General features: G+C 40.1%; 1 protein-coding gene and 1 long non-coding RNA gene across 3 annotated transcripts; one reads left to right on the forward strand and one right to left on the reverse strand.

The window, feature by feature from the left end:
* Nucleotides 1–5,675: 5,675 nt before the first annotated feature.
* On the reverse strand, nucleotides 5,676–13,580 carry LOC114079443 (uncharacterized). Its single transcript, XR_003580485.2, has 3 exons — nucleotides 13,328–13,580; nucleotides 7,766–7,994; nucleotides 5,676–6,094 (listed from the first exon to the last, which is right to left on the reverse strand). It is a non-coding gene; the product is annotated as an uncharacterized lncRNA (long non-coding RNA).
* Nucleotides 13,581–16,060: 2,480 nt separating this feature from the next.
* LOC114079454 (zinc finger protein 420-like) lies at nucleotides 16,061–99,088 on the forward strand. Of its 2 annotated transcripts, none has more exons than XM_034637374.2 (4): nucleotides 16,061–16,204; nucleotides 44,473–44,599; nucleotides 53,239–55,549; nucleotides 96,726–99,088. In XM_034637374.2, the coding sequence occupies exons 1-4, from the start codon at nucleotides 16,202–16,204 to the stop codon at nucleotides 98,119–98,121; spliced, it is 3,837 nt and encodes a 1,278-aa protein (XP_034493265.2). In that variant the 5' UTR covers nucleotides 16,061–16,201; the 3' UTR covers nucleotides 98,122–99,088. The 2 variants fall into 2 exon arrangements, with proteins under 2 accessions (XP_034493265.2, XP_071458586.1); XM_071602485.1 differs by lacking the exons at nucleotides 16,061–16,204; nucleotides 44,473–44,599; nucleotides 53,239–55,549 and adding exons at nucleotides 83,761–83,888; nucleotides 92,764–92,890; nucleotides 95,189–95,267 and having other exon boundaries at nucleotides 96,489–99,088.
* The last annotated feature ends 12,183 nt before the right edge of the window (nucleotides 99,089–111,271 follow it).

Raw genomic sequence — 111,271 nt, forward strand, 5'->3', positions numbered from 1 at the left:
CATTGAGGCCCTGGAGGATGGAGGGGAAGGTTGGGTGGCCTGCCTGGGCTGTGGTGCCCAAGCTTGGGTGCAGCCTGAGTGACAGGGGGCTTCTGGGTGCGGCAGACCCTCTCCCCATCCCCTGCTGCAGTGTTTGGCCTTTGTCCTGGGACGGGACCCCATCACACCCACCCGTGAATGCCAGCTCAGGCGCCTGGGAGCGGGAGACCCTGTCACTCACTTAGGCAAGTCTAGGGAAGCCGCGCATGGGCATCTCTACTTCATGTGCAGGACCCGCACCGTGGCCCACAGGGCTAGCACAGGGCCTGGCCCCAGCCACAAGCCGGCCGCTCTCTCCTGGTTTTCACTTTTGGTGTGGGGCTCGCTCTCAGGCCCCGAGTGGGCGGGTGGGCTGAGCACTGCTCCAGCTGAGCTCTGTTTTTTTTTGGAGGCACTGAGAACACAGGCTGTGCCGGGGTGGTGGTGGGGGGTCTAATGAAAGCCAGGGCCTGGCCCTGCCCCCAGCCAGCCACCTGGTCTTCTGAGGGCCAGTCGGGGTTCTGTGGGGTGCAGTCCTTGCACAATTGTGCTCTGGCTGAGAATCAGAACCCATTCCCTGACCCCCACTACCCCCTCCCCAGCTGCTTCCTCCTCCCCTTAGTTGGTGAGCAGAAAGCCTGGGAGGAACTGAAGTGGAGCAAGAAGAAGCAGACAGGCGCTAAGGCCGACCCAGCCCCCTGGGGCAGACCCAGCTCCTAAGACAGACCCTGCCCCTAGGGCAGACCCGGCCCCTACAACAGGGGGCTCTCAACCAGGGATCTGTGGCAAAGTCTGTTGACTGACACCTTCATTGGTCACAACTGGAGAGGGGTGGTTTCACTGCATCTGGAGGGTTGAGGCTCAGCCTCCCGCCCTGCCCAGGCCACCCTCCCTGATGTAGAATTACCAGTCCCAAAGGTCCCTGGTGTGGGGGTTGAGAAACCCTGGTTCAGACCAGAGAAGGAAGGGGATCAACTTTAGCTGCAAGGGGCCAAGGAAGGTCCACGGTTCGGGTCTCTCCCACCCACACTGCAGCCGCTGTCTGGGCTTCGTCCCTGTCACCCATGGAGACTTCATCCCTGATGACCACCCACCAACATGGATGGCCACCTCCTTGCCAGCGCTGATATGCCAGCTGCCACCAAGGCCAGCGAGGATGCTGCAGAGTGAGCAGGGACCACATCGCCTGGGCAGGCCCGCGGGGGCACGGCCGGGAGGGAGTCGGCCTTGCGGAGGCTGGCCTGGAGGCAGAGGGCTGGCAGGAAGGGTTGGTACTACCTTGGGGGGGTGTGCAGACACCCTCCTGGGCACTGCAGGGAGGATCCTGTGCCGCCTGGTCCCTGCAGGGAGGACTTCTACACTGAGCCCTGGGCCCAGGACTCATCCAAGAGGTGAAGAGGGAGATGATGGAAGAGGTGGAGACCAACAGCCTTTTCCTGATGCCTGTGCAGAGGCCCTGGCCTAGCACAGAACCAAGGCCAAGAGGGAGTCTGGGAAGAGGGCAGACCCTTGATGCTGTGGCCTCCTGAAGAGACCTGTTGACCAACTAAGCAATAAATTGAGCTCTGAGCTTCCCATCAGTCAAGGGAAAAAGGGAATCAGAGGACAATACATGCCTCATCCAGTCAAATGAAAAATGCAAATTCATGTGAGGAGCCGTCTGCAGGGGCACACACCTGTCATCCCAGCAGCTTGGGAGGCTGAGGCAGGAGGATTGCGAGTTCAAAGCCAGCCTCAGCAAAAGCGAGGCGCTAAGCAACTCAGTGAGACCCTGAAAAAAATAGTAAACTCAGTGAGACCCTAAAAAAATAACAAAATACAAAATAGGGCTGGGGATGTGGCTCAGTGGTTGAGTTTCCTGAGTTCAATCCCTGGTACCCCCCCACAAAAAAATTTAAAAATGTAGAATACATAAAAGGAATCAGAAGGCTGGAGACATAGCTCAGCACAGACCCTGGGTTCAGTGGGGGTGCAGTGGCAAAGCAGAACAAGATAAAAACCTGTAACTCTTTTTCCTAACAATTTTCCCCACATTTTTGTAGTTTCCCCCCAATATCTAAGTTGGTGACATTCCGCCCACTCCTCGAACTAGGACTAAACACAGGGGTGCTCTAAACTGAGCTACATCCTTAATCCTTGATAATTTTTATCTTGAGACAGGGTCTCACTAAGTCACTGAGGCTGTTGTCTTCCTGCCTCACCTTCCCAAACTGCTGGGTGTGTTCCATCATGGCCAGCTGGTAGCAATTTTTTAAATGACTCACTTTTTAGTCTTTCCAAAGTATTCACCTTGATTTTCTTGGAAACAATAATCTCTTTTAGAGTTCATATTTCACCAGTTACATAAAAATAAGTTTAAGAACAAAAATGACTTGATGAGGGCTGGGGATGTGGCTCAAGCGGTAGCGTGCTCGCCTGGCATGCGTGCGGCCCGGGTTCGATCCTTAGCACCACATACAAACAAAGATGTTGTGCCCACCGAAAACTAAAAAATAAATATTAAAAAATTCTCTCTCTCTACCTCTCTCTCTCTCTTAAAAAAAAAATTCAAATCCTTTAAAAAAAAATGACTTGATGAGAGCAATTAATTGTTGAGACAAAAAGTGAGAGGTGTGGTAGAAACAGGCTCCTTGTCTTGAACATAAAGCATATTGTGGTCACCTGACAGCAAAGGAAAGGAGGTTTCAGCTTAATCAGTGAAGACAGTTATGAGATCAGTGAAGAGGCCGTTCCCTATGAAAGTACTATAAATATTAGATTATTGAGAATATAACAAACCAAAACATTTTCAGTTTATCACACAATAGCATAAGATAAATACCAGTCCAAATAAGGGAAATGAAAAAAAGAAATTAAACGGTCTGCATTAAGAAATAATTTCTAATACTTCAGGACCTTGTACTTGTTCCAGTGGTGAATTCAGTCCCCAGTACCCAAAATAAGAAAGAAAAAAAAAAAATTCACATGGAGAGAAAAAAATCTTCTTGATACTGAATTATAGGAGGTGGATGCTTCCAGAAATCTTGTGGAGGTCAGGTATAAATACAATCGAGAAATTTTCAATTATTTGCATCTTAATACACTTGTTTTGCTTTTTTTTTTTTTAGTTTTTTGGTCCAGCTGTGTGGGGAATGCAGGGCGGGACACCGGCCAGCAGAGGGCGCGCTCGGTACGCCTCATCCATGCCCCCGGTTTCTTGCTGAGGAGAGAAGGCTCAGCCTCTCCAGCAGTTCTGCCTCCACTAAAGACAACCCTCAAATTGTTTGTCTTGCAGAAAGTGAATTCTGCATCAAGGTTTAGTTTTGTTTCCATATCTGTTTATTATAGATGTGTGTTTAAAAGGTATACTCTAGGGCTGGGGTTGTGGCTCAGTGGTAGAGCTCTTGTTTAGCATGTGTGAGGCACTAAAAATAAACAAATGAATAAAATAAAGGTCCATCAACATCTTAGAAAAAAAAAAAAAGAATCTTCTAGCTAGGCGTGGAGCCACACACCTATAATCCCAGTGGCTCAGGAGGCTGAGGCAGGAGGTTTGCAAGTTCAAAGCCAGCCTCAACAACTTAGTGAGGCCCTAAGCAACTCAGTGAGACACTGTCCCAAAGTAAAAAAATAAAAAAGTGTTGGGGATGTGGGTCAGTGGGTAAGCGCCCCTGGGTTCAGTCCCTGGTCCAAAAAAAAAAAAAAGAATCCTCTGCAGGGCTGCGGTTCCCTGCTGGACTCGGCAAGGACATGTTCCAAAATAAAGAATAAAAACGCTGGAGCCCCTGTGTGCCCCTGGTTCAGCCCTCAGGGATGAAACAAAAGAAAACACCCCTCGGGCTGGGGCTGGAGCTCAGTGGTAGGGAGCTTGCCTGGCTCCTGGGAGGCACTGGGGTCCATCCTCGCACCACATTAAAAATAAGTGGACGAATTGTGTCCATAGAAAACTAAAAATATGGGGCTGGGGATGTGGCTCAAGCGGTAGCGCGCTTGCCTGGCATGCATGCGGCCTGGGTTTGATCCTCAGCACCACATACAAACAAAGATGTTGTGTCCGCCTGAAAACTGAAAAATAAATATTAAAAAAAAAAAATCTGAAAAACATGAAAAAAAAAAAGAAAACTAAAAATATTTAAAAGAAGAAAACAACTCTTGCCCTTTTCCCTTTTATACTAGTTTTTGTATACTTTGTTTTTAACTAGTTTATTCTACTTTACTTTTTTTTTTTACTATTTTTTTCTTTTCAGCTGTGTGTGGCGTGCAGGGCGTGACAGCTGCCAGCAGAGGGCGCCATCGCCAAGCTCTGTCCCTAACCTGGGGCCTGGTGTGTGTTGGGGGGGTGGGGGGGTGGGGGGAGGCTCAGTGTCCTCAACTGCTGCAGTCTTGCTGGGCACAGAATCACGAGCCACCACACAGCTTGTAGATTCAAACAGCAACTCTTTATTCCCGAACTCACACCAGCCATCTACAATCACCATCTGGAGAAATCCACGTTCTCTGCCCAAAATCCACCCCCACTGGGCTTCTGTCTCCCAAAAAATACTGTCTGAATCCAGTGAGAACTCAAGGGGAACTCAGGCAGCAGGATACGCCCTATTCCCAGCAGGAATAATCTTAAACCTGGAACCTAAACCGGGAACACCCTAAACCCGGATCCGCCCTGTCCCTTGAGCAAGGTCACCTACATGCAATGTCACTGCAAAATGTCCTATTTCCACGAGTCCTTCCACTAAGCAACATGGGGTACACTGGCAAGGAAATTGTCATACCTACTTGGCTAATGGCTCCCAGCACTCAACGTTCCTGTAGGGACGCCTGCCAGCGCACACGGGTCACCCCTCAGAGTGAGAACCCAAGTTCAGAGCTGTTCCTGCGTATGGTCAGTATTCATGTGTGTTTCCAAGAAATCCTTTGCAGTGACCACGAGGTTGCAGGGCCTCCATCCCTAGGAAAGCCTCGGCCACCTAGCAAGGACCTGTCCCCAAACAGAAAATGTAAACAATGCCACTGAACCACCAATTTGTGTGCCCAGAGTTCATCCCTCAGAACACACCAAAAATAAGATATAACAGAACTGTCTTGCTGAAGGGAAAGCGAGGAAGGAGAGGCGGGCCAGCGAGAAATGTAGGAGGAGCCCAGGCAGAGATCATCTGTCAGAGCTGACGAATAAAGGCCATCTCTCTATAGACGGAGCGGGCAACACAGGCTTGGGGTTCAGGACATTTATGGGGCAGGATCAGGAATCAGAGCCCAGTGGTCTAATGTGGATGGTTGGGGGTTGGGCTGGTATGAGGGGTGGGAAGCCCTTGGGTGGGAAAGTGAGACTTTTTCCTTAAATGACAGCCATCACTTAAGATGGCCATCCAGATGCTAAGCAAGGACCTTACATTCCCCTCTTTTTTGTTTTTATTGGGCCCCTTAAGGGACAGGGACTTAGGTCAATCTTCTATAACTGCTTCCTGCTGGGAAGGGGCAGCATTTGAATAGGGGTATGGGATGTCATTGGACCGATGACAGAGGTTGAGTGGTGTTGCAGTAATTCACTTGCAGGTCAGCATGGGAAAAGAAAGAAGAAGCAGAGCAAGCAAAGCAGCAGCAGAAAAGAAGTCCTTTATTGTGTACAAGCAATCTTTTTATAGTATTGTGAACAAACAAGGCAGCCTTCCAACATCAATGAATCAGGTCTTTCAGCTAATTAAACATAGCACACAGAAGTTTTACTTTCTAATCAGAAGTGACCCGCTTCTCATGGCTAATCTACTCTCGGCCTGGAGCATGCTGAGCTCTGTTCTTGTTAAGAACAGATAATAAAATTTTTCATAGCGCCCTCCTAGCCCACTTGGCAGAATATCCCATTTGCAGGCAAGTCCTCCCAAGGACAGCAGACACCTCCTTTTCAAGCATGTCCGCTGTTACCTATCTATACCTTGACAGAATATCCCGTTTGCAGGCAGACTCCATCAAGGACAGTAATAGTAACGCAGTCACATCTGATTCTCTACATCTCCCTCCTATTGTTTTTGTTAATGAGCCATAGCAGAAGTGATAAGAGAGGTTTCATGTTTCAGTTGTCTTCGCTTTTTTCAGTGTTGGAAGACTATATACAAAACAAAACACAAAACAAAAATTATTACAGTGTTACCTAAAGAAGTTGATAACAAGGTAGAGAAATGTCTTAAAGGATTTAAATTAGCAATACTTGAAGACAATTTTTGTAAAATGTCAGATCCTGTTAGTTCAGGTAATGTCTTACTAAAGGTGTCCATAATAGTTGTTTCCAAATTTATAATTTCTAAAGTTAAATTTTGATGTCCATTTAACCATCTTTTAACAGTTTCCCAGAAATCACTGGTATTATATGGCACAGGAGTCACACAAATATGAGAAGAATTCCAGTCACACTCAGAACACTTCTGGTAGCCAAGATAGTCACTTGATCGCCAAGCCAGGAAACAGTATGTTGTAAATTGATCACATCTGTAGCCAATTGAGAGTCTAAGTCCTTTTGTTGTTGCCATAATAAATGAGCATCTTGATGCCATGTTCTCACGAAATTTTCAGTTTGAATGTCTTGATGCAAAGCAACGCTAGCTATCGCAGCAGTGGCAGTTACAGAAGCAACTGCAAGGAATGAAGCTATAACTATTCCTATTAATCGTCGAGAGCGATGTAACAAAACTTGAATAGTATTGTAAAAATGAGTAACAGACAATGAATCAGACCAAGGAAGAGTCAAATTAACAGGCACCCACAATTCTGTGCGAGCTTTAACATAACTAAAGAATAATTATTAATTTCTATTAATTCCCAATTAGTTCTATTTACACATTGAGTAAGATAACAGTCTATACATGATATTGTTCCCCAAGTTTCATTCCATTCCCAGTTTCCAATCATAAGAGAATAAGGGAATTTAACACATGTAGAAGCAAAATAAGTCAGATTATTATGTAGATGTACTTCAAAAGGAGAAGAAAGGGATAAATCTAACATGAAATTTCCAGTCCATACAGTGAGTTCCCCAGATACTGCCCATAATTTTCATATATCCCCTTGAATATTAGAAAACTTTATATGTTGTAACATTGGAGGGACCAAAGCATAATGTTGCATTTTAATTGTCTCATTACCCCAAGCATTTATTGTCCCATTATGTCGATGCCATCTTAAAGTACGATTTGATCAACTTTCTATAAATTTAGAATGATCAGGACTCCAATCAACTATAGTGATATTTTGATATTTGAATATTGTTTTAGGGTGATGATCATGACATTTTTCCCACTTTAAATGAGTTAAAAATGTTTCAGAATATTTATCTGAACATAAAGGAAGATGAGTTTTGACAAAACATTCTTCGGATATTAGCCATGATTGATTAACATACATATTAGAGGTATTAAATCCTCGGGAAGATATCATGACAGTAAAAACAGCAGTAGAATAACTACGATAGATAATTAACTCCCCAAGTATTATAAGAAAGAGAGTCGTTATGTGCTGTAAGAGGCAAACAGAAAGAACAGAAAGAACGAGCACCTATACACAATGGGACTCCTTTAACAGCTACAGTTATATTAGAAATATTATACAGATTTTTATGGAATGGAATATCTTCAATTCCCCCACATACAGGAGGGGGGGGGGAAATTAGTATTATTAGTACACACACACGAACTTTAGGTTCTCCCCAGGAAACACTGCGCACCAAAGGAGGGTTAGGAACATAGGCCCAATAAGCAAAAGAATGAGCAGAAACTAAACTTACCTGGCAATTAATAACTGCAAGCATAGCTAATAAAAGATTAACAGGATTTAAAGGCTGATTTGCCTTTTGAAGGTTTTTTTTAGCTTCTTGAGTCAACCTTTTCATCTGTCCCCACGTTAGGGGGTCTGTTGTTCTTATTGCCATTGTAGGAGTTCTCTGCATTGCCAGCTCCTGAAGTTGTCTGATAAATGGGTTGCTCATTCTGGAATTTGATAAGTCTTGAAGGTACCTAGAAAGGTGTTTTCAGTAGAAATAAGAGGAACCCCCTTCCCATGTGGTGCAACAACCTAGAAATCCATTCTTAATTTTCATCCCTGTACCATATAGGTATTTCCAATTTTAGAAATAATGGCTGAGATTTAAATGTAGAGAAATGTTGCTGGGCTGCAGGAACCTCGGAAGCTGACCAGACATTTAAAAAATTTAAAGTTAGTAAAGTTTTATGAAGTATATTTTGAGGTGTATAAGCCATAGCCATATTCCCCCTTTTATTTTTAGTATATATTTTCTTAACGTATGATTTGTCCTTTTTATAATACCTTGACCCTGACTATTATAAGGTATGCCAAATGTATGTGTAGTGTCATATTTTTGTAAAAATGAATGTAATTTTTGTGAGGTATATGTAGGTGCATCGGTCAGTTTTAAGTTCTTTAGGAATTCCCATGATAGCAAAACAAGATAATAAATGAGAAATGATTGCATCAGCTTTTTTTTAAGATAAACTGTGGCCCATTGAAAATGAGTATGAGTGTCAATAGTATGATGTACATATCTTAGTTGTCCAAATGACTGAATTATAGCAACATCAATTTGTTAAAGAGCAATAGGATGGAGTCCCCTTGGATTAACACCAGGAGGACAGTAAGGAATATTAAAAGGAGCACATGATGAACAGTTAGCTATAATTTTACGTGTTTGTTTTTGAGTTATTTTGTATTTTTTATAAAGTCCTTTAGTGTTTGTATGATGTAAAGCATGTTCTAGATGAGCCTTTTGTAAGGGGAATAATAGTTGATCAACATTTTGATTTTTTTTTTTTTTAGTTAATGGTCCTGGCAGTGTAGAATGTGCTCTAATATGAGTAAAATATACTGAAATTTGGCCTATTATTTTTGTAGTTATTTTTACATGAAGTGAGATAGGACATAGAGTCTTATCTTAGGTAAGCAGGGCTCTTTATAAATTTTAAGTAAGTGTTGTAGTTTTAAAGTTTATTTTTGTTTTTAAATATTATTTTATAAATTTTATATAAATAATTGATTGTTTATTTGAGTAAAAACTAACACAATATGATAACACATCTAAAACATGAAATAAAGAAAGGCTGAAAATTTTAGATTTTTGTAGAAAAATAGAAAAATGTTTTTGTGTTTTATAATATTAACCTTTATGTAGATTAGGCTCTCATTAACTTAAAAAATACATTTAAATTGTACCTCAGTGTAAAAAATAACATAAAACTTTATATATCTTATTGATAATAGGCCCAGTTATAGAAATTAAATGATATAAATAAATCTCCAATATGTTATTTTTATAAGCCTAAAATTACCATGTAACCTTTTGGAGAACACCAGCTTGATATAATTTTTTTTAAAGCTTCTATCTTAATGATTATATACCTGGAAAATATGAACACATTTAATATACAAAGAAGAGTAATAGTACCATAATTACTACTGATGTTTTTATATTAATTAAGTTTAGCTCTAAAAGAAATAACATATTAGAATATTGTAAAATAATAGTTGTTGGTTAATCATAGTTGTATAATCTTTAATTTCTTCAAGATTATTTGCTTAAAAAACTTACATATATAGCCAACGTACATAGACCTTCTTTATCACTTGCTTAAACCTATATAGCCAACATACATAGACCTTCTTTATCACTTGCTTAAACCCTTTTATTTACTCACTTCCAGAAACACATTTTTTTTCTATTAAATCCATACCTAGAACCTTCTAATTTTTTTTGTTAACCTCTTCTTTATTCACATTTTGAAACAATCCTTGTAAGTTTTTGAATTTAAGCAAATTATTCCATTTTAATAAGAGATATTTTGTTATTTGTAGTACACAATTAATCACATTTGTTTACCATATTATGAAAATATAGTGTCTAAATATTAGGGATGACAAAGCAACCATTTATTTATTTATTTATTTATTTTTATTATTTACCAACTTAAAAAATTGTTAATAATGTTATCTCATGTAATTTAAGGAGTTAAAAGCATTTAATGGTATATTTAACATTTAGCATATTTACCTTGTAAATTAATCCGATATTTAACAAAAGTACTCATAAACAAGTAATCTATGTCTAATTAATTTACTTATTTTATCAAAACATTAGACAAGTATAATGAACAGTGTTAGCTATTTTTTTGTTTTTGTTGTTGAAGAAAAGTCCTAGAACCAAAGCACATCAGTCATTAACATGTTAAAGACATCTTATTTTTTATCTGTTTACCCAATTTAAATTGAACCATTTAAATCAGTGAATTAAAAATATTTGGATCCATTTTTTTTTAATTTTTATGAGCGCTCTTTACATATATATCAATCTTTATATCATGTACATGATATATGGACATACGCACAAACAGACATACAACATACAATACAAATGTGCATACATAACACAATAAAGGCCTTGTAGCTATTTTAGGTGAAATTTTCATTGTAATGTTTAAATATTTCACAGTTAATCAAAAATAGAACTGATCAGAAAAACATTAACTTAGGTCTGTAGGATCAAAATTATTAGCTCAAAAAATACAGAATCTAAGAAAAAGCAAGAGTCCTAGAAAAAATGACCGGCCGATAATTAGAAAGTACCATAAAATGTATTATTTATTTATTTATTTTAACAATCCCTTTTAAAATGACCTGCTTTTCCACAATTGAAACAAGTTCCTGATTTATTGGGTTTAAGGGCTCCAGCCATGGCTGCAGCAAAAACAGAAGCTTTGATGTTCAATTCCTCCCACTCCAGCACAAGCTCTCACATATTTACTCAATGAGGCGTTTTGCCCTTTTAATGGCCCCAAAATATGCTTATGTTCAGGATTTGCATTTTCAAATGCTAATGTTTCCAATAATACCTTTGTTATTTGATCTTGACTTATTGCCCTCATTACAGAAGTACACAGTCTTGCAAGAAAATCAGTGTAAGTTTCAGTAGCCCCTTGTACAGTTTTAGTAAAGGAAGGTTGTGCTTGACCAGTGGGTTTCACACATCTCCAAGCTCTTAAGAAAACCCGTTGGAACTTGTTGAAGATCTGGATCTGTATATTGAGCCTGCTCTCTAAAGGCGCGGTAATTACCCTCCTCCATTAATTTATCCTCCATAGGTCCTGGGGGATTTTGAAGGTTTTGTGGTCTAGTTATAGGAAACAAATGTGGTGGATCAACAAAACAACCAAGAGGAGCTGCAAGATCATCATTATCATGTATCATAGTAAGAGGAAATGAAAAACGTTGTTGTTCTCTACCCACATCAACTCTATACTCTGTCATTGGAAAGAGAGAAGCATTAGAAGGAGTAGTAGGTTTAAGAGAGGACCTTTGCTTTTTTAATTTCATTTTAATCTACAAAGGCCTCCATAATTTCTTTCATATTGGAGTCACTATCTGAACTTTTTGAATCTTCCTTATCACCCAGATCTGATTTAGGAGAGTCGTCTATAGTATCACAAATATCTTCCTGGGGCTCCGTTTTGTTAACCTTATTATCAGATTTTGATGTATAAACTTGTCTTTCACAAAGAGAGCCCTTTTCATTATTGCTTTCTAATAATTGTAATGCCTGAGTAATAGTGTTACACAATGTCCAAATTTTCAAATAAATAACATTTTCAGCCTGATGTTATGGAGCTCTTTCTGAACCAATTTCCATTTCCCTAAATTTAACTGGACCTTAGTTTGATACTGGAACCAGTGACAATGACATTCTATAATTTTAAATAACTCCTTGAGTCTCTTATGAGATGTTTTCACACCTATGGAATATAATAATCCTTGTAGTAACTCCATATATTGTTCCTTTAAGGACTGGGAGTTTTCCATGTTAGTTCTGAAAGTCCCCCTAAAGTCTCTTTCAACCTGGGGCGATACCTTTCCATATTTTGTTAGTTCTGAAAGTCCCCCTAAAGTCTCTTTCAACCAGGGGCAATACTGAAAAAACCGCCTCTATCTCAGAGCAAAGCCTGTCCAAGGAAGGGACATGGCCTTTGTCCTTGGAAAAACCCACAGAGCACTCCTAGGCACATTCCTACCCTGCTAAGTTGTTTATCTACAAATAACAGGAGAGATCTGCTGCGCCAGGTGTCCTTGACTCAGTCAGGCTAGGTGGGGATCCTTAGCAGCCCCCTAGCAGCCACCAATTAGCATGAGACAGGGAAATACCTGGGATGCCAGATGACCCTCCCAGTAGTTTATGGTGGTTGATAACAAGTTGGGAAACCATGTAGTTCAGCACGTACACCCCTCTTGGCTTAAACCAATCAGTTCAAATGAATACCCCTTTTGTACTGACCAATTACCCCTACCCAACTTGTTCCCGCCAGTGAATGTGCTAATCATGTTTTAGAGTTGTTATTTGATTTTCCGGCGGTGTGTGATGATTTGCTAAAAGAGGCTATGATGTATGTGAAGTCCCTGCCCTCTCCAAAGAATGTATAAAAATGCTGCAAACCCTGGGTTCGGGGCCTCTCAGTGTCACCAGTTGCTGTGTGTGTGCGCGCGGAGGACCGAGCTAGCTCACAATAAACTCCTCTTTGCTGCTTGCATCCATCTTGGGTCTCTGGTGGTCTTTGGGGGTCCCGAATTCGAGCATAACAATACCTTTTGATATTTTGTTAGTTCTGAAAGTCCCCCTAAAGTTTCTTTCAACCTGGGGTGTTAGACCACGATGCAAGAAAAGACCACAGACTCCAATTAAAATCAAATTAAAGCAAACTTATTATTTCGACCGGCCGGGCTGTCTTGCCCATCAAAATCGTGGGAGCCAAGGACAGCGGCGAGGCTTCTTTGTGGCCCAGTTTTATAGCCCAAAAAGTTACACAAAGGGGGGTTACAGATAACAACACTCTGAGGAGCATAACACAAGTTTACATTTTTGCTGGCCCCGGCATCAGAATTTATGGAGATCTTAGAGACTCAGAGAGGGTCGTTATCCGGCCAGGGAAGGCCAGAATTTATGAGGCGTCACTAAGGTTTAGGAAAGGGTTGTTATATGGTCAGGGAAAACCTGACATGGGTGAGTTCAGGGCACGGGCAGGCATTCCAATCAGCTTTACAACATCAACTAATGGCCAGGCCATACAGACATCCTGATATTTTTACAGAAAACAGAAATGAATCCTTCATAACTTGTGACAAGCTGGCTTCTGATCTAATGAGATAACTAGGCTAGGTATATCAGGGCAATACCTTTTGATATTTGTTAGTTCTGAAAGTCCCCCTAAAGTTTCTTTCAACCCGGGGTGATACCTTTCGATATTTTGTTAATTCCGAAAGTCCCCCTTTCGTTTTCTTAACCCGGGGTGCTTACCCTTTTGGTGCTGGATCCTGCCGACTACGCCAAATGTTGCAGTAATTCACTTGCAGGTCAGCATGGGAAAAGAAAGAAGAAGCAGAGCAAGCAAAGCAGCAGCAGAAAAGAAGTCCTTTATTGTGTACAAGCAATCTTTTTATAGTATTGTGAACAAAGAAGGCAGCCTTCCAACATCAATGAATCAGGTCTTTCAGCTAATTAAACATAGCACACAGAAGTTTTACTTTCTAATCAGAAGTGACCCGCTTCTCATGGCTAATCTACTCTCAGCCTGGAGCATGCCGAGCTCTGTTCTTGTTAAGAACAGATAATAAATTTTTTCTTAGCGCCCTCCTAGCCCACTTGGCAGAATATCCCATTTGCAGGCAAGTCCTCTCAAGGACAGCAGACACCTCCTTTTCAAGCATGTCCGCTGTTACCTATCTATACCTTGACAGAATATCCCGTTTGCAGGCAGACTCCATCAAGGACAGTAATAGTAACGCAGTCACATCTGATTCTCTACAGAGTGGTGGTGGAATGCTGTCCCCAGTGCCCCAATTTTGGTGAGGGATTGGTATTCCTGTAACAAAAGCTGGTTTATAGTTTGATTAGAGACTTTTTGGATCTAGTCTTGAACCAATCTAATGAAGCAGGGGGCAAGCATTAACAGAAGGCCTGTGACAAGGAGAGGGGTCAGGGAAGGAAGTGCCCACTCCAGAAGGGGGTTACTTGGCTGCCATCCTTCAGTAGAGGAGAGCGGTTGTTTCTGATGTTCAAGGTCCTGTCGGAGTTGTTTTATCTTGTCCTTTACTATTCCAGATTGATTGACATAAAAATAGCATTTCTCCTTTAGGTACAGAAAAAGTCAGCTGCTTTTGGCAGTAAAAAGATCAAGGCCCCTTCAATTATGCAGAACCACAAGTCTTGGGAAACTTTCTGTATTTTGACAGGAAAGGGAGTAAAATCACATTGTCAGGGTTATGGATACAGATAAAACGAAAGAACTGCAGATGTTTTTTCACTCATTGTCATTTTTTCTTTTCTTATAGTTGAAGTTTCTACAACTGTTCTGCTATGGTTCATATAAAGCTGTGATTGTGAAAGTCTTAGTGGGGTACTTAGCCTCAAAAGATATTGAATACTTGTGTTTTTGCTTTCAGAACCCTGCCATTTCCAAGAGAACAAGTCCATCTCAGCCTGCTAAAGAAGGAGCTCTCACTGGGAGGAGGATCAAGGTGCTCCAGTTCACAGTCAGCTTACCCTCTGAAGTTTAGGAATCTTATCAACTATCAGCTAACCACATGCAGCTGAAAGACCCCCAGCTGAGCCCAGCCTAAATTGATCAGTGCAAGCACGAGTTAATGTTTTAGAAAGGCTTATAATCCAGTGATAGATAACTAAGACACCCTTTATAAACAAAATTGAGTCACATGTGGTGCAGAAGTTATCTGGAAAATAGCACAGGTGTTATAGGCATTGATTCTTCTTTTCTCCTAATTTAAAGTTAGGTCTTTTGATAGGGTATTGAATTATAAGGCAATATGTGTAGACACATATGCATATAAACAGACATCCCAGTCCTGCCATTAAGATCAAAGAAAATTGCAAAATAAAATTTCCTTTAATCTGTTTAAACGCTAGAGTCTAAACTGCTGAAAGATCTGAAGACATGGGCCCCCATCTCCTGGGACACCCATCTTCCTTTCTTTACTGTATGACATCTGAAATGGGAGAGGACGGTGCCCAGCGCCAGGTGTGAAACAGAGGTCTGCTCTGGGACACTTCCCTGCTCGCTCCCAGGGCAGTGTCTCTGCCATTCCTTGGCACCAAGGAAAAAATATTGGCAAGGGAGTGTATTTCGTCACCTCTGGCACACAAAGGAGGCGTCCGGGAACTTCACCTCCCCGGGGTCGCGGGAGGCGCTGCCCCCAGCCGAGGCGGTGGCTGCCATCGAGGATGCTCTTCCACACCCGCCAACCTCATCGGGAATTTCATGCTGTCCACATAACGACGACGCCCTGAAGAGGACGTCCTGTTAAAGTGGCCTTGGCCTGTTATTTTTAATTTTTTTCATGTAATAGAAAACCTAGAATCACGCGTGTGCCCACATTTTATTTGTGCGGGTAATCGCTGCTTTAGGGGTTTGCTTCCCAGTTCAAGGTTCACGCTGCCTCCTCCCAAGACCAGAGAGCAGAAAAGTCACATAAAAATGCAAAGTGATTGTCGTTATATGATTTCCATCCCTGGATAATATACATGCACTTATTCCATGAATTATGCGACTATATACGTCATAAAATACGAGTCTTGGAGGCTTGGAGCCCCCTGCTGCAGAGAGCCCCCTGCTGCAGGGAGGCCCTGCCTTGGAAAGGCTGTCGCCGAGCCTTTGTTCCATTCCCAGTAATTCAGAACAGCGCCGTGCGCGGCGGGCCTGTGAGTCCAGGAGCCGCGCCATTAGTGAGCGCTTGTCTTGGAGTGAGGAAAGGAAAGGCGTGGGCGGCGGCCCACGGTTAGGCACACCGGCGTCCGACCCCAGCTCTGCCCTGACAGCGCGGGCGCGCGGAGCCGGAAAGCCAGGCCGCCTTCCGCCCGGTCTTTCCGGGGTTGGACGCCCGCGCTGTCACTCAGCCCCCAGGCTCCCTAGGCTCCGGGTCGGGGGCGGGGGTCGGATGCGCTGTCCAATCAGAGACGAGCGGGCGAGACCTGCCCAATCCGGAGCCCGCCCCGTGCGGAGAGGGCGGGCCTCGTCTCTGGGGCGCCTTTGTCTCGGGACCCCGCCATTCCTCGGATGCGAGGCCGGGCTGCCATCAGTCCTCGGGAGGCCCGAGTTCCTCTGCTGCCAGGCGCCGGAGCTCCGCGCGGGAAGGCCGGGCACCCTACGGCCGGGAAATGGTGTGTACGAGGGGCTTCCGTGGACAGCGCGGCGGTTCGCCTGGGCGGGCGGCAGTGGGCGCTGGAAATGGCCGAGCGGACCCCGCTGTCTCTCCGGCCTCCGCCCGCGCGCGGCTGGGCCCTTGGGCCGGCCCGCTAGGGAGGGTCGGCAGCGGCGTCCCCGGAACCCACAGCCGGAACCCTGTGCGGAGGCTCAGCCTCCGCTCACACCGCGAGGCGGCTGCGGGTGGGGACCGCGGCCTCCCCGCGAGGGCCGCTGGCCGCGGTGTTTCCGTGCGAGATTGAACCCAGGGCGCGGTGCCACCGAGCCACGTCCTTTTTACGTTTTATTCAGAGACTGGGTCTTGCTAAATTTCTTAGGGGGCCTCGCTAAATTTCTTAGGGGGCCTCGCTCAGTTGCTGAGTTGGCCTTCAACTCGCGGTCCTCCTGCCCCAGCCTCCCGAGCCGCTGGGTTTATGGGCGTGCACCACAGCGCATGGCCTATTTTTAATTTTTTGAAGTACGTTCATACGGTTTCCAAAAACAGCTGTACTAACTTTATGTTCTCACTAGCGGTTGTATAAGGGTTTCCTTTTATCTATGTTTGTATACGCTGGTGTGCTTGTTATCTTTCAAAAAAAATTTTTTTTTTTTTTTTTTTTTTTTTTTTTTACTAGCCATTCTAGCATCTGTACTCAGGCTGCGGGAGGTCTGCTATCTGACTTGTGCATTGAGTTCCTGAAACAAGTTTGTTAAAATGAGAGCTGTCAGGAAGCCACTGAAAGAGCAATTTAGAGGGATCTATGATTTCTAAACACCTTTTCTGCGTCACTGCTGGGGATGGTAGCTCATGGAAGCTCTTGCAAAACAATAAATCCATGTTTCCAATCTAGAGATTTGGACGTGCTCTCAGCTGCTTTGGTTGGAGGTTGGAGGTTTGGGAGGTAAATGCTGAACTCTCATGCTGTCAGTGGTTTACGCTGTTTTTTCCTATTAAATCTCTGAAGCAAGATAGAAATTCAACTGTCGCCACAGCATTTGGCAGAACTTGCTGATAGGTAACAAGGTTAAGCTTATGCGGTTGGGTTTGAAGGCTTCTGCCCTGAACCCAGGTGATGAACCCCTGGAAGTGCTTGCATGACCATAGAAAATCACCACTTTTTGATACTTAAGCAGATACTTGTTCTCCCAGCCCTATAAATTAAAATGCAAACCACAGGAAACTTGAGTTAGGGTATGTATGGTCCTAGGCTCCCATTCTGTACCAATGATATGGGACTTTTGCAGTGTAGGACCATGGCCAGTGTACCCCAGATTTTCCTACTCATTTGAAAGTATATATTTTCTCAGTTGTTCAATGGATCTAAGTCTTTAAACTCATTTGTGACTGTCTTAAAGGGACCTAAAACATGAGCATCTATTCAGTGTAGCCATAGATGGAGGGAAAATCAGGTGTCTCATATTCTGTTTCCAAAATAATCCCCATTAGAAAAAAGCCTTTTATGCCGATTGTGGGCTCTGGAGGATGAGAGTTCAAAGTCAGCCTCAGCAAAAGTGAGGTGCTAAGCAACTCAATGAGACCCTGTCTCTAAATAAAATACAAAATAGGGCTGGGGATGTGGTTCAGTGGCCAAGTGCTCCTGAGTTCAATCCTTGCTACCAAAAAAAAAGCCTAGGACCTTTCAATTCTGCACATACACAGTGAACTGTTTGCCTGGCTCAACCTACTTGTACATTTGGTAATTTCATCCATTTACATCTAATGTCGTTCTTCATATAGTTGGACCTAACAATACAAAAATGTTTGTGTATATGTGGATTTAATTATGGATTTTATTTGTATTATGGTTCCTTGGTCTTTATTATTGCAATATTATGGTTTTATATTATACATTAGTGCCTATAATTTATACATTAGTGCCTATAATTTACACATTATTTATATAATTAATGTATATAGTGTATATAATTTAGGTACTGAAAACTACTTCATTTGCTGTTATAAATCAGTATGCTTTACCACCAGGAGAATTTTAGAAAAACCCTGCTTTAAACCCTTTTTCATTAAAAGATAAGCATGTTGAAATTTATTTTTTAAAATTTTTTTTAGTTGTAGATGGACACAATGCCTTTATCTGTATATTTTTATGTGGTGCTGAGCATCAAACCCAGTGCCTCACGCGTGCTAAGCAAATGCTCTACCACTGAGCTACAACCCCAGCCCAGCATATTAAAATTTTTTATACTATAGATTAATTTGGGGATAATTATTTTTTTAGTGATGAGTTTTATCTACACATGGTGTATATAATTTAGTCTTTCAAGTACTCCCAGAAATTTTTATTTTCTGATGAGTATTCTACATATTTCCTTTTAAAAGATGTATGTATGTGAGGTCTCACATGAACGTGGCATCTATATAATACTTAGTGGTATTTTGTATATTTGTTGAACTGGACCATTTTCCCCACACTGTATTATTTACCTCTTCTTACGTGTGTGTCCTCTTTCCCCACCCTGGATTTCAGGTGTTGGGATCTGTAATGCTGTATCCATACACATCATCATGGTTCACTTTGCAGTCATTCCTGCAAGTCTGCTACTGAGGGGAGCTTCATGTATCTTCATTCCACTCTGCTGTAGTTCATGAGAATTTATTTGTTCCAAATCTTCATCAACAGTGATTAATTTTATCTAATTTTATTTTTATATCTTTAATGTCTAAAGATGTTGAGCTTTTTATGAATATTGAACACAGATATTTCATATAAAGTGGCTATGCAGTCTCTTGCCTGCCTTGGTTTGGGGTCTTTATCTTTTCCTTTCTTATTAAAAGTTTAGTTATATGTGAAGTAATTAATTTCTCCTGCTGTCATTTCCTTTGTACCATTTAATGGTATCATTTGTTGACGGAAATTTTATTGTACAATTTAATTATCATTTGATGATGGAAATTTTATTTTAATGTTATCCAATTTGTACATTTTTTAACATGTCTTTTTGTGTAACTTTGAAAACAATTAAATTTTTGTATGGTTCTTGGGATTGAAGCCAAGAACGTACTTCCGCTAAGCTACATCCCCAGCAAATTGAGACAGGACCTTACTAATTTGCCCAGGATGCCCTTGCGATTGCAGTCCTCCTGTCTTGGCCTCACAAGTACTTGGAATTGCAGGCATATACCACCTCATCTGCCCTATAGCTCTCTTTTTTTATTAAAACAAGACAAAAACTGTTAATGTTTTATATTTTGCTTGTGTTCCCACAAAAGACAATTTAAAGTCGGACACCAAAAGTCAGACTAGAGCACTTTAGTATAAGTGTGAGGTGAAAGTAAGTAAAAGCAGAGTGAGGCCCAGGCAGAGAGCACTGCTGAGAGCCAGGACAGTCCTCCTTCATGTCCAGGGCCCAGGTTTTGACCCTAATTGGTCCTCTTCAGAACTGCCATGGTGGCAGTCCTGTTCAGGGCATTTTATCTACAAATCATCCTCCGTTGGTTTTTGGGCCAGGCTAGTCAGAATTTACCTTAGTGCATGTTACTAATGAAACCTGCCTCCCTTCCAAGACTGTGGAGGCATCTGTGGCCATGACTCCTGGCTTGGCCCTGGCCTAGGTGGACCCTGTCAAGAGTTGTTAATCCTTCTTTTTGATGGATTTCCCCAACCAGCTCCCTAATTAGCTTCTTTTATCTCTGCTTGCTACTCTCAGGTCTGTGTGCCAGGGGTTTTTGTTTTTGTTTTTTTTTAAGCAGCTTATCTGTTATTTACTCATCCAGGGCAGCAGTAACAAAGAACAGTTTAAAAGTAATTTAAAGTAAACCGGTGACCTTACTATGGTTCCACTGCATATACTGACTGCTTCCTGTTAGCGATAACTACTACTTTTTTTTTTAACTAGTACTCTTGGAGTGTTCTTTAAAACAAGAAAACAGAAGTGTGACAACTTATTATGTAAATTGTACCAAAAGGGAAGTTAAAGGGGGCAACTGTGGGCTGGTCCCACCCTGGCCCACGGCTATCTAAGGGAGGGGTCTGAGATCTGGGGATCAGGCAGGAAAGGGATGGGCTAGGGTATGAGGTGGAGGTGCAGAGTACAGGCAGGAGGGGCTACTCAAGAAGAAAGTCCTGTGGTCTAGGTGGGGTCAGGAGGATGAGCCCAGGAGGGGAGGAGAGGTGGGGCCAGCTGGGCACTGGGATGGCAGGTTTGAGGGTCACAGTGGCAGATGAGGGTGGGGACAGTGTCCAGGGAGGCCGAGTGAGGCTGGGGAGAAGGAGAAAGTGGCACTGTGGAGCCAGAGGAGAGAGCCAGGAGAGGTTCCCACCCTCAGGTGTCCCCACCCCCAGTCCCTGGGGCCTTCTGCCCCCAGCCCTTCGCCTGGGGCTCACTCTGCCACCCCATTTCCTGTCTTCTGCAGGGACCCCCTCGTCCCCCTCTGGAGCAGCTCTCTTAGCACAGCCCTCGTCACCCTGATCTTCCTCCCCCACTGTGTCCCCTGCTCCTGTTCCCACTCACCCTGGGGGATGTCCCCCTGCTCCTCACTCTGTCTTCCTCCAATGCGTCCTCCTCTTGCCACCTTGCGCCTTCCCTACCTAGGCCTCTCCAGGTTCTGCATCCAGCCCACCAGTGGCTCCACACTCTTCTCTAATGCCCCGCATGTCCAGCTGGCCAGGGGCCAGGTCCTGGAGCCTAGGCAGGGTGGAGGCAGCCCACCTGAAGTGACAAAGGCAACGGGGACACTGGCCTTTAGAGCTTTCTCCTGGAATCCTTTGTGCTGCTCTGTTCTGCCTGGGAGTGGAGTTGGTGGTGCCCAGGGTGTGCCTGGGTAGGTGGCACCAGGCCCTCTTCCCAGGAGCTCCACCACTGGGCGTCCATAGCAGTGTCTGGCAGGGCCACTGCATCACTCCTTTTCAGTTGTTCATCTGTTAATTGATGGTTTGTTTTGGCCTTTGTCATCCTTGTTACCTCTGGTGAGTGCAGTGGTCCTGCATCTTGAATGCCCACTTCTCTCAGCCATGTTGACTTCTGTTTAGTTGTCTTTTGAGCATTCTCTTTGTAAAGATGTTGTGAATCTCTTGGGTTGCTTTTCTGTTCTGAGATGTCAGTGGTTTTTTTTTTTTATTTCATGCTCTTAAAATATTCAGTGTAAGAATTTTTTTTAATAGCACAGTAACAAATTTTTTCTTTGAAATTAATTTTTGCTTTTTAAATCTATGTACCTTTAGTATGGGATGAGATGAGGACCAAATGTTATTATTTTTTAATAATAGTCATCTATTTGGCCCAGTGACATTGGTTAGAATATTGGTAATGATGTAAGAAAGCAAAAGTGACGTACTCATCTCCTACCTAGAATATCAGGACTTGTATATACAAATACCATTTTCACAAGTTAGTAAAGAATGAGTACTTATTTTTGTTTCTGACTTCACTTTAGTTATGCATAATATTAGGGTTCATTTTGACCTAATTATACTGTTGTAGGGACAAACGAGACAAGGCACCGAAGATAGCAGGAAACAGTTTTATTTGGCTGCAGCCAGGTTCAGAGGGTACAGCCTTTCCTGTAATCAATCAATCCCCCTGAACCCCGAGTTCTGGGAGTTTCAGAGTTTTATACCCAGCATGTAAGGGGGGAGGGGCTCAGAAGTTCACAGTCTACAGAAGTTCACATAAAAGCAGCTTTTTCTTTCACTGTTCTGGGCAAGTTAACTCTTCAAGGACAATACCTGAGAAGGGGATAGCTTCTTCTCTTCTTTCTATCCTTCCCCTGCCAGCTGTTACCATGGAGCCCAATTGTAACTTATCTTAAAAATGTAGATATCTCTGTGAAACCCAGCTCAAGGCCGGAGGCCTTGTTTGCACATTTCTTCAAAGTACTATACTGGATACGTTTGTGAAAAATTAGTAAGGGGGTGTCCAGCACCTGGAGTGCTGGTATCTTCTCGGCCAGTGGCCAAGTAAACAGGGTGACATGAAAATAGGAAGTTTATCTACAATGGACTCTTTTGCTGACAGTCCTAAAATCAGCCATGGTGAAGAGGGCTTTTCTGTGGAGAAAGGGGGTGCCACTTCAATTCCCCCCTTTAATGATGCTCCCCATAATTTAATCCTTTAAATTTAAGAGCATCATTACCATTATCTTGGCTTAAAGCCTTATAGAATGTCAAAACCTTAGTTGTTGTCATCCTTTCAACAGCAGCTTCTTTAGTGGACCCAATAGTTTTAATGCACAGTGGAGCCAAACATGGGAGCAATGAACAGGTTAACAGCAGAATACCCATTACACCAGTTAAGCTTTTAAATCTACCAAGAGTTGAAAACCATCTCTCAAAAGCATGTTTGGGACCCAAATTTTAATGCCCTTCTAGGTATGAATGAGCACATGTGCTAGTTCTCTTGTGTTGTTGGCTATATTCTTAACTGTTTGTCTATTGTCATCCATTTGGATGCAACAATCTGAGCTGTTGAACTCTCCACATATTTCTTTTTCCTTAGCCAGTAGGTAATCTCATGCCAAGCAGTTTTGATAGTTAGCCACTTGCATCTGATCTGTTGTGTGGCTAGGAGGTCAAAGGCTGTGGCAGTCTTATTAATAATAATTTCTAGTACAACTTGTAAGTGAATAATTCTGTTTAACATGTGAATAGGAGTTTTATAATTTCAACTGTCATTTTGTGCCCAGGTAGTGAGACCATAAGTGGTAATAATCCTCTGGGGTGGCCAGTTACCTTCACCCCAAGATTGGTGACCTCCTAAATCAAGTTTCTTTCCAATGGACCTCTTTTTCTTTTCCAAACAGTCATACATCTATAACATTCCTCTGGTGGGACAGGTCCTAAATGTATGTTTTACCACCTCTTGGTTATAGTGGATTGTCTTGACACATGGTTCACATGATCTTCATGGTTGGAATAGGAGTAGGGCAGAATCCCTTAAGGTTATCAAAGGAAACCAAATTAAATAATAGACTAACATTTTGATTAGCATAGGTTAAACAGCATGAATTAACAAAGCCAAACTAATAACACCATACAAATCTTAGAAAACTTATATAAGCAATATAAAAAAAGTATAAGTGAAATTTTGTTACCCAGAGTCCAGTCAGTTAGGAGTTACTGTTAACAAACCAGTAGCTAAAACCAAACAAAGAACTGTGCATATATCCAGAAGCAAGGGGTGGCAATGCATTACTGTATAAGAACTATCTCAGAGGTTGAAAGAGTTCATAATCCTGGTGGGAAGTTTATCTTTCACCATGTATTGATCAGTTAGTCCCTCCTGTGTGGCTGAAACAGGGCTGTAGTCTCCTCAAGCTTCGGCCTCCGTAGACCAGTCAGCTTCCAGAGTGACTGGAGCAGGGCTGTTGTCCTTCTGATCCTCAAGCTTCTCCGGTGCTCCTTTTTCTTCAGGATGGTCAGTTTCAAGGGCGTAGCAGCATCTGGAGAGCACTCCCAGTTTGCAGCTGCAGGTGTGAGTCTGGTGTACTACAGGGACTTATCTCTGCAAACTTTATTGCAGTTGGGGTGGATAAAATAACATTGAAAGGGCCCCTCCAAAGAAGTTCAGAGGCTGAATATTTCATTTTTTTGACCCAGATTCAATCTCCAGGCTTGAAGGAGTGTGCACCTGGGTCAAATTCACTGACAATCTTTCTCTAACCCATTGGTTGAGAACCTGTAAAGTTTTCCCTAAGACCTGAAGCTGTCAACTCAGGGTTAATTTTCCTATCTCTCTTAAGTCTCCTGGTAGTCCCCTAATAAGAGGGGGGCCTCCTATATATTATCTCAAAAGAAAAGAATCCAGTCCTCCTAGTGGGAGTGGATCTAATCCACAACTGTGTGATAGTGTAAATCTCCTGACACAGCTTACCCAATTGAGCCTTAAAGTCCTGTTCATCCTTTGAACTTTACCAGAACTCTGCAGCCTATAGGCAGTACGTAACTTTCATCTGATATTTAAACTCTTGGTTAGTAATCGTATCACTTCTGCCCCAAAGCTGGCCCATTGTCTGAGCCAATAATTATTGGGACACCTTAGCCTTTTCAGTGCGGGTGGGAAAGGCTTTTATCCAGTCAGAGTATGAACTCTCAAAAAAACAAAAGTTATTTATAGCCCCATGAGCATGGTAGTTCAGTGAAGTTTACTTCCAAGTCTTCAAAAGGTACTCCTCCTATAGTTTGGATTCCTGGTGAAAGCTTTGGCCCCTGACAAGAATTGTTGTGAGCACAAACCTCATATTGTTTGCAGATCATCCAGGTGTTGCTTGTGAGCTGGGGGACATAGATATGTCGGCTCAGAACTGTCTCAAGTGCTGTATGTCCAACATATTTTCCTGAGAAACTGTTTGATAAAGGCTGGGGCTAGAAACTCCCGGTGTTACCGCTGTTGAGTGACGAGTTCTTGCTTCCCCAATGTTGAAGAATAACACCAAAGAAGCACGCCGAGGCAAGGTCAGAGTAGAAATTAGAAGTTTATTAAAGGACAGCAGAAAAGACTTCTCTCGGAGGAAGAAGGAGACCCAAGAGGTGGAATCCGTGGAAGGGATGTTGTCTCCCCTTTTTATAGTTCTTTCAGTGATGGAATGTAGGTGGGAAGGCCCGAGGGGTGGGACACAGGTGGGCCAAAGAAGTAATCTGGTCAGGAAGGACTTCTGAGTCAGCACCTTTTTGCTGGGGGCTGTTCATTAACATTTCTTTGAGGTGGACTTTGGCCTAGGGCCTTTTCGGGACTTCATTAACATTCCATGAGTTGTCCTGTGTTTTCCCCGAGTCATTCTGCGCATGGTCTCCATTTTAGATTTCACTCGATATTAGACCCGGATTTACCTAACTACACTGACTACCTAATTTTAAATCTGGCTTCACCGGGATGGCTATTCCAGCCATCAGAAAATCTCCACCATCCACCTGGGAGAAAATTTTCTTGTTCAGTCTTAAATCACTTACTTTCATGTTGGGAGTGTGTTGGCTCCCATTCTGTTAGATAGTCTGCCAGGCAGAAGGGCAGCATTTAAACCTGGGACTGGATTTTCTTCCCGTTTCTTGCAGACAGCTAACCTGGCCTTTCTGTCAGCTCTCCGGTTGCCCTGAAAAACCACAATGTTTCCCTTTCGATGACCTTGGCAATATATAATCACAATTTTCCTGGGAGCCCACAGTGCATCCAAAAGTTCAAGAATTCCTTGCCCATACATCATGCCTTTTTTTTTTCTCCCGAGTTAATGAGCCCCTTTTCCTTACATAAGGCCCTATGAACATGAAAGTAGCGAACGCATATTTTGAGTCTGTAAATATCCACATAGACTCCTGCTGTCAACTGAGGTGCTTGAATCAAAGCAGTAAGTTTTACTTTTGTGCTGAAGTTCCCTGAGGCAGTTCTGCCTTGACAGTAGAGTCCAGAGTGACCATTGCATATCCAGCAAAACATACCTCATCTTTTATAAAACTGCTTCCATCTGTGAAGTACTCTGCATCAGTGTCCTCGAGAGGCTGGTCTGTTAGGTCTGGTCTGCTGGAGAACATTTCATCCATGACCTCAATACATTTGTGATCAGGTTTTCCAGGTCCAATGGGCAGCAAAGTTGCTGGGTTTAGAGTTCTGAAGACCTCAACATAGATATGTGGGTTTTCACATAACATGCCCTGATATTTGACCAATTTTTCATTAGTCAACCAGTAGTGTCCTTTATATTCTAACAATGTCAAAATTGAATGAGGAACTCTGACAAACTGGCCATGGGACAAGAACTGGTTGTCAGCTTCTGATACCAGAATAGCTGTGGCTGCAAGGGCCCCAAAAAAGGTGGCCAGCCCTGGGCTATAGAGTCTACCTGTTTGGACAAATAGGCCACTGGACGGTGCCATGTCCCCAGCATCTGAGTCAAAACTCCCACAGTTACTCCAGACAGATCATGGACATACAGAAAGAAAGGCTTTGTGAGGTCAGGGAGCCCTAATCCAGGTGCACTGGTGAGTGCTTGTTTAATGTCCTCAAAGGCCTTTTGCTTAGTTGACCCCCCCATATAAGAGGATCCCATTTTCCCCCCTTTGTGGCTTCATAGACGGCTTTTGTCATAACTGAAAGTTGGGGATCCATGTATGTCTGAACCCAGTAGCCCCCAAGAATTCTCTAGTCTGATGGCAGGTTGAAGGGACTGGAATTGAGCAGATCTCTTTTTTCTGTGAGGCCCAGTTGCTATTGTCTGTTCTGTTGCCAAGTCAGATGGTAACCAAAGTATTTGACCTTTTTCTTGATAGATATGGGCTTTTAAGTCAGAGTCCAGTGCTGTCCCAAGGATGGTGTACTCAAGCCCCCCCTGGGAGGAACTGTCATTTAGGGAAGGGAGGCATACATAGAGTATCTGGCGCTTTAAGATGCAGGAATTTTTTGTTATCTCCCAGTGCAGGATGTTGGCTGCTAGGATTCTCCAACTCTTAAATCTAATGTAAATCTTAGCAGACTGATGAGCTGGGACATCATTTGTGTAAAAGGCACCTATGTCAATTTCGCCGTGGGCTGTCTGCCAAGGTTGGAGGGCAGCAGTGCAGTTCCGTGAAGGTCCCAGTGTGGCAGCCACATTGTGCCCACCTAGGTGTTGCTCTTTGACTGCGTGGCTTTTTCCTCTTGCCAGGTGGGAGCCTGCTCTAATTGTATATAGTGGCTGCCTCACTTGTGTTTTGTTCAGTAAGCCTGGGTGCATGGGGCTCTGTAGCCCTTCCTGCTGGTGGCTCACAGCGTGTGGCTTGGAGCCAGGGTGGCATATCCTTTTGGAGTGAGCACCCTATGGCTCACTATCAGCTGTTAACATGAACATATTCCTGGTTCATTTGGGGGCTTGCAGCAGCTGAGCCCTCTTGAGGTGCTGGGTCCCATGCATCAGATGATGCAGGTTGTGTGGGTCTATCAGACCCATGCCATATTCGTCAATCACAGACTTCCGAGCAAGTGGGAAGAAACTGAAAGGAGGGGCTGAGGCCAAAACATTCATTCCTTTTCTGTTCAAGTCTTAGCTTTTGAGCATGGCAGTGGGTACTTGTCTGCCAGGGCCATTAGTGGCTTCCCTTTTTGTCTGGCCACGCTTTTCTTTTCCTTATAAACATTTGGACCATTGTCTTTGTTCTAGTGAGACCCCCCCTTTGAGTGACCTCTGGGTTTGTGGTGAGGGCAGCTGTAAGGAGATCCATCTTCCTTTTTATCTTTTAGGTCTGCCTATCTTTGAGTCTCTGGATCTCCATTGATGAGAACTGCGGTGGCCATCTTAATCAGTTCACTGGCACACTTCTCAGTAAAGCCCTCTAGAATTGTAAATTTTGGCAAATGGCTCTTTGAGCCTGTCCCACAAAGGCTGCATTGATCACCTGTTGCTTGCGCCTGTGCATTTCCTCACTGACAAACTTGCACCGTGGCTGCTACACTTGTATGTGCCCTTCTTCCCCTGGGCACCTCTGGGCAGAGAGAGGGGTGGCAGCAGCGGTGGCCTGGACATTTAGCTCTGAGTCAGTTGGGCACATCTCTTTGGATCATTGCTGCCAGTTTCATAGGGCAGAGGGGCCTTAGCCAGATGTGGGGCTGAGAGAAATGTTCAGGGCTATGGAGGGTGCGAGAGGGAGATGCTGGAGCATCGGGAGGCTTATCTCGGCTCTGTTTGTCTGCAGATGCTTAGGCTAGGGCTCAGGGCTGGCTTCGTTTCATTCTAACTCTTGGGAACAGACAGTGTGTTTTATTTTCTCTCTTTTTTTCTTTTCTTTTAGACTTTCTATGAGGGCTTCTTGATATCTCTTTATTTTAGAACCTCTTCTTTGTTGGGGCCCCATCCTAGGTCTGGATAATGGGCTGCATCAGATCAGTCATGGTCCAGGGTTTCTCCGTGTAGGAGGGAGTATGGTTTTTCCAGCTATGAGCACAATGGTGGAGAAAGGCTGGCACAAAAAACTGCCTTGTCTCCCTCAGATGTTTCCCTTCTGGTCAACATGGGCAGGTCCTTTAGTCCCTTGCAGGGGCATCTGGAGAGTTCTCATCTGAGTTGTGGCTCTGGTCTTGGGACAAATCTCCCACCTTCATCCTGGGAGGTGAAAGAGTCTTTGGTTCTAGGAAGCCTTTGGCTCTGAGGCCATCACAGAGGAAAGAATAGCCAGTATCGAGGGCCATCATTTGTTGCCTCTGAGGACAAGGAGGCTAGGGGACAGTCTGTTGTCCCAGTGGTCTTGGCAGAGTTGGTCTTGGGTCCTCTTCTGGCTCACAGGGAAAATTGTTTCCTTTCCTGTCTTTCCTAGTCAGGTTTTCTGTTTAGCTGCTTTCCGCTGGGTCTTAGAGACCACTGTGTTCCTGGCTAGCATCCATCTAGACAGGCTGTCAACCAAGGGGACTACTTCTGTACTATCTCTTGACAGCAATCAATAAAAGAGAATTGGTTCAGGGGTTCCAACAACAATCAAAAGGACCTCAGCAATGACTCTCTCATCTAAAGATCCTTCTGGTGGCCAGCCCACATCTTGGGTGAGCCACTCTAATTCACAGAGTATGCAACCTTTGTGGAGTGAGTCTCACCCCACAGTTACCAGGAAAACCTTCCTAAAGGTTTCTAACACACATTTCAGAAGGCTCAGTTTCCTTAGTGTGCCTCCCATGTTCCACGCTGCATCGGTGTCTCACACTTAGAACACATTTAGGACAAGACTCGCTTTGTCCATCTCCGGCCGCTCCCCTCGCGGGGACTTAGGGCCCTCTTAGCCATAGACTGTATGAGGTGCCATGGAACTGTGGATCAGGACTCTGCACTCGCTTCGGCCCTTGGGTTGGGTCGGAACCCTTCTCCCTTTGTCCGTCTCATTCACACACTTTCACACAGACATGGCCAGGACAGAATTTCTATACCGCCCAAATTCCAACAATTCCAAACCAAACAGAAAAGGGAGTTTCCCCTCTGCTCACTGACCCCGAACAGAGACTACTCGGGCGACTCCCCGGGTCCATTTCAGCTCCAACCACTTTGGAGGGTACTCGGGACCCAACAGAGGGTGATCAAGCCTCTCTTCCACCCGCTTAGGCCTCAAAGGGGAAGTCAGGTGGGCTACAAACCAAATGGACCCGGGTCCTACCTGTTCAGATGGGCGGTGCTCCAGAACCTTAATTCTGGTTCCTGCTGCCTGTGGGTTCCGTTGTGCTCCGGGGTGGCAGCCCCAGAGAGAGCGCTGGGTGAGTCGATCATCCTTTAGGCCAAGAATGGCCTGGGCGCGCCAAGGGGACCACTGTCCCTCGTCACCCCAGGGAAGCTGGTCCCCGGAGACAAGAGAGGCAGAACAGCCTTCCTTACCTCCTCTGTCCCATCTGGGTCGACAAAAATGTTGTAGGGACAAACAAGGCAAGGCACCGAAGATAGCAGGAAACAGTTTTATTTGGCTGCAGCCAGGTTCAGAGGATACAGCCTTTTCTGTAATCAATCAATCCCCCTGAACCCTGAGTTCAGGGAGTTTCAGAGTTTTATACCCAGCATGTAAGGGGGGGAGGGGCTCAGAAGTTCACATAAAAGCAGCTTTTTCTTTCACTGTTCTGGGCAAGTTAACTCTTCAAGGACAACACCTGAGAAGGGGATAGCTTCTTCTCTTCTTTCTATCCTTCCCCTGCCAGCTGTTACCATGGAGCCCATTTGTAACTTATCTTAAAAATGTAGATATCTCTGTGAAGCCCAGCTCAAGGCCAGAGGCCTTGTTTGCACATTTCTTCAAAGTACTATACTGGATACGTTTGTGAAAAATTAGTAAGGGGGTGTCCAGCACTTGGAGTGCTGGTATCTTCTCAGCCAGTGGCCAAGTAAACAGGGTGACATGAAAATAGGAAGTTTATCTACAATGGACTCTTTTGCTGACAGTCCTAAAATCAGCCATGGTGAAGAGGGCTTTTCTGTGGAGAAAGGGGGTGCCATTTCAATACAAGCATGAGAGATTTTCTCTAGTTCATCCCCAGTACTTCCTCTATCTTTGCTCTCCTCTCCCACTGTTCCTTTTGCCCTAGTGTACTGATGTCTCTCTTTTTTTTTTTTTAAGAGAGAGAATTTTTTTTAATATTTATTTTTTAGTTTGTTTTCGGCAGACACAACATCTTTGTTTGTATGTGGTGCTAGGATCAAACCTGGGCCGCACGCATGCCAGGCGAACGCGCTCCCGCTTGAGCCACATCCCCAGCCCCTGATGTCTCTTTATATTTATTTGCAGATATTTTAAATTAGTGCGTTGCAGATGTAGATGAAGGTGGGACTCCCTGAGACACATGCTCACATGTGCACTAGACCCGTCCACTGTTCTTCCTTTCTTGCATCCTTCCTCCCTCCCTTCTTCCCCATTCCTCTACTCCCCTGACCTCTCTTCTATTGTGGTGGAATTCCACCCCCCCCCCCCTTTTACTTTTATTTCCTATTTTGTTTTAGCTTCTGCAGATCAGAGAAAACATCTGACCTTCAACTTTCTGGATCTGGCTCATTTCACTGAGCATGATGTTCTCCATTTCCATCTATTTCCTGGCAAACACCATAGTTTCATTCTTTTCTGTGGCTGAGTAATACTCCCTTGTGTCTATATCCCGCATTTTCTACATCCATCCATCTGTTGACAGGCCCCTGTGCTTGGCTAGTGTGAGTCGTGTTGCTAGAAACACTGGTGTGGCTGCATCCCTATAATGTGCTGACTTTAGAGCTTTTGTGTATGTACCAGAGTGGGATCGATGGGTCCGATGGTGCTTCTATTCCTAGTTTTTTTGAGGAGTCTACATACTGTTTTCCAGAGTGGCTTTATTCACTTGCAGTTCCACCAGCAATGTATGAGTATACTTTTCCCCACATACTTGTCCACATTTATTAGTGTCTTTATTCTTTGATAATTGCTATTCAATTGAAATGAATTGAAATCTTAATGCAGTTTTCTTTTTGGTAGTTGTAGATGGTCAGAATATCTTTATTTTATTTGTTTATTTTTATGTGGTGCTGAGGATTGAACCCAGTGCCTCCCACATCCTAGACAAGTGCTCTGCCACTGAGCCCCAGTCCCTTAGTGTAGTTTTGATTTGCATTTCTCTGATTGCTAGAGATGTTGGCCATTTTTCATATATTTACTGGCCATTGTATTTCTTGTTGGGGAATTGTCTGTTCAATTTGCCCATTAATTGTTGACTTTGCTGTGCAGAAGCTTTTTAAGTTGACACCATCCCACTTAGTGATTCTTGGTTTTATTTCTTAAACTTTAGAGGTCTCGTTAAGGAAGCTGATGCTTGTGCCTCTCTGTTGGAGTGTTGAGTGTGTTTTGTTCTAGCAGTGTAGTTTCTGGTCTAATTCCTGGGTCTTTGATTCACTTGAGTTGACTTTTGAATAGGATGAGGGATGGGGTCATCCCGTTTCTCAACATCATTTGTGAAAAAGGCTTTCTTTTCTCCAACCTGTGTGATTGCCAAGCATCGGGTGACTACCTCTGTGGGTATGTCTCTGTGTCTTTGGTCCCACTAGACTTAATGCTGTTTGGTACCATAGGCACCGATACCATGCTCTGTGCTACATCCAGGTCTGGTACAGTTGGATCTCCAGCGTTGCTCTTCTTGCTCAGAATTGCTTTGGCTATTCTGGCTCTCTTCTTCCAAGTGAATTTCAGAACTGTTTTTTCTAGTTCTGTGAAGAATGTCATTGGGATTTTGGTCGGGACTGCATTAATCTGTGTAATGCATTTTAGTAGTGTAGCATTTTGACAGTATTAATTCTGCCTGTCCAAAGACGTCTTCTAAGGTCTTCTTCAATTCCTTCAGTGCTCAGCACTTTTCAAGTATTCTTCTCTTATCTCCTTCCTTAGATTAATTTAAAATATTTATTGTTTTTAAGGTTATTGGAGTGGGATAGTTTTCTTAATTTCTGTTTCAGTAGATTCATTATTGGAGTATAGGAAAATGATTGAGGTATGTTTCTTTTATATCCTTTACTAAAATTGTGTATCAGCTCTGGAAGTCTTCTGGTGGAGGGTTTTTTATTGTTGTTGTTGTTTTAATATATCATCAGCAAACAGAGATAGTTTGACTTCTTTTCTTATTTTTATACCTTTAATTTTCTCTTCTTGCCTGAGTGCTGTGGCTGGAGTTTCAGGGACTGTGCTGAATAGGAGTGGTGAGAATGGACATGCTTGGTGTTTTGCTGTTTGTTTTAGGGGAAATGCTTCTGGTTTTCCTCCATGCAGTGTGGTCTTGGCCCTGGCTTTGTCACATGTGGCCTTTACACTGCTGGAAAGGCCAGGCCAGACGCAAACTTCATGGGTCATCTCAGATTTTTATACAGGAAGGGAGTCTCCTGCAGGAAGGTGTGAGGCCTCTGATGGACCCACTTTCCTTGTGAAAAACGAGCCACTGGCCACAGGAGGAGTTGAGCTCATGTAGAGTCTACTGAGAGGTGATTTAGTGAGTGTGTTTGGGCCTCAGGAATTTGGACTTTTGGGTTGGGGTTTTGTGGCCAGCACTGGGAATAGGCTTGTCTTGGAAGAGATTAGTGCCCTCAGCATGTGGCTTTCTGCTTTATCCCCTTTTCCCAGGCCACACTGTGTTGGAGTTTTTCATTTTCTGTATCTAACACTTTTGTCCCTAATTTTTTTAGTGTTTTATACATGAATGGGTGCTGGATTTTGTCAGATGTTTTTTCTGCATCTATTGGATATCATATGATTCTTGTCCTTATCACAATTTATGTGGCAAATTACATTTATTGGTTTGTGTATGGTGAACCAGCCATGCATTCCTATAATGAAATCTACTTGATCAGTGTGCAGTATCATCTCAATGTGTTTTTTAATGAAGTTTCCTAGGCATGGTGGCACATACGTGTTATCCTAGCAACTTGGGAGCCTGAGGAGGGAGGATCATGAGTTCAAAGCCAGCCTTAGTGAGGCCCTAAGCAACTAAATAAAAAGGGCTGGGGATGTGGCTTGGTAATTGAGCAGCCCTGAGTTCCATCCTCGGTACCAGGAAAAAGAATTTTTGCATCTATGCTCACCAACGATATTGGCCTGAAGTTTTCTTTCCTTGATGTGTCTGTCCGGTTTTAGAATCAGGATGATGATGGTTTCAAAGAATGAATTTGGCAGTGTCCCCTTCTTTTCTATTTTATTAAGTAATTTGAGAAGGATTGGTGTTAATTCTTCTTTAAATAAGTTTGGTAGAATTCAGCTGAGACTCTTATGTGGTTCAGGGCTCTTCACTCAAGAGTATTATTTAATCCCCAGGGATTAGAGTAGTTTCTGTTTTTTATCTCTATTGATTTCTAATGTCATTCCATCATGATCTGATAGGATACAAGGAATTCTCTCTCTTTTTTTTTTAATTTGGTAAGATTTGCTTTGTACCATAAAATATGATCTATTTTAGGAAGTGTTCCATGTGCTACTAACAAAGGAGGCTAACTTTCAAAATCAGCAGTCAGTTAAACCACATAAATTTCCTACAGACCGACCTATACACTGTTTTTAATTTTTTACTTCCTTGACACTATCAAGCTTCTGGTTGCCACCTTCTCCACTCCCCCCCACCTCTCTCTCTCTCTCTCTGCCCCTCTCTCTCTTGGTACCAGGGATTGAAACCAGGGGTGCTTAACCACTGAGCCACATAACCAGCCCTTTTTGTTTTTATTTTGAGATAGGGTCTTGCTAAGTTGCTAAGGCCTCGCTTGTTGCTAAAGCTGGTTTTTAACTCATGATCCTCCTGCCTCCCCAGCTGCTGAGGCAGGAATGCGCCACCATGCCTGGCCCAGCAGTTGTTTTTAATGTATACAAGAAAAAGGCAATCCAAACATAAAATTAAGGAACCAATTCTAGTGACAATAATATCAAAATTCTTAGGAATAATGTTTACCAAGATTTGAAATCTTGAGCATTGAAAACTGGAATACACGGCTTTTGAGGGGAAGACCTAGTGTCCCCAAGCCTCATTTCTTTGTCTTTGAGGTCTTTAATATCATAGAAGAAGACGGGGATTGCTCTGTGTGTGGGTGGGGAGGGGACGTGAGTACTGGGAATGGAATTCAGAGGTGATTTACCACTGAGCACATCCCCAGCCCTTTTTTATTTTATTTTGAGACAGGTTCTCACTAAGTTGCTGTGGCTGGCTTCAAATTTATGATACTTTTGCCTCAGGTCCCCTAGTGGCTACGATTGAGGAATAGCAGTTCATATCCTGGAAGGTAGAACACCAGGTACCATTTAACTCACCCAAGCCTGCAATTACTCAGTATTGAAAGGTCCCCAGAGAGTATGACAATAATTGTATACAAGAGTGGAAAACAACTTTGAGGACAGGAGGCTTGGGTTTTCAAATGTGAGGGGTGAGAACTCTGAGAAAGTCAAAAAAGAGTTACTTGGTTTTGAAGAAGAGACTCGTTGGGGTAATTTTTAGGATCAAAAAATATATTCTAATAGGAACAATCCAGAGCATACATAGTAAAAGAGATCCCCAGGGATAGGTCTTGTGATAGGGATAGGCCTTGCACAATAGCAAATACCTGTAATATAATCTACTAACGACTCAAATCAGCAGGTGATGGATCCAAAGAGAATTGCCATACTATTTTCTTGTGTATTAATTAATTTAAAGTAAAATAGAGATAGGATTTTTTTCATGCTTTGGAATACATCTTTAAAGTTGGGTAAAATTAGGCCAAGTAGCCTAGCTTTCTAATTTACTTCTTTCTTGTTTATTTCTTTCCTTCGCAGTGTAAATTAAAGTTGCATATTACACAGCTTTGCAATAATATAAAGAGTAACTTTAGCGGTTTAGGTAAGCACTTTAATATATGCATCAGAAAACATGGTTTATATACACATGGAGTATGATTTAGCCATAAATAAAAATAAATTCCTATTATTTGCAGCAAAATTGAAGGAAATGGAGGATATCATGCTAAGTAAAAAAAAGCTGGACAGAGAAAATAAAATCTTATATATTCTCTTACATGTAAAAGTAAAGTAAGTCGACCTGAAAGTAAAGTATTGATTAAAGGGATTGGGAAGAGTGTGTGTGTGCGTGTTGGGGGGAAGGGTGGAATAAGTGTGGCTGGATGTTATCAATGCAGTACATGCATATGTAGACATATCACACTGATATGGTCATTTGGCCTGTAAAATCCACTGTCTCCCATATATATATATGTATGTACATGTATACTGATTCCGTTTTTTCTGAAGAACTCCAAATTATATGTGCATTTGTCCAGAAGGATATCTGGATCTTAGGGTAGTTCTAATTTTAATTTTTTTAAATTTTATTTTTTAGTTATAGGTGGACACAATATTGTTATTTTATTTTTATGTGGTGCTGAGGATCAAACCCAGGGCCTCATGCATGGTAGGTGAGCCCTCTACCTCTGAGCCACAACCCCAGCCCCCTAATTTTAATTTTTGATGACCTCAATGTTTTCCATGTCTCTATCAATTTATGTTCTTGCTAGTGGTGTAGAAAGGGTTTCCTTTCCCGAGTATTTTCTGCAACACTTATTATTACTATCATTTAAATGACATTTATGATGATGAGCATGACATGGTATATCAGTATGATATATAACCTGACACCTCAGAATTTCTAAAAGTAAAAAGGGGGAATTCTTTGACATTGGTCTTAGCAACAGTGTTTAGATAAAACATACAAAGAACAATCAAGACAGACCATACCAAAATTAAAAAATGCTTATACCCAGCAAAAGAATCAATCAATGAATGAAAATGTAGTTATGTATTGGAAGAAGATATTTGCTAGCTACAAATCTGATGAAAGTTTAAAATCCAAAATAAGTGAAATGAATACAACTCATCAAAAAGGAAAGATAAAAAAAACTCATAACCTAATTCATATATGGGTAAAAGTCTAGGTAGATATTTCTCAAAAAAGGATAAATGTCTGACAATATATGAAAAGTGCTCAGCATCACTAAAGTACTCAAAATCAGAAAAAAATGCTAACCCAAATCCCAATTTCTTTTAGCTTCTATACTTCATTTATGTCACAGATGTAAGTATAAGCATATTCTCCATCCCTCAATAGGCATCTTGAGACGTGGGGGGATTCACACATTGCCAAGTCCCCATTTCCCAACTTTATTCTTCTTTATTATTTCATTTCAATTATGAAATGTCTACAAACATGGAATATTAAAACCTGCTGTCAAATTCTTAGTTATACTTGAGTTTTGAAAGTTAATTCGAGAATAAATAGAATACACCAGTTGACTTATATGTGAAAAAATATAAAATAGATGTATAAAGTAAAAACTAACACAATTGTGGCTGTTCATACCTGTAATCCCAGCTGTTTGTGAGGCTGAGGAAGGAGAAACCTTGAGTCCAGGGGTCAAGGGCAGCCTGGGCAGCAGAGCAAGGGCATATCTCAAACAACAAACAAAAACAAAAAACACCACCAACAACAGCGTCCCCAAACACTGATGAGTTCTGCCAAGTATTTAATAGGAATCAGTACCAGTCGTTCAAGATCATTTCCAATAGTAAGAGAGGAAACATTATCATCTGTTAGGCCAGATTTACCAGATAACAAAAGTAGACAGGAGGGAGGTTGCAGAGCACCTGTCACTCTGGTGGTGTGGACTCACCTTCTAAGACACCTGCAGGCCAAGGTGAAGTGCATTAAGGGAGATCTGACACCAGGGCTGAGGGATATGCTGGAAATACAGATTTTATTTAATATCCCAAACCAATCAAGTAATACACCATGGTTTTTTTTTTTAATTTATAAAAATCACTTGAAAAAAGCTTTTGATAAATGTCCGTGGTAAAATATGTGGTAAAGTAGGATTAAAAGGAAATTTTTTCACTTTGCTAAAGTGAGTCATGAAAAACCTACAGTTAACATTGTTTTTAATGGTGAAAATCTGAATGCTTTACACTTTACATTGGAAAAAAGAAAACATGTTTTTATGGCTTCTGTGACATCATTCTGGAAATTATGAATGGACAACAAAGAGCAAAATAGCCTACAGAGATGATATCATTCTGAATATAAAATATTTCAAGAATTATCACACAAAACACTAAAACTAACAAATCATTTTATCAAGGTCATGGGTTACAGGGTAAATATAATAATATTTTTTTAATTATGTAGGTTTCTCATACTAGCAGTGATCAGTCTCAAAATTGACACAATTACATTCACTACTGTGTGAAAAACATAATTTGAAATAAAAGTATATGTGCAATGTCTGAAAAGTAAGAAAGAGATGTAAAACAAATGGAAAAGCAGCTGATATTTAGTGACCAAAATTTGTTTGAATTATTTTGTTGTTATTGTTGTAGTTGAATACAATACCTTTTTCCTTATTTATATGTGGTGCTGAGGATCAAACCCAGGACTTTGTAGGTGCTAGAGTGCTCTACTGCTCAGCCCCAGCCCCAGCCCTAATGACCAAAATTTTAATGTTGTTAAAATCACAGTATCCCAAAATGCATTTGAAAATTCAGTGTAATTAGGTCAAAATACCAATCTCCTTTTTGTTGAAATTGGCCAACTGACACTAAAGTTCTTACGGGAATGAAAAGGAAATCAAATAACCAACATTGCAAATAAAGACAAAATTGTGTAAACGCAATTGAAACTATTTGTTGAAGGCAGAGTGTTAAGTAGAATAGTGGGTTCGGGAAGCATTTTAAAGCCTATCGATGAGCTGTGCTCCCTAGACTTGAGTGTGGGGCTTGTGTCAGTCCAGTCGAGGTGTAACTGGCATCAGCCTTTGTCAATGTGGTGATTACCCTCTGAGCATTAGATGATTATCTGTTTAATGATGGCTTTCAATGGTCTCAGGTTTATGGGTAGAGGATGAGGAGGTGTGCATGTCTGACCTGCTGGTGGCTGGGTCCCTCACCCTGCTGTGATGGTTTCTCACAGTGCCCCAAGGCCCAGGTTTGATATTATCTCACTGAGAGGTGTTGTCCTCTAAAGTCATGTGTGAGAGGTGGCTCCTAAGTGCAGCAGTGGTTGGAGCTCTCCTCCTCAGCACCCGGGGGAAAGACCCCCAGGATCCTGCCCTGACTTCTCAGATGGGCATTTTAGATTCCTGAGGACAAACAAGCATGATGGAGGGGACCCTTTGTCTGTACACCGGAGGATTTCACTTTAACACTCACCACCTGCACATGGACTCGGGAACTGGCTCAAAACACTCAGTTCATTTTACTAGTTTAACAGTTTTCTTGGAGAAGTCATTGTAGCCTTTGTCTTCTGCAGGCCTCTGTGTCCTCAAAATACCAGATTATTTGTGTTATTGTATTATTCCTCTTTATGAGTTCAGAAAATATCATTTATTTTAACTTTTGAGCTCCTTTTTCTTCTGCGGGGTGAGGATGAAACCCAGGATGTTGAGTATGCAGGGAAGGCACTCTACTATTGAGCTGTGTCCCAACCCTTCTTTGTTGTTTTTCCATCATTTTTGTTGTTTCCTGTGTATGAGAAATGCTTCATCAGTTCTACATATCTACAAACCTAATTCAGAAGCCAGTTATAATTTTAAGTCTCCTTTTTCTCTATTATATTTGGGAGCTATTTTGGAGCATCGTTAGTATTGTTTTCCCTGTTCAGGTTTATATCAACTTGATCTCTGTTTTAAAACCAGGTTTAATTCCTTGTTAATCTAATTCACTATTTCTCACTTGAAACCACATATATCTTTCACATTTATTTTACTACTCACTTGTTATGAACCCAAGGTCATTATAATTAGGTTTCATGGAACTGGAAATTAAAATAAATTGAAACCATTTTTTCTGGCCTCAGGAAAATGTAATACCTTGATTATTTAAGCCATATTTAAGCTATGTGTGGTTTTCAACGAGTTTTCACCTTGAAATTGGAACCAGAATTGGCAAAAATAGTAAGTGTCAGTGGAATTTTAATGAAATTTTCACTGATATGTATTAATTTTATTGAATAGTAGTGTTTCAATGTGGGTTAAGTCCAGAGGCACAGAAAATATGTTGATCACTGTCATTCCCAGTGTCTCCCTTTGCCCTCCCCTCCCTCTTCCAGAGTCCTTCCTCTACCCAATGGTCTTTTTTTTTTTTTCATGAGATCCTTTTTCTCTTTTTTCTCTCTAGCTTCCAAATATGACAGAAAATTTACAATAATTGCTGAGTCTGGCTTATTTAAACACTGAAAATGGCCCAGTTCCATCCATTTTCCTGCAAGTGACATAATTTTATTTTTTTATGGCTGAATGAAACTTCCTTGTATGTATATGCCACACTTTCTTTTTCCATTGATCTTCTGATGGACACCTAGACTAGTCCCATAACAGCTGTTGTGAGTTGTGGTGCTGTAAGCATGGGAATCCATCTCCAAACTGTTAAGATAGATCCCGAGGCTCATGTAGTAGTTCTTTGGGTTTTCTGAGGAAGCATCCACACTGATTTCTGTAGTGGTTGTATTAATTTATATTCTCAGCAGTGTTGTGTGTGTACTCCCTTTCTCCCATGTCCTTGTCAGCATTTATTATTTATTATTTGTAGTCCTGATGATTGGCATTCTAACTGGGGTGACGTGGAATCTTAGGAAACTTTTGATTTGCATTTCCGTGATTGTTAAAAATTTGGAACATTTTCTTTATAATTGTTTGCTATTTGTGCTATTTTTTTTAAGAGAGTGAGAGAGAGAGAATTTTTAATATTTATTTTTTAGTTTTCGGCGGACACAACATCTTTGTTTATATGTGATGCTGAGGATCGAACCCGGGCCACATGCATGCAAGGCAAGCACGCTACCGCTTGAGCCACATTCCCAGCCCTAAAATATTTATTTTATTGAATGTTTTTTTTGTTTGATTTTTTTTTTTTTGTTTTGTTTTGTTTTTGGTACTAGGGATTGAACTCAGGGTCACTTGGCCACTGAGCTACATCCCCAGCCCTATTTTGTATTTTATTTAGAGACAGAGTCTCACTGAGTTGCTTAGCACCTTGCTGTTGCTGAGGCTGGCTTTGAACTCAGGAACCTCCTGCCTCAGTCTCCTCAGCCGTTGGGATTACAGGCATGCACCACCATGCCCAGCTGAATGGGTTGTTTTGTTTTCTGGTTTTAAGTTCATTTTGTATTCTGGATATTAATCAGTAGTAAATGACAAAGATCTTCTCTCATTTAGTAGGCTATCTATTCTGGCTGATGTTTTTTTCCTTTGCCATGCAGAAGGTTTTTAGTTTAATGCCATCTCATTTATTGATTCTTTTTTTCTGTGGTGCTGGGGATTGAACCCAGGGTTTTATACATGCTAGGCAAGCACTTACCAACTGAGATATTTCCCCAACCCTCATTTATTGATTCTTGATTATTTACTGAACTGTAAGATCCTAGTGGGGAAGCAAATCCCGTGCACTATGTTGGACTGTTCCTAGTTTTCTTGTAGCAGCTATAAAGTTTCTGGTCTTAGGCCTTGACCCATTTGGGGTTGACCTTTGTGCAGGTTTAGAGATAGGAATGTAGGCTCAGTCTTTGGCATGCAGACATCCCCATGTTCCCAGCACCAGTTGTTAGAGAGGACTAGAGAGGACTTCTTTTCTCTAATGTTTGTTATTTTGGCCTTTGTCGGTCATCAAATGATCACAGCCGTGAGGCTCTGTCTGTTCTCTCCTCTGTTCCATCGCTTGTTGTTGTGTGTCTGCTTTTATTCCAGCACCACCATGTTTTGTTGCTCTGTCTGTAATCAGAAGTCGGGTATTGTGATTCCTTCAGCTTTACTGTTTTTACTCAGGACTGCTTTACTTGCTGGACTTTTTAGGATTCCATGTGAATTTTAGGATTATTTGTCTACTGTGAAGAATCTCATTGGTATTTGGAGGGGGTTGCCTCGAGTCTCTAGAGTTTTTCCATGAACACCAGGAGTCTTCCCTTCTCCTTGCATCCTGTTCTGCCTCACTCAGTGGTCTGTAATTTTGCTTGTAAAAGTTTTTCACTTCTGTTGTCAGATTTATTGCTGAGCATTTTACTTTTTAAAGTTATTTTGAATGGAATAGCCTTCTTAATTTCTTTTTCAGCAGATTATTGTATAGAAAAGCTCTGGTTAGGATGGGCGCAGTGGCTGGGGAGGCAGAGGCAGAAGGATCGTGAATTCAAAGCCAGCCTCAGCAACTCAGTGAGACCCTGTCTCTAAATGAAATATAAAAAAGGGCTGGGAATGTGGCTCAGTGGTTGAGTGACCTGGAGTTCAGTCCCCAGTACAAAAAAAAAAAAAAAAAAGCTACTGATTTTGGCATTGATTTTCTTATTCTGTTACTTTGTTGGATTTGTTGATCAGATCTGGGATTCTTTGTTGAAGGTTTCAGAATTTCCTAAGTATAGGAAGGATCATATCCTTTGCAGATATGGGTATTTTGAGTTTTTCCTTTTTAATTTGTGTCTATTTTATTTCTGTCCCTTGCCAAATGCTCCAGCTAAAAATACAAGTATGACATTGAGCAGAATTTATGAGTGTGGACATCCTCATGTTGTTCTTGGTTTTAGAGGAAGTGCTTTCACTCATCATGCTGTTGGCTTTGTGGTTGTCATATGTAGCCACTATGATTTGAGGTAAGTTCCTTCTATCCCTAGTTTATTAAGGATTTTTATCAAGAAGAGGGGTTGAATGTCACTGAAGCCTTTTTCTGCATCAGTTCAGGTGGTCTTGTCTTTTTTAGGTTGGTTCTGTACGTGTGGTGTACTACATTTATTTATTTGCATATGCTGAGCTGTCCTGTGTCCTCAGTGTTTTGATGGGAGTTGCCTCGAGTCTCTGCAGTGCTTTTTCATAGATATTGTACAATAAGCCATGCTTTGTTGATATTCCATCTGGATGCTGCATCGTCTTTAAGAGAGTTGACAGAAGGCATATTGATGGGGATAACATGCATTGCCAAAGTACCCAAGTTCTGACAGAAGAGAAAATTACAAGAGATTCATTCTCCAGAGTGCTAGGAAAGTGCCACCCTGTGGATGCTTACAGAGCACAGGAGATGTGATCATCTCACGCTTTACATAAAACTGGTGGGCACCTTTTATTTCACTTTGTTTGGGGCGCTGATAACCCTGCAGTGATGGTGTGTCCATTTTTGCATGCTCCTTTTAAACGAGTTTCTCCTATTACAGTAAATTCCACCTTATTTGCTTGGTCTAAACTTTCTGTGACAGATTCTTCCCCATGGTTAATGACTTCCCCAAGTTAATTTTTTTCTTTTTATCATTAAGTATTTTATCAGGATTTTTAAAATAATTTGTATAAACCATCATATTTGATGCAGAAATTCATTTTTTTGTGACTTCAGGCTTGGGACTTGTTTTGGAGAGGGAAAATTCCCACTCTTGTTTGCGGGAGACATTGGCCTTGCTACTGGAGGTTCTGAATCAGACCCTAGTCACCTGTGCTTCCACTGGATTCCACCTTACTGTGCCTCCTGGTGTCACCTCCCCAGGGATGGGGCTGGCTGTGCAGTAAAGCTATGAAAAGGGCACATCAGAAAAGAAAGGCCAACAGGCCAGAGTATTAGCAGAGGGTTAGGGTTAACCGGAGGGCTCTGGCCTCAGGAGAGGGTACAGGTCAGAAGGAAGGGGTGGGAAGGAGGTCTCAGCAGGAGTCCTGCGGCAGGGCCTTGCCTAGGGGTTGGTGGCCTCCGGCCTGCTTGTCCATCTGGAGGCTGCCAGGCCTCAAGGCTCTGAGCTGAGACGGGGCCAGCAGGATCCGGCGGTCTCCACCTGGTGGGTCCCAGAGAAACCACGGCTCAAGGGACTGTGATTAGCACGCGGTTCCTGCAGCGCCCTCGCCTGCGTGCGTTCTGGGTTACAGAGGCGGGAGTTACACACACTCACCTTCCTTAGAGTCAAAGTCACAGCTCGGAGCAGACGATGCAGGAAAGGAAAAGAAAATACACAACCTGAGTTCTTCATCCTTTATTCTTCAGTGTGTTTATGTCAGTAATATAAAAAGCCAACCCCCAGTTGATTTATAATTTTCCCCAATTGAATATATTTTTTATTTCTGTTCACATGAACAATTCTGTCTTAATGTATAAAAAGTTGCCGTTTTGTATGTGTGCTAAAATGTAAATATCATTGATGAGTCTGATTTTGCTGCCTTCTTTAAATGTTTACACTACTCCTCAGTTATAATGACTGTCCTGTTATGAAAATTCTATTTTTTTAAAATTTATTTATTTATTTTAGTTCTCAGCGGACACAACATCTTTGTTGGTATGTGGTGCTGAGGATCGAACCCGGGCCGCACGCATGCCAGGCGAGCGCGCTACCGCTTGAGCCACATCCCCAGCCCCTGAAAATTCTATTTTTTAATATTTATTTTTTAGTTGTAGTTGAACACAATATCTTTATTTTATTTATTTATTTTATATGGTGCTGAGGATCTGACCCAGGGCTTCGCAGATGCTAGGCAAGTGCTGTACCACTGAGCACTCTCCCAGTCCCTGAAAATTTTTTTAATATTCACACTTTATTTTGACCTTTTTATGAATTATGTCAGAAAAACTTGGATAAAACCTGGACTCTACCATTTACTGGATGTTTGATAAAATGGCATAAAAGATGAAAACTATTAGGTCTCTCATAGGTTATTATGGGTTTTATACATAAGGTATGAAAACCACTTAGAGTGATATTTATATATTTGCAGTGAACCAAAACAATCCAAAAGGATTGTTGTTGCTCCTTGCTGTTATAATGAAATGCATAAATCTCTTAAAATTGAATATTTTTCCTTTATTATTCTACTTCATTGCTATTCAAGGGCTTTTCTTTGGACCATTGGCATTGGAATCACTAGAGGGCTTGCTCTGTGTTCAGAAATCCATATTACATTCCAAAATGGCTGAATCATTGCCTGCTTTTTTCATAAAATTTCTAATTCATGTTTGTACATGTTAAAATTTGAGAAGCATCCTCTTACTCAATGTAACTCTCATTTGAGAAATATATACAATTGATCTTCTGCAAACATGGTTAAAATGTATATTCTTGTGTTGATGCCTTAATTTTACATTTTATTTTAGAAGCGTTTAGTATATACTTAAAATTTTTTATTTGTTCTTTTTAGTAGTATATATGCTTTTTACTTATATCATCTTCTCTCTTCAGGGTTAGATAATACATTAGAGCACATCACTGTGTTTAAAAGTATATTACTGAATAATGGAGGTCAGCTGCCTGGGTGGGAACTGGTTCTCGTAACATTTCAACTGGGGTCCAATTAAAGACTGTTGGTGATCACAAGGTCATTATGCTACTCATATACATATTCTCTTTTTTTCAGGAACCGTTGACATTCAGGGATGTTACCATTGATTTGTCTCAAGAGGAATGGGATTGCCTGGACCCTGCTCAGCAGAATCTATATAAAGATGTGATGTTAGAGAACTACCAAAACCTGTTCTTCCTGGGTGAGCAGGGCTTCCCTTCAGAACTCAGCATTCGCTATCAGTGTAAAATCTCCTTCCTTTCAGATTATCTCTTGGAAACTGCTCCAAATGAATGTTTCTGATACGTGCTTTCAGAGAAAACTGGACATCTGTTAGTATAGATAGGAAAATATTAATGATATTTCCCTTTGTGATTGACCTCTCTATCTCAAGGCGATAAACATCCTTCACTTTAGATCAGTGGTAGTTATATTATGCTTAGAAAATAATTTCAATATTTATTAATGTTCATTTTGTGCTTTTAAGTTGGCTTATCCAGAATAATATTTTATGAACTATTAAGAAGATTTACTCTGTAAGTCTAATTGCTATATAACATTTTTTGAAGTCTTGTAGTTCCTGATTACCATTGTGTCTGGTTTTATGTTTCATTATAGTAAATGGGGATTGATTTCTCCTAGTATTACCGTGTTGCTTTCTGTTTCTTTAATTCTCTCAAATTTGCTTTCTATATTTGGGAAGTGTGAGGTGCATTGCCTACATATTCACTGTTTCTGTAGTGTCCTAGAGAGAGGTCCCTTTTATTGTTATATTCTACTTTGTCTCATATGAAAGTTTTTTTTTTTTTTACTTTAAATGTATTTTATTTCATATAACTTGGTTTAAAATTGTGTTTTACTTAATATAATTCTTGCCACCTCTGCTTCCTTTAATTCATTTTTCGTTATTCCTTTCCATCCTTTCTCTTTTACTCTCCGTGACCTTAGATTAAATAGTCTAGAAGTCATGTAGGGTAAAATACGTGTAAGTGAAAAAACTTTGATAAAGAGACAAAGTAAAATAAGAGATAAAAGGGTGTCGTGTCCCACGACTAAACACTCAGGGTCACTCCAGGTGAACTGGGCTGCAGGAAATCATCTCACAGAGACAGAGAAATACCTTTTTCTTTGGATGCTGTGACAGCCCCCTCCCTCCCCCTAACTTTGGTGTTAATGGGAAGAGAGAGGAGCACATGCTGAACCCTTTTATTGGGAAGAAGCCATTCAAATGAGGCAAGGGGTAGGGTGACACCTACTCCTGGAGCCATGTGTTGCTATCCGAGCTGGGACAATGCCTAAGTCACCATGCCCAAGTCACCATGAAATGTAGTGACTGGTCAGAGCCTTGTGCTTCAGGACTGGAAGGCATGGTCATCAGAGCGGCTCCCCACATATTCCCCCTTTCTTAATATAAAAAAAGGCAACTAGGGAATTATATCTTTCAGTCACTGGATTCTTGGTTCAAGGTCATCATCATCTACTATTGAAACACAAAAAGAATTAGTAGAAAACATATCATTTCAACAACATAATCAACTTGGAAGATCTAGATGATGATTATTATTATTCTGCCAAACACTCATCAGAAGATTCTTAATCTTTTCCCAATTTTATTGGGAAGCATTATGTTTGGTTATGGTAACACAGACATTTTTATTTGGCATGTGTTTAAGCCTTTCCACAAACCATAGTGCAGAGGGCTCATTTGCATTATTCATTACAGGGACTTCTAGAGCATTTTAACTTAGAATTTAAGTCAAACTATTAAGAAAATCCATATGTTGTAATTTCTAAAACTTAGCCATCATGGCTGTATTGTAGAAGCAAGGAATAATACTGAAGGTAGTCATTCAAGGATCATGAGACCAGGAGCTTGCCTAGGTCTGGCTAATTGGGATGCACCTGTTTCAAAGCCTGAGCATTAACTTCAGCATGTTATTGCTCTGAAATATTAGATGGCAATAACTAGTGATACAATAAGATAAGTTGTATACTCACAGGATATTCATCATTCTTTCTCTTAATTCTCACATTTAAGGGGTCTATTGGGTCTGCCAGTAATGTAAGTATACTTAGCAGAAGTTAACATCAAAACATCCTTTTGGATGCCGTCTCAGTGAGAGTTAAAGTTTTTAGGAGTTATGGCATCCTCGTAATCGTTCTTGTCCATTCTAGGAGACCAGCCTAAAATATCCACTACTTCTAGACATCTTGTGTTGTACTGACAAGACATGCACAATCCATCCACTTAGAAAAGGGGCCAACTTATATTGTAGAATGATTAGGACAGTAATACATTGGTGGATATTTTTATGTAAATAACTGCTCTGTATAGGAAAAATCTATTTTAATAATCTATCTGACACTTGTCCAGATAAGTAAATATAGTCTTAACCTCTAAGGGCCAGCATGATTGGCTGGTTTAGGTTTCTTATATGCTGTCTTTTTCTCAAAAGATACTCCCGGACAGCTTGTTTACCATAGGATCAACATAAAGGTATAACTGACAATTACAGTCAGTACAGTTAATCTAGTTTCATTGGTGGACTTTCCAGTCCCCACTACGATGTACATTAAAAATGGACCTGAGAAATTAGTCCATAGAAGTCTCTTCATAATTTTTACTTAGATAAACTTGTGAAGCTACATGGTTGTAAAATCTGCAGCTGGAAATTTACCTTCCTGTGCCAGGTTTCTCAGTCATTATCACAATGACAGGTTTAAACTCTATCTTTTGAAATGTGATTTAATTTACTGAATCATGTTCAGTAGCAGTAAGACAAAAATCAAGTCATACATTTAGTAAAGGCTGTTTCTATTTGCCATAGTCCCTTTCCAACACATTAATGTTGGACTTAACATAGCTAGCAGATGACCTTTGTCAAAATTTATGACTAGCTAAGGATAATAAATCCTTTCTTATTATTTAAATACTTGTACTATTATCTATAACTTAAATTGATGATACTACTGTTGATGCCAGGCCTTAACTCAATTTTATTAAATAAAGAAAAGGGGGAAAACAGAAGCCACAGACACATACTAGATCTTAAAAATATTTCAAAAATTTTCTTAACTGTGTTACTGAGAGTCTTTATCATGTCAAAATATGGACAAAGTCTTAGCTGATATCAGTATATTAAAATCAAGGAAACAGCCTGAAATATCCTTGAATTAATCAGTTTAAATTTTTATAGTCAGTCCAGTATACATAAATCTCTTTTTCAGTTATTTTAATTTTCTATATCATCTGTCTAGATAATGATTTAAAGATTTCCCTATTTAGGAAAATACTTTTATCGATAAAATATAGAATATAAAGATCTTGTTTTACCCAAAGATGATTTCTTTCTTCTTCTTAGGACCTACAGTGTGTGTTTCCTTTGTTGAAGCATCTTCTTCTCTTTCTAGAATTTTTCCTGGACTATATTTGGAATAATTCCTGGAAATCTTAGAATATAAACAAATTATTGTACCTTTTATAAGGAGAAATATCTGAATAAAAATATAGTTAAAGCCTTTAGATACTCCTGTAGATAGAATTATATTTGTTTATCATCTTATAAAGTTTGTACAATAATTTGAGAGTTAGAGATTACTTGATGGTTGTACTTGAAAGCAAATTTATAGTAAAATACATTTATCTTAAGGTATTTCTAATTACAAAAGGCAGATCATCAGATAAATGTATATATATATATATATATATATATATATATAATATATATTATATATATGTTTTCTGTTAAAGGAAAACATAAGATAAATATATATTAACTAAACAATTAGACATATGCTAATTATTTTATACATTAACAATTATAGGCTATCCAAATACCTAGAAAAATATGTATTAAGAATAAGGACAAAACTTATGATTGTATAAGCTTTATGTTACCACATGGTTCTTAAGATATTTGGATCCATTTTAATTTTCTTTGGATGAGTAGTGCACATTTTTATATTTGTGACATCATGTAATAAGATCCTTGTGTAAATATTTGCTCATTTCTTGTAATTTTATATTCAGGAATGAGAATAAGGATTTCTTGATTATCACATGAACATTGCCAGCTTTTGTTCCTGGGACAAGCAAATGCATCCTCATAGTCTTCAAAATTGAAAACAAAATACAAAGAAGCATATGTTTGATACCTCTCATCAATAGAACATTATTTAGTAATATTACCATAGAGAGGAAAAGGAAGGGTCTTAAACAAAGGTGTTGAGGGATAAAAAATCAAGTTATTTTTAGCTTTGAGAGCAAGTCAGGCTTAGGGCTGCAAAGTAGAAACCTGAGGAATTAGATTTTGTCTGAAAAAGATACTTTTCATTAGCATTTACAGGTGGGCATTCTTAAAAATGCAGGCTCTGTGTAGTTTCAGTAGCAGGTCTGTGGGAAACAGGAAGTACAGGTTAGTGGCTGGGAGGTGGGACCAGAAGTCCTGTCTGAGTGACATTAGAAGGACCAATGGGAAGCCTGTGAAAACATGGGAGATGGGACCAGGAAGCCTGCGGGGCTGGCTAGGCTTTGGGCAGTAGCCAGGTGTTGAAAACCACATGGAGCCAGCTGCCCATTGTTGGGGCAAAGGCTTCTGGAGCCAGTTGCATTCCATCTGGTTTGTTTGCATTTCCCTTCCCTGTGCTTGCAGTGTATGTCCTTCTGTCTTTTGTACTTTCCCTTGTAGCACGTGGGCACTTTAAAGGTGAGTTTCACGGCAGACACCAGTGTTACTATCAGATCATAGGGCAGTCTGACACCTTGCCTGTTTGGCACCCAGGCCAGGTGGTTTCAGGGTTAAAAGCACTGCTGGCGGTGGGTCTAGTTACAGACCCCATAGGGAACAGCGGCTAAAGTCTTTTGTCCGCAGTGGCTGAGTTGTAGCCATTCTAATCCAGTAGGACAAGAATGCGGTACAAAGGTGCAATATAAATTGTTTGAGTACCTTTAAAAAACAACAGAAAAACAAATATACCTCTCTAGAAGTAGAATATCTCCTGTGTTAAGTCTCACCACAAAAAGTTCTTTGTTTTTCTCTCTTATACTCTCCAAGCACAGGTTTTTAGCATGTAACTCCTAATACCTAATATTTTAAAATATAAAGATTTACAAAAACAATCCAAAAAGGTACACAAAAGCGCTTTTCCCATGGGAGAGAACTACAGTCTCTAGAATTGCAAAAGTAAAATTTTTTATCTTTCTAAAGACGAAATATTCCCAGATGTTAAAAAAGTTTAACGTCACAGATGTTTCTTCTAATTCACTTACTTTCTGCAATTCAGCCCACAATACTCTGAAATCCTAAGCATGCTTAACTTCTGGAGAGAAATTCCAAATCCACTAAATTTCTAAAATTCACCCTGGAGTCTCTGTATGTGCCACCAATTGTTGAGTTCCATGACTAAACACTCAGGTCACTCCAGGTGAACTGGGTTGCAGGAAATAATTTACAGAGACAGAGACATACCTTTTTCTTTGGGTGCTGTGATGGCTCCTCTCACCTTAGGGGTCCATGGGAAGAGAGAGGAGCACATGTTGAACCCTTTTATTGGGAAGAAGCCATCAAATGAGGCAAGGGGTAGGGTTACAAAGGAATAGGTGAGTGGGACTCAACCCCACTGGGTGACACCTACTCCTGGAGCCATGCCTTGCTATCCAAACTGGGACAACGCCCAAGTCACCACGAAATGTAGTGACTGGTCAGAGCCTGGTGTTTCAGGACTGGAAGGTGTGGTCATTTAGAGCGGATCCCCACAAAAGGGACCACTCTTTATGATACTACAAAAATAGTAAAAATCTTGTATAACTAACATCAATCTTTGAAAATATAGACAGGAAAATTGAAAGTTGAAAGATGACATACTATGCAACATAGTCCTAGATAGCATTCAGTTGGATATTTGGGGGCTTAACCCTGTTAATCTTGTCATGCATTATAAAAAGTGGCTAATAATAATTCATTTATACTTAATATATTACGGAAAAGGAAGCACTTACTATTGCCATTTTAAGTTATTTTTTTCTTATAATTGCTTTTCCTACTTTTCTGAACTGCTTTAATTTGTGGTTCATTAATTTTTATAGTGACATGCTTTGGTTTCTCCCCTTGTTCCCCTTATATCTTCTGTGCTTATTTATTTATTTTTATTATATTTTGATTATACAAAACAGCACTTTAAGCTTACATGGTATTTTGAAGTGATAATAAATTAATGTCAATTCTGTATAAAAATCATTTTCTTTAAATATTCTCTTAGTGTTAGGTTATTGATGTCACAGCTGTTTGGAAATGGCATATGCATTAATAGAGTATAATAATTTTGTGCTTTTGTCTTTTAAATTCTGTAGCAAAATTGTTTTAAGTTACCATTATTACAGTTCTATAGAATTTTATATTTATTTATTTTTCACAAAAAGCTTTAAAATTTCAAATTATTTGTGTTGTTGTGTAGGTTTATTTTATTTCTAATGGGAAGGATTTCCTTTAGTATTTCTTGTAGGACCAGGTCTAGTGGTAAGGAACTTTTTGAGTATTTGCATATCTTAAAAGTCTTAATTTTCACCTTTGAAGCATGATATTTCTGGATATAGTATTCTTGGTTCCTAGCTCTGTTTTTTCACCCTTTTGACTGTATTCCCCTATTCTTTTCTGGAAGACTTCTGACAAACCTCTTTTATCTTGGTCCTTTCAAAATTTTCTTTGTGACTTTGACACTTTGAGTATAATGTGCTTTATATTCAATCTTTTGCTTTTTTCTAGAGATGATTGAAATTCTTAAAGTTGGATATCTGTTATATATTTTTTTTGTATTTCTAGTTTCTCAAACTCTTTAAAAATATTTTTAGTTGTAGATGGACATAATGCCTTTATTTTATTTATTTTTATGTGGTGTTGAGGATCAAACTCAGCCCCTCACACGTGGTAGGCAAGTGCTCTACCACTGAGCTACAACTCCAGCCCTCAAATATTATTTCTTAAGGAATTCTATTACACAGTTTCTACTTGCTTATGTTGGAATTTTTTCGTCTGAATTTTGTTTATTTTTCCTATTGTTCTGGTTTAGTTGTTGAACATTTTCAAATGGCTACTTAGTGTTCTGTAGGTTATCTATAATAGTTTCCTAATGGTCAATTCCCACTGTTTTATTTTGTTACTTTGATGGAGTCATTTTTCACTTTTTCTTTGTGTTCTCTGTTATTTTTCACTGGACATTTTTCACTTGGAAACCAGCCAACAGTAGATTATTAACATCATTTGGGAAAGGAGTATTAAAGTTATTAAATACACAAAAAATAGGCCAGATGAAATGACCCATTCCTGTAATCCTCACTAGTTGAGGCTGAGACTAGAGGAATGCACATTTGAGATGAGTCTCAGCAGCTAATGAGACCTGGTCTCAAAACACACACACACATATTTAAAAGGTGGGGGACTGCAAATATAGCTCAGTGGTAAAGAAACTTTGGGTTCGATCACAAGTATCCCCCTTCCTCATCTCTCCCCCAAGAAAAGGAGAAAAGAAATAAGGCAGAAGGTCAGTTTCTGCACTAGTAGACTCACATAGAAACTGACAAAGTAGATCTCAAATGTCACATAAAATGGTGGTTACCAGGGCATGGGACTTAGGGGGTTGTAATGTTAGTCATAGATGCAAGATTTCATCTTAAATGGGTGTAAATAAGTCAAGAGTTCTACTCTACAAAGGGTGAATACTATTTTATTTTATTTTTGCTACTGAGAATTGTATCAGTGATAGCCACTGAGCTACATCCCCAACTCATTCATTTATTTATTTAGAGACAGGGTCTCACTAGTTGCATAGGCTGATCTTGAACTTGCTATCCTCCTGCCTCAGCCACTTGAGCCACTGGGATTACAGCTGTCACTGGGATTATAGCTGTGCACCACCATGCCCGGGTAGTGTAATGTGTGCCTAGGAAGTGCTACTAGAATGGACGTAAAGTTTTCTAATAACAAAAATGCTAATTATACAAAATAATGCATGTGTTAGATTTAGTCATTTTACCATGTATGTGTATATATACTTTAAAAGATGATGTACATGGTAAGTATATAAAGGTTGACCTGTCAGTGAAATTAATAAATAGAAAAAATTGAAACAAATATAAAGCAAGTCATTTTGGTTGATCCCTATGGGTTAGCTTTGGCTAGGTGATATTGATATCTGCTCTATGAGATTGTTGTTGCCTCTCAATTTTCTTTTCAGAATATTTCTCCAGAAGTATATATGTATGTTTCCCATCATAAAAGTTTGCTTATATTTCTTCTTAAAAGTCCATGGGTTCTTCTGCTCTATTGAGATTTTGGGGTACTGTCATCCAAAAATCTACCTTTTAGCTCCAAGTCTCTGGATAGACAGAAACTAGTGTTTAGAAAGTCCCCAATAAAGTCAGAAATATTTGCAAGCTTTTCTGTTCCTTTTTCTTACTGAGAGAGAAAGTATTGCTATTTTGTCCCTAGTTGCACAGTTGAGTCGCAATGTTGTAGGTGATATATTTTTTCCCTAATTGCACAGTTGAGTTGGAATGCTGTGGGTGATAAAAGTAACCCTTTCCTCCATCTACTGCATGTCTCTGTAGCGATGTGCTCATCTGTGGCGCTGTGAAGTCTCAGGCAGTTTTGAAGATTCTTACAGATCAGTTCTTTCAGAATATGGTTTTGAAGTTCACATCTCTCTGGAATAATGAAAGTCATGGGTTTACTATATGAAGGTGGGACATCCCTTATTGATGTCCCACCTTCGTATAATTTCATATATTTGCAAATTATATTCACCAGTCTCGAAAGTGAAATAATTGATTATTTTTGTTTCTTTCAGCTGTATATTCTCATCAAGTCCAAGACTTTTTGCCAGAGCAGGGATTAAAACATTTATCTCAAAAAGTGATCAAGGGAAGACATGGAAGTCAAGGTATTGAAAATTTACATCTAAGGAAAGACTGGGAAAGTGTCAGAGAGAGTGAAGTTCCGAAATCTTGTCATAATGAGCATAACAAATGTTTGATGACTATCCATGATGAAAATGTCAATGTCAGCAGACATCAAGAACATATAGCATCTCAGAAAACAGCTCAATTTATTCCAGTCACTTTTGAGGAGCTCTCTGTGTTTCTAAATACATATCCACAGCAGTTTTTGAACCATATCTTCCCTCTGAAAGGAAATTTGGAAAGTCTGAAATGGAGTCTGTCCCAAGCTTCAGTTAACAACATGAACAATTTCAATTGCAGCATTGGTTTAAACTTTTACTCAAACATTTGTATAGATAAGAGAGTTAAAAATAAAGAACAAATTTCTGAATGTGATCATGTTGAGTGTTACTTCACAAAAAGTCTGCTATTTTGCAATCAACAACAAATTGTTCCTCCTTGTGCCAAAATATACAGTTTTAATCAAAGTGGGGAGGTTCATGCTTCCCCATTATTGCATAATCAAAATTCAGATAAAGATATTTGGAAAGTTTTATATGTTTATAATAAAACCTTCAAGAACTTTAGCCAAGTCTCTACCCTATGTAATTACCAGTGTATTTATATTGGTGAAAAAAATTGTGAATGCAGTGAAACTCATGAAAATATTAGCCTTGGTTCAAATCATGGAAAACATCAGTGTGTTCATTTTACAAAGAACCTTTGCAAAGTTAATAAACGTGGGAAAGTCTGTCATCAGAGCTCAAAAGTTAATATCCATATTGAAGACAAACCTTACACATGTAAAGAATGTGAAAGGACTTCAAAGAAAATTTCAAGCCTTACTCAACACAGAAGAATTCATACTGGAGAGGAGCCCTACACATTTAAGGAATGTGTCAAAGCTTTCAATCAAAGCTCAAATCATATTAATCACCAGAGAATTCAAACTGGAGTGAAGCCATATGAATGTAAAGACTGTAGCAAAGCATTTAATATAAGCTCACACCTTATTAAACACCAGAGAATACATACTGGAGAGAAGCCCTACAAATGTAAAGACTGTGGCAGAGCTTTTAATCAAACCTCAACCCTTACTCAACACCGGATGATTCATACTGGAGAGAAACCTTTCAAGTGCAAAGAATGTGGCAAAGCTTTTAATCGAAACTCAAACCTTACTCAGCACCGGAGGATCCATACTGGAGAGAGACCGTACAAATGTAAAAAATGTGGCAAAGCTTTTAAGGAGTGTTCACACCTTATTAAACACTATAGAATTCATACTGGAGAGAAGCCCTACAAATGTAAAGAATGCGGCAAACCCTTTAAAGACCGTTCAGCCCTTACTCAACACCAGAGGATTCATACTGGAGAGAAACCCTACATATGCAAAGAATGTGGTAAAGCTTTTAATCGAAACTCAAACCTTACTCAACATCAGAGGATCCATACTGGAGAGAGACCTTATAAATGTAAGAAATGTGGCAAAGCTTTTAAGGATTGTTCACACCTTATTCAACACCACAGGATTCATACTGGGGAGAAGCCCTACAAGTGTAAAGAATGTGGTAAAGCTTTTAAACAAATTGCAACGCTTACTCAACACCATAAAATTCATAGTGGAGAGAGACCGTACAAATGTAATGAATGTGGCAAAGCCTTTAGGGATTCTCTAACACTTACTCAACACCACTGGATTCATACTGGACAGAAACCCTACAAATGCAAAGAATGTGGCAAGACTTTCATTAGAACTTCACACCTTAATAAGCACCAGAAAATTCATACTGGAGAGAAGCCCTATGAATGTCAGGAGTGTGGCAAAGCTTTTAAACGAAGCTCACACCTTACTCAACACCAGAGAGTTCATACTGGAGAGAAGCCCTATAAATGTAAAGACTGTGGCAAAGCTTTCACTCAAAACTCAAACCTTATTGGTCACCGTAGAATTCATACAGGAGAGAAGCCCTACAAATGTAAAGACTGTGACAAAGCATTTAATATAAACTCACACCTTATTAGTCACCGTAGAATTCATACAGGAGAGAAGCCCTACAAATGTAAAGAATGTGGCAAAGCTTTTAACCAAACCTCAACCCTTACTCAGCATCAGAGGATCCATACAGGAGAGAAGCCCTACAAATGTAAAGAATGTGGCAAAGCCTTTAAGTCTTGTCCAACCCTAACTCGCCACCACAGGACTCATAGCGGAGAGAGGCACTCCAAATGAAAATGTTGTTTGAAAACGATTAATCAAAACTAAATCCTTACTCAACATCAGGGATTCATTCATCCTGGAGGGGACCATGCAAACGTAGGGAATGTGGCTAGTAGTTGTTCACATCTTACTCAACATCAGAGAATTCATAGTACGGAAACTTTAAAAAGATAATGTGTCAGGGGGCTAGGGTTGTAGCTCAGTGGTGGATCCCTTGCCTATTGTGTGAGGCACTGGGTTCGATTCTCAGCATCATATATAAATGAATACAATAAAGGTTCATTTACAATGAACAAAAAGATAATTTTGTCAATGACTATCAAACTTCATACTTTGTTCTACATCAGAAAATTTATATTGTATCAAAACCTCGTGAACTAAGTGTCTGTGGAAAGACCTTTGTCCAAAATATATGCCTTATATAACAGCAAAATGTTTATAATGGAGATCAAATCTTGACAAATGAGAAAATTATAGCAAAGTCTTTATATCTAGATGTAAATGAGTATTATTAATGGAGAGAAATTCTGTAAAAGGAGAAGGTAGCATTGCCTTTAACTGTTGATTAAAATTTACTGGACTTCATTAGTTGATGCGAAACAAACAAATCCTTAGATATCAGAATAGTGTGGTAGCACATCTCTAAAAGACATCAACTTATAAATTAAAGATTACATAAATATACTCAGTCCTGAAAGTTGAAGAAATTATAATTCTCACTTAGAAAATTATTTCAGAAGACTCATTAATGAAATATTCAATCTGTATTTTTCTAAAGACTTCATGATGGAATTTGAAATAGTTAACATTCATGCATAATATGAGTAAAGTATTTCAAATAAAATAAAGTGAATGCTTTTCAATGTGTTAACACTGTCATATAGTGAGTCACATGTTATTCTGCCAGGCATAAAAGAATTTTGCTTTCCTAAAGGTTGTAGGTAACAGATAATAGAAGATGTTATTGGATATATATGGTTATTACACCATTTAGAAAGTGTAATTAAGCTTCAAATTATGTGGCAAATATTATCACAAATTGTATTTTAAATATTTCTCCTTTTTGTATTTAGTTGTAAATTAAGACTGTTATGGGAGAGAAATAGAAATGCCAATAAATCCAGACTTCTGTATCTTAAATTTTATCCTATAGTATTTTTTCCATGTGTCACTTCTGTGTATCTACAAAACATTAGTTTGATTCATATTGACTTAATTGTACAAATGTTATAATCTTATGATAAATCTCATGGCACTAACTGTGTGTGTGCATGTTTTCTTTTGCCAGTTTTTAGAAGAAAAGGGAATCATTCAACTGAAAGAATTTCAAGATTGGTGATGATTTAGTAGTAAACAAAAACCTCAGATACCTAAAGAAAAAAAAAAGACAAAACCTATTTTAGGTATAATGATCTCATTTCTCCAAATTTTCATTGTTCTCCTTTCTTTTTTCTCATGTAATACCTAATATAACTGACTTGAATGTTATAAAAACACTACTTAATCACCTGTTCAGGGATTTTATGAATGATGGTTAGAACATTTGGTGTTATTCAGAAACTAGTTTTAAGATACAGTTCCACAATGGTCATGTTAATACATATTTTGTTTTTTTAGTATATTCCATTATTTCCTTCTCATTGGGAGAACACTAAGTCATTGTAATTTATGTTTTTTCAATTTGTTATGTTACATCATAAAATTTGGTGAATTCACAGAGTCGATTTTTTTTAGGTTAAAATTAAGCAGGATGTGTAACTTTCAGTTTTCCACAGTGGCTACACAAATTGACAACTACCAACAGTGTGCAAATTCTTTTCCTCCACATCTTCATGGGCATTAATTAGTTTTTTCCCCTCTTGGCAAATGGCCTCTAACTGCAGTGAGATGATATCTCACTGTAACTTTGATTCACATGTCCCTGAAGGCTTGTTATATTCAACATTTTATCAGCTATTTGTATTTTCTATGAAAAATTGGTCAGATAATTTGCCCACTTTTAGATTGGATTACATTTTTAAAAATATTTATTAATTTTTAAGTTGTAGATGGACTAAATACATTTATTTTATTTATTTATTCATATTTATGTGGTTCTGAGGATTGAACCCAGGGCCTCGCATGTGCAAGGTGAGTGCTCTACCACTGACCCACAACTCCCCCCCCCTGGATTACATGTTATTGTTCCAGTTTTAGATTTTTTTTTTTTTTTTTTACATTACTGCATATTACTCATGCATTGCATGAATGGCTGTCAAAGATTTCCTCCCATTTGTTAGTCCTCTCTCCACTTTTTTAGTTGTTTGCTTTGTTGTGCCTAGCTCTTTTGGTTTGTAATCCCATTTGTTTATTTTTGTGTTTGTCTTTTGTGCTTTTATGGTTGTATAAAAACCTTATCATGCTGTAAGTCTTAAGTGTTACACCCTATATTTTATCCTTCTAGTTTCTGTCTTTGAGGTAACATATTGGTGGTGCATGCTTGTAATCCCAGTGACTGGAGGCTGAGGCTAGAGGAGTGTGAACTTCAAGCTAGTCTCAGCAACTTAGGCCCTAAGCAACTCAGCAAGACCAGTTTATTAAAAAGGGTAGGGATGTGGCTCAGTGGTCAAGTGCCCAGGGTTCAATCCCCCCTAGAAAGGTCTTTATTCATTTTGAGATGATTTTATAGAGTGAGAGATGAATATCCAGTTTGAGCAATACTGAAGATATTTATATTAAGAATTGGAATTGTAAGTACAGTCTTTCAATTTTGTACTTTTTTGAGTATTTTGTGTACACAATTCCCTTTACATCAGTATTAATCAGTGGGTCACATTTAAAATTCTGCAAAAATGGCAGGTGGAAATTTTGATGGGTTTTCCTCAATATGTGCATCTAATTGATATTTGCCATTTTAACCTTAAGTCTTATATAAATATGGGATGCCTTTCTATTAACTTAGTTCTTTTACCAATTTTTCAGTGGGATTTTTAATGTCCAGAGACTTGCAAGTTTTTCATTTTTTAATAAACTTATTACTATTTAATTATTTGATGCTATCATAATTTACTGAAATTGAATTTATTTTTTGTGTATTCATCTTGGATCCTGCACTTTTGTATGCTGTTAGTTCTTTTGTAGATTCCTGATGGTTTTCTATTCACAAAGTCATTTAATCTGCTAACATAGTTTAATTTCATTTCTTACCTAGATGTTATTTATTTTTCTTTGATTACTGATCCAATCTCTTACTATGGGTATATTTAGATTTTCAATTCTTTTTTTTAATATTATTTTTTGGTTGCAGATGTACACAATACCTTTATTTATTTATCTTTATGTGGTGCTGAGGATCAAACCCAGGGCCTCATAGATGCTAGGCGAGTGCTGTTACCACTGAGCCACAAACCCAGCCCCCTATTCTTTTTTTGAGTCACTTTTTAAAAGAATATGTTTTAGTTGTCAATGGATCTTTATTTATTCATGTGCAGTGCTTAGGATTGAACCCAGGGCCTCATGCGTGCCAGGCAAGCCCTCTACCACTGAGCCACAATTCCAACCCTTTGAGTCAGTTTTATTTTAAAAAATTTGTCCATGTCATCTAGGTTATCTATTGACATATGGTTGTTCATGGTATTCTTTTAAAATTATCTTTTTTTTTCTATGAATTCAGTATTGATGTCTGTCCCCAGTTTGATTTTGATAATTTGAGTGTTTTCTCTTATGCTTTCAATTTTATCCATCTTTACAAGGAGCCATTTTTTTTCATTCTACTTTCTTTTTTTAATATTTATTTTTAGTTGAACATGATACCTTTATTTCACTTATTTATTTTTATGTGGTGCTGAGGATCAAACTCAGGGTTTCACACATGCAAGGCGAGTGCTCTACCACTGAGCCACAACCTCTGCCCCTCTATTTTCTATTCTAGTTTTTCTTTTTTATTTCTGCTCAGGCCTTCATTATATTCACCTTCTGCTAGCTTTGGATTTAGCTTAATTTGCCTTTTCTTCTTAAAGTGTAAAACATAGGTTATTCATTTATATTTTATAACAGGGTTATAGCTATAAATTCCCTCTGATAATTGTTTTTTTCTCACCTCATATGTTTTGGCAATGTTGTATTATCTTTTTCATTCAGCTTAAAGTATTTTCTAATTTTACTTTTTATTTCTTTATGCTATTTATTTTCTACATATTTGTTAATTTTTTAGTTTTCCTTTTATTATTTTTTGCTAGCTTCATTTATTATGATCACAAAAGACACGTAGTCTGATCTCAGTCTTTTTATGTTTATTGTCATTTAAAGCGTTCTGAGGCCCAATATGGTCTCTCCTGGACAGTGTTCCAGGAGCACTTACAAGTTCTTGTGCACTCTGCCTTATTGGGCAGTCCTCTATACAGTCCCTTAGTTCTATTTGGTTTATATTCTTCTCTCCTTCTTTTAAAAATCGATCTTTTTTTCCCTGTACATTCTATGCCTTGTTGAAAGTGGGGTATTATGGTATTCAACCATTTTGGTAACTCTTTTTTCCTTTAATTCTGATAATTTTCATTCATATATTTTGGGACTCTGTGGTTAGATGTATAAATATTTACAATTTTTGCTAACGCATAATGGCCTTTCCCTTTCTTTTCTTCAACAGCTCTCCCCCCCCCCCCGACTCTATATTTTCTGGTATTCACAAAGCCATTCCAGCTGCCTTATGGTGGTTGTTTTTGTGTAGTGCTTTCATTCTCAACCAATTTTTGTTTTTAAATCTAAAGTGAATCTCTTGTGCACAGCTGGATTTTTTTTTTTTTTTTATGTAGTGCTAGATTAAATCCAGGGGTGCTCTACCACCGAGTGACATCCCCAACCCTTGTTTAGTTACTTTCAAGACAGGGTACTGCTCAGTTGATGAGGCTGGTCTCAAGCTTGCACTCCTTCCTCAGCCTCCTGAGTTGCTGGGGTTACAAGTGTGTTCTACCACATCCTTTTCAATCCATTTTTGCAATATTTGCATTTAAAATAACACTGATTAAAAAGGACTTATGATATTTTGCTAGTTATTTTCTATGGCTATGTTTTTGTGTTTTTCCATTCTTTTTTTTACTGCTTTTTTAATGATGAGTTGATTTTCCAGTGTATCATTTTAATTTTCTGTTGGACATGTTTTTTTTTTCCTTAATGAGTTTTAATTAACAGCTTTATAAAAATTGGTTTGAATTCATACCAGTTTAGTTTCATTAACATACAAAATTCTGCTTATTTTCAGCTTTTCCCCTAAACTCTTTCATACTTTTGCCACAGGCTACTTTTTTTATAGTGTGTGCCTGCTCTGATTCAGATGTGATTTTGTCCCCCTATCATTTAAGCGTTGCCTGGGAGTTCTTACTATGACAATGTTGAGATTTAAGAGGTGAGTCTAGTTGGAGGGAAGTCTCATTGGGGGCACCACTCTCAAAAGGGATTAATGCTCGTCTCTTGGAGTGAAGTTTTTAGAAAATAAGTTGCTATGCAAAAAGCAAAACTGCCCCTCTTTGCTCTCTTTCTGTCCGTGTTAGTTTCTCCTCTTCCACATTCTTCCCCTTGGTGCCATCCCATGTTATGCTGATCAATGGGTAGCCCCCAGAGACCAACTGATGGGGCTATCAGGATATTGTAGTTATAACTTCCAGACCTGGTGTTAAATAAATTTTTTTTCATGATAATGTACCCCATATTTTTGTATAGCATTGGGGAATGGTCAAATGCAGTGCCCTTTGGCAAATATATGAATATTGCTTTTACACTTATATTTTAAACCAAATATAAAGAGTTACAAACTCTGCTGTAGTAGTAGCTTATATATTTACCTATATAGCAGCTGTCTTTAACATTGTTTCCTATTTTTCTGCATGGCTTCAAGATACTGTATATCTTTCAATTTAAGATTAATGACTTCTTTGGCATTTCTTGTAGGATTTGTTTCCAACAACAGACTTCTTGATTTTTGATTATATAAATCTATCCTTTATTATTTATTTATTTATTTTTGGGTGGTTGGTGGGGATACTTAAGATTGAACCCAGGGCTACTTTAGCAGTGATATATTTCCCCAGCCTTTTTAATTTGTCATTGTGAGACAGTATCACACTAAGTTGCTGAGGGTCTTTTTCGGATGCTGACCTCAAACTTGTAATCCTCGTGCTTCAGCCTCTTTCAGTGCTAGGATCATTGGCATGTGCCACCACACCTGGCTTTTATCTTCACATATGAATACTATTTTTGCTAAGTAGAAAATTCTTTGTTGGTAGGTTTTTGGTTTTTTTTAAACCAGGGATTAAACCCAGGGTGCTTAACCACCAAACCACATCCCCATTCCCTTTTTTATATTTTTATTTGAGACTGTGTAGGGATTCTGACTGTGGAAGTATACAGGGATGCATTCCTCTGGTGAGCAAACTCCCAGGGTAACTGGAACTATTTCCCACACTTGGAATGCTTGGCAGTTTCTTGTAGAAGCTAGTAAGGTAACTAATACAGGTGCAGTATCTAGTTGCTATGGTAATGTCCTTTGTGAAGAGGTTCTGTGCTAGAGTCTGGACCTTGATTTCAGACATCAGCTCCTGGGAATAAAGGAACACTAAACCAAATGTAGTTATGGCACTAATGACCTAAAGTAACCTATTGATATAAATAAAGCTTTCTGCCACTCTGCATCTTTGCAGAAGCAATCACACCATACTCTTCTTACTTTAAATTTCTTAAACTGTGACTAGGAGGAGGGCTGCACTGTGGCTGAGTCTCTGATTCAGTCTGTTCATCAAGAATGGTGTGATGTACAGAAAAGATGCTTCTGCATCTTTTCTCTGTGTCTCTTTATTTTCCTTACAAGACTGGGTCTTACTGATTTGTTTAGGGCCTTGCTAAGTTGCTGAGGCTGGCTTTGAACTGGAGATCCTCCTGCCTCAGCCTCCTGAGCTACTGGGATTACAGGTGTGTGCCACTGTGCCAGCTGATATCAACTTCTTGATCTGACCCCATATCAGAGAATTTGCACTCAGTGTGCCTTTTGCTGGGTGCTTGTTTCAGCCTTGCTTCTGAGATTTGGGGGTGGCTGTTGCTGTGGCACCACATTTCTGGAGCAGTCCTCAATCTTTTGAATTGGATTTGGATCCATGTTGATGACTCACTGTTCTCTCAGGTTCCCAGATCAGCTTCTCTCTTTACCTTCTGGAAAGTCACAGGCATAACCTCTTCCCCACATCATTGCTGGATCTGGCTCATTCCATTTTCCTGACTGTACATCACAACATTCCTGCTGAACAGACTGAACCAGAGATTCAGCCACAGTGCAGCCCTCCTCCTAGTCACAGTTTAAGAAATTTAAAGTAAGAAGAGCATGGTGTGATTCCTTCTGCAGAGATGGATAATACCTTTTTGGTTATGAAGTTGAATTTTTAACATTTTATTGCCACATTTTACGATGGCTTGTCCTTGAGCATTGTATGGGATTTCTGTCTTATACATAATTTGATAAGAAGAACAAAAGCATTGAAGAAATGGTAAAAGCTGGACCATTATGTTTTGCATTCCTGAGACTTGACTGTGATTGCAAAAACAGCCAGACAAGGACTAATGGTATGGTTAGCATTTTCTCCCATTTGTGCTGTAGCAAAAGTAAAATAAGACTAGGTGTCAATGAACCCATTGTTTTCCAAATTCTCATGCATGGGTAACATCTATCTGTCAAGGAGGTTTTGGTTTTAGCCCCTGAGGATTTACCCAGTTGATAAGGGGAGGTGAGTAACACATTGAGGGCATTAACTGTGGTCTTTTCCTGTTCCCTAGCAAGGTGAATTTTTTTAGGTCTGCAAACCAGAAACATTTTGATGATACAGGGTGTGTGATGCTTGAGCTAAGGAATAAGGTGACATATATTTCATTGATGTAACAAGATGATCTTTAACATTGTTATCTTCTAAAAGTCCTGAAAGAGCTAGAATATAACCAATAAAATATGGATAATGTTCTATTTTGTAAAGATTTAAAAAGCTGAAATAATTTCTCAGAGTTAGTATGTTCAATAGTGACTGTTTCAATTACTTGAGTTGTCCCCACTGCATAAGTACTGTCACTGTAAATGCTTATAGATTCTGATGAAGTATTGCAGGACAAAAATTATAGCTCATGTTTCAGCACGTTGTGCAGAGGAAAAACTTGTCTGATGAACTAGACTCTTTTTGTTATAAAATCTGGCCCTCCCTGAGTTGGACGTATCAGTAAAAACTGTTAATGCCCGAGAAATTGATTTAGCACAAACAGTTTTAGGGAAAACAAAAGTAGTCATAAAAGCAAACTGTAAAACTTTATTAGCAGGGTAATGACTATTTGGCCAGAAAAATCTGCCAACTTGTGGAATTTTGCCAAAGCCAATCTTGTTGCCCAGAAGTAATAAAAGGAATTACAATAAGAGAAGGATCCAGTCTTAAGAGGCACTGCACTTGATATCAAGCTTTTGTAATTAACTGGGCAACTTAATGTTAACAAAAATATCTTTCTCTGCCTGCTGACCTTGATTCACCTCAGATTAATTCTTGAACATATTGTAAGGGCAATGATTTAATCACCTGTAGCTGAGCTTATCAATACAATCTGTAGAGAGGGAGAGAGTGCAAAGGGTGCAGAAGGCTTCAGAGTCTGACACCATGTAAAGTCTGTTTTAAATCTGTTGTCTTGGTAGAGGGTGGTAATCTGATTTCTCTTGGGTAGGATTTAAATTCTTTAATGACCATAAAGTTGAAGTTGACATGGAATTTTATCTGAACCCTCATTAATATAGCAACATTGTAACTGCTCTCCTACTTTTTCTTGGGTATCTCAATTGAAAGTACCCTCCTCTGGAAACCAAGGAAAATTTTTATCAACAAATTCTAAAAATATAACAAGCTGTTTACTTTTTTTTTTTTTTGGTGATTCTGGGACAAGCTGTTTACTTTCAAAAGTGCATTCTCAATCTTTAAGCATCACTTTAAGTGTCTGCCCATAAAGGTTTCTCTTTTTTAAAAAAAAATTATTTGTTCTAATAAGTTATACATGACAGCAGAATGCACTTCAATTTATAGTACACAAATGGAGCACAATTTTTCATTTCTCTGGTTGTACATGAAGTAGAGTCACACCATTCGTGCAAGAAAAGTGGGAACAGGGGCTGGGGATGTGGCTCAAGTGATAGCGCGCTCACCTGGCATGCGTGCGGCCCGGGTTCGATCCTCAGCACCACAAACAAACAAAGATGTTGTGTCCGCCAATAACTAAAAATAAATATTAAAATTCTCTCTCTCTCTTTAAAAAAAAATAATATGCTGAAAAAAAAAAAAAGGAAAGAGGGAACACTTTTAAACACATTCTAGGAAGCTAATATGACCCTGATACCCAAACCAGAGAAAGACACCTCAAGGAAAGAAAACTTCATACCAACATCCCTGATGAACATACATGCAAAAATTCTCAATAAAATTCTGGCAAATTGCATACAAAACCTATCAAAAAGATAGTGTACCACAATCCAGTGTCATCTCTTTGGGAGCAACTCCATCCAGAGATTTGGGCAGACAAATTGCTCATCACCTACTGTGTCCAGCAATCCTATGCCCCATCATTTTTTCTTGGATATCATCTGTCCCTCCTCACATCTGCTCAATCCTGCAGTTCACTTCATAGCTCTTTTCCTAGTTTTGCTCATTCCTGGCCAAAATTTTACTCAAATATACTCCTTAAATGGCTTTTAAACTTGTCATTCCTCTCTATCCTCATTACCAGTGTCTCTCCTCATACCTAGTCATACCTGGAGCAGAGAAGAGTCCCCTCCCTGGTCTGATTGCCTTAGGTTCCTCTTATCCAAATTTATTCTACATAGTGTTCTCAGAGTCTAAAAGTGTCACCTCTGCATTCCTCTCTGTAGTAATTTAAAAAAAACAAAAAAAGAAGCTATGCTCTTTTGTGGATTCCTCTGAACTTCAACTTCTCCCCAGGCATCTAGGATGATCCAAGGAATGGGCACATGACTTTCAATCGTATTTCCAGTTTAAAATGTGTGTTAATATATTTTTCATTGCTATAACAAAATGACTATGGCTGGATAAAGTACAAAGAAAGGAGATTTATTAGGCTCACAGTTCCAGAGGCTGTATGTCTAAAACTTGATGGCTCATTTTCTTGGCTCTGGAGGACTAGAGCCTACTGTCTATGGATTGAGACCTCTGAAACTGTGAGCCCTCAAATAAACAATTGTGCTGGTCAAGACTTCAGTCACAGTAGCAAAAAAGCTGACTAAGACACCCAGAGAAGTGGCTCTCCTTAGTCTTCAAATTATTTATTAGCATTCCTGCCATGAAAAGCCTCAGACTGCCATGCCTATGATGTAGGCCCACTTTTCTTGGAGCAATGTTGTACTCAGCTTTCTCCACCTTCATTTAGCAGTTCCATTAGAGCAAGGAATTTCAGGAGTCCAGTATATTCCCAGCTGGTTCCAACTGCTGTCCTCTCTGTGGCTATGGAAGGCTTATTCCAATTCAGATATTCTGCCATACGTTTCCCCCAGGAGTGTGGGCCTTCCAACCCTTGGTCACGCTGCTTACAAGAGAAGTGTCTCTTATTTTCCAAATCCACATTACATTCTAAATACATGTAATCCAAGCTTTTTTTTCTCAGACATTCTCAAAGATTCCTTGAAGAACCAGCTTCAGCAACTTCATACCAGGCTGCATCTGCCCACCCACACCATCCTGGGGTCCCACCTCCAACAAATTCATTATGACAAGAATTATTTCTGTGACTCATTGGAAAAATCACCCTACATGTTCAGGAAGACAGGGTCAGTCTCCCAGACCATGTCAAATCTGGTAAATGGGAAAGATATTTATCCTTTCAACACGATAACAATGAAGGGGACTAGAAGAAAGTAGTCTGGATTCTTTCCAGGAACACAGACATGACCATGTAAAAGTCCTCTTTTTAAGTTAGGATCCTTTGGGGACTGGTGATGGTTATATCATAAAACCTTGTAGGGAGTATATTCATTACATTTATCTCCTCTGGCTTTTTCCTACCATGAAGGAATTTTCTGTGTCAATATCATAGAAGTTTGGTTGAGATTTCAATATTTCTTATCCAGAATTTCTATGAATTTTCCCCAAACACACTGAGTTACCAGGCCAAATTTTTATGTTGTCCTAAAGCCTCACAGCAAGAACTTGTTACAGTAAATTCAGGGAAGCTAGGCTGGCATATAATAGGCATTTAGGGATAATTTTTCACATTGTAAACTGGCAAATATTCAGAGGACACACTTCAGGTTTCCTATGGAAACCTGAGATAAAAATGAATGTGTATATGAAGATAAACATAAATACTTGCCAAATTCTATTCAAGTAGAGCAGCTTAGCCTTAAAAAAAGAATGATGTTTGAGGACTCAACATGCAGCATGTATTATGCCCAGTAGTTGGGTGGCATAATGATACTGTGTATGTCCCCAGATGGGAAGTGTTGCTTCTGGCAAAACATTTCACTTCTCTCACCTCCACCAAGGTCATACACTCCACATCTGAAAAGCAGTTCTCAATCATATAAATTCTTCCTCCCAAGACATGCCAGGCAGGAATGGTCTCAGTCTGCCTTGGCAAACATTTTTAACCAGTTCCTGCACTCAAACCGTTGAGGAATTTCTTCAGAATTCCTCAGCTTTGCATAATAATTCCATTAGGACAAGGTGCTGAGAGCCACAGTTTAGTCAGAATGACGCCTGGCATTTTTGCCAGAGGGAATGGTTGAAAGGTGACCCTGCTCCAGGATTAGGATGGATCCTGCTGGGATTAGGGTGGATCCTGCTGCCTGGGGCGCAGCTACTTTGGAGTTCCTGTTGAGTTCTCCCGGGGTTCTGAGAGAATTGGTGCGCAGAGCCCAGTGGAGGCAGTGTGTTCCCGGGAAGTGTGTGTAGAGTGCCGATGAGAGCTGCTGTTTGAACCTACAAGGCAGTGTGGTGGCTCGGTTATTTTGTGCCCAGCCAGACTGCGGCAACAAGGGACTTCCAGTGACCTTTGCCTTCTCAGCTGAGTTCAATTAAACATCTTTTACTCTGGTTAGAGAAGGCTTACACCAATTTATATAGGTTTGGCTCAAAGAGGCCCTTGGGTGTAGATAGCCTCTATCTTGGGGCCATTCTATTTGTGAGTCAGGTATACTACATTGTTCCAAATCAATCTTCTTTCCGACTTGTTTCCACTTTTCAACCAGGCATTCACAGAAATCCTTGGAGGTAAAATGCAATTTCTGTACCTATCTATATAAATTCCATACCCATCGAGTCTGCTCACTACAACTGTCTGGACTCCAATCTCCAAAATCACATTATGTTATCAAGAATGGTTTCTATATTTCTCAAAAAAAAAAAAAAAAAACCCAGCAAAGGAACTACCACATTATCCAGCTATCCCACTCTTTGGTATTTTCCTAAAAGATCTAAAATCAATATATTATAGTGAATGATAGAGCTGCCTTAATGTTTATAGCAACACTGTTCACAAGAGTCAAATTACAGAATCAACCCAGGTATCCATCAATAGATGAATAGATTAAGAAATTGTGATGTATATGCACACACACACACACACAATGGATATTGAAATCTCCACCAAACTTCTATGATGTTGATACAGAAAATTCCTTCATTGTAGGAAAAAGCCAGAGGAGATGAATGTAATGAGTATACTCCCTACCCAAGGTTTTATAACAATCACCAGTCTCCAATAGATCTACTCAGCTATAAAAAAGAATGGAATTATATGGCTGTGGTTGGGGCTCTGACTAAGCTAAGTTTCCATTTCCAGGTGGAAGCCTTACCCCCTCCAGCTCCACCACCCTTTCCCCCCTAGTGACACAATGCAGTGGGTCACCCTGCCTGCTCTCCACCCATCAATAGCAGGGTCCCACTAGGAGCCCGCCTTCCAAATAGCAGGACACCATGAGAGAGCATTGCCCTTTTAAAATTTTCAGGCCCAACCAGATCATGCCGCCTCCTTTTAATGAACCTACTTAACCTGGTGCCGGTGGGCACATGGCTGCTCTCCCAACTTGGGCGGGTGGGCAGCCATCCTCACTTCCAAAAATCTCTTGGTTGGGCTGGGGATGTGGCTCAAGGGGTAGCGTGCTCGCTTGGCATGCGCGCGGCCCGAGTTCGATCCTCAGCACCACATACAAACAAAGATGTTGTGTCCGCCAAGAACTAAAAAAACAAATGTTAAGATTTAAACAAAAAAAAAAATTAAAAAAAAAATCTCTTGGTTGAACCTCTGTTTAGTGTGAAAAATCAAATACATGAAGCTTACAGGACACTAAATGTACAAAATTACAACAGATCCACACCAAGGGACGTTATAATGAAAATGCCTAGCATACAGAATAAGGATAGAATTTTAAAAGCCACAAGAGAAAAGTTTCTGATTACATATGGATGAAACAAATTCAGATCTCAGCAGATTTTTCAACCCAGATCATCAAAGCTAGGAAATCCTGGAACACATAATCCAAGCTCTGAAAGAAAATGGATGCCAACCAAGAATCTTATATTCATCTAAATTAAACTTCAGATTTGATGACAAAATAAAAATCTTCCATGATAAACAAAAGTTAAAAGAATTTATAATAAGAAACCTGTATTACAGAGCATTCTCAAACATATTCCATGTAGAGGAAATGAAAGACAACAATGAAAATCAGCAAAGGGAGGAAGTACACAAAAGGGAAAGTCAATCAAAGGAGAAACCAAGTCAAGCTAAAAAACAACTAAACTAAACTAGCTGGGAATACACATCATATTTCAATAATAACCCTGAATGTTAATGTGCAAAGTTAGGAGGTTTGTGTGGCTCTCAAGAAAGTCCATTGTTTAAAGTTACTGTTATGTGGACAGGTTCAGGCACAGTGGAGCTTGGTGAAACATTGTGATTGTCTAGCAAGAGAGTTTCTTCATTCCCAGGAGCTGTGTGCTTGAGATCAAAGTCAAGGCTGATAAAACTCTAGCACAGAGCCTGCTTATGGAGGGCATTACTACAGCAGCTAGGCATCCTGTGACTTTGCACAGAAACTTTCACGGCAGCTAAGCTTCCTGATTTTGTATAGAAACTTTCCCAGTCGCCATGCATGTCACAGACATGAAGTTATCAGAGACCCCAATCTCAAACACAGAATACTTACAGAATAGGAAATGTTTCTGAATGACTGTGTGGCCTCTCATTCAGTGAGGAGGTCCACAGAACAGGGTAGAAGAGAGTGTGGCGGAGGAGTCACTAATGAAGCCCTCCAGAGACCAAGCAGGAAGCAGGTCTGATTTTACAGTAGCTAATTAGATTACAGGAAGCCACCAATGCAATGTCTGCTAACTGTCCTTGCAGTGACCAAACGAGGAGTGGGCCATGGAGCAAGCACAAGGACTGTAACACATGGCCTCATGCCCAGTGCTGTGCCTATGAGGTAAGCGGCCTGCTGCTCACATGCCTGGCATGAGGGGAGTGGCCTGCCACTCAGACATCCTTAACCTATGCCATGGATGCAGCACTCCATGCACTTGTCCCCATAGATGACAAAGAATTTTGGATGGTAAGGTAATATCCTTGTGCTAAAGTCCAAAATGAAAAAGATGATAAAACCAAGGACATAAAGAAGTTGTAGTATGTCTAAGTAAGTCGCAGAGGGTTCCTGCAATATAAATCTCAGAGAGATTGAGTATGTGATTAAGTTGACATAATTAGCCCGAAGTTATTTCATGTTTTTGTTAAAGTCAAATCTTAATGTACCAATATAAACCAGACTCTAATTCTCTCTGTTTGAAGTAACAAGAGTTTCTTCAAACATTGATCTGTTTGTATTTATCAAGATAATTTTTTTTAGGTTTTATCTGTTAGGTTTTATCACTTAAACTAAGTCTTAAAGGAATTATGGTCCAAACCTGTTTTAAAGTCATTTAAATGATTAGTTCATAAGTGATTAAATAAACAACTGATTTTAGGTTGTTGCAATATGATTCGCACCCTGAATATATGTGAGTAGAGATATATACCTCTGAGAGCTAAATATGTTTGTCTAAGATTTATCTGAGTGTTACTTAAAAGTTTGTAAAACAGAAGATGTGTAGGTTTAATACAGGTAAGGTAACCAATAAGTGTTCTCTTTTATACATCATATCTGACACAAAAGGGCTACATCAATATTTAAAAACTGGGTTACACCCATTTTCTTTGACTAAGGCTTTTTCTGATCTTTAATGCTATTTCCTAAATCCTACTATACGAGATTTAAGGCTATCCTTTGATTTTTCCTAGCAACCTATGCAGACCTATGATTATAGTTACTGTACACGGTGGATTCTAAATTTTATTTTCAAAGTTAATATAAGAACATCTGTGCAATTGTGGTGCACAAAATTTAAAGGACTCAAATACAACCATTATATCAGGTGACAACGAAAGAATATTAGAATGGTGTAAAGAAGAAACAAAGCTTTTGAGGAGGCTAAGGCTTCTATCCAAAGAGCACCAATATGAGGGATGGGCCAGTGGAAATACTAGTCCCAGGATAATTATGCTCACGAGAGTTTTGACAAAAACAAGAAGGGCAGAGCGTGCCATTAGGATTTTGGTCTCCAATCTTACCTGTTCAGGTGTTCAGGATACTCCTTGAATAGCTAAGACTGGCTGTTTGTTGGGCCTCGGTACAAAGAGAACAGCTGACCATTAATCATGAGGTTCTTTGAGACCAAATCTTCCTCTTATAACATGGGTAATGAGCACTCCATGGATGCAGAGCTCACAAAAAAATTCCTGGAAGAAGCAAGGTTTGCTACCAGTTCTGCCTCTGTCACTGCTCTCACCTCACTTGGCAGCCCTGCAGATCAGCATCTCAACCTGGGCCTGCCATACAGACCACAGCACAGCACAGGAGGCCTGGCACATAAAGTTGTACCACTGTGTCTGTGAGCTCTGCATCCATGGATTCAGTGGCCACTGATTGGATACACTTGGGGAAGAGCTTGCCTGAACCAAATGAGCAGACTTCTTTCCTGACAAGATTCCCTATGTGATTCTGTGTAGCAACCATCCACATAGCATTTTAGTTGCATTAGGTGATATCTGTCATGGAGAGATCATTTAAAGGGTACAGAGAGAACATATGTAGGTTCTATTTGAGTATCAGAGGGAGGTCCTTTTGATAGGAGATAGACATCATTGGTGGGAACACGAGGTTAAGGGAATAATTTTAATACACTGGTCCCAGTGTGCTGACCCCCACATGAAGTCTTTTCCAGGAAGCAATTTACCTGAGTCCCTGCCTGGCCTAAGTGGAGGGGCTATGTCACATTCCTCAGCAAGCTACCTGTTATTGGCAAGAAAAATTCAGGCCTGAAATAACATCAGTAAGAGGAACCCAAGTTACCCTGAAGAGGGAGACTTTTGTGATCCTTTCCAAAGGCCAGATCTCAAAATTCCAGGGGCTAAGGATGATTCCTCCTAACCATAAAATATGTAAGAATCTGTGGTTAAGAATCCAATCAGAACCAGTCAGCATGGGCCAAAGTGAGCTAGAGTTGTCATGTCAGTGGGGATTTCACAGTCTGATGTCATGCAGCTGTCAGTCAAAAGTCAAGAGGTGAACCTGGGCAGGACTCTTTGGAAACTTCTCAGGGATCCCCAGTCATACTGGAGGGCAGGAGAGGCACACTGTCTCTCTCCATTCTGGGAGAACCCAGCCTCTCCCTTAAGAGTGTCCCCTTTTCCTTCTCCTATCCCTTCAATAAAATTATGCCTATTACTCTGAGTGAAATCTCTGAACTCTTTCTGACTTGATGGAAAGAATCCAGGTTTGCTGGGGCTCTTTATGCTGCCCCAGTTTCCCAGAAGGCACCAGCCCTGCCACAGTGAAGACTTGACAGGTTTTCATGATCGGCTGCAGCTCCACTGCCAAGCTCTCTGGGGCCTCGGTCTCAGCCCTTTCAGGAAAAGCCAAAGGGGAAAGTATAAGACAGAGCCAAACCCCAGGACTGTCCTCCCCTCTCACACACTAGCCGGGAGGTCCCCCGGGAGATACAGTTGGGCCCTGTTCCTGAGCAGCAAAGGCCCTTGGTCCCTGCTGCAGCAGCCCATGGTCAGTGAGGCCAGGTTCTCATCACCCACAGTCCCCAGGCCATGTGTTAGATGTCTCCACAAGACAGACATACGTTTCCATCACTTTTACACAAAGATTTGCAGGTTAGACATTTCCTGCTAGAGATTCACCTACACAGATGGGAAGCCTCTGTGCCATACAACCGGCAGGATTCCATAAGAGGACCATTTCCAGCCTGCAGTGTTCAGCATGTGGGAGCTCTGGCAGCCACTGGGTCCAATAAGACCACTGTTCAGTCCAGTCAATCAGAAGTGAGCAGTGCTCTGAAGTCCTCCCTCCCATCCTGCTCAGCCTAAAGAAATTCTAATACATGTGGCCAATCAGAACTGACCGTGGCTCTGACACCGGTGACAGGAATCCACAACCTGGCTCCGCCTGTTCTGATCACTCAAGGAATATGTGGTTCTTAATGTGCATGGTAGATGTAGTGAAAAATGATTTGCCCGAAACTAGACAGAAATTGTCGGTTACAAGTGTTTGCCCACTGACAGAAATGTATGTATAATACAGGAAAAAAAGCAAGCACTTTCAGAGTTGATTTACCCATTGGACACAATAGGCAGAGTGCCTATGTTGCATGGAAACGTTTTATTTTGAAATAAATAAAGTCTGTCTTGGATTATATTCATCTTCATACCAGCCCAGTAGCAAAATGTAACTTTTAACTTTCTTTGCATAGCAAGGGCCTCACGAAGGCAAAAGCAAGTCTCTGGAAAGCCGTGCTCCAACCGGATGCCAGAATTAGGTACTTCTCAAAGCTTGTATGGATTTAACCGCACCCACACACATTTTTATTAGTGCATTATAGTTGCACATAATGCTGGGATGTGTTGTTGCATATTTGTACATGCACACAAGAAAGCAATATAATTTAGCCAATATCACTCCCTATTATTTCCCCCTTCCTCCTTCCCCACTTAGTCACACTCCTTTGTCCCTTTCCTCTACTGATTGCCCTTTGATTTTTACCAACCCCAGCTTTGTTTTCCTTTTTCCTCTTTAGCTTCCCTAGAGAGACACACAACCCTTAACCTTCTGAGTCTGACTTATTTCACTTAACATCATGGTCTCTAGTTCCATCTGTTTTCCTGCAAATGATAACATTTTCATTTTTCTTTGTGGCTGAATAAAACTCCATTGTGTATCTTTACCATATTTTCTTTATTCATTCATCCATTGATGATAAATACATAGTTTAGCAATGAATTGTGCTGCTTATAAACGTGGGTACACATGAACACCTGTAGTATGATGACTTTCATTCTTCATGATAAATACCGAGGAGTGGTCTAGCTGGGTCGTATGGTGGTTCCACGCCTAGTCTTTTGAGGAGACTCCATGCTGATTTCCATAGTGGTTGTACTAATTTATAGTCCCACCAACAGTGTGAAAGTGTTGCTTTTTCTCCACATCCTCTCCAATACCTATTGTTATTTGTATTCTTGATGGCTGCCATTCTGACTGATATGAGATGAAATCTCAGTGATGTTTTAATTTGCATTTTCCTAATTAGTAATGATGTTGAACATTTTTTTGATATGATATTGACCATTTATATTTATTGTTTTGATAAGTGTCTGTTTAGTTCATTTGCCAATTATTAATTGGGTTATTGGAATTTTTTGGAGATTTAATCTTCTGCTGACCCTTGTGACCATTCTCTTGTCCCTCCATTACTATAAAAGAAAGAGAATTGAGAAAAACAATAGGTCAGGCAGTACTCTTGGTTTCAAGTGACAAAATCAACTCAAACTAACAGAGACAAAGGTGGGGGGTGTTTTCTTTTACAAGTGAAAACTCTGGGGGTAGTTCTGAGGGCAGGCCCAGCTGGTTTCAGTGACCCACTGTCTTATCTCTCCATTTCCACGTTCGGCCTTCCCCTGGACACAAGAAGGCACTAAGCTTTCCATGCTCACTTCCTACAGTCATTTGTGGGCCTCTAGAACAGTCTGTCTGGACCAACCCAAGCCAACTTGGCAGGCCAAGTGCCTCCTTGTTCAGAGAGTTTCCAAGCTGTGACTTCTTTTTTTTTTTTTTTTTAATATTTATTTTTTAGTTTTCGGCAGACACAACATCTTTGTTTTTTGTATGTGGTGCTGAGGATCGAACCTGGGCTGCATGCATTCCAGGCGAGCGTGCTACTGCTTGAGCCACATCCCCAGCCCCCAAGCTGTGACTTCTTAGGCCCAGTCACCTGCCCACTCACCCAACATGGGGTGAAATGCAGAGGAGAGATCCCAGGAAGAATCAGGAGCTACTCCTGGAAGAAGAGAAAACAGACACTGGAGACAGATAACACCCTCTGGGCAGACTCCCCTCTGATCTGCAGGGGAACAGCTGGCTACTCCACAGAGCTGGGAAGTCCCTGTCTATGTCAGCTCATGGCACTGTCCAAGCACCCAGGGACCAGGACATCCCCACTTCATAGATGAGGAGACCAGGGCTCTGAGGGAGTTAAATAAACTTCCTGCCCAAGGCCACTGGCCTTGAAAGTGGTAGAGCCAGAATATGAAGCCAAATCCAGTCTCCAAAGTGTGTTTTGAACCAATCTTGGCCTCCCAGCTCACTGCTAGTTTCCCTCAGATCCACGAAGATTATTAGACCTAGAGGGGAAAGAGGGGAAGCAGAAAGGATGACGACTACCCGATAGGTCCCCACAGAGGCCTTGTATTGGTCAGTTTCTTGGGAGGCTTCCTGCCTACTCACATCTTCTAGAAGTTTCCACACATATTTTTTGCATATCACCTTTGCAATTTTGCTACTTGAATTACTTTTTGTTTGCTTATTTTTCTTATGTCACCTTGCCTGTTATGCTTACAAAAATGTATTTAGAACCTCTACTGTTTTTGGATTGTCAATCAAACTGTGTACCACTTGCCTCAAATAAAAATTAACTTCAAAATTCCATAGAACTACTAGAGCAGTTATTGGAAGTTAGAGCACACCATTCAAAATCATCTCACATCTGAGGCAGGGTGTTCAGACTCAGTATGGGGAATTAGAGCTACCAGGTCACACTAGAACACAAATGACCCCTCTGCTCCTCTGCCACATGCAGTTTTCCAGGCATGCCTGCAATCTCCCTTGCCCTCTGAGAGCAAGGTGAGGGAGGTCCCAGCTCCTCTCAGCCAGGAGACCAGGATGTTCTACCCCAAATGTGGCCAAGTCCACACATCCCATCACAAGACTCCTGGTCCTGGCCACTGCATCCTTAGTTTCCAACACATATCCTTGCAGACATATGACCTTATTCGGGGCTGTGGTCCCTTCCAACACCTTCTTTCCTGATCACTGAGTCATGTCATAACTCCCAATTTACCTCTTCTGTGATTATTTCTGGGTAAGTGCTCTAGAAAGAAGAAAACAATTTTGCACAATGTCCCCAGAAAGCCAGGCTGTACTAGGCTAAGCACAGTCACATCTTTGCCCACTGTCCTTCTGTCCAGTTGCTGTTCCAATTTCCATGGAAAGACATAGGAGCCACCAACTCCAAAGGCAATAGGGCCTTTGAGAGCATGTGGAAGAAGCCCCTCACTGTACAGAGAGGGAAACCAGCCATGGGGGGCCCTGTCTCCCACCTTGCACAACCATCTGGGGCACAGCTGAAGTGGATCAATGTCCCCTGACTCTTGTATTCAACTGAGACTGTTTCCACCCCAAATTACATTGAGCTTCTAGCTCCAAGGACAGAGAGTGCAAACCTCTCACTCTAGAATGATCTAGTCTCTGTGGTATGGCCATGCAGTCACAATGACATTCTCTCACCTGGTAGATGAACCACATTACCTGCTAAACTCTGATAATCCTATAGAAGTGGACATCAGAGGCTTGGGTCACCTCAAAAGACCACAAGAGCCCCTCCTGTGGGAGACCATCCTTGCACGTGACTGAGTTTCCTCCCCAGCTGGGTGTGAGGCACTCAGTCACTTTTAATGTGGTAGAACTTTCCCCACCCTTCTTGGGTTCCAGAGCTCAAACATATGGAGGCGTGTTTCACCTCTGCCCCAAAGATCCAATCATCGCACCTGACCTTGCCACACTGCCTCCCTTGATCTTCATTGGATGGAATTTTCCCCAGAATTCTTTGTTCTCCAATAAAAGCCCTCTTCCTAGTGTGCTCACTCTCTCTCCCTAGCCTCTTCAGTAAAACCTCACTGCCCCCCTGGGGAGCTTGAGACTGGGGGTTTGAGGAGCCGTCCTGGAGCTGGTTTAAAGGTAAAATGGTGTCTTTAATTTAAACTTCCTGAGAATTTCCCCGCATGACAGAACCTTTCACACCGTCTGCACTGGCCTTGGACTAAACCATCCCACCCCACCCTCATCCTGAAGACTCTAAGACTTTCCACCCTATGGATGGGGAAGGCTTCATGTGACTGTTTAAACCAAATGCTGCACACAGACTAAATTTCACCTCTCCCAGGAAGCAATGTGGAGTCACTGAGTCTTCCAGCAGCCAGGCTGTGGCCTGGGCCCTTTTCTCTCACAGTGGGCCACTCTGCTTCCTGCTGCTCAGCCTTATTCTACAACTGACCTTCAGTCTCGCCATTGCTGGTTCCTCTCCCAGTGCTAATGGGGGATGGACAGGAGGGGGCGCTGCTTCCCACCTCCTTCATTCAGCACAACTACCCCAGGAAGAGAGCTGAGTAGGGGCAAGAGACACAAAGAGGCTAAGGGGACAAAGACCATTCAAGGGCAGAGCTTGTGTCAAGGAGACAGGATCCAAGGAAGTCTGGTCTTATGGGAAAGGGATGGGAGAGAACAGAAATCCCCCCCCCCATCCAAAAACACTTCCTCTACCCCCACTCTGGCTTTACTATTTGGGGTAAGATCTTTACATTTTACAGATTATTTTTATACTAGCTAAAAACTAGAAGGAACCTCAATATTCAAGAGGAGAAATATGGATGGATTCAACCATCTGCTCTTATGTTCAGACACAAGAAAAATGGTTGAAAAATATGGGTGGTTCAGTAACTCAGAAAATGCTCAAATGTTAAAAAAAAAAAAAAGTAAATTGTATACATGATGAAATTACTACTGTGCTCTCTGAGGCTGCACTTCTTGAGCTAAAGGTCTCGAAGCATATACAACTATAGTGGTGCTAGTGAACTTCTGGGGTGGTGGGTAAAATATAGAAAGATATGACCCATCTATGCCCCTGTCCCCACTCAGAGCCTCAGAGCTGCCTGGGACACCCAGCTCTGCCCTTCAGGCCCCGCACAGCCGTCCCTGGGAACTCAGGTTAGGAAGCTCATCCTGGTGTGTTCAGCATGTCCTGCCTCTTGGAAGTTGCCACACCAAGAATGGCACTCCATTGTCAGAGCCCAAGTCATCTTGAGTTTTTCCCCCTAAATATTCAGGCTTGGACATTCCTATGGGGCTGAATGTGTCAGTGTTGCCTGGACGTTGAGCCCTGATCCTGGTCTCAGAGAGTTTACCATCCAGGGAACCCTTTGCTCTGGCTGCTCTTCTGGCCATGCAGGGGAATTTAAGGTCACCAGACCATGCCACAAGTGACTCCCACAGTTCTCTGAGTCTCTTTCTCCCTGCTGCCCAACCCCTCAGCAGGACCCCAGCAGGGAGTTCCTTCATCAGCACTGTTTAAGGCCACATGTGACAGGCTGCTTGTTAACACGCTAGGTGAAACTAGAGCCTGGTCCCCTACTGCCTTTTCTTCTTCTTGAGGCTGCCACTTGTACTGGCCAGAAAATTCTAGGAGAGAGCAGGCCATGTCTGCCATGCCAAGAGTCTGTGCCAGCCTTCAGCACAGCACCTGGCCCAAGGTCCCTGAAAGGAATGGCTGCATTAATTGAACCTCCATAAGACAAGAGTGCACTGACCTCAGGTTGTGACTCCCACAGTCACATGGCACACCAAGGCTGGGAGGAATTGGGCACATTTGCTTCCAGTCAGAGGCTGGCTTAGCTGGGGAAATGGCCTTAGCTACGGAAGTGCCCACCCCTCTCACCAAGACCAGCTCTGTTTGCATCAAGACAGGCAGGGGTGGGCAGTTCTGATGCTGTGTTTTCTCTTGTAAAGTGCAGAGTGTCCAGCTGCAATTTAGGATGCGCGCTGGGCAGGGCCTCTGAAGTTTTTTAGAAAGGCAGGTGTGCACCCACTGCCTGGGATCCCTGTGACTGGCTGGAACCAGGCAGAGCACTCAGGTTGGCCTCGGTTTGTGCAAGGCTGCCATCATGTGGCCATCGCAGACATTTCTCTCCCAAAGTGGCCTGGCCTGGAGCCAGGGAGCCCAGGCCCAGCTGGGTTTTACATTGGCACAGGACGGGTTTTCCCCTTCTGTGATGATCATGGGTTTGTGCCTCCAGCCAGAACACAGACTCAAGATATGGATTAAACTAGGTTCAGTTTAATCGGGTTCTCATGTTGCCATCCAGGTCTGAGTCTTCTCCAGGACACCTGCCAGGCCTGCCATGAGCCTCCACTGAGGTGGGCAGCGACACACTGACAGCTTCCCAAGGGGTAGAAGCTGTTTGTATCATTTTGCATGGAGAAGCAGATGACAAGTCAGCATCCCAAAGGATACTTTAGGGAGGTCTTAGTACAGGAAGAGGTCCAGGTCATTGCACTTGGAGGAAGCGATCTCAATTTTTTAGCGTTAGGACCCAACAGAACATAGAACTCTGGTGACCAGGCACATTCATTCTAGAGACAGTCCCCTATTCAGCTCACATGAAGGAGATGCACAACAGAGCAGGATTTTTTTTTGATGTGTCCAAACCTTCCAAGGTTCTAGGCCCCAAAAGTTTAGAGTGGGAGCATTTTCACATGTCAACTCAGCCCTGACCCAACACCCTTGTGGCCGCTTATCAGGAGGCACCCACGGGTAAAAGAGCAGCCCAGAGAGGACCAATCCAGGCCAGTCCTGTGATCACCCCTGGGAAGTCCTTTGGCCTTCTCTCTCTCTCTCTCTCTCTCTCTCTCTCTCTCTCTTCCCTCTCTTTCCCTCACTCTGTGGTGGGGGAGACTGTAGGCGACCTGCAATGACAGGAGTAGGGTATCTCATGTTGAAACTGGCAGAATGTTCATGTTTGTACCACTGGACATGCCTGGTTATTAAGTAGTGGATCCTAGTTTTGCTACCCAAATATTTATCCAGAGACCTTATTCTGACCCAGCGTCACCACTGTATGGAGGCCTATGTACTTATTCACATTTACCTGATCTGGGTATAAAGATTTTCAATGAAAGTATCCCCTGTGGAGTCAGCCAGGATGGTCGGCGTTAATTTTTGGCCTACATGTAAGACAATCTCTTTGCGAGTTCCATGCAGCTCCTGGTTAATTCTGTCTCCTTGGGGAAAGAGGAAGTTCACCACATCATGAACAATGATATCTCTGGTCTGAGGTTAGATGAGCCTACTGGGGTAGGGTCTCCATGGCAGGTACGGGAGATTTCTAGGATAGGCCAGGACAAATAGCCAAGCATGGGGACTCCTCTAGTCTCTGTCTGAGGACTTGACCACTTGAATGACCTACATTCCCATTGCCCAAGAAATCTAGACTGCATTCCTCCCTTCGGCAACTGAATAGGTGTAAATCTCCAGATTGCACACTTGTAGAAATAACAGAGAAAACATTTTCACATCATTTTCAATGTTTACTAGCCACCGAATATTTTTTTCCTGTGGCTACTGTTTTTGTTTTAGCTACCTGCCCCAGGTAGCCCATGCGCTAGTCATCTCCACTGTACTTACACTCCTTTACAAGACTTAAAAACTAACACCTTTGCCAGGAAAGTGTTGGGACAAAGAGGAGTGAGGGTTGCACAAAGAAATGAGGTAAAAGTACTCTCTGAGTTTTTCAGGACTGTGCCACACCACAAAACAAATCTCTAAAGCCCCATCAGGCCAGCAGCTGTGTCCTCACCTGCCTTCATAATGTTCCAGTGAGAAATGTCATTTCTTGCAGCAGTTCAGCCTTTCAGTGCTGGTGGAATGTGACGTGATTTAATTACATCTTCATTCAGACACGCTGCAGGGACAGAGTATGTGTGTCCTAGTGGGCTGCCTCAGTACCATATGGCATCAAAAGACAATACCACAGATGGGGGTTTAGGACAGAAGTTTTTTTGTCTTAATTCCCAAGGCTACATATCAGGGTGCTGGCTGGAAGGATTTCCTTTGAGGCCCACTCTTTGACATGGAGATTGCCATCTTCTGTCTGTTTCCATGACATTTCCCTGTGCTTCTCTGTGTCCTTATTGCTACTTCTTATAAGGACAAAGTGTTAATTGGATTATCCCTCACCCCAACTAACTGGATTAACACTGATCATGTCTTCATGAGCCATATATTCAAATAGAGTCACAGTCTGAAGGACTGGTACTTAGGATATCCATATATGAGATTTGGGGAGAGGACACAATTCAGCTGATGACCTAAAACAGTCTCCTGCTGAAGACAGGCTCCCAGGAAAGGCAATACTGAGTGAAGAAATATGCACCGGGAACATGTTAATAGCCACAGTCAGATTACATCACAAAGAGCTGCAGAAGTTACATTGCCACCAGAAATCTCTGACTGTAGCTGCTTCTCTGCAGCCAGGATTCCCTGGGTGTTGGCATTTAAAAAATTTTTTGTTTGGCTAATCTCCTGTCCATGTGGCAAATAAAATCACACTGCTCCATTCTTTTCCAATTTCCCAACTGACAAACTTGAGTCACTTTCAGTTCATTCTCAGCCATTTGGACTTTTCCTCCCCAGAGTTGTCCTCAGGTTCTGGGCCCCGTAATGTGCTTTCTTGCACCCTGTGGTCTTCACGCGTTTGCCTCTAGGAGGAACCTGAGCTGACAAAGCTTTGTTTCTGAAGACTTTCCGTAACATGAAAGAAGGACAAAGAATTGTATCTCTTAAGCCAAAGGGACCTCCTGGGATGTCTTCTCTAGACTCTCTCTTTAAAATAAGGAAGAAATAATATTTCTCCATACTCCATACAGAAACAAACCAGACATTGAGGAGCTCAGGGGGAATTTTATACAGTTCTCTCTGTGGGGAATTCTCAGTTCTGATGCATGCTGCTGAGAAGCCATGTGATGTCTAGAACCCTGTGTTTTCTCTTCTCTAAACTGGGGATGGTTTTTGAGGACTATGTTGATAATGGCTCCATGGAGACTCTTGATATAAGCAGATGCAGTGAGTCCACAGATGACTAAACACCTTGAAGTTGCTTTGTAGGCACTGCTTGACCATCACCTGACACCATATCAATTTTATTTCAGAAGCTTACGCCTTTTCATCATGGACACTCATGCTGTTCACATGCTCCAATACAACATGTTCAAGCTTCCTTGTCTTGAGCTCCAGATTCCAATTCTGTGCTGATTCGTGGTTCTGCCAATCATTATATGTCCCCCTTTGATCTCCCTTCATGCTACACTCCCAATAAAGTAGTTTTTAGCTGCTCGCCTCTATAGTGCCTGTCCATCTGCGTTTTAAAAACACAGGACTTGGTGGTCTTTTATAGCCCTCCAGATCAGCCTGTTTTATAGTTGATAAACCCTGATTAACTGCACCACATTTTCAATGTCAACCTATTTTTTGTTGTGTAATGGTGGGTTGAGATTAATTCTAGTTGATGTTTTCTCTAGGTGTAAACAGAACCAGATTCCCTGGATCCTTGAAAGGGAGCCCCAAGATGACTCAGATATTTGAGAGGGTTCTGTTTGTGTTATAATATGTAATACACTATACTATATACACTATACTATATTATACCTATATCTCACAGATTCTGTGTTTTTTGAATAATTGTCACTTTCCAAGTCTGAAGAAAATACAAAATGTTGCATGAAACTTGTAGCCTGGTGCTGTTTCGGCTTTGGAATGAGACTTGGCTCATCAGGAGTCCCAGCCTAGTTCCTTGTTAGTTGTGGAACTTTGACCACAGAGGAAACAGATATCACAGCCTGGCCATTAGGTCTAAGGCCAAATTGCCAAATGAGAAGTTTGCATTTAATGTATTTAAACAATGGAGTCAAGGCTGCAGACAGATTGCATTTGTCCCTCACCTCCTGGTACCCAATTTTCCTTTGTTTGCTGTCTGATTTCTGCAATGGTAAAGAACCTCTGACCAGCATCAAGTGGACACTTCCTGGTTGGAGCTCCTTGCTCTCACTCAGGGCATTGTCTCTCCTGCTCTTTGGACCTGAGAAGAAATACTAGTAAGCAACTGTATCCCTCAATGCTAGCATATAGAGGGTTAGACCAAGCCCCTTACCTCCCTAATGGAGGGCACCCATGGCTCTCAAATCAGGAAGGTGGCTGCTGTGAACTGAGATATGCCGGAGAGAGATTTGAGGGTGTTGTTCCAAATAACAATACTTTACTAGTAGTATTTCTTTAATCACATAAAGGTAATATTCTGAAATATCGGGTTATGTTATTAAAATCAATTTCAACTGTTTCTTTTCTTTTATGATATAAATACTAGAAAAAGTCCTATGCCTTGCATATGGTTTTCATGGGATATCGTTGCTTTAGGGGGTTGCTTCCCAGTTCAAAGTTTAATCTGTCTCCTCACAAGACTAGCGAGCAGAAAAGTTAAATGACATTTTACAGTAACTGTCATTATATTCAAAGTTAAATGACATTTTACAGTAACTGTCATTATATTCTTTTCATTCATGAATAATATGGCAACATATACAGTCCATAAGTTGAGATGACCTCATATGCAAGCTAAAGTGCAAATATTCTGATGGTTGGGCTTGACCCTGCTTCTGGGAGGAAAATTTCCCTTAAAATCACTGCAGTCTGGAGCTCTGGGGTGTCCTTTCCAGATCTCAAAGGGAAAAAAAAGAAAAAGAAAAAGAAAAAAAGAAAAAGAAAGCTGCAGCCTGTCATTCTGGCCTCATGCATACCTGGATTGGTTGTCCTCTTCTGTCACTCAGAAGGCAGGCTCACTGGGCTCACACTCAGGGGGCGCGGTCTGCAGCCGTGTCCAATGAGGAGCGCGTAGTGTAGTGAGCGCTGTCCAATCCTGCTCACGGCTGGCGAGGAGGGGGCGGGCTCCGCAGTCCAGCCGAGGCGCTTTTCCCGGACTCCGCCATTCCTGCCCTCAGGCTCGGGGCTCCCGTGGGCACTCTGGAGGCTCGTGCCGCTCTGCCTGCAGGTGCTGACGTCCCTGGGAGCCGGCCTGGCTCGCCAGTGCCGGGAAATGGTGAGTGTGCGGGGGCGTCTGGAGCTTGCGGAGGGGGCCTGGGGAGGGAGACCCTGGGCGCCGCGGGGCCGCTGAGGCGGGAACGGAGCTGACCGTCTGGACTCATGCAGCCCCCGGGGTCTGTGGGCCTGCGCCCCGCTCTGGGGCAGTGTCCGTGAGTCCCGCGGGGCGGGGACGCCGCGCAGCCGGCCCGGTTCCGCAGGGCGTCCTCGGCTGCATCGGCAGGTCGGTTCTGGCCGGTTCTGGAGTGAGCGCGGCCGCTGGCCTCTTCCCTGAAGGCGCGGTGATTGACAAGTTGGACGGCGTCTGGGTTGCCCTGCACGTGGGATTTCCCTGCGGGAGAGCTGCGGTCTAGGGACCTGGCTTTCCCCTGGGCTAGCAGCTTCTTCAACTGGTTCTTTCCTGGAGGCTGATCGTAGGATGCTTTACCACCAGCTACGTCCTGGTACTTTATCTTTATTTATTTGAGACAGGGACTAGCTAAGTAGCTGAGGTTGGCCTTGTTATGGTTCCATTTATAGAGATTTTTCTATTGTAATGAAGAATGTAATTCTTACAAATAGTGGGTTCCTGTATGGACTTGTTTATATTGTGATTCCTTGCTCTTTTTTTAGTATAATATTTAATATACTTGTGGGAGGTAATGTTAGCTACTTTTTTACTCTTGTAATTCAAGTTTCTTGGCTTAACACATTTAATTGTAGATGAGTTTTAGGACTTTTTCCTTTGCTTTCTTTTATTAAAAGTAAAGCATGCTCAGTAGATGCAGAAAAAGTATTTTTCAAAATATAGCACCCCTTTATGTTCAAAACACTAGAAAAACTAGGGATAACAGGAACATATCTCAACATTGTAAATGCTGTCTATGCTAAGTCCCAGGCCAACTTCATTCTAAGTGGAGAAAAATTGAAAGCATCACTTCTAAAAATTGGAATAAGACAGGGATGCCCTCTTTCATCACTTCTATTTAACATAGTTCTTGAAACACTGGCCAGAGCAATTAGATAGACAAAAGAAATTAAAGGGATACAAATAGGAAAAGAAGAACTCAAATTAGCACTGTTTGTTAATTTGACCATATGATTCTATACCTAGAAGACCCAAAAAATTCCACCAGAAAATGTCTAGAACTAGTAAATGAATTTAGCAAAGTAGCAGGATACAAAATCCACACCCATAAATCAAAATCATTTCTGTATATCAGTGACAAATCCTCTGAAAAGGAAAGGAGGAAAACCACCCCATTTGCAATATCCTCAAAAAACAAAACAAAAAAACCTTGGGAATCAACCTAACAAAAGAAGTAAAAGACCTCTACAACAAAACTACAGAACACTAAAGAAAGAAATTAAAGAAGATTTTAGAAGATGGAAAGATCTTCCTTGTTCCTGGATAGGCAGAATTAATATTGTCAAAATGACCATACTACCAACAGCATTATACAGATTTAATGCAATTCCATTCAAAATCCCAATGACATTCCTCATAGAAATAGAAAAAGCAGTTATGAAATTCATCTGGAAAAATAAAGAGACCCAGAATAGCTAAAGCAATCCTTAGCAAGAAGAATGAAGCAGGAGGCATCATCAGACCTAACTATACTATAGAGCAATAGTAACAAAAACAGCATGGTATTGGCACCAAAATAGACTTGTAGGCCAATGATACAGAATAGAGAACACAGAGACTAACCCACACAATTACAGTTATTTTATACTAGACAAAGGTGCCAAAAATATACATCGGAGAAAACATAGCCTCTTCAACAAATGGTGCTGAGAAAACTGGAAATCCACATACAACAAAATGAAATTAAACCTCTATCTCTTACCAGGCACAAAACTCAAAGTGGACCAAGGACCTAGGAATTAAACCAGAGATCCTGAGCCTAATAGAAGAAAAAGTAGGCCCAAATCTTCATTATATCAGATTAGTCCCTAACTTCCTTAATAAGACTCCTATAGTGCAAGAGTTAAAATCAAAAATCAATAAATGGGATGGATTCAAACTAAAAGGCTTCTTCTCAGAAAAAGAAACAATCAGGTAAACAGAGAGCCTATAGCTTGGGAGCAAACTTTTACCACTTGCACATCAGATAGAGCACTAATCTCTAGGCTTTATAAAGAACTCAAAAAACTAAACACCCCAAAACCAAATAACCCAATCAATACGTGGGCCAGGGAAATGAACAGACACTTCTCAGAAGAGGATTTACAATCAATCAACAAATATATGAAAAAACTTTCCACATCTCTAGCAATTAGAGAAATGCAAATCAAAACTACTCTAAGATTTTATCTCACTCCAGTCAGAATGGCAACTATTAAGAATACAAACAACAATAAATGTTGGTAAGGATTTGTGGGGAAAGGCACACTCATACATTGCTGGTGGGACTGGAAAATGGTGCAGCCAATATGGAAAGCAGTTTGGAGATTCCTTGGAAAACTGGCAATGGAGCCACCTTTTGACCCAGCTGTCCGACTCTTCGGTGTGTACCCAAAGGACTTAAAAATAGCATGCTACAGGGACACAGCCACATCAATGTTTATTGTACCACAATTCACAATAGCTAAACTGTGGAACCAACCTAGATGCCCTTCAGTAGATGAATGGATAAAGAAAATGTGGTACATATACATAGTGGAATATTATTCAGCAATAAAAGAGAATAAAATAATGGCATTTGCAGGTAAATGGATGGAGTTGGAGAATATAATGCTAAGTGAAGTTAGCCAATCCCCAAAACCAAATGCCAAATGTTTTCTTTGATGTAAGGAGGCTGATTCATAGTGGGTTGGGAGGGAGAACATGGGAGGATTAGATGAACTCTAGATAAGGCAAAGTTGTGGGAGGGGAAGGGAGGGGGCATGGGGTAGGAAAGATGGTGGAATGAGATGGACATCATTACCCTAAGTACATGTATGAAGACACAAATGGTATGAATATACTTTGTATATGACCAGAGATATGAAAAATTGTACTCTATATGTGTAATATGAATTCTAATGCATTCCACTGTCATATATAACAAATTAGAATAAAAGATTTTTTAAAAAGTAAAGCATGCTGAATTGTTTTGTTAATTTTTTAAAATTTGTTTTAATTAGTTATACATGACAGTAGAATGCATTTATGCACTTTGATATATTGTACATAGAGGAGGTTTAATTCTACAACATTGTTCATGTTCTAGAATCACATCGGTTATGCAGTCATATATGTACATAAGGTAATAATGTCCATTTCATTCTATTAACCTTCCTATTCCCATATCCCCTCCCATTCCCTCCCTTCATTCCCCTCTAAATCTTAAGGTAATTCTATTCTTCCCTAGTATCCGCATATCAGAGAAAAGATTTGGCCTTTGGTTTTGGCGACTGGCTTATTTTGCTTAGCATAATATTCTCCAACTCCATCCATTTACCTGGAAACACCATAATTTTATTCTCTTTTAATGCTGAGTAATATTCCATTGTGTATATATACCACAGTTTCTTTATCCATTTACCTATTGAAGAGCATCTGGCGGGGAGACGGTTCAACAGTATACCTATTGTGAATTGTGCTGCCATATACATTGATGTGGCTGCATCACGGTAGTTTGATGATTTTTTGATGATTTTAAGTCCTTTGGGTGTAGGCTGAATTTTTTTATTAGTACATTACATTTATATGTACTATTGAGGTTTATTTTGACATACATCAACAAGCATGGAATATAATATGCTCCATGTCAGGCCCCAGTACTTCCTTTGCCCTGTCTTCCTATCTTCCCCATTCGCTGTTTCCTGGTCTATTTATTTATTGATTTTAAAACTCCTGCTTCATAGATATATATAAAATGAAATTCACTATGATATTTTAACATATGTACATAGAAATTTTGATGGGAAAATATTGGAGATTAATTTTGGGGAAAATGGTCATCTTTGTAATGACGGGTTTTGTCACATCTACACATGGGATGTGTGCTTGAGTCTTTCATGTGCTTTTGATTATTTTTATTTTGTCATAATTTCTACATACTTTATTTTTCAACATGTATACATGTGAAATACCACATGCAGGTGACACCTATATAAAACTTAAATGTGGTGCTTTGTACTATTTTAAAACTGGATATGATATGAGCAAGAATGTGGCTGGCCCCTAGTAACCATTTTCCCCACAATTCCTCATTTATCTCTTCCAAAATGTACATTCTCCTGAACCATCCTCCTGGGTTTCCCATGTTTGGATGAATACAGCTGTGTTCTTACATGTTGTCATGGACACATGTGATTTCCCTAAGTCTCTGTGGTGGTTTTGGCCATTTTGCAAGGCATACATTTATCAAAACATCATGTTTGACACCATAAATGTAGGCAATTTTTGTCAGTTAAAGTAAAAAAATAAAAATTTTTAAGGTGAGTCAATTTCATGTTCATGTGAAATGAAAGTGGAAAGCAATTTAAAATTTGGAATGATAGGTTTTCTTACTTACAAGTTCAGCACAGGCTGAGAGGGGCATTATAAAAAGCATCTACTTCCCAGAAGATGAATGTTAAAACAAACAAACAAATAAAATTCTAAGTTGTATCTAGCATCAAATTTTTGAGAAAGGTTTGTTTGATATAGATGGATGCTCCTTTGTTTGCGGCATAGATATTTATTATTGTTATGTTTTGTTGATGTATGATTCCCTTAAGCAGTATGAAATGACCTTCTTTATCCTTTCTGACTAACTTTGGTTAGTCCACTTTAGCTCATATGAGGATGGAAATCCCTGCTTGTTTACATGGTCCATGTGAGTGATATGTTTTTCCCCATCTTCAGTCTGAATGTCTTTTCCTATGAGATAAGTCTCTTAAAGGCAGCATATTGTTGGGTCTTTTTTTTTTTTTTTTAATCCATTCTGCCAGTCTTTGTCTTTGTCTTTGTCTTTTAACTGATGAGTTTAGGCCATTAACATTCAGGGTTATTATTCATTTTAACTTGACTTGCTTTCTCCTTTGTTTGGCATTATTTTAGTGTAGCCAGCATTGCCATAACAACTGGGAAATCTTAACCCTGTACTTGTGCACAGGGAAATGTTGACCCTATACTTTCATATGGAGGAATACTAGCACAAGCGCACCACAATCACAAGTTAGTCAGACACCTTGATTCTCAGCACCACACCCCATACTCAATTTGATCCTTGTTCTGTGGATACCTTTTTGAGGAGAGCATTTGACAAGCACCTTATCCCACAGCAGGTAGGTTTCTTGGCATATTTTAGCCACCTTCTTTTAAAAGGTATGATTGATGATTTCTGTTTTCCTGTAGATTGGGGTCTTCAGAATACATATTTCCATTATATATGCAATATTTTGCTCACTCATAGGTCAGTTCTGCAATGAAAGATAGCCCCTGTTAGTTTGTATTGAGGGGAGCCCATAACTTGGGATTAGCTCCTTTAAGAGGACTAGTTCTGAAGTCTTTTCTGTTCTAGTAGAATCAGCCTGACTCATAGAGAATGTATCTACCAGTACAAGCAAATATTTATAGGTTTATATGAATGGGCATTTGGGTAAAGTATGCTTGTCAGTCATCAGAAGGCTATGTTTTTATACCCTAAGTGTGTATTAGACTTTGAATTGTTTGAGTGCAGAAGATACAGTTCTGAATCACTTGCTGAACAGTCCACTGGAGGTGTGGCCCTCACAAGTGGGCTTGATGAAATCGACACCCTTCCCCTAGTAGCACTCTCCTCGGAGTGTTTCATCAAGAACAGAGGGTGCTTCAGGAAGAGGGGTGAGCCTATGCGATTTCTGTCTGCACCTGGCACTGTTGTCCCAGAGTCCCAACTCCATTCTTTGCCCCTTTTCTCATTACCCTCAGTATAAACAGATTTGGAATTGGTTTGCTACAAGCTGAGATGCTAGGGCCCTGACAAAGGAGTTTGTCCTTCCTGACACTTTTGATTGCCCTGTCAGCAGCCTGATTTCTCCTGGCCACACAGGTATCAGTTGTCTCAAGGCAGGATAGTGCACGATTACCACCTGCTATGGGGTGGACACAGCCTGTATTATTGACAGTATTTTCAAGGGCATCCTTAGTGTCCTCTTCTCAGCTGTGAGGAATCCTCTTTCTTTCCAGGTGTCTCCATGTGCATGTACCATCTTGGAGGCATGTTTTTTTTAAAACATTTTTATGTATTTATATTTAGTTGGACACAATATCTTTATTTTATTTATTTTATTTTTATGTGGTACTGAGGATCGAACCCAGGGCCTCGCACGTGCTAGGCGAGCGCTCTACCACTGAGCCACAACCCCAGCCCCTTGCTTACCTTCTTTCCTTTGGTCAGTCAGAGCTCATGTGAGAGAACTTAGCTTGGTTTTCTGGGCTGATGTTGTTAGCAGCAGAGTCTCAGCTTTTAATACCTGTTGTGCCATGACTGCAGAATACCCAGATATCCACTGGCCATTGCCTATGAACTTGCTTTCATTGGTGAAGACACTTTAGTCTGGCAAGTTATCTTGAGCAGTCACATTGTATTGGGCCATTGTCATCTGCTGGCAACAGGTTTCCTTGATTTAAGGTGGCATGGTTTCTCTTGAAGTTGACATTTAGATTGTCAAAAAGGATGGCCTGGAATCTCCCTACCCTCCCAGCAGTCAGCTGACACCCATCCTGTTTTAGTAGGACAGGACTTGGTGAGCAACAAACCCAGTGATGGATTGTTCTAGAGTGGGTTTCTAAACCTCTTGTGGTAAATCACTGGTGTCAGTCACACCCCACAGGACCCTCCTTTCATGTTGTGGTCAAGCTGTTCCCACACACAGGCTACTGGTTGCAGTATACCTCCAGTGTGTGTAAGAGAACTTTAGCATCTGTACCTTGTTTCTCATTCACATAGAGTCTTAACACCTTCTGTGAGTCAGACACAGAAGGGGCTAGGCAGGGGCTCTCATGAGACTTTGTTTTAACTTCTCAAAGGCACCTTGGCATTCTGGTGTGTAAGTGAAATGTTTTATTTATTTCTTTTAAGGCCTCATACAAGAGTTTACCTGTTAGTCCACAATAAGTGAAATGTTTTATTTATTTCTTTTAAGGCCTCATACAAGAGTTTACCTGTTAGTCCACAATTAGGGACCCAATTATGGCAGCATGTTGACTGTTCTAGTCAGCTTTTTCAGTGCTATGACCAAAATTCACAGCAAGAACAATTTTAGAGGAGGAAAAATTTATTTGCTTGTTCCCAGTGTCAGAAGTCTCAGTCCATAGGTGGCCAACTCCATTCCTCGGGGTGAACATCATGATAGAAGCCTGTGCTGGAGAAAAGCAATCGGGAACAAGGTGCCAGGAAGCAGAGAGAGCTCTGCTCAAGAAGGAAAAAATATAAACCCCAAAGGCATATTCCCATGGACCCACCTCCTCCAGCCACACCCTGCCTGCCTACAGTTACCATGCTGTAGCTGTCGGGTTAATACACTGACTAGGTAAGACTGTCATAACCCAGTCACTTCATGTCTGAACCTTGCAGTGTCTCATACATGAGCATCTTGGGGACAATTAAAACCTAAATCATAACATTGACATTTCCAGGAGCCCATGTACCTGTCTCTGGTCCTGACTTATTTATCGCTCAAGCTAGTATGCTTTTTATCTGACATTGAGATTCAGGTCATTGGCTAATCTGGAATCCCAGGTGGGTGACATGTTTATGAAATAAGCCATTTTAATGGACACCTCATATCCACATGAGCTGTGGTGGTTCAGTGCAGCAATAATATTTGAAAAGTCAGAATTAATAGTTGGGCTGGACTGTAAGTAAATCATTCTCATATCTTGAAAGTGTGTCACCAAGCCTGGGTCAATAGTGTGTTTGAAAAAAAGGACTCTATCCCAAATTCATGTACAAGTTTTTAAAAATTGAAGATATTTCTTTCATTCACATTAAGTCATTGTTTTACTATATAAAAAGTTTACATTTTTATGTCTGTGTATGGAAAATATAAATATCATTTGATCAATTTGATTTTGTTGTCTTAACATATTTCTAAAACTGATCTCATTTATAATAACAGCCTTTCTCTGAAAACTCTTTTATCATTCACACTTTCTTTTGACATTAGTGTTTCTTTTCTTCTGAATTCCAGACCAAACAAACTTGGTAATAATCAAGCCCTGCCATTTACTGGATGCTTCATATATTTTCACAAAAAAATGAATACTCTTACTGCTATCCCATTATTTTGGGTTTTATGAATTAAGATATGAAAAACTCTTAGAGTGATATGTACACCACTTCAAATTATCAAAAAGAATTGTTGGTTTTTGCTATTTAATAACACACATAAATCTTATTCAATATTTGAATATCAATGAATGATTCTTTTAGTGGTCTACCTCCTTGCAATCCAAGTTTTTCTTGTATTGCTGTTATTGAAATCACCAAAGAGCTTGCCACATATTCATAAAACCAGGCTTCATCTTAGAACTACTGAATCAGGGTCTCCTTTTTATTAAATCTCTGATTCATGGTTGTACAATTAAAATTTGAGAATTACCCTTCCATAACTCTCTCATGTGAGGAATATACACAGTTTATCCTTTGATATATAAAATAACAATTAAAATGTCTATTCTTGTGTGGATGCCTTAATTTTATATTTTACTTTATAAAAGTCAAGTATATGCACTCTTTTTGGACTTACGTCCCTTTTTCCTTGTAGTTAGATCATAGAGAGTACCACTGTGTTCAAAAGTATCTCACTAAATACTGAAAGTCCCTCACTTACAAGACAGCCATTTGAACTAAATCTTATTTCAACTTCAGTTAAATTTAAAACTCTGTGAATGGTCATGTGGCCAATGTGCTATGTACATACAATTTCTATTCCAGAAACTGTTGACATTCAAGGATGTGGCCGTTGATTTCTCTGAAGAGGAATGGGAATGCCTGGAGCCTGCTCAGCAAAATTTATATGCAGACGTGATGTTAGAGAACTACAGAAACCTGGTCTTCCTTGGTGAGGATGACTTCCTTTCAGAATTCCTAATTAATTACTATATTTAATTCTCTTACAGAATATCTTTTGGGAACTTCTCTACAATAATAATTTTCAGATTTGTGCTTTCAAGAAAAAAGATAGGGGGCTGGGGATGTGGCTCAAGCGGTAGCACTCTCGCCTGGCATGCGTGCGGCCCGGGTTCGACCCTCAGCACCACATACAAACAAAGATGCTGTGTCCACCGATAACTAAAAAATAAAATATTAAAATTCTCTCTCTTTCTCTCTCTCTCTCTCTTTAAAAAAAAAAGATAGGGCATGCTTCGGTACAGATAGAATATTAATTATGTTTCTTTTAGTCTTTAATCTTTCCCTTTCTTGGTGTGACATCTGTCATGCTTTCAGATTGTCGTTTTCCTCCAGGGATGCCCCAGTTCATCCCAGTTACCCACCACAGCACTTCCCTTTGCTTATGAGGGTCAGCATGATCTGACAGCGCTTCCAGTATTTGTGGGTCTCTTGGATATCTCTGCCAATATTTGGAGAACTCTAAGTCAAATCATTGTAATATATTAACATCATAAATCAGTTTCTCTTACATTATTTGTATATTTATTCATTAAAATTCCCTTATCAGAGCTCTTTTTGAATGCTAGTAATGGATTTCCTGTGAAGTTTTCTGCCATGTAATGAATGTCAAGATTCACAATGGCTGCTCTTTTTGGGTCTACAGTTACAGGTATAAATTGTATTTATACAAAAGGGTTTATAAAATAATGCATCTGTGGTTATTTACGATTTCGTTTTTTTTTCCTTTCATTTTATAAAGTAGGCTTTCGCACATCAGTTATACTGTTTTATTTTGTGATTAGATGGCAATTTCCATCATTTCAAAAATTAGGACAATGGAAGTTGAAATTAAAATATGATTAAACCACATTTCTGTTGCCAATAAAATTACACGTGCTTTTACTTGCTTTGATAAATATTACACCTGTTTTTTTTTAATGACTTGTATATTTTACCTGCATTGGTTTTTCATCCTGCCTATGTACATAGTAATGAAAATTTTCTATCTGTAAATTTAATGGAGATTGAATTCCAGGGTACTGTAATAATAAGCTACATCCCCTGCCCCTTTTTATTTATATTTGGAGAAATGTTCTAAGTTATCAAGGATGGCTTTGAATTTACAATCCTCCTGCCTCATAATTGCCAGAAGCAGAGATTATATGCATAACCATCAATTACATATTGATGAATTTATTTTTATTTATAGGTTAAAACCATAGCATTTTAATGGTAGCTTTCAAAAATTTTGCAATTCCATTTAACTAATGTGTTGTTTGAAATTGTGATTTTGTTCAAAACCACAAAACAAAACTTGCTTTCTTCATATTTTTTTTTAAATTGGGCATAATATCAATAGATGTAGTTGTGTTTTAGTACATGGTGAGTTTAGTATATTGTACTTTTGATAAATGCTAATAGAATGAATGTAATGCCTTCTCAGCACACAACTGATAATTATGTGAAAAAATGCATGCATTAATTCACTACATTTATTCATTTTACCATGTATTTTAAAATATGACATGCTTAGTACATATATAAAATTTGTCAATGAAATAAGTCCACAAATAACAAAAAGTACAAGTTGTGTGTCTTGATTGCCATGTGTTGGCTTCATCCAGGTAATGTGGTCATAGGCCATGCTTGGTTTTATTGCTTCTTAAGCTTTTTTTCATGGTGAATCTTTTTGAAGCATGTGTGTTGTTTTTTCCAATTTAATATTTTTGTTCATATTTCTTCTTCATAGTCTATAGTGTCTTTTTCCCTGTTGAACATCTCTGTGGTAATTTCATCCAACATCTCTCTTACCTCCAGGTGTCTGTGTCATGGCAGTTAGAAACTAATTATCACACATTCTCCATGAAAGCCACACATATTTGTATAAGTTTCATATTTCCCTTATACTACTGAGAGTGAAGGGAGTTGATAGATTTTTTTTTCTAATTGCACAATGCTAAATTGTGGAGGAGGGTAGAGTGTGGTTGATAAAAGGAACACAGTTTCCTTCCCTCTACTATATTCTTCTCCTTAGTAATGTACTCATCTTAGATCCTTTGTTCTCTACAATGGTTTGGGCAGTCTCACAAGTTTGTACGTTTTTATTTAGTCTATGTATTCCTGAAGTAATGATTCATGTCTTGGATTTACTGCTGATGTCCTCACATGGGTAAAATTTTGTTATCTTTGCTAAATATATTCACTCCAGTCCAATAAGTAAAATAATTGTTATTTTCGTTTATTTCAGCCACAACTTCTCATCATATCCATGAATCTCCACCAGAGCAGGAAATAAAATCTTTATTTCAAAAAATGATGAAGGGAAGGTATGAAAATTGTGACTTTGACTATGTACAACTAAGAAAAATATGGGAAACTTAAAGTGAGCGTGAAGGTTAGAAATCATTACAAAGGACAAAGCCAATTAGCAGTGACTATTTGTAATGCAATGTAATGCCAACAGACATCAGAACATTTAATACAACAGAGAAGAATTCAATTTATGCCAGTTATTTTGAGGAGCTATGTATGTCTTTAAGAATACATCCACAGCAATTTTTGAAACTTACATTTCCTCTGAAAGGAAATGTGGAAAATTTGAAAAGAGATCTATTCCATGCTTTCGTTTTTAACTTGACCAATTTTAAATGCATTGAGTTAAAGTTCTAGTCAAACAATTGAGTAGATAAGAGATTCAGAAGTAAAGGACAAACAATATCAGGGGGTGGGGGGAGCGACTAGGGAAGAATAGAGATACTTTGGGTTATCAGAAGGAAGTGAAAGGAGAGGAGGGGACATAGAGCTAGGAAGGACAATAGAATGAATTAGACATTATTACTGTATGTGCATATATTATTACACATTCATTGTAGCTCTACATCATGTACTACCAGAAGGATGAGAAGTTATATTCCATTTATGTATGATGTATCAAAATGCATTCTACTGTCATGTATAATAATAAGAACAAATTTTAAAAAGTTAAGGACAAATTTCTAAAAGTGATCCTTTTGAGAGTTCCTATACACAGTGTTATTCTGCAATAAAACAATAATTTCTCCTTTTGCTCAAACATACAATTATAATGATTTTAGGGAAGTCCTTAGTTACCCACTATTGTTTAATGAACATTCAGATATAGATTTATGGAAAGTATACTACATACATAATGAAACAAGTAACACCTTTAGCCAAGTCTTTACCCTGGTTAATTACCAGTGTGTTTTTATTTGTGATAAAAATTTTGAATATAGAGACACTCATGAAAATTTAGTATTGGTTGCAATAAATCATTAGTATGTTCACTTTTCCAAGACCCTTTACAAAGATAAACAATGTGGGAAAGCCTTACTTCAGTGCTCAAAACTTACTACCCATCCAAATATTCATAGGCAAAACCAGCCTTGCAAGTGTAAGGTGTGTGAAGGAGTTCTTCATCAAATTGCAAAAGTTACTCTATAGAAGATAATTTATACTGGAAGGGGGTTCTATGGGTTTAAAGAATGTATCAAAGCATTTCATTGTTCCACCCTTTTTAAACCCCACAGATACCATGACAGTGATAAACCCCACAAATTTAAAGAATGTGGCAAAATTTTTAATCAAAGATCACCTCCTGTTAAACATCCGAGGATTTATGCTGGAAAGAAGCCCTGCAAATCTAAAGAATGTGGCAGAGTCATTAACAATTACTCAACCCTTTCTGAATGTCTCAGACATCATAGCACTGAGGGAAAAAAAAGCTCACTTGGCACTGAACACCTGATAATTTGTACTGGAGACAGATCCTACAAATGTAAAGAATGTGCCAAAGTCTTAAAAAATTTTTCAATCCTTACTCAACACCAAAATACTCATACTGCAGAGAAGCCCTACAAGTGTGAAGAATGTGGCAAAGGTTTTAATAGAAGATCATTGCTTACTGAACACCAGATAATTCATACTGGAGAGAAGCCCTACAAATGTAAAGAATGTGGCAAAGGTTTTAATCAAAGATCATATCTTAAAGAACACCATAGAATCCATACTGGAGAGAAGCCCTACAAATGTAAAGTATGTGACAAAGCCTTTACTAAAAGTTCTTTTCTTACTGAACACCACAGAATTCATACTGGAGAAAAGCCCTACAGATGTGAAGAATGTGGCAAAGATTTTAAACGAAGAATATTGCTTACTGAACACCAGAGAATTCATACTGGAGAGAAGCCCTACAAATGTGGAGAGTGTGGCAAAGCTTTTATTCGGAGATCATTGCTTACTCAACACCAGAGAATTCATACTGGAGAGAAGCCCTACAAATGTGGAGGATGTGGCAAAGCTTTTAATCAAAGATCGTATCTTATTTGCCACCAAAGAATTCATACTGGAGAGAAGCCCTATAAATGTGAAAAATGTGGCAAAAATTTTAATCAAACATCAAATCTTAAAAAACACCAGAGAATTCATACTGGAGAGAAGACCTACAAATGTGAAGAATGTGGCAAAGTTTCTAATCGAAGATCATTTCTTACTGAACACCAGATAATTCATAGTGGAGAGAAGCCCTACAAATGTCAAGAATGTGGCAAAGGTTTTAATCATAGATCATATCTTAAAGAACATAAGAGAATTCATACTGGAGAGAAGCCCTACAAATGTAAAGTATGTGACAAAGCCTTTACTAAAAGCTCCTTTCTTACTGAACATCGTAGAATTCATACTGGAGAGAAGCCCTACAAATGTGAAGAATGTGGCAAAGGTTTTAATCAAACGTCAAATCTTAAAGAACACCAGAGAATTCATAGTGGAGAGAAGCCCTACAGATGTGAACAATGTGGCAAAGGTTTTAATCAAATAACAAATCTTAAGGAACACCAGAGAATTCATACAGGAGAGAAGCCCTATAAATGTCCAGAATGTGGCAAATCTTTTATTCGAAGATCATTTCTTACAGAACACCAAATAATTCATACTGGAGAGAAGCCCTACAAATGTACAGAATGTGGCAAAGGTTTTAATCAAAGATCATGTCTTAAAGATCACCAGAAAATTCATACTGGAGAGAAACCCTACAAATGTGGAGAATGTGCTAAAGCTTTTATTCGAAGATCATTGCTTACTCAACACCAGAGAATGCATACAGGAGAGAAGCCCTACAATGTTAAGAATAGGGCAGAGGTTTTAATGAAACACAAATCTTAAAGAACAGAGAGAGTTCGTAAGCAGATGGATGACTCAGGAGGTTGGATGCAATCAAATAAGGAAGAAATCCCTAGCACCAGTTACGTGGCCCCTCCACAAGCAAATTAGAGGGATAAGGGCTTTAAAGGAGCCCACATTTTTAGGAGGCCTGTAGCATGTCTGGGTACAGAAAGATCAGAGATCAGTCACTGCTATACTAACCTGAAAGGTATAATGTGCATAGTATCAGTATCCTAGGGCAGTAAAGAAGCCACTTCCCTCTAACACCCTACACAGGACAGAGGAGGGAGCCATTTTGCAGCTGTGCTGTGGAAATTGGCACCTGGGGGAGCCTATTCCAGGGAAACTCAACCTGGACCTAAACTACAAGCCAGGCAGACCCACACCACATGACAAAGAGAGTGCCTAAGTGATGAGAACAAACGGGTTTACACGGGGTGATACAGGTCATGGAAACCCACCCTGTTTCCTTCTCTCCTTGAGTCCAGCAGCTCACAGGACAACCTGGGAGAGACTTGCCTGCCCAGGAATTTGAAAGGACAGGAGTGGGGGTGATTGTGTTTGGAGATCAAACCCTAGAGAATAGAAAAATGGGGTCAGTGGGTGATGGAGGGGACAAAAGATTGGTGCCTTAGACACAAGGGGAACCGAGGGGAGATACTGGAGTTCAGTCCCCCACCACGGACTGGCAACTGCTGGGACCTGTAGGTACACTGATTTAAAATCTTCAGATCGATCACCATTCAAAAAAGAGCATGGAGCCTACCTCAGCCTAAATTTCACTTCCAGTATCTCTGTTTTCAGGATCTCTCAGACACCAATGATCCCTCCCTGTGTGTGGCACAAACATCACACTCCAGCCCACCTCCCACCCAACACTGCTGAGAAGGGAAGCCAAGAATTTTTTGAACTCCAATGGAAATAGCTTTTAAAAGTTTTCAATAAAACCTTTAAATTTTTTTTTTAATTTTGTTTACTGTGATCTGAGTGATTCATGGACAATTATACATATGCATATTTGTTTCTGCTCATTTCTAGCATTTTTTGGAGGCAGTTATTTTTTCATGGCTTGGCATTTTGAGGGCTGTTTGATTAGCATATTTTGGTTTTGTATTCTTTTAGTTCTAACTTATTTTTACTTTACATATTTTTTCTCACTTATCTATTTTTCTTGAGTCTCTTTCTTTAATTCTGCTAACAGCAAAAGTCTATTCTCTCTTTCACACTTCCTTTAATTTATTTCTTCTATCTTCTCTCCCCCCTCATAACACCCCATACTACTATTGCTTCCATTTACTCCCTGTTCACCATGAAAATTGTAAACCCTTTTGAAAACTTACTGTTTTTAATGTGGACAAAACCACATCACATCATTTCTGTTTATTGTGATAAATAACATTGTAGACATCAAAACAGGAACTATTTGCTCTAATGCTGTATATTGTTTGTCTCCCCCTGTATATATATGTTTGTCTCTAATGCTGTATATTGTTTGTTTGGCCTGTTATGGGCCAGGCTATATAGGAAATGACCAAACAGACTCCATTTTACCCTGAGACTCCACATCATGTAAGAAGTGCTTCTGCTGTGGGAACACCTGCCTCTGTATCCATCAGTTGTGGCGTAGCATAGCATATTTGGAAAAAAAAAAATTCTTATACAATGTAAAATTGTTCTCTTTTTGATTCCTGTATTTTTTGGACAATGTACCCTGTCAGAGATTATCTAAACATTAATAATCATTCTTTAACTTGTACTCAACTAGGGATGTTTTGGCCCACTCCCCTTTCTACTTATGATTTTAGATCTCATGATATTAGTTTATGGTTTTGAATTGTAGTAACAGCCACTTATGATCAATATGGTTTTGGACTATAAAGGTATACTCAAACTCTAGGAGGGGGTCAAAGGTTGTAGACTTGCAGTCTATCCTTGGCCCATCTGATGGTAAATCCAGACTACCACTTAATGAATCAAGTTTTCTTCTCCTGCTTTAATATCGACTTGGTGATTTATTGTAATCTCATCACAACACCCCTAAGCTGTGAGGTACTGAAAACCTTCAAAGACACTATAAGTCTACAGGGTGGAAACTCAGCTGCATAAAATCCATACTGTTCGATGGGTAGACACACAAACAATATGAATAAGCAAGGGAACAAAACATCACAAGCAAAGCATAATACTACAATAGCAGATTTCTTTGATGTTATAGTGGAAGAAATGCCAGAGCAGGGGTTTAGAAAGTGCATACTTAAACTGATCTGTGTGGCAAAGGACAAAGTAAAGAGTGTAATCAGAAAATACAGGAAGTGAAAGATCACTTCAATGAAGAGAGATTTGGAGAAAAAGTCAAGCAGAAATCCTCAAAATTTGGGGCTGGGGTTGTGGCTCAGCAGTAGAGTGCTCACCTTGCACGTGTGAGACCCTGGGTTCAATCCCCAGCACCACATACAAAAATAAACAAGTGAAATAAAGGTGTTGTTTAAACTAAAAAATAAATATTTAATAAATTAAAAAAAGAGAAATCCTCAAAATTATGGAATCAATAAACCAAATTAAAAATTCAACCCAAAGCATCACTGGCTGAATAGACTATTTGGAAGATAGAGTTCCACACAAGAAAAACAAAATATGTAATTTTGAGCATAAGGTTGACTCTGAAGAAAAGATGTTAGGAGTCGATAAACAGAACTTCCAGGAAATTTGGGACAACATGAAAAGACCAAATATAAGATTTATTGGGATAAATGAAGGCTCAGATACAAACTAAAGTAATGCACGGTGTTCTCAAATATATTTGAAAATTTCCCATATCTTAAAAATTAAATGGAAAATCAAATGCAGGACCACAAAGCTCCAAATATGCAAAATTAAAACATGCTCACACAAGGCACATTATCATGAAATGGCCTGCCATGCAAAATAAGGATAGAATTTTAAAGGCTGCCAGAAAAGCTGACAGGTCACATTTAAAGGGAAATCAATTGATTTCTCAGTCCAGACTCTAAAGGCTAGCAGGTCCAGGAATAATATACACCACACTCTGAAAGAAAATGGATAGCAACCTAGACTATTATGCCTAGCAAAATAAAGCTTCAGAATTGATGATGAAATAAAAATCTTCCATGGTAAGTAAAAGTTAAGAGAATTCACAATTAGAAAACCTGTACCACAAGACATATTCAAGAAAATGCTTCATGAAGAATATTTAGAATACCTATACAATGTAGAAAAATAAAATTGAAAACCAGCAAAGGGAGGAATTACACTAGAAGAATATCAAAGGAGAAAGTATTCAAATTAAAAACCATAAATAAAAATGGTGAGCAATAAAAAGTATTTCTCAGTAATAACATTGTAAAAATCAATCAAAAAGCTATAGACTAGCGGATTGGATTTAAAAACAAGACCCAACAATATGTTGTCTCCAGGAGACTCACCTCATAAGCAAAGACATCTGCAGACTCAATGTAAAAGATCACACTGGGTGACTTCCTCTCTCACCACTGGACAGATCCTCCAAATAAAAACTAAAGAAGGGAGCTATTGAACTTAAATGAAATATTGATAATTTAAATGTTACAGACTATATAGAATATTTAGGCCACAAACAATGCTTAGCAAATTAAAAAAAAATAGAGATACTACCCTGCATTCTATCAGATCATAATGGAATGAAATTAGATATCAATGATAAAATAAAACATAGAAGCTACTTTAACACCTGGTGACTAGGTAATATGATATTAAATCACCAATGGATAGCAGAAGAAATCAGAGGAGAAACAAAAAATACTTAGTGGTAAGTGAGAATAGTGACATGGTATATCAAAATCTCTGGAAACTGTGGAGGTTGTTCTAAGAGGTAAGTTGGTTGCATGAAACTCATTCATTAAAAGAATACAAAGTCACGTGCGCACGCACACACACACAAAGCCTAACATAGGTCTAGATAGATAAGACTATCTAAAGCAGGAGAAGAGAGGAAATAATTAAAACCAGCCAAAGTCGATGAAATTGAAACAAAATTTAAATATCAATGAAACAAAAAGTTGACTCTTGGGGAAAAAAAAGCAAAATTGATAAACCCTTAGCCAAGTTAGCCAAGAGAATGAGGGAAATTTTTTAAATTACTAAAACCATGACAAAGAAGGAAGTATCATCATGGACATTATTGAAATACCAAAGAGAATGAAAACCTATTCTGAAAATTTGTATTTCAATAAAATAGAGAATCTTGAAGACTTCAACAAATTCCTAACCCTAACCCTAACTTACACTCCATGTATGTATAATATGTAAAAATACACTACTGTCATATAGCTGAAAAAAAAATTTAAAATTACAATAAAAACAAAAGAAAAATGTATTTGAGGGATTTTGTACTCAGTTTTAATTTTTAAATTTCCATTTTTTGTTCTGTGTATTGAACTCAGGGATGCGTAACCACTGAGGAACATCCCCAGCCCTTTGTTATTTTTTATTTTGAGACAATATCTCACTGTGTTGCTCAGGACCTTGTTAAACCACTGTGGCTGGCTTTAAACTTGTGAAAGTCCTTAATCAACCACAAGCATTACAGGACAAGGATTACAGGCATGGGCCACCATTCCCAGTTTACAGTGAATTTTTACTTGTATTCACATTATATATGCAATTTTTTACTACATAAAAGTAAATGTCAACACTGTCATGTAATGAATCATGTCATTATGTCAGATATCACACTATTCCACTTTACTAGAGGACCTATGTAACAGTAAAACATAATATTGGGTAAATAGTGCCTTAATAGCCACATCTCCATTAATTCTTTTACACATTTTATTAAGACTGTATTTGGGAATTGCCATTTGCATAAATCAGCTCTTTACACATTTTTTCTGTTTGTAATGATGAACAAATTAAGAGAGTTATAGGAATGATATGAGGATATGAAAATAAGCACCAGATTTACATATCTTCAATTTCAACGTTAACATCTTTATAGAGTGACAATACTTCTATAGGCCCTGCAACTCTGCAGAGTTATGAACTCATCTCAAGGCCCTAGCACTTTCTCCCTTCAGGGATTTGGCCAGTCTTTGTAAAGTGAGGAAGCGTCCTTGAGGGGATCACTAGGCCAGGCAAGTTGTTAGACTAGAGCTTTCTTTGCTCTAACTTGTATTTGAAGAGCCCCACTGGGAATAAGATCTCAGAGTCTCACCTGCTTTGCCTGGGACTTCCAGTCAGGACCCTGAAGTGTTGCCCCAGGGCTGCCAGCTACAGGGCTTCAGGTGTTGGTGTTTACCCAATCTGGTGATGTAATTTCTTCTCTTTCTTTCTCAACTATCACCTTTGCTTCTGCTTCCATATTATTGCTAAAAGAAACATTACCCAGTGTAAATTGAGTGTCTTCATTGCCTTTTGGATCTGATGTACAAAATTCAGGAGGTGCACAGGTGTTTAATACTTTCACATCACAAATACATGTATGTGTTATATAATCAGTAATTAGCACATCTTTCACCTCAAATATTTTTCTCTGCTATGGGGAGAAATTTGAGCCTATTTTCTTACCTCTAAGTACATAGTGCATTATGAATAGCTGTAGTCACCCTGTTATGTAATTGCCTCTCTGCTCTCTGGCTTTGTGTCTGTCCACATGATTTTTTCTTTCCCATCCTCCTGACACAATGTCACACAGCATACTGGGACATAACAAAGTGTGTACTCCCCAGAGGCCAAACTGATGGAATCCAGATCACCTTGATCCTGGACTTTCAGCCTTCTGAAGTTTTGAGTAAATGACATTTTTATTATAAAGTAACTAGCCTTGGGTATTTTCTTAGAGCAATAGAAAAGGGACTCTCACAGTGTCATTCAACTTAAATTTTTATGTATTGTTTTTATATTTATATTTTTTAAACAAATAGAAATAGGAAACTAGAATGTCTGTGGTAGTAGAGTGCATATTTACCTGTGTGGCTGTATTTACCATTTTTTCTTGTTATTTCACATGGGCTCAAGGTACTGTCTTTTATCCTTTCATTTATGCTTCATAGCTCTATTAACATTTCTTGAGAGGTTGTTACTCACAACAAACTGCTCAGGGTACAAATTCACCTTTGTCCTTTGAAGCCCAGTTTTTCCTTGAATAATTTTTCTTTTTTTTTTTTTTTGAAAAAAAAAGAAAAAGAATGTTTATTGCTTTTCTCACAAAGGAGAAACACAGGGCACTCTTGTCCCAAAGACAGCGATTCTCCATCCACAGGAATAGGGGGCTTTTATAGAGGTGATTTAAGGGCTACATTCCACATGTTCTCTTTTGGAGTTTTAATTCACTTGTTAAATTTGGGAGATAGTCAATTCTGAGTTCTTGTGATACCATCCCCAGAGTCTGCATTATTTTTTTCCTTTGATGGGTGTGCACTCAAGGACAGAAAAATCAGCCTAGAATGGGGAAGAAAGGTAATCATGTTTCCCCTGATATTTGGGAGGGGAAGAGATTAGGGGGAGAGGAAGAGACATTCATTTAAAAATAAGTTGTACTGGGGCTGGGATCTTGGCTCAGTGGTAGAGTGCTCATCTAGCATGCATGAGGCACTGGGTTTGATCCTCAGCACCACATAAAAATAAATAAATAAAATAAAGATAAAAAAATAAGCTGTAGTGGCAAAAGAGGAAGGGCTGTATTTAAATCACAAAGTAGACCACTGTTGCATTTCCCCACTGTCAAGTTCTACATGCCATTTCTATGGAAAAATGGGTGACAACATCTCCAAACTGCTTCCTGCTGAAAGGGGGAAAAGTTGAAGGAAGTGACCCAGAGCCCTTATTCTCTATCAGAGGGGCGCGGACAGTGAAGAACATTTATCATCATAGCTGTCCAGAGGTCCACAGTGTGAAGTGGCAGGTGAGTGGACAAAGGCACACATAGGGCAGGGATCATGCTAAGACAACACTAAAGACAGCAAATCATTACTTTTTTGTAAACAATTAGCACAAAATCAATAAGTACTTCAGCCAGTCTCTGAAAACCACAAAGATCGGAACTCATGATTATAACAGTGAAAAATAGATCAATTTTATCAGAGTAGGAAGTTAGGAAGATTTATTGTCTGAGATTAGACTCAAATCAATTCAGGACTAACTGTGACTCTAGAGTCCTTTGTGATCATTACTATAAAGCACTCCCACACAAGAACCCTTACTTTATATTCTCCAGCTCTACTTACTTTTGGCAGGGCTGACACAAGTGTACATCGTAAGTTACATTTTTCCTTTTAAATGCCCATGTAGGGCTGCTGAGGCTATACTCTCCTGCCAGGTGTTTAAAAGCAAGTTGGTCAAAACTGACCTATCTACTTTTCCTATCTACTCTGAAGAGTTGGCTGAGATTCCTCATATCACTCTTGGGGATGTACACAAAGCCTCCTTTAGCTTCCTCTACCAGTGGTCCCATCTACCTGGATATGGGTCAGGGTCCTGCTGTCCATATATGGCTTCTCTTGGAAGCATTCGGGACATTTCTGTCTCTGATGACCCTTCTGTTTGCAAAATGTGCACTGGTTGTCTTCTCTGGGCCCACTCAATCTCCCTGATCAGCAGATCAGATGACTCACCAGAGTTGCAGGACCCAGATAGGGGTCCCATCATTCACTGGGTCCTGGCTGACCTTAGAAGGCAAGGGCCAAAATGTTGGCTGCTTTTCCCTTGGCCCTTTTACTTGACTTTGATCTCCAAGTTTTCAGTTGTAAACACCCAGTAAGCCAAGTTCACCAGTTTTAAAGAAGGAGTAACTTTAATATCTATAATTTTACAATTACCTCTTTCATTAATTGGGGATTCTATTAGTACTGGAAGTCAGCATTATATACTATCTTTCCTATAAATGATGGCTTATTATATCAAATTAACCCAGGTTGGTTTTTTTTTAGAAACACCATCTCTGCAAAATACTAACAGGCAACAGTTATAAACTTTACAAGGAAAATATAAAATGAAATTAACAGAGCAAAAACATTCAGTTTGTGTAATAACTATGAACCAAGAAAAATTATTTTTATAATCTTCTACCTTACTTAGTTATATATTATATCCCCTGTTTCAGATCACAGTAATCTTTACAACAAAAATCAATCTTTTGAACACAACTTTAGATGAGCTGAAGCCTAGACTATTTTGGAGCCATTCTAACATGGAGTAAGGTGGTAGCAGAGCCTTATCTCAGGTAAGGAAGGGAACTTCACAAATTATACAACATCACATCTGAAACATGAATCAAAGAAAGGCTAAGAGAGCTTTTAACTTTCTTTTTGTGTAAAAAGTGGCAAAATGCTTCCATGTTTTACAATGTTCCCTTTAAACAGATGAGGCTCTCCTTATTATCTTTCAAAAATACATGTAAATTCCAATTCCAGTGTGAAGAGTAAAACAAAATTGTATATATAATTTATTGATAATAGGTTATTGTATCCAGATATAAAACAGCAAATGACAGGAATAAATACCAACACAATTTGTTATTTCTATACACATCTGAAACTATTGCTTCAGATAATTTTAGTTTGGAGACACCAACTTGGCAAAGTGCTCTCCTAAGCTTTAGATTTAACTAAGTTTAACTTTTAAAGTATAATTTAGAATCCAGAGTATATGGTAAAAATAATCACAGGTCTTCATGGGTTAACCAAAATCAAAGGATAGCCTTAAATCTCAGACATTTAGGAAACAGTATTAAGGATAAAATTACCTTAGTCAAAGCAAACAGATATAAGACAGGTCTTCAAATGACAGTGTGGCCCTTCTATGTCAGATACAATGTATAAAAGAGAACACTTATTTGTTATCTTGCCAGTAAACTTACATAAACTTTTACTTTATAAATTTAGTACCTAACTCTGAGACAAGGCTTAGACAGATATAGTGAGAGGCATACATATACTTAGTCACATGTATTTTGGATGTCAACTGTATTTTTATAACCTAAATAACCGTTGCTTATTTAACCAGTTACAAAGTAATCATTTAAGACTTTAAAACAGGTACAAACCCTAATTCCTTTAAGACTTAGTTTCACCCAGTAATAAAACCTAACAGATACAAGAAATTTATCTTGATAAAAGGAGATGATGTTTCAGACTTTGCTTTATATCAGTATACTAAAATTCAAATAACTTTAGCCAACTGTGCTAATTATAGCCAATTTAATCACAAACACAAAATTTTTGAGATTTACCTTCTGCAAACCTTCTGTGACTTACTTAAACACTCACAACTTCTTTACATCCTTAGTTTTGCCCTCTTTCATCTTGGACTTTAGCACAAGAATATTACTTTACTAGACAAAATACTTTCTTATCCAGAAACACTTCTTTTACCTTCTAATTTTCCATACTAAAGTAATTCCATATGTATTTTTTTTTACATTTTCTAGTTTTGGATCCTTTCTTAAATTCATATTCTGGAACAATCTTTATGAATGTTGTGGGTGCATTTAATTTACACAACAAAACTTATCCTAGGAGAGGGTTGGATAATCCAGTGTATACAAAAACTATATCTTAATCTTTTTTCTCCAACGTTGCATTCAAGGGGTTGGAGCACAGGATATTTTTGACTCTGATCTGTCTCCATTATTATTTTCCTAGTGCTGTCCACTTTAAGTGGGTTCCCTACCATCATTGTACCCAGAGGCTGCTTGGGGCTTTTTCCTTGTGCTAGTCATATTGATATGCAGTGGGGGAGCCCTTTCCATCCTTTTCTTAGGCTTCCTTGATGATCCCTTTGCAGATGCAGCCTACAAACATGAGTTGGCCTTAGTTTCTTTTTTCTTTTCTGGGTTCAGTTTTTTATTCTGCCTGTCTCCCCAGGTATTTACTTTGACGGATACGGTTATAGCAGAGATTGCTTATGCCCCAGTGATGGATATCCCCTGGCCACATGGGTTGTCCTGACAAAGCTTAAAAAGAGAGACTATGCCTGTCCCCAGTCATATGCTGACAATGCTGAAATCTACTGCCACATTCTTTATGGACCCAACAGCAAAAGGGGCTGGAAGCAGGGAAGGGGCCAAGCTCTCTTTGGCCATTCTCCACAGCCCAGGCAGCTTTTCTGGGATTTTTTTCCAGTTTAGGGCTAATGTTGTAGTACTGCCAAAATACTGGAGACCTTAATAGTCCCAGGCTCTCCCCTCTGTAAAGATCCATTTTACCTTCCTGGTGAAGTGACCATAATCTGTCCAAGCATCCAGAGTACCCACTCATGCAGAGATCTTACATTTCAAAGCTGAGGCTGCTGGATGGCTTCTAGGCCTGCACATGGAGCCCAGGACAATGGCTGGTCTCACTTGCAGTCCTCTGAAAACCTCAGGGGCAGTGACTCTGTCAACACCAGAGTCACTGGTGATATGTTCTCTGTGGCCTTGGCTGACATTTTCTTTTTTTTCATTGGAAGAAAAATTTGATGCAAGTTTTAGCTCCAAAGGAACAGAGGTGACTATACTGAGACTAAACAGACTTTATGTCATAAATCATCACAGGAGACAAAGACATTGTGTGCTGGAAAGGATCCATTCACCGAGAAGATAGAATCAATATAAACATAAAAATTCCAAATAAAATGTCCCAATATATGAAGAAAACATTGTGGAAAGGAAGAGGAAAGCACACCAGTATACAATACTCCACTCTGGTACAGGCAGAGCAGACTGAAGATCAACAAGGAAACAGAAGGTGCCAACTTCATGTTGGACCAAGGGACATGACAAACACCGAGCACTCCTACCTAGCAATGGTAGAACAGAGACACTTAAGTGCACACATAAAAATAAAGCATTTATTTTACTTTCTGTTATTTATTCTGTGACGCCATTTATGCAGATATGAGCTTCTAAAAGCTGTCATTTTTCTTTTGCTTGAAGAATTTTTAAAACGTTTCTTGCCAGACAAGTCTACTAGCAAAAATTCTTTATTTTTTTCTTTTAGAAAGCAAAATTTCTGGTTTGTAGGGTTCAGAATTCTAGTCTGGAGATCTTTTTTCTCAAAATTTTAAAAACTACATTGCATTATCTTTTTTCTTTCTTTTTTTAATTTTTTTACTTTCATTTGCATTTTTTATGTGCCATGAGTTATTTAAGTTCCTGGGCCATATGTTTTTGTTTCTTCAGTTTCTTCTGGGACATCTTTTCCCTCTGTGCAACCTGCTCTTCTACTTTAGGAACAAGGTGCTCCTTTTTGGTGGGGGTCCTCTCAGTGCAGCAGGGGAGCTAATGTATGAATATTAATCTGGCCATGAGCTCTGTATGTGCTGAGGCACTTTGCTTGCCTTGTTCACCTGGACATGTTCAAAGACCAGAGAATCTCTACCCAAACCCTTAAGTTGAGCATTACTCTGCATTTTAATCATGAGCAGCAAAATTCAGCACTCTTTTAGGGCCACCAACCCTGTGTCCAGCCCCACTGTTTGGCCTGGGGACAACTCTCAGCTCCACCATTGTAATGCCAGAAGGCCACACATTGCTTTTTTAAAGTGACATATTTCAGTACTTTTCAGATACCCTTGATGGCCTGCACAGTTTCATGGGTGTTCTTAAAGTGAACACAAAAACTTGAGCCTTTGATTTGCATGATTGTGTGGGGTTTTCCAGGTCAAGAGAGTAATGAACCATTTTCACAGATCATCTCAGGCAGCCGGCATTTTCTTCTGGCTTCCATGTTTCCTGTGGATAAATCAGATGTCAGTTTTATGTTAGCTCATACACAGGCAGCAGTTTTACTGGATTGTGGAGGAAGTTTTTATACTTGGTTTTCAGCTATGTGAACATAGCATGTTGTCATGCAGGGGCTCTGACCCAGGAAACAAGGCTCAAGGATGTGGCAATTGAAAGAAGATGAAGCATAGTGGGAATCTTGGTCATTCTTTTTTGGGAGGTGGCCATAGCCATTAACCAGCTGACTATACACTAAACACACAACATAGCCCACCAGAAGTCTCAGCGAGGAAGCCTAATTATAGACATTTGGGGCCTGCCCCCACTACCCACCCCTTTAGGTTTCCTCACCCAACAACCCATACATCTATGCATCTACAATCCATAATGATCCCTTAGCAAGGAGGGCAGAGCCCTGCATCCACAGGCCACAACAATAATACAGGCTGCAAAATCACACAACCCAAAGCCAAGACCCATCACTTATGATTACTAAAAATCATTGCTGCTTTCATCCCATATTGAGGTGGCAATAAAAGTCTTTTCCAGTCATATCCAATTATCCAGGGACAGACTAGATTCATCAGGGTTGTCCAGTAAAACTCACAGACATTTCAGTGTATACCCAGCAGGACCCCTCTGCATGCCTATGTGTCCAGTTCACAATGGTATTGGTCAGAACACCCCTACAGATGAAAGGGCAAGGCAGTTACAGGCATTAGAACAGGAAAATCACATCCATCTGGGAAAATGAATGTCAGCTTTGAATCCTGGGAAAGCACAGTGACCACCTACAGTGGCTTCCCTGGGTGGTGATAACACACTCGTACAGTTTTGCCTGAACTTCAGTGGGCTTAGTGTGCACCCGGGAACTCATAATTGGCCAAAGGGAAATAACAAACAGGCCCTGTAAAATCTGTGTCCTACCCATGGGACCTGTCCAAGTCACATGTACCCAGGGGGTCCACTCACTGGTTACAAGGAGAACACGCTTCCAACCCTTTATTCATGGGGATAACAGGCTACCCAATGAAGGTGGAGGGCCTTCATTGTCCAGGGCCATGTCCAATCACAGTTGTCCCCTATTCAGTCCAGGGATAGGGCAGACAAAAGAACACTTAACTTGTTTCCCAAACCCAGGGTTAAGTACAACACCCTCTGTTGTCACCTGGACCTGTACTGGGCTGCTATGCATGCAGCAAAACTTCCATAGGAGCTAGTCCCCTCACAAGGACGCCCATTCAGAGCCCTCAGAACGACCTACAGGTGCTGGGCCCACCCCTTCGTGGGAGGTGGGTTGACTGCCGTTCTGGGTCCTTGCTAGACAGGCCATTATAGCTCTCTGTCATGCCTGCAGCCTGTGGTTGGTATGTGACACGTGGCTTCCCTTGAATCTGTTCCTGAGCTGCCCATCACTGCACACTCTGACCTGTAACTTGAGTCCCTTGGTCACTT

Source organism: Marmota flaviventris, chromosome 16 (genome assembly GCF_047511675.1).
Source record: "Marmota flaviventris isolate mMarFla1 chromosome 16, mMarFla1.hap1, whole genome shotgun sequence".
NCBI lineage: Eukaryota > Metazoa > Chordata > Mammalia > Rodentia > Sciuridae > Marmota > Marmota flaviventris.

Coding starts and splice junctions, on each gene's coding strand:
- LOC114079454 (XM_034637374.2), top strand. Junction 44,600..53,238: donor CCAAAACCTGTTCTTCCTGG/GTGAGCAGGGCT, acceptor TGTTTCTTTCAG/CTGTATATTCTCATCAAGTC. Junction 55,550..96,725: donor AGGACTCATAGCGGAGAGAG/GCACTCCAAATG, acceptor TACTGGAGACAG/ATCCTACAAATGTAAAGAAT.